A 121,896-nucleotide genomic window follows, 5' to 3' on the forward strand; every position below is an offset into this window, starting at 1 on the left:
GTGAGAAAAACTAAATGGGTGCCCTGAGCTTTCTCGTGCAGGCACCTTTGTGTGGCTCTAAGATAGGACACAAACCTAGATGTGAACCTGCTGTCCTTAAGTCTATAGGAGATAGACCAGTTCTTCACCCCTCCCTGTCTCCAAAAACCTTAAAATGTAATTTTATGTTTCCTTCATGCTGTGGATGACAATCCCTCTCGTTTTTTGTTTTGTTTTTTTATATCAGGAATTGAACCCAGGGGCACTTAACCACAGAGTCACATCCCCTGGCCTTTTTAAATTTTAAGACAAGTCTTCACCAAGTTGCTTAGGGCCTTGCTAAGTTGCTGAGGCTGGCTTTGAACTCAAGATCCCCCCCACCTCAGCCTTCTGAGCTACCTGGATTACAGGCATGCATCAGAGTGCCTGCCTCCTGAGTTTTTGATGCAACTTGTAGCTCACTTTGGCCAATTGAATGAGACAGAAATACTTGTGTGCCAATTGAGAGCTTGGACCTTGAGAGGCTCTGCTAATTTGCATTGCTTTCTTAAACCTCTTCCATCTTCATAAGCAGGATATGCCCAGGCTAGACCACTGGTCCCAGAAGACAGCAAAGGAGCCAGGTATGAAGGCACCTGTAATCCCAGTGACTTGGGAGGCTGAGGCAGGAGTATCTCAAGTTCAAAGCCAGCCTCAGCGAGGCCCTAGAGGCAACTTAATGAGACCCTATCTCTAAATAAACTATAAAAAAGAGGCTGGGAATTTGGGTCAGTGGTCAAGTGCCCCTGGGTTCAAACCCCAGTACAGAGGAGGAAGAGGAGGAGGAGGAGGAGGAGGAGGAGGAGGAGGAGGAGGAGGAGGAGGAGGAGGAGGAGGAGGAGAGCAAAGAATATAAGGAGCAAAATGACATTCCTTGAATCCCACTAATCCAGCCAAACCTGGCTGACTCCACAGAGTCATGAAAGACACTTTATGATTTTAATCTACTGAGCTTGGGGCTCATTTTTTACACAGCAACAGTCAACTGATACTACAATTTATACTTCTTTCTCTAAGTCAGCAGTCCCCTCATCCCCAAGTGTGGGGCAATTTTTTTCAATTATGTATCAGGCGTGGACATTTGGGTTCTCAGCATGTTATCCTGGCCTCTCTCCTGCTTAATTGATTCTCTTTGAGCCCCCCTTCGTCCAACAGGCAAAGCCTTCTGGGTTTGACACACATTACTCCAGATCGTTAATGTTAGCTGCTCTAACAAACAAGTCCCCATGCCTAAAGACTTGAGATAAAAATAAGGATTCATTTATCACCTACATAGTCAGATGGATCCTGCAGCCTCCAGCTTTTACCTGCTTCATCCCACAGGTGACAGTCACTTCTCCAGGGCAGTCTCATCACATGGCCCCCATCTGGTTCTGAAGAACCAAGGGAGCATGTGAATTTTTCGGCTGCATCTCACACCCCATGAGCGCTGCAGGGGACTTTCACTTTGTTTGGACTCAGGTCCATCTCAGGTGACTCTGTCTCTAGAAGACTCTGCCCCTCACCAGCCACTGGCGCTGTCCCCAGTCTGGCACTGAGGAGCCCCTCTGTTACCCATGACTAAGCATGAAGTCTGGGGCTGGTTAAAAGGACATGCACTTGTGACCTGCCACCTTTTTTGTCTATATCAGCTGGTTTCCCCATATGGTCATCAGAGCAATCCATTCCCCTCGAGCTGCAGCACAAATCCTAGTAAAATCTCTTTTGGGTGGTTATATTTTGCCTGTTCATGATTTCTCTCCTGGGTGGAGCAGGCTGAGTTGGGGCAAGGAACACTGAAGGCTGCTGCTGAGGGCAGCGGCCAGAGAACAGCAGGGAGCGTCTTGGCGGAGAGCTGCAGCATCGGGGAGCTGCTGACCCTAAGGGAGCTGCACGTGGCCTAGTCATGGTTTCTATGCAAATTGAGCAGAAGACCCCTCAGCCAGTAGGCGACAAGTGGGGAGGTTCCGGTAGAGACAGCTTATCACTGCTCCACCTGGTGCTGGTTAGGGCAGCTGAGAGGCTGGGGACCCCAGCATGCACCACTCCCACGCCTGCAGGTGATGTGCCTGGCAGCGAGAGCCCCCTTGAGGTTGCTGGCTGGGACCCTGCTTTAGGTAGGGTCTTCCAGGTGTGCAGAGAGAGGGGCGCAGATGCAGAGATACATGCAGAGAGATTTGTCATGGGGAACTGGCCCATGCCATCACGGGATCTGAGAAGTCCCACTATCTTCCGTCATAAGCTTGAGACCCAGGGGAGCCAGGGACGGACTCCAGTTCAGGGCTGCAGGCCTGAGGACCAGGGGCATCAATGGCATAAGTTTCAGTGCAAAGACAGGAGACGATGAGATGAATGTCACAGCCCGAGAGTGAGGAAAAGGAGGAGGAGGGGAAGGGGTTTGAGTAGTGCTGGGGAAGCAGATTCCTCCTTCTTCTGAGATCCTTAAAGGACCGGATGATATCCACCCACATGGAAAGGACAATCTACACTGCTGAGTGCACCAACTCAAATGTCAATCTCTTCTGGAAACACCCACAAAGACACACCCAGAAATTTTGCGAACTGGCACCCACAGTCCATTCAAGTTGACACACAAAGCCGGGCACAGTAGCACACGCCTGTAAACCCAGTAGATCAGGAGCCTGAGGCAGGAGGATCCCAAGTTCAAGCCTCAGCAACTTAATGAGGCCCTAAGCAACACAGCAAGATAATCCAAATAAATAAATAAAAGACTGGGGATGTGGCTCGGTAGTAAGTTGCTGAAGGCTGGCCTTGAACTTGAGATCCTCCTGCATCAGCTTCCAAAATTGTTGGGATTACAGGTGTGTGCCAGTACCAAAAAAAAAAAAAAAAAGTGAATCACTGAATCTGGCCCATCTTCAAGGGGAGGAGAATCGGACAATCAGACTCCCATCTTGATGGGACAGAAGGAATATCAAGGGGTTCGTTTTAAATGATCATATTGTACCTATTTTAATGTTCCCCTTCACCCCTGAAATAGAAACTCAGGTTGCCTCCAAAACTATGTAGTCAACTTGCAGAGATGCTGCCATCAACATCCCACCCATGCTGGATATGTTGGCGCATGCCTGTAACCCCAGCTACTCGGGAGGCTGAGAAAGGAGGATCTCAAGTTGGAGGCCAGCCTCAGCAATTTAGCAAAACCCAGTCTCAAAATAAAAAGGGTTGGGATTATAGCTCAGTGGTAAAGTGCCCCTGAGTTCAATCCCCAGTATCCAAACACAAAACAAGCACACCCAAAATCCCACCTATGGCCCTGTGGATGTGGAATCCCCCAAAACTCACACTCTACTGACTGAGAGCTTTAATGAAGGATGCATTTTGAGGAGGTAACATAGGGGAAGGACCCCAATCCAAACACATCCACCTGAGAGACCTCTGCTTTCTGGGCAGGTAAAAAAACAGCCCTCCTCCTTTCTCGCTCACCATCCACCACCCACTGAATCTCTGCCTGCACTTTTTATAGACTAAAATCTGTTGAGGACTTTTTATTTTCAACTGGGAAATATCCAACCATGACAGCACTTTTAATGACCATAGGGGACTCTCACAGCAATTGAGGATGCAAAACCAAAGCAAGAGATTGAATCATTCTCTTGGGAAATCCATTAAGAGCATAGGAAAGCTGCCCTGGACTGTTTTTACAATGGATGAGGCAAAACTGATGAACTCTAACAGCTCCCACTTCAAAGGAAATACTTCTGTGAAACAAATCACCACCACAGTCAGTTTAGCAAACTGGGGCTGGGTTGGGGCTCAGCGGTAGAGCGCTCGCCTAGCATCTGCGAGGCCCTGGGTTCGATCCTCAGCACCACATAAAAAGAAATAAGATAAAGGTATTGTGTCCAACTACAACTAAAAAAAAAAAAAAAAAAAAAAAGCAAACTTGCCACGACTAGAAAGGAGACTCAAAATCCTCACCACCAACCATACTGGTGCCCATGACCTCACCTCATGGGGGTCTCATGAGCGTCAGAGGAGCACATCCAAACCAGCAGTTCCCAAAGCAGGACCTGCAGACCTCCGAGGGGGTCCCTGGGACCCTGTCATGGGGTCTGCGAAGCCCAAACACTTTCCATAATAATATAAAGACTTTGTTTTCCTTTTTCATTTTCCTCAAATGTCAGTGGATTTTTCCAGAGTTTGGATGACTTGTGGCACTGGAACAGACCAAACCCCCAAACGTTACAAGAATCCAGCTGTTGGTCTGCGCCTGGTGGCACACACCTGTAATCCCGACAATTTTGGAAGCTGATGCAGGAGGATCTCAAGTTCAAGGCCAACCTTCAGCAACTTAGCAAGACTCTGTCTCAAAATTAAAAAATAAAAGGGCTGGGGAGGTTTCTCAGTGGTTAAGCGCCCCTGAGTTCAATCTCTAGTACCAAAAAAAAGGCAAATGTCATTACAACTAACAAATCATGAAAAACTCAGTGGGTTTATTATAGCTCCTTTTTTTTTTAACTACTATGCTTTATTTTTATTTTTTACTTTTTTTGGAACCGGGGATTGAACTCAGGGGCACTCGACCACTGAGCCACCTCCCCAGCCCTAGTTTATACTCTATTTAGAAACAGGGTCTCACTGAGTTGCTTAGTGCCTCACTTTTGTTGAACTTTGAACTCGCAATCCTCCTGCCTCAGCCTCCCAAGCCACTGGGATTACAGGCTGTGCCATCATGCCCAGCTTATAGCTCCTCTTTAATGAAATAATAAGTATTATGAAATGTCTCCATCTTAACTTAATACCTAAATATTGATAGTCACAACCCACAGAAACAAAACACAGTTGAGTAATTTTTAAAACCATGAAAGAATCTTGAGACCAGTCTTTCAGTCCGAGAAGCGCTGGTCTATGTGCAGCTGGGGTGATCTGAGGGCAGCAGCTACCAGCCCCCTCCCTGCAAGCCCCTGCACGCCCCTCCCACAGCCACCCTCCCCTCATCTCTGCAAGGATCCAAACTCCCCGCTATTACGTGGCAAAAATGGAGATTCCTTTCTTTCTGGCGAAGTAGGCAGGCGCCCCCTAGTGGAATGAAGGGGATGGCCTGAAAGCACACAATTTTCCTGAAATTCTAAAGCAGAAGCTCAAATGGTTGCCTGAAATTAGGACATTGTTTCATCTTATGAATTTCAAGCACTCCCCAAATTTATTTTTTCTAATTTTTTTAGACATTGATGGACCTTTATTTTATTCATTTATTTGTATGTGGTCCTGAGAATCGAACCCAGTGCCTCACACATGCTAGGCAAGTGCTCTACCACTGAGCCACAACCCCAACCCCAACCCCCCCCCCCAATTTAAACACTGCGCCCCGCCTCCTCTAGTGAACACTCACACTCACGCACACACACACGCTCTCGCACCATAAACACGATCAAATACATACACGCACGCACATCAACTCAAACCCACATAACATGAATACACACAGCAATACTGCCATACACAAGCACCCTCTCCAACACGGACACACTCATACAGACATAAACACACCACACACACACACACACCCCACCACCACTAAAAATGGCATATCATTAACAGAAGGAACTTGGTGAAATGACGTTTCATTTTCTATTTTTAAAAAATTGTAATGGAAAATTAGTTTCTCTCCAAAGCCATTAAATAAATGTTGAAACAATAATTAAAGTAAATCTAGGTTTGGCAGAGTGCCAAATCACAGGTCCTTGCTCCCTTAGCTGAGGTCTTCTGGGACAGATGGATTTCAGAACTCAGAATTGCTCCAATTTTAGAAAGGCAATTCTGAGCCAATGCCACACATTATGTAACGCTCCTAGGGGCCTGAGGCGGCCGGCCCACATCCTGCCTCCAGCAGATGTTAATATATTTGCAGCAAAATGTGTGAATATTCACACTAAAATGGGATAAATAAACAGTATACTTAGTTCATATCATATTTGTTGATTTGCCACCATATGAGACTGAGACAAAATTATCCCCCAAAAAACATTTAATTTTATCAGAGCTTTCAAGAATTCGGAACTGCAGTAACAGATTCGGGATTCTGTTACCAGGACCTTTGGCGGCTCTGAGGGTAAGTCACCTCGGGTTTACCAGGTGCCAGGATCCAGGAAAGCCAGGACCCTTGCGCGCCCCCTCCTGGCAGCCCCGGCCCTTGCAGTTCGGCTTCCGATAGGCCAGATACAGAGCTGGATCCTGATTGGTCTAAAACTTCATAATTATCCCGCCTTCACTTGTGAATGGTTCAGGAACTCAAACCTTAACCAACCATTCCTTGACAGACACTGAGTCCAAGGTTGTCACGTGACTCAGGTTCATCCAATAGGGTCCAGGCCTGCTTACGCCCAGGGAATGGTAATGCCTCCCCTCTGGGCACCTGGCCTTCAGTCTTGAGGAGAAGTAGCCTGTGGATGTGGCCAACCCTGTGCATGAAGATAACTGGAAACAGCTGTGGTCAGGCGGTCTGGCTCCAGAACAAGTCATAGAATATGACTAAGGAGCCTCTTGCAGGAGATGCTTCAGACGCCCAGACTGAATCACAGCTCCTTCAAGACTCCTTCAGCACCCTGAGCCCACCCCCCCCATCAGGTCTTTCCTCCATGGGAGGTGAGACCCATGAGGGCAGGGCCAGGGCTGTCGTGGTCACCCCTTGTCCCCAGCACTGCCCCCTCCGCACAGGGGATCACCACCATCTTCAGGGGTCTGTCTCCAGCTCTGTCCCAACGCTTGGCACAGGCCTTGTTGACTGTTATGATCCCCGAGAGACTGAGTCAGGGGGGCAAACTTACAGGAAGGTTTTTGGAATCCTTTGGAGATCCTAAAGCCTATGAAGGGCAGGAGTTGACCCCTTTGCGGTTCCCCTGGACAGCGAAAGGTGGGAAATCAGTGGCAGGTTGCAGAGGGCACGTCACTTTTTAATCAATATAATTTAGGGTTGTTGGAGGAGGGAGAGAAAAGAGAAAGGAGAGACATGGGGAGGAGAACTGAGGGTCTGGAGGGGAGATGAGAAGGAGGTCAGCACTGTACACCCTAACCCCGATAGTCCCCCAGTCTCCAGCCCAAGACAGGGCTCCCTACTTCACCCCCAGGCGCTTGGGCACAGCCTTGACCTTCTCTGGCACATCCCACAACCAGTTCAAGTTGGTTGTATCTTCAAAATACATACAGACTTTGATGGTTCCTCCATGATAATTAAACAGCTTATCACAGGACACAGCAGTTCCACTCCTGAATACATCCATGAGAGTTAAAAATGTGTTTGAACAAAAACTCCTACATGAGCGCTCAGAGCAGCGCGATTCACAATGGACAGACGGAGCTGGATGCGGTGATGCACGCCTGTAATCCCAGTAGCTCAGGAGGCTGAGGCAGGACGATGGTGAGTTCAAAGCCAGCCTCAGCAAGAGCGAGGCACTAAGCAATTCAGTGAGACCCTGTCTCTAAATAAAATACAAAATAGTGCCGAGATGTGGCTCAGTGGTGGAGTGTCCCTGAGTTCAATTCCCCATAAAAAAAAAAAAATGGACAGAAAGAAGTCCCAAAAGTCCAGCTGATGGATGGATGCACAATACCTGGTCTGCGTGTACGGTGGCATGTCGCTCAGCCATGGAGACCAGTGGTGTGTGGATACACAGGGTCACAGGTTGGATCTCAAAGCCACAGTGCTGCGGGAAGGAAGCAGGACACCAGAGATGGCCCGGTGTAGGATTCCAAGGATGTGGAATGTGTGCAGCGGAGCAACTCAGAGTGACAGGCAGTAGATTGGCGTGGCCAGGGAGGCAGGGACCAGGGTTGCAGCGTGGGAAGACAGCAGTGTGCGAGACCATGAGAATGTATTCAATGCCCTTGAACTTGGACTTTAAAGTGGTAATTTATGTATATTTTACCACCATCCAGAGAGGTTTGAACCAACCTCTTCTCTCCCTCTCCCGTCAGCACCCCCTCACTGGGCTCCCAGCTTCGGCTGTGGTGCTGACGGTCCCCAATGCATGGCAGCAGAGGCGGTGGCCAATATCCAAGTCAGCACCATCCCTCCTCAGCTCAGAAGCTTCCCACAGCTCCTGCCTCATTCCAAGTAAAAACCAAAGTCCTTACCGTGGCCCACAAGGCCATGAGCATTCTGCCCTCCATCACCTCCTTCCTTTCTCCCCTCACTCCCTCTTGCTCTGGCCACACTTGCCTGTTGCTGGTCAGTAACCAGCCAAGACCCTCCAGCCGCAGGGCCTTTGCACTTGCCTTGGCCTGGAGCAATCTTTCCCCAGAGATCTGCCTGCCCAGGTCCAGTAACCAGCTCCCCTATCTCCCCTGCCACCTTTGCTGTTTCATTTTTTCCTCTGTGCTGTGGCTACCTGACGTAACACATGTGAGTTGCTCATGATATGCATTATGGGCTTCTGAGAGCAGCAGGTTTTGGCTGCTCTGTTCCGTGCTGTGCTCCAGTGTTTGTAAGTCCTTGCACACGGTACCTGCTAAAAAAAAACTGTTGTTGTTTTGTAAAATGAAAGATTAAGGGAGGGACTGAAAGAGAAGTTGAGAAGAGGGAGAAGGGAAGAGAAGCAAAGAAAGGGAAGGAGCCAGACGTGTGGAGGCCGAGACCAAGGGAGAAATGAGCAGAGGGCGGGAAGGAGGGGGAACAGTGGCGACAGAGACAACATGGAGAGACACCAGAGAGACAGACGGTGCAGACAGACAGCACGGGGGCAGGGAGACAGCAAAGATGCAGACAGAGCAGGAGACTGTTGACAACTGGAGCCAAGAAAGTTAGAAACTAGAAAGAGGGGACCAGCCGGGAGCAGAGCCTCCCCTGAACTCACTACTTGCTGGGTCCAGGGCCTTGGACTAACTTGATATCCCATGGGACCCTAGCTGTGGTTTTTAAAGCCCCTAGGGACAGAGGTGGTGGAGAGAGAGAACATGTGGCTTTGCTCTGAGGGCTTTAGGTCACTAGCTTATGGAGTCCTCATAGGAGCTCTGTAAGTGCTGTCCTCTTCATTTTACAGGACCAGAGAGGTTGAGTAACCTGCCTGAAGTCACATAGGCAACAAGAGGAACTGGGATTTGAATCTGGGCAACTCAGCCCCAAGTCTGTGCCCCTGGACACCGACTAGCCTGGCTAGTGTAGATGGGTGGCTTCCTGCATTCCTCTTCTGACCAAGTCGCCCTCTGGGGAATGCTGGGGCTCGCTGAGTAACTGACACTCCTCTCCTCCTCGTCCTGGGACCAAACCATCCATCTGGGAGAAGAGGCTCAGCCTCACTCTTCTGGGAGAGTCTCCAGTTTGAGGGGGGAGCCCGGGCAGGAAAATCACTTCCTGCATGCAGGATCCCAGGCCCTGCCCAGGGCCAGGTCTCAACTACCCCTGACTCCTTCCCCAGAAGCTTGTCCTGAGTTTCTCAGCCGTAGCTCAGCAGCAGCAATCCCGACCAGAGGCTGTACTCACGGTCAGTGGCAGGTTTACAGAGAAGCAGAAAGTCCCCACAGCCACCCCTGTCCACCCTCCACACCTGGAAGAAGGCAAGCACCCTTTCTTCCTAGCTTTCTGCGTCACGGTGATTTAGTCTCTGTTCCTAACATGTGATTAAAATACAGCAATTCTCAGAATCCAGTTTGTCTCCCACACTGTTGGGGAAGACCCTCTTTGTTTACTTATTTTTAATTTCTTTCTTCAGAAAGGCACTTTTCTCTGTCCCAAGCACATTAAAAACTGGAAAGTCCTTCATGCTGTCTGACCTTCAGTGGCCCTGGTAGTGATAAGCGTCTTCTCCCCACCCTAACCTAAAATTTACACAAAGGCAATGAAAAAAGAAAGAGCGTCCCCTGGAGAAGGGAGAAAGCCCACAAAACCCACCCATGGCAAGAGACAAATGCCAAACCCCAGAAAGACTTCTCAGATTTGGAAGAGGAGGCATCTCCGCTAACACCACAGACACAGCACGAGGCAGCTAGGGCTAGAGTTTATTGGAGCAGGGCACGAGGATCCGGGGAGAAGCGGGGTGGGCTGTGGGCTCTGTGCTCAGAATCCCACGGGGGAGGCCAGGAGGGGAGGTCGGAGGGGGCCTGCCGGCTGGAGGAGAACCGGCCTGGCGGCAGGAGAGCTGCACAGGGCGAGGCCGGAGCTCGCACCCGCTGTCCCCCATTCTTCAGGATGACGGCTCCGAAGGCGCTAGGCGAGGTCACCGAGAGCCCGGGACCCTCGGGGGACGGCATCCATCCTGGGCGAGCTGCACGGGGCTCTGGAGGGCTGACGACGATCGGGTCGGGGTGGAAGGGGCGGCTACCCTGGCCCTCGCCCCCCCATGGCCTCGGGCGTCTCTCCCGGCGTCAGGCGGCGGCGGTGGTCGCTGTGGCGGCGGCGGCGGCTCCGCGGCAGTTCGTGCTGGGGTCGCGGCCCGCCCGGGGCGCCCGGGAGGCAGGACACTGAGGCGGCGGCAGGCACCGGGACAGGCGGCGCGCCCGAGCGGGCAGCACACGGCGGGGACGGCGCGCTGGGCGGCGGGGCGGCGGGGGCGGCGGGGGGCCGCGTGGGGACCCAGATGAGCCCGTAGTACACGGCGAGCAGCACCGCGGCCAGCGAGACGCAGAGAAAGTAGGCACAGACGGGGGCCAGGCGCAGCCAGCGGCCTCGCGGGCCCTCACTCAGCCCCGCGCCGCCGGGGCTCTCGCCGCCGCCGCCCACGCAGCTCGTGCCCCGCATCGCCGCGGCCCGCCCGCCCCACGCCACAGCCCGCCAGGCCCCGCCCCCGCGCACCGCCCCGCGTCAGCGACCGCCCGCCCCCGCGCGGCGGGCCTCCACCGCCTCCGCCCCTCACGCTAGCCCGTCCCAAGTCCTCCGCTGCTCCTGAGTCCTAACCCGGTCACCTGTCCCCGCAGGCTCCGGACTCCCGCGCGCCTTCCACCCGCCTCTCAAGCTCAAGCCTCGCCTCGTGCTCTCGTCCGGGCCCACCCTCGCCTCTGCCCTCCTTCAGACTGTCCCGGCTACGACTCGGGGTCCCCCGCCTGCGAGCCGGCCGGGGCCCTCCAACCCTGGCTCTCCGCCCGACTCCACCCCGACCACGCCCCCGCGCTCCGCCCCCACCCGACCACGCCCCCGCGCTCCGCCCCCACATGCTCACCCCGCACACACCCGAACTCCTCCAGACGCGGGGCCCTGCCTGGCACCCCCACCTGCCCCTAGACAGCGGCCACCTACTGCCCTTTCAGGTGTTCTGAGGCTAACCTCACCCCCGAGGTTCCGACCTCGCCCTCACCCGATCGCTCCCTCTCCCAGCAACTCCGCCACCCACCCTCAGTTCCCTTCTCGCCCTACAGCCGTGGGGTCCCAGGGGCTCCGAGGAGAGAACCCAGCCCGGAGATCCAGATAGAACCCCTCCTGCCGCCCCCCCCCCCATCCAGGCGGGGAAGCTTCAGTCCCCTCCCAGCAGCGTCTTCAGGAATTCAGGGAGGCCTGCGGGAGGGGAGGGAAGACGAATCAGGGGGGGAGAAGGAAGACCCCTTTATCCCGCCTCTTCCGCCAGAGAAAAGCCCGCCAAGCAGCGCAACCCAGCCTGTCCCGGCCACAAATGCAGTTCAAAGGTCAGCGGAAGCACTGCGTTTAATAGAGACGGGCCGGTGCCCTAGAGATTGAAGTCCTGCGGAGGAGTCACCGGCGACTTGCCAAGCCCCAGATGTAGGCTCCTGGAGACGGGAAATTCGGCCAGGAGGCTGGCACCTAGCCCGCACGGCCTCCTGGGGGCGCTAACTCGGAGGCGTCTCGGCCTTCCCACGAGGTTCCCCGTGGGTAGGGCCTGGACAGAATCCTCACCAAATTTACACTACTGTCCTGGCCCCGCCCTCTACAGTGACCCTGGCTCCTCCCCCCTTACATTTAACCCTCTCCTGGCGGGAGTGTGGCAGAAGCAGAGGAGCGAGGCGGTGGGAGGTTAGTGCCAGGTACAGCGGATGCGGTCAGCGGGCGGCCCCTGGGGGTGGAGCGGCCGCTACCACCTTGCAGAAACGCACCCTCTGGAAGTCCGTGATCTCCGCCGTCTCCTGGCCCTCGGGGCCCACCTCTGGGGAGAGAAGGGGCTGTCAACAGAGGGAAAGAGACTCCCTGCCTTCCCCTAGTTCCGGGGCCACCCTCCCCCATCTGGCCCTGCCCCTCATCCCAATCCCGCCTGGCTGCAGCCGGCCGAGCACTAAGCGGTTTAGGGGCCAAGGAAGTCTTAATCTTCAGTGGACCCACGAGGCAGCATATACCCTGTCTACAAGAGGGAAATGCTGGCATGAGATCAGGGTGATCCGGACAACACGTGACCAAAGATAGCTCAGCTCAGCCCCATCCCCATCCCTAAGCAACCTCCATCAAGCAAGCCCCAGGGGACCAGCCCTCCATTCCCTTACATCCCCACCATCCAGCTTTCTAACCGGTCCCTCCTTGGCTCTGGCCCAAATCCTAAGCCAACTCCACTGGGGAGAGGGACACTATCACTGGTTCAAAATGGCTCCCACTAAATGATGGAGAAAAGGGGTTCAGCCTCTTGCTCCCACTCTGCAGGGGCCAAAATCGAATTGGGCCCTATTCTAATTTCCACCACAGGGTTGCACCCTCAAACCCTATAATCCCACTCACAGATAAATCCCATACTCTGTCCCACTGTCGTTTTTACTTCCTGCAAGTAAAATAAGCCCAGAACCACTGAGCTACACCTCCCACCCCCAACTCTTATTTCAACATTTAGGGCCAAGTTTAAATTCTGAATCCTGCCCTTTAGGTCCTCCCCTAGAGAGTAAATCCACCTCATTACTTCTCCACTGCTTTCCTTAAGTCTGGGGTTGACCTCTAACTCCTAAATTCTTATGAATCCTAATCCCCTGCTGCTGTCTCCCCTGCTGGACCATCCCTGTGGCCCTGAAGCCCCTCCTCAACCCCAGCCATGTTCAGACTCACCCTAGAGGTGGCATTCTAACCTCACACCCAGGCCCCACTGCTGCCACACAGCTCCACCACAAGCCCTTCCCTGGCCACCCAGAGGGGAAGGCAGGCCACGCCACCTCCCCCACTGCATGCACACCCCCACCTGGTGTTGCCTCAGACCCCTCCTCTTCAGCTTTCTGGGCTCCTGGGAGACTGTGCCCACTCTCCAGGGAGGCAGAGGCCGGCTGGTCACCTCCTGGGGAAGGGGAGGCCCAGTCAAGCCCCCTCTCCCTCCAAACATCTCCCCACCCGGAGAGATGAGGCCCAAGGGGAGTTAGAGGGGCCTTAAGGACACACTTAGGGGAATGTCATTTGAGGATGTGAGTTCTTTATTAAGGAGGGGCTCTGGAGGACCTGGGGAAGTCTGGGAGTGGGTACTCTAGAGACAGGGGCATGACAGCACAGAGGGGACACGGACTGCCCTCCCCAGCAGCCAGCACCGTGGGCATGGGGTCCCCAGGCCCATCACACCCCTGTGCGCACACACAGGCAGCCGGCTTCATGCATTCCCAAAAGGCCAGGCCTCACCCGGAGAGAGGGCACCAGCCGGGTGGGTGGTCCGGGGAGAATTCTGCTCCATCTCCTCACCCCAATCTGACACAGGCTGGTGGCCACCAGGTGGTGAGAAGGGGCTGGAGGGCGTGGCAGGCGCCTGGGGAAGTGTATCCTCAGCCCTGGAAGGCGCTGCCTCCTCCGCCTGCTCGGCCTGCTCGCTGGGGGCACCACCGGAGGGCTCGGCCTCTTGGGGTTGGTGCTCATGGGCTGGCTCTTCCTCCTGCTCCTCAGTGCCCTCGTCCTCAATTTCCTCCTCCTCCTCCTCCTCCTCCTCCTCGTCCTCAGTCACATCCTCACTCACATCCTCCCATTCTTCATCTTCCTCGTCCTCCCCCTCATCCTCAGGAGGCCGGTGGGCAGGAGCAGGTGGCTCCGGAGGCTGCAGGGAACACAGTAGGTCAGGGAAAGGACGTGGCCCCGAGCCCCACACCCCGTGCCCTGCCTTACCTGCATGGGTGTCTCCTCCTGGGACGGGGGCTGTGGGGCCTCAGGGGCTGGGGACACTGTCTCCTCTTTTGTCTCCCAGCGGTCATCATGGTCACTAGAAGGAAAGGGGTGAGGCCTCAAGTGACAAGAGGAAGGGACTTCCAACTGCCCACTCCTCCCCAGAGCAGAGCTGTCCAGAGAGCACTGAGAAGGGAATGGTGGATGTGTGTCCCCAACCATCAGGGAACAGGAGAAATGAAGGGGAACCAGGTGGCAGCAGAGATGAATGCAAAGCGAGGAGAGGACAGATGAATGATGAAGCCAAGATCCAGACCCCAGACGCCAAACCAAGCACCTTAGAGACAGATGAGGCCAAGACACACAGCCCCACCCAAGTCCAAGGAAAAAACGACCTCCCAGAGATGTGCACATGCTGCGGGAAGGGGTGTCCCCACCTGTAGGCTCGGGGCACTGCCTTGGCCTGGGGTCGGCTGCTCTTTCTCCTTCTGCGGCTGCTGACCTCAGCTTTACGCTGTGACAGGAACTCCCCAAAAGTGGGGGGTTTGGGAGGCCGGGCCCAGGCCTGTTCATCTGCAACAGAAATAGAACCTGAAGAGGGCAGGGGAAGGGGGACAGCGCAAACTACTTCCCACCCAACCCCAGTCCAGCCACTGTCTTGGCCGGTCCAAGAACACCACTCACCATAGCGGTGGGACAGTTCATGGGCAGGGGTTGGGCCATCCTTGAACCTGGGAAAGAGAGCAGGGATGAGCAGAGGGCGCAGGAATGAGGAAGCAGGGGGAGTGCTGGAGGCCAGGGACAGAAACCAGATGAGAAGACAGAGGGGCAACCAGAAAGGGTCACTAGGAAGAGGACAGGATCAGATGATGCATGAGGCAACCTGACATCCTACTGATAACCACAGAAAGAAAAAAAATTGAGAATTTGGCCCCCCAGATAAAAATACCAATGGGTCTCAACAGACCCCTACAAAATAATGATCGCCAGCTACCTGTCTGAACCTCACTTCCTGTCACACTCTCTCTTTCTCACCTGGCCAACGAAGCAGGTTCTCCAAGCACTCCTGGCTCCTGCCTCAGGCCTTTATACCTGTTGCTCACTCTCTGGCCTCCTTCAGGCCTTAGCTCTAGAGACAGAGATTTTCCTGAACCCCACCTACAGGAACGTGTTATTACGTGTTATCTAAAACTAAAATAAAAACTCCCGTTCATGTTCTCCTTCCTCTGCTTCATTATTCTTTATGACCCGAAATCAGATTTACCCCCCTCCCATCTTGCCCACAGGACTCCAAGTCTAGTGGCAGAAACATTTTATTCATTCTAGATCCCTGTCACCTAGAACCTTTCATGTCACACAGGGGGGCCTTTATAAGCATCTGATAAAATCACTGCAAGTGTGTTCATTACACCTGTTGTAGACTGCTTTGGGGACACACACAAAAATAATTATTTTTCCTTTCTTAAACCTGAGAATGTCTCCCTAAAAGCCCAGTTACCTATCCCTTAGAAGGATAAGCTAAAACACCTAAATAATTCTCACACTTGCAAAAGCTTGACTCATGATCCAATAAAATTAATAATAATAATGTTCCTAACCACTAAGCAAAAAGACAAAGTCCTCTTTTTTCTTTAACCAAAGCCAACAAAACAACATTATAGGTAAATGAAAACTTCCAATGCAGCAAAGGACATAGCATCAGACTGCCATTCGTGGGCTTTTCCAGAACGTTCTGCCTGGCTATGGAAGTTGGTCCTCATGACAATGACAATGACACTTTAAGGTGGATGTTTTCTGAGCCCAGAGGAGGACAGAGTCAGGCCTGATGCAAGGATGTGTGCTACTTGGGGACAGGTCAATGGGACAGAGGGAAGCTGCAAGATGAGAGGACAGAGGGGCGACCAGAAAGGTCTTTCATGCCCAGGTGACCTTAGAATCTACATCCCTAGGGTCAGGAGGTAGCTCAGTTTAAGGTGCTTGCCTAACATGCTCCAGGCCACAGCACCTCAAAAATAAAATTTACATCCACACCCTAAGCCACAAAGCCATTGCGCAACACCCACTGGAGGGGCAGAGCTTGCTTCCCTGCCGGCTAACAATGAGGAAGGGTCTCTGTCACCTGTCTGTCCGCCAACACCAGGACATCTGTCTCCCCAGGCAGCTGCTGCCCTCTGCCCACACCCCAGAATGAACACATACGGAGTGTGTTCAAACTTAAAGCCAGAGCATCACTATGTCACTGTCATGAGGACCAACTTCCAGAGCCAAGCAGAAAGTTCTTGAAGAGGTGAGGAATGGTATTCTTTAAAGATCAGCAACCTCCGGTTTTATCCCATGCTCTGTGCTTTGCTCTACTGGACTACACCAGAAGTTTCCATAGATTTATATCTTCTTTTTTTTTTTTTTTTGGGGGGGGGGGGGAGTTCTGAGGATGGAACCCACGGCTCGTGTGTCCTAGACAAGCACTCTACCACTAACCTATGTTCCCAGCCCTTTTTATTTTTTGAGACAGGGTCTCACTAGGTGGCCCAGGCTGGCCTCCAACTCAGGCTCCTCCTGCCTGAGCTTCCCGAATAATGGAAATTACAGGTTTGTGCAACCACACCTTTAATGCTGGCTCTCACTTAAAGAAAAAAAAAGGATTTTGTCTCGGCACACCTGAGCTACACCTGATCTGGAGCTGAGCCCCAGGGCACCCAGAGGCTCACATCCAGCCTGGACCAGTTGAGCAGGGTGGCCTGTGAAGGCTCTCGTGTGCAATGGAGACCTGACAAACTACAGCATTCATCACTAACAGCCCAGGTGAGGAAACAGAGAAGCAACGGAGGCAGAGGTCAGGGCAAGGAGGGGCAACAGCCCAGGGCAGGCAAACAGGGCGCAGACTCACATGCCATCAGTCTTCTCAGCATCCCACTCCCGCCGCCACTGGCCCGTGGGCTTGCGGTGTCGCTGTAGTCGCTCCTGGTCAATCTTCTCCCTCTCCTGTTTCCAGCGCAGGTACTCTGACCGCTCCCGGCCCGTCATGGACAGTGTCATGTCGCCAGCACAGCCTGGGCCAGCCCGGCGGCCCTGCCCCAGCCACAAGCAGTCAGGGTCTATTCCTCTCCCTTTCCCTCCCCACTGAACTCAGAGGTGGGGTCACTGGTTCAAGGTGACAAAGCAGCAGTACAACAGCTCAGGTAGACTCAAAGAGGCTCTCCCATCTCTTCTTTAAACAGCATCCCCCATCGTCACCTTGCTGGGCTCCTCTGGTGGCAACATTTGTTGCCGCCTGGCCTCTAACCAAATTTCCATCTGGCTGGTTCCCATTGCTGTCAACTTATCAGGGCCTATGTTTGCATTAAAACTCATCCCAGCATCTAAAGCGGTGCCTGGGGGCTAGGAGAGAGGCTCAGTCATACAGCACCTGCCTAGCTGGTGTGAGGCCCCAGATTCATCCTCAGCACCTTGAAGACAAATGAAATAGAGCAGTGCTTCTACCCAGTAGGTGCCCAATAAACAACACTGATGTCGGAATCAGAGTAAACCCCAAAACACACATGAACCCTATAACCTAACTCTATAAGCTGAGCCGTGTGGGACTGGCAAAGCCACCAATACTGTCGACGTGTAAGTCCAAGGAATTGACTCTCCCCTCTCTGGTCACATCCCCACCCTTCACCCTTCACCTAGCACGATGTGTCGATAGAGCCTTATAAATGCCACATCATCAAGAATAAGGGGATCCAGCCGCTCAGAAGGCTGAGGCAGGAGGATGGTGAGTTCAAAGCCAGCTTCAGCAAAAGTGAGGCACTAAGCAACTCAGTGAGACCGTCTCTAAATAAAATACAAATAGGACTGGAGATGGGGCTCACTGCTCAAGTGCCCCTGAGTTCAATCCTTGGTAACCACCACCACCACCCAACCCCCCCCGCAAAAAAAAAAAAAAAAAAGAATAAGGGGAAACTGGCCCTAACAAGAAAAACATGCTGGGTACAGTGGTGCAGGCCTGTAATCCCAACAGCTGGGGAGGCTGAGGCAGCAGAGGCACAAGTTCAAGACCAGCCTCAACAAATTAGCAAGCCCCTCAGCAACTTAGTAAGATCCTGTTTCAAAATAAGAAATAAAAGGGCTGGGGCTGGGGCTCAGTGGGAGAGTGCTTGCCTAGCATGTGTGAGGCACTGGGTTCAATTCTCAGCACCACATATAAATAAATAAGTAAATAAAATAAAGATCCATCAACTACTAATAAAAATATTTTTAAAAAGTAATAATAAACAAATAAAAAAAGAGAGCTGGGGGTAGGTGGGGATATAGCTCAGTTGGTAGAGTGCTTGCCTTGAGAACCGGCACAGTGGTGCACGCCTATAATCCCAGCCCCTCAGGAGGCTAAGGCAGGAGGATCTCAAGTTCCAGGACAGCCTCACCAATTTAGCAACGCCCTAAGCAACTCAGCAAGACCCTGTCTCTAAATAAAATACAGAAAAGGGCTGGGGATGTGGCTCAGTGGTTGAGTGTCCCTGGGTTCAATGCCCAGTACCGAAAAAAAAGAAAGCATGACACAAATCCTTAAAAACGTAAACAATGATCCCAGCCCAAAAAGAGAGTCTTGACCTATCCTGGTCCCCAACATGCCTGGTGCACATCTGTACTCAGCCCAGAGAGCAGTGCAAGGACCCAGCTACCAGCACTCACCTGCCGCTCGTGCTCCAAGCCACAGCGCACCCTCTCAAAGTCAGGGCCGCCCCAGTTGCGCCCATGTCGACGGCTACCCTCCCGGCGGTCCCGCTCTGGCTCCTCCAGGGGCCCGCTGCGTCGCCGGGGGTCATCCAGGAAGTTCCGCACTGGGTTGGGCTCCAGCACCCCTTCCTACGGGCAGAGGCAGGGTTGGCTGGCTCCCAGGAATCAGGCAGCAGTGCTCGCCTGGGAGCCTGCGGTACTGACCCGCTGGTTGCGCTCGTACTCGGCAATCTTCTCCATCTCCTCGTTCATCTTCTCAATGTTCTGTCTCCGCCGCTCCTCCCACTCCTGGGGATACGGGGTCAAGACACCCAGCATCAGGAAGAACTGCTAAAGCTGTACAGAAAAGTGTGGCACAGCACCTGGCCCGCTCTCCTGACAGAGGCAGGTGGCATAGCACCTGGCTGGCATCTGGGAATCATTCTAGGTGTGTTCCCAGTCAACTGTAACCAGTGAGGGTGGCTCGATGGGTCTGGACTCTGCCAACAGTATGGGAGATGCTGCAGCCCCTGCCCCATCTCCTGTGAGTCTGGGATTCTGGAAGATACAGTGTGCAGGGAGCCCCAGCCTCCAAGAGGCCAGGGCACTGAGTGTCTCCTGAGCATCCTTGGTAGACAGACGTCGTCACAATTCAACGCACCCTAACTCCACAGGGAACATGGCTGCCTCCAGACCTCACCCATGCACCTCCTCCCCTGGCTTTTGCTTTGTGTCAAAACAGCAATAGCCAGGTGCAGAGGTGCACGCCTGTAACCCCAGTGACTCTGAAGACGGAAGCAGGAGGATCGAGAGTTCAAAGCCAGCCTCAGCAAAAAGCAAGGCACTCGGTGAATGGCACGCAGGTAAGACTCTGTCTCTAAATAAAATACAAAATAGGGCTGGGGATGTGCTCAGTGGTGTAGTTGAGTGCCCCTGAGTTCAATCCCCAGTAGCCCCCCCCCAAAAAAAAAAACAGCAATAAATCTGAGCTTGAGTCCAATTATACTCTGAGCCTTGTGAGTCTTTCCAGCAAATCACTGAAACTGGCAGTTTGGTGTCAGAGTGCTGGAGATCCCCACACCCTAACTGCCACAGTAATAATGATGGTCATGATAATAGTAACTAGTAACCTCCCAGCCCATTCTGTTCTTCCACAGTACCAAAATTTTAGGTAAGAACAAAACAGCTGGAGATGACCTTTTCATTTCCCGGTCTTTGTAGCGACATGTGGCTAAGTGTGTAAGTACTAACAGGATATGAAAAAAAGTGCTTAGGACAGCTCAATAGGTTGCTTAGGCTGACTCTGAACATGTGATCCTCTGACCTCAGCCTCCAAGCCACTGGGATTACAGGTATGTACCAGTGCACCCAGCAACTTATAGTAACCTTTAAATCTAAACACGATTCCTACATGAGAGAGAATCAAGTTCACAGAAGGAAGTAAGCGGCCAAGGACAAGTAACTAACAGAACCAGGTTGTACCCAAGTCCAGGCAAGCTGTGAGCCGTTAAGCTAGACACGTCCCACCAGCCCACCTGCGTGCCAGGAAAACCAGCCCCATGCTCGCATCCCACCACTGGAACAGACACAGAAAACCCAGAACAGCCTGGGCACATCAGCCACCAGACAAGAGCAGCCACCAGACAGCGCCAGAAAGAGGAAAAAGAGATGGGGAGAAACAAGCAGCGTGAGGGCGAGGGGAGGCAGGGAGAGGTGGACGACGCCCTGCAGAGCGCCCAGGTGCAGGGGCTGAGGGTGGAACATGGAGAACGGGAAATAGCCCTGAGAGAAGGAATGGAAAGAAACAAGACGACAAAGAAAACAGAATGAGGACGGCAAAAGCTTCCCACCTGCCTGGTTCCTACCTTGGATTTGCGGTCCGAGGTTGAGGTGTCTCCGGCTCCGGAGAGATGAGGAGACCCCCGGCCCCGGCCCCTTCGGCCCCGGCCCCCAGCTCCTCCTCGAGGCGGCTCCCCAGGACTGTCCTCCCAGTTGCGGGATGCCCGGCCCAAGCCTGCCCGGCCTCCCTGCTGGGGAGGGGGCCGCCCGCCCCTGCTGACCCCTGGGGGCCGAGGGGTCCCAGGAGACCTCCGTGAGGGACCCATGCTCTTCTCCTGGAAGAGGGAGGAGGGGAAAGTACAGTCACTGGACAGGGAAACTGGGACACACCAGGCCCAGAAGGGACAATAGGTACAAGCCACCCGTGGGTCTGGAGCAGCTGGGGAGTTTCTCATCCCAGGCCCCAACCCTCTCCCCGCCATCCTCAGGAGTCCTCCACACTGGTGACAAGCTCACCACCTCAACCGCCACATTCTCCTTCTCCACTGAGCGGCCCTTCCGAGGGGCTGTCACTGCTACACCCTCGAGTTCAGCTTTTTTACGGTCCTCCTCAATCTCCTGGGCACAAACATGTAGGGCGGAAGAAATGTCAGGGGCCCTGTCCACCTGCTGGACTCCCATAGCCTCTTGAATTCCTCTGCATCTTAGTCCCAGCCCTCCCTCCGAAGCTCTAAACAAGAAAGCTGGTCCCTTCAACATCATCTCTCAGACCCCGTCGTGTTCCCCTCTAGGACCTCTCATGATGCCCGCCTCTGAGCAAGGAACAGAGGCTTCCTCAGTCTGTGGGCCCCAGTATCCCCTTCCATGCTTGGCCTTGTCTCTCTCCATCCCCTTTTGCCCTACCATTCTGTTTCTAGAACATACGAGGTCAAGATCTGCCTCACAGCCTTTGCACCAGCTGGCCCCCCTGCCAGCTTTCCCAGAGTCCCTCACTCCCCCAACTCCTCAGTCTCTATTCAAATGCCTCCTCTCAGAAAGGCAGCCCCGGAACCCCTGCAGAAATCAGTTCCCCACCATTCTTCCTCTTCTCATCCCCTGTTCACCAGGGAACAGGATATCTGTTCACAGATGCATATCCCAAGTCTAGAACACTGCCTGACACATGCCAAAACTTAGTATTTTTTAACAAATGGACACATGAAGAATGAATAAATGAGGTCCACTGCTCCTCCCAGGTCCCACATCCAGGAAAACCTCACTGCCTACTTTTGGGCCTTGTTCTGGATCCTCCCTTTCTCCCCCAACCTTCTACTGTCCTCAGTCACAGAGTCCCTCAACCACAGTTCTGGGCCAGGCACCTCTTTTCCCACTAGAGCTCCTGCCCCAACTTCCTTCTCAATCTCTGGCTTCTCTCACCTCTGCCCCTCCACTGACTCACAGCAGCCAGAGAAGCTTCTCTAAAAAGCCAGAGTCCCACTCCTGCTCAAAGCTCTCTATTGTCCCCCAGTGCCCTCAAGAGAAAGTTCAAACTCTCAGCTTGGTGGCATTTAGGGCCTTACATGACCTGGCTCCTGTTGACCTCTCTAGATCAATACTCCCTAACTGACCATGCAGCTTTAAGCTCCAAGCTCTCTCAAGTCCAAATATTTGCCCAAACTGTTCCCTCTGCCTGAAACACATGCCCTTCTCCTTTTCAACTGGCTAATGTCTTATAGCTCTTCAGGCCTCTGCAGCCCCCTCTTCCAGGAAACCCTCCCTAATGTCCCCCAGGCTGAATCAGGAGCCCTCCCTAGAGTCCTACAAACCTCTGAATTCCCTCATCACCTTGCCCGGCCTGTATCATCACCAACTGGGGACAGGGCTTTCTCCCTGACTGAACTCTGAGCCCTGAAAGGACAGACCTGAAGCTGTCTTGGCGTCAGCCCCAGCACCACTCAACAAAAGAGTTGGAGCTGTAAAGACCTGGGTGAGTATTTGCAAATGAATGAATGAATGACAGAAATGAAGGAAGGAATGCCTGACTAAGGCCTTTGGCTTTCATCCTGAAGAGTGATGGGAAGCCATGAAAAGGTTTCAAAGAAGGGAGAGGTGAGAAAAACTCACTGCGGGGGAGGAGAGGGGATGGGGTCTCCCAGGGCAGGGCTAGGGCACCTGGTAGCGCCGGATGAGGGCCTCATTCTTCCTCCGAAGAGCCTCAATCCTCTTGTCCAGCTCAGCATCCTTCTCCTCCTTTGATTTCAGATCCAGGGTGGCTGCCTGAAACAGGAAGGCAGTTGATGGGTGGAAAGGAAACCCTCTAGGTATCCCAGGGCCTGAAAATTCAGTCTGGGGTCTGCAGGTCTGACCCCTGGATCCCATTCTCCCAAGCCCCTTCCCCAAAGCTCAGACTCCGGATACCCACTTCTGGTCTCACCATTTCACCAGCTGTGGCTAGGATCCCAGCAACCACCACAGAATCTGGAAGCAACACTAGGGGTTCCTGAGCACAGAGGAAACAGCATGACTAAGACGAAAGGCACTCCCAATCTACTTTATTCTCTCCCATATAGGGGGCTCCTCACACAGACATGCACACAAAATAATACCCATACCCCAAGAGAATTACGGACTTCATTTCCATTTTGCTCAAGTCTTAGCTGCACCCCTTACTTGGAAAAAATAAAGACCACGCCCCTTCGGTTTTAGACCTACGGATTTTTCATGAAAACTTTTTAATCAGACCCTCCTTGGGAAGTTCTGGCTTAGCCCTCTAGCTTCCTTCCAAACTGAAGATTCTAGCTCAACCTCCACAACCTGTAGTGGGAGTTTTAGCCCAGACAAAACTCAAAAGTTTGAGTTTTAGCTACATCCCTTCTCCAACCTGCACAAGAAAGTTCTAGGGCCACTTTCCTGTGTTCATTCTGGTGCCACTCACATCCCAGTGTACATTCTAGCTTCGCAGGTAAGTTTCAAAAACATGCCCTAACCGCAAGCAGTTCCAACTCTTCAGAGAACATAATCCCATACCTCCCAAGGAAAGCCCTAGGCCCGCTCCCAGCATCCTGAAAAAACGTAAGATGGTCGACTCATTATCTAACCAGAAACTATTCTGATAACGGGTTCCGGTGCCCACTGGGGAGGCTTCCGGATTGGGCTTCACCTCTCCGGTGCATGCTCGCTCCAGCCAGGACAGAACTTCCCACGCCCACTCGCGGCTTCCCAGGGAAAAGTTCCGGCCTCCACCAGGCTGCGAACGCCACGGCCCCGCCCCTGACTGCCCTCTGGCCCAGCCCCGGGGCAGGGCAAAACTTTCCGGCCCCGCCTTTCCCGCCAGACTTCTGGCCCGGCCCACATTCTCGCGCCCTTAATCTGGCCCTGCTTCCGACTTCCCAGCCGACTCCCCGGCCCCGCCCCCTACCTCCTCTGGCAACAGCCTGAACCCGCCCCTGCCTCTCGCGTTATTTTCCCGGCTCTGCCCCCAGTTTCCCCAGCCAATGCTATGGCCCCGCCTCCGTCCTGCCCGGTCAGCCTTCTGGCCCCGCCCCTGACTCCCGCCCCCGCCGCGCGCGTCAGGCTTGGCCCCGCCCCCGGCTTCCCCAACCAAGGTTCGGGCTCCGCTCAGGGCTTCCCCCGCCAGTGCTCTGGCCGCGCCCCTGGCTCAGGCAAAACTTTCTGGTTCCTACCCCAAGCATTCTCCGCTCGCCCTCCGGCCCCGCCCCCCGGGCACCCTCCACCTTAGAACCCCGCCCTGGACCTGTCGTTAGCCTCTGGGACCGCCCCTGACTTCCCGGCCAACGTTCCAGACCCACTCCAAATCAGGGAAAACTTCCTGGCCCCGCCCACAGGACTTTCGACCCGCGTCCCGGTCCCGCCCCTCAGCCCTCCGGGCAACACTTGGCTCCGCCCCCAGCCCGGCACAACTCTTCGGGTTCGCCGCCAGCTGCCCACCCTAGCTGCAGGTCCGCCCGCAGCCCGGCCCGCCCCGGCCCTGCCCACACACTAACGTCCCGCCCCGCCAGCGCCCCTCGGACTCCCCATGTGGGCGTCCTGTCCCCGCCCCCCGCAGAGTACTCTGACCCCGCCCCCGCCGAGTGCTCGCTACCCCGCCCGCGCGTGCTCCGACTCCCCTCACGTGGGGCTCCAAGCCCCGCCCTCTCCGGGCGCGCTCCCGGCCCCCTCCCCCGGTCACCTGTCCCGGAGACCCCGCGGCGTCCGCGACTCCGGCTCGGTCGGCCTCCGCGTCCGCAGCTCCCGGGCCGCGCTCGTCACTTCCCGCACCCACCACGTGAAGAGGGGAAATAAAGAGGGTCACTTCCGGTACTATCAGCCCGTTTCCGGGAGCCTTAAAGAGGCCGCGCCCCCGCGGGTGGAGGTGGGAGCCAGTGGCTGTGGTCCCACGGGTGTTTGGGAAGCTAGTTCCTTCTGCATGGATTAGCTCGTTAGAGAGAAGGAGATGCCAGCCGCGTTCTCCGGCCTCTCCTGCTCACGATGTTTCCTCCCGCGCCCTCTGGTTCCGGATTGCAATAAGCAGGTGCCTGACACTAGCCTAGGACTCCTCGAAGGCTAACCGGGTTTGGCCCACCCCACCCCCGCGGAAGAAACCCTGGAGTTAGTGTAACCGGTGTCCCGGCGTGGTGGCCCGTGTCTGTCATCCCAGCGAAGCGGGAGACTGAGTTATTAAACGTTCAAGGCCAGCTTCAGCAATTTATCTATCGAGACCCTGTCTCAAAATAAAGAGGTCTGGGGATAAAGCGCCCCTGGGTTCAATCCCTAGTACCAAAAAAAAAAAAAAAAAAAAAGTGTATCCATTATAATCACTCATTCATTCTCTAAATCAGCAATGAGTGCTAGACTCTGCTAGGGGAAATGTGGACGGGAAGTCCAGATGAGGAACAAGGCCCTCATGGGTAAATGTGAATTTCACAGCAAGGATCGATGTCTTATAAGAAGTCAGGAGGACAGGTCTGAGGGAGAAAGAGGCTGGCTGCCCAGGCAGAGGACATAGCCTGCGTGAAGTCGCTCTCTGTGTTGGGTGAGGTTGGTGCATTCCAAAGACAGGAAGACAGTCAAAGAAGCCCCATCTGGAATTGACTAGACTTAAGGAATTACTTGCATAAACCAAAATTTAGACATAATAAGCGGCTTAAGACGAATGGTGGTAAGTGCTGAGGTATGCCTTCGTAGGAGTTGATGACAGTTACAGGTATGCAGACCAGATTCCCTGAGGTGCCAGTCATTTTATTTTGTGATTTGAATCACGGAAAGTGGATATATGGTAATCCCTTGCCCTTTATATGGCTACTGTTAACAAGCTTCGGAAACCTTCTGTACACATGCACTTTAATCCTCTTATAATTGCCCAAATACCTGCCAAGCTCACTACATCACTTGCTTCAGCTCTTTAGTCAAATGTCAACTTCTCATATTTCTTCTGTGAAATCACTCGTTCGAAAAATCTGGAAACTAGCTGGGGGTGTGGCTCAGCGGCAAAGCACTTCCCTGGCACCTGAGAGGTTCTGGGTTCCATCCCAGCATCACAAAAAAATTAGAAAGAAAATGATGAACGAATGAGTGTATCTTTATTATTAGTTTCCTTCCCTTTTTATGAAATAAAAAGTAAATACAAGAGCCATGTGTCGTGGCACACGCCTATAATCCCAGCAGCTCAGAGGCTGAGGAAGTAGGATCTCCAGTTCAAAGCCAGCCTCAGCAAAAGGGGGGGAAAAAGGCAAAGCACTAAGCAACTCAGTGAGACCCTGTCTCTAAATAAAATACAAAATAGGGCTGGGTACATGTATCATGGGTCGAGTGTCCCTGAATTCAATCCCCAGTATTCCCCCCAAAAAAATGTAAATACAATCAGCTCTTTGTATCTGCAGGTTCCACATCTGTGGATACAACCAACCACAGATAGGAAACATTTTTCTAAAATTATGTTTGTACTGAACATGCAGACTTCTTCATTACTTCCTAGGCAATACAGATTAGCAACTACTTCCTTAGCATTTGCATTGCATTATAAGTTATCTGGAGAAGACCAAAAGTATATAAAGGACAAAGAATGGTGGTAATCCAGTGACTCAGGAGGCTGAGGCAGGAGAATGGCAAGTTCGAGGTCAGCCACAGTAATTTAGCAAGGCCCTAAGCAACTTAGCAAGACCTGTCTCAAAATTAAAAACAGGTCAGGTGTGGTGGCACATGCCTGTAATCCCAGCAGCTTGGGAGGCTGAGACAGGAGGATACTGAGTTCAAAGCCAGCCTCAACAACTAGAAGGTGCTAAGCAACTCAGTGAGACCCTGTCTCTAAAGAAAATAGAAAACAGGGCTGGGGATGTGGTGCAGTGGCCTACTACCCTACTCAATCCCCCCCCCAAAAAAAAAAAAAAAAAGATTAGAAACAGGTCTGGAGATGTAGCTCAATGGTGAAGTGCCTCTCAGTTAAATCTCCAGAATGACCCCCCCAAAAAATAAATAAAACAGAAAATAGACTGGGTCTGGTGCCACATGGCTGTAATCCCATTTTACAGATAGAAAATCAAGCTCATTGAGGTTCCTTTCTTGTGTCATTGAGGCAACTGAGGGGTTCTACTAACTTCTACTACTACCTTCTGTAACAAATGACCACAGCCTGGTGATTTAAACTTATTCTCTCCAGTATTAGAGGCTAGATGTCTGAAATTCAGATGTCCCCAGGGTGGTCCCTTCTGGAGGCACTGAAGGAGAGTCTTGCATGCCTCTCTCTGGCTTTTGGCAATTCTTGGTATTCCTTGGCTTGGGGATGTAGCCCCTTACCTCTGCCTGCCTTTGCTGGTCATCTTCTCTGTGTTTCTGTTTTTATGAAAGCACCAGACATTGATTCCGGGCAGTCCTAATCCAGCATGATCTCATCTTGAGATCCGTGCCTCCATTACATCTGCCAAGACCCTTCCTCCAAATGAGGTCACATTCCGAGGTTCCTATATTGATGTCCAACCCCAAAGCCTCAAGCGTCCCCCCCCACCATGCAGCTCTTCACTCCCTGAACACACCCACTCTGGCCCCAGGGCCTTTGCTCCTGTTATTCACACTGCACAGGGCACTCAGTTCTCACCTCCTTTAGGACTTTATTCAAATATCCCCAACCCAGAGACAGAGTCTTTACAGAGGTGATTAAGTTAGAATGAGGCTATGAGGATGAACCCCAATCCTTATAAAAAGACTCCTTGAACCAGGCAAGGTGGTGCACACCTGTAATCCCAGCAACTCCGAAGGCTGAGATGATTGGATCACAAGTTCGAGGCCAGCCTCAGCAGTTTAGACCCTCACTGACTTAGCAAGACCCTGTCTCAAAATAAAAACAAACAGGTCTGCAGATATAGCTCAGTGGTAAAGGGCACCTGGGGTCAGTCCCCAGTGCCAAATAAATAAGGCTGGATATATAGATCAGTTAAAGAGCACTTACCCAGAGTCCCATCCCCAGGAGACACAAGGGCCTGGGTCCAACTCCCAGTACTGCAAATAATAATCATCATAATAAAATGCTTTGTGTTTACACACAGAGCGGAGTTACTCTAGCTTTAGTTTCCAGTTGTAAACAGGCACATGAAGGTCTCGCAAGCGGGCGGAGACGTTTTCCCCACTGGCCACCAGGGGGCGGTGCGCGCACTCCCCTGTTGATCTGCCCGCCTGTGATGGCAACCCGTCCCTGCGGCCGTCGACCTCACTTCTCCAGGAGACAGACAACATAATATCTAAACAAACATGTAATAAGAACGCTGAGGGACAAGATAAGGCAGGGCGAGGGGACAGAGGGTCCAGGAAGGCCTCTCTGAGGAGGTGACATTTGGGCAGAGAGCTAGCGAAAGCCAGGTGAATATCGGGACATCTCAGTTGGAGGAAATGTGTGATGCCGGCCTGGCCTTGGGACAAGAAAGGAAGGAGAGAGCACACAGAACGCTTTAGGGCTCACCTGAAGGGAGATGAGGGCCTGCAGGGCGGGATCACTGCTGCATCTTAATCCATTAAAGAAAATCTTTGCTATCATTTAGTGAGTACCTTCCACACCCTGGGCTCACTCTTCTTTCAGGCATTATCTCATCAAGTCATCGTAAAATCCCCATTTTTTTTTAACTGTATTTAACTTATTTTGATGTGCTAGCGATGGAATCCAGGTACTCACACTTGCTCCTGTGTGCCCTATCACTGAGCCACACCCCGAGTCCCTCTAATCCCCATTTAACAGAGCAGGAGCCTGGCTGGGCTCGGTCGCACACACCTGTAATCCAAGAGGTTCGGGAGGCTGATGCAGGAGGATCACAAGTTCGAAGTCAGCCTCATCAATTTAGCCAGGCCCTAAACAACTTAGTGAGACCCTGTCTCAAAATAAATAAATAAATAAATAATTTAAAAAATAAAATAAAAATGGCTGGGGTTGTGCCTCAGTGGTTGAGCCCTCCTGAGTTTCATCTACAGTACAAAAAATAATAACAATAAAAGGACAGGAAATCACCACCGAGAGATGCTAAGTGAACTAGCTGCCCAAGGCCACCAGCCATGTGGGAATTGAACCCAAATGGATCTTTCCGACTCCCAGAGCCCACTGCGCTGCTTCTGTAATAAAATATTATAGTTGTTAGTAGCACAGTGACTGGACAAGGTACTTACCCTTTCTGTGTCTCGGTTTCCCCATGTTGAAAACAGCACTAATAAAAGGGTGATGTGAGGATTAAATGAGATAATGTGCTGAGAACAGCGCCAGCCACACACTGAATGTATCTGCAAGTATTGCTATTATCTATCCTCCATCTAATCCACAAATAGCTGCTGAGCGAATCATGTAGACTCTACTTTTAAAATAAATCTATGTCAGGCATGGTGATGTATGCCTGTAATCTCAACTCAAGAGGCTGAGGCAGGAGAACATAAGTTCAAGACCTTTCTCAAAAGAAAAGTATAAAGGCTGGGGATGTAGCTCAGTGGTAGAGCACTTGTCCAGCATGCTCAAGGCCTTGGGTTCAAAGCCTGGTGCTGCAAATATTTCTAAATAAATCCAGATTCCTACTGCGCGTGTTCCACCTTTCCCTCCTGATTTACATACATGATTTCATTAAGTCCTTACGACCAATTTGGACTTAATGAAATCATGTATGTAAGTCATTTAATTGGCCAAGACCCTGGCACACAGTAGGTGTGTGACCATCACGAGTCTCTCAAACATCTTGCCAGAGGCTGGGACGGAAAGGTGGAGTTCTGGAAACTCCTCTTTTTCCCTCCGCCTCCGAAATAAGTCCCAAATCTAATCCCACGCGTCAGCTCCCAGTCCCCACTTCCAGCGTTGAGTTTTGACAGTCTTCCTCCCCGGCTCCTGTTCCCCATCCCCAGGCTGTTCCCCACGTGGCCGCCAGAGGGCGCCTGTTGGAATGCAGTCAGCTCGAGTCCCTGGGCTCAGAAGTCTCCCCTAGGTTTCCGCACTCAGAGGCCAGCTCTGACCGGACTTCCCACCCCATCCCCGCTCGCGTCCCCCCCGGCCTCAATGCAGCTCTTCACTCCCTGAACACACCCACTCTGGCCCCAGGGCCTTTGCGCCTGTTATTCACACTGCATAGGGCACTCGGTTCTCACCTCCTTTAGGACTTTATTCAAATATCCCCAACCCAGGCCCCCAACACCGCCCCCCCCCCCCCGCCCTTCCCTGCTCCCCTTTCTACTTGAAGACTCTCTTCGTTTTGATACTTAAGTTCATCTCATTGTGTCTTCCCCAGAGTGTCAGTCCCAGGAAGACAGGTGGCACAGGGAGGTTGTAAAAACTGAAGGAATAAGAACAAATGCCCTGCGGGGCGCCATGGCGCACACCTTGTCTCAAAATAAAACAAAAAGGGCTGGGGATGTAACCAGTGGTAAAGTGCCCTGGGTTCAACCCCCAGGATCAAAAGAAAATAAAGAAACAAATGACCGCAGACTCTTGGAGAGCACAAGCACCCTTTCTTCCCGCACTTCAGCCCAGAAGGCTTGGTCGGCCAGCTGGGTGACCTTAGGAGGCCGGCTTCTCTGACCCCAAATTCCCAATTTTAAATGGGATTTAAAACAGTCTATTTCTGCACTGGGGGCGGAGTTCAGTGGCAGATCACAGCGCTTAGCACTCTCGAGCCCGGGTTCGCTCCCCAGCATCACACACACGCAAAGGCCGCCCCTTCGGGAAGATTACACGGGTCCCCAGGTGCGGATTCCGTAACTTGGCCGAATCCTCCGGAGCCCAGGAGCGCTTTTTGAGAGGCGCCTGCGCTTCCATCTTTCGCCGCTCGGGGGCAGCAGGCGCCCAGCGGATTTCGCCCGCGCGGCCGGAGCCGGGAGAGAAGCGGGGGCAGCTCCAGCAGAGGAAGCTGATGAAATCCTAGCCAACTCGCAGTGAGCTCATCCCGCCCGGGCGCCTCCGGAAGCCACGGGGCCGCCCTGCCTCCGCCTGGGCCCAGAGATAAAGCTCCAGTGCTGAACCAGGGCGGGAAGTCCCTTCAGAAGTCTGCCCTGCATGAGACTTGCTGCCAGAAGCCTGGCCCTGCCGGGAGGGACGAAGAAACAAATGACCCCCTGGCTGTCTCCATAGAATGAAAAGTGAATTCTGGGCATGTGGGATGTCCAGTGAGAGAGAGGATGGAAGGAGGGAGAGAGGGAGAGAAAGAGATGGGGGAGAGAGCGAGGAAGGGGCACCAGGAGGAGGAGGCTGAGGCAGAGACCTTCGAGAAGAGCCAGCCCAGGAAAGTCAGATGGAGAGGAAAAGTTGGAGACAGGGACAGGAGGAGACCGGGGGGGGGGGGGGACAGAGACAGCCCTGTTGAGAACAGGAGAGACAACGATGGGGGTGGGAGACAGAGACAAAGAGACCCGCACAGAGAGACGTGGAGAAAACAGACGAGAGCGAGCAAGTGGCGGAGCTGCAGGAAGCAGGGAGAGACTCGGAGGTGCGGGAAGATGGAGTCCAAGTAGGGGACAGAGGTACAGAGGATGAGGCGGGGAGACCGCGGAGGGGAGGGGCCTGCCGGGGCTCGGGACCGGGGTCGCCGGCGGGGACCTGCCCTGCGGGCCTGGGGTGGGCGGGGCAGGGCGGAGCCCCGCCCAGCCCCCAGCCCGCGGCGCGGGCCAGTTACCGAGTTACCAAGTTACCGCAGCGCTCGGGAGCTCCTCACTGGCGAGGCCGCAGCCAATCAGAGAGCAGCGCCGCTGTTCTCGGGCAGGAGGCCTGGAGACACGCGCACCTTCCCCCGACACCCAGCGAAGCACGCTGACACACAATCACTGTGGCGCGCGCACACACGGTCCCAGGGACACGCAGGGTCGTCGTCTGCACACACTCAATCACAGTGATACACACTGTGACACACACAGACAGACCCAGCAACAAGCATCACACCACACACACAGCGTCACACCAACACAACATCCCAGTGACACAGACACAGCCCCAGCACACACAGCACTACCCAGACCCACAATCACAGTGACACAGCCTTGCCTAGGCCCATGCAATCTCAATGACATGATTCACTGTCCTTCCAATACACAATATCACTCTGACACACAATATCACTGATACACACAAGCACAGTGACACCCTTATGATCTCACACCCAACCAGTTCTGATAAACACACTACTAGTGACACACGATCACAACAAGGACACAATTATAGTGAGACACAACGTTACACACACCCACAACATGTACACGTTCATACAATGACATTGAGACATAGCTATGTAGAGATGCACATATATTCGGTGACACAAAATCCCACAGACACACATTTCAGATACAATCAGAATGTCACACACACAGTCCCATCTCACACAACACAGCACAATTCCATTGGCACACACACAATCCTATGTACACCTAGCTTTGGAAGCACACACACTGTCACGGGGACATATACACACACAATCCCACTGATATACAGCATTGCAGACACAACCATAGTGACACAAACACAAGCACACCAACACACAGAAGACACAGACACAACCACATTAACACAACAGTACGGTGACAACACCTTACAAATCTTACCACCACCACACAACGTTGCTGTGACACATATATAACCCCACACAAACATAATCATAGTGACATATACCAGCACACTGCACAGAACAACACACTTGTTACACCATCAGGCTCATATGACAACCAGAACATCACGCAACAGCACACTGACACACAATTGCATCATCACAGCAGTTTAATACACATATAGCACTGTAACAAATGACACATCATCATACACAACCAAGTGACGGACAACAGTACACTGACACAGCCACCACTCTTAATACCAACTTCCTGACACTCAGCATACTGACCACAGACCTACAGAAAACTCTCCAGCCACAAACAGGGTCACAGTCACACAAACACCCCCCCCCCATCTCTGCCCTTGCCAGGGGAAGCTGGGTACAGCGTGGGGTGCTAAGGGAGGGATGCTGGATTGGCTTGTGTGTGTGTGTTTGTGTATATTGTGTGTGTGTGCAATACCTCCCCCTTCCAGCCCTTCCTGGGGGCGGGGCTGAGCGACAGCCGCTGTTACCGGGTAAACTTCCCCGCCCCCCCCCAACGCGGCCATTAGTCAACCCCCCCACAGGATGATGTCATTGCCTCATTCTGGAGGCTGAGTAATCCTCGGCTCCGCCCCCACCAGGTACCAGGGTAGGGGCAGGCCGCACCTGGGCTCACCACAGTCCGGAGCTGAGGTCTGAAACAGCGGGCTCTGCTGCCTTGGGTCTCCCTTGGGTGAGGACTGAGAAATGTGGGCCTCCCTGAAGTGACTTAGGGATGCACATCGGAGTCCCTGGAGGCTAGGGCCTCCCAGCGCTAAGATCCTTAGCGGCCAACTAATGGTGCTGGAAGGCTGGATCTTCCAGGCACGGGGGACAGCCCCCCACACTACCACTGTCCCGGAATGGGTCACGTTGCCAGGTGTCTGGGGGAGTAGAGATTCAGGGCTTGGGCTCCAAGGTCCTTGACACTGAGACCTGGGACCCTAGCATAGTTGAAGCAAGTAGAGAAAGTGGCTATGGGGTCAGATGTCCAGGTCCTGAAAGATCAACAAGCTGGACCCTGGGGTAAAAATCTCAGAAGGGACGGAAGGAGTTAGGTGGACACCTTAGGGCAGCATAGATGGTCATCTGGATGAACTGGACCCCCGAGGGTCCCGTGACCTTTGAGGACAGTGTATCTCCCAGCATTGATACCGCGAGGACCAGGATGCCCAGGATCTCTGTGGCATCTTGGGACCTGGAGTCCAGAGGCTGGGGTCCCTATCTCCTGTGGGAATAGGAGGCTCAGTTCTGGGGTCAGATATGCCTGGGTTCCATTTTGGAGGGAACCCTCAGTCTTGTCTCCTGGGATTGGGACACCAACATCCCCTGGGAGAAGGGCGCTTATATCCTTCTTTCAGTGAGTACAGAGATGGTGGGGTCTTCATTGTGAGGACAGGGCACCCTGTTTTTATGGGGCCAGGACCCTTGCGTTCTCTTATGAGATGAATCCTCAGATCCTGTTTTCAAAAACTACGGTGCCTGGATGCCTGAATCCTCTCGGGGGTGGGGTCACAACCAGTCTTTCTTCACCGGGTCAGATGCGCAGGTCTCCTTCTGGGCAGGGGACACTTGGTGGCTGTTTTCATAAGATCAAGCCCATGGTGCCCTCCCGCGGGGGAGGGGACGAGATGCGCAACCCTGTTTCCAGCCCATCCCAAATGCCCATCCTCGCCTGAAGGTGTGGGGCAGGGGATAGGGAGGTGGACGGGGGCCAGCTGGGGTCTCACCCCGCCGGCCCGCAGGCTTGCAGGCCGAGCGCCCAGCAGCTCCCCGGGGCCCGGCTCCCCGCCCCCAGCGCCGAGGGCTCCCCCAGATCCGGGCGGGCGCGGCGGCGGCCAATGAGCTCGCTCGCCGTCTCCGGGAGCCGGGCCGGCTCTGCCCGCCTGGCATTGGGCACGCGGTGGGCAGCGGCGGGCGGGGCCTGGGGGTCCTCGCGCCTGGTTGGGCCAGGTTTGTTGCTGGGTAACGGGGCGGCGAGTTTCCCCTGGCAACGGCGGCGGGTACCGCTCACTGGCTGGCCGGGAAGGAGGGGGGTTGCGGGCGCAGGCAGGCCCCGCAGACCCCAGCAACAGCGCGCGGCCCCCGCCCCGGCGGGAAGCGGTAACCTTCACACGCGCGCCGGCCGCTCGGACCCTGCGGACGCCCGCGCCCCCGCCCAGCCCCCACCCGGCCTGGGTCCAGCCTCCAGCCCTGCGGGGCAGCCGCATGGAGGGGACCCAGGGGCCCCCTCCCCGCCGCGGACAGCCAGGATTCGGGCCCTGCAGTGAAAAGTTAAGTCCTTCCCAACTCCCTCTCTCCGTGCTCCAAAATCCACTTCCCCGATGGCACAGGAGATCCTGGGGAAGGTTGTGGGTCCGCAGTAACTAGCTGGGACAGCTGCTTTCTGTAACCAGCTCCTCACACGGGGCCTGCTACTGATGGGCACTCTTTCTTAAATACCTTACAAATACCAACACGCTGGATCCTCACAATAGTTTTGGCCCTGCGGTGATCCCCTTTATACAGATGGGGAAACTGAGGCATGGAGAGGGAAGCTACTTGCTCAAGGTCATCCTTTGTACCCAGGGAGGATGAATGAGGAGCCAGCTACGGAGAGTCCCTTGGAGAGGCTTCAAAGTTCAAATGAGAAACTGCAAGTCAACAAAACACAGTGGCTGGCATGGCAGGCCACCTCTTTGAGATCCCTGCCCTAGCCTGAGGGTCGTAGCTTGAGGACCGTGTTCTCATACACTGTTATCACGCATTAAGCATTAAGCGCCCACACACCCCTGGACTTTGTTGACTTTCTCACTCTGCTCTTAAGAGATAGGGACCATTGTCCTCCCAACTCACAGATGAGGAAACTGAGCCAGAGATCTGAACACCTGTTCAAGGACACATAACCAGTAGGTGGTAGAGCTGGGGATTTGACTCAGGCCATCGAGACTGAGCAGTGTCCTGCCCAACACAGGGTACTGGGGGCTTCCCAGGGGGTTCATCAGGCTCCGTGAGAGCTCTACTAAATGGTAGAGCTACATCCTTGGCCCCTTTTTTGGATTTTTGCTTTGGGACAGTTGCCCAGGCCAGCCTTAAACTTGTTGTCCTCTTGCCTCAAGATCCCAAGTAGCTAGGATTATAGGCATGTGCCACCACTCTGGGGTGACCCAGGCTCTTTAGCAAGGTCTGCATGCAGGCCTTGGTAGAAGGGGCCCCAGATATGGAGTCCCTGTTTGATTTCCTTTTTCTTTTTTAATTTAGATGTTGATGGGCCTTTATTTTTATTCATTTATCTGTATGTGGTGCTGAGAATCGAACCCAGTGCCTCTCACATGCTAGGCAAGCGCTCTGCCACAGAGCTATAGCACCAGCCCCCTGTCTGATTGGCTTCCACTGGGAGTTATCTTGCCTCCCCCAGGGAATATTTGCTTCATGTTATTTGGTTTTTCAATTCACTAATGTAGATAGGCTCAGTTCTTTTTTATTTTCTTCTTTTTTTGTGGTACTCGGAATCAAACCCAGGGTGTGAGGCTGGTGCTCTACTCCTGAGCTAAGCCCCGGCCCTCCTCCAGGGACTCTTCTTTGGCATTGTTTCCAGAAGTTTTTTGTTGTCACAAAGAGAAGGGGTGTTCCAGGCACCTCAGTGGGTAGAGGTCAGGGATGCTACTCACCAACCTACAAAGCCCAAGACAGCCCCCACGACAAAGAATCTTTCAACCCAAAATGTCAATGGAGCTGAGGTTGAGAAACCCAGGTCTCAGCAAAGCCGGACCCTCCCCCCTCAGCCACCCCACCATTTGGTCTCTCTTGGGCTCTTCCCAAGGCCTCCGCTCCCCTGGTCTGAATCTTCCTGTCTTCTTCTGTTTACCTTTGTCTCTCACCTTCTCTCACAGGCCTCCCTGACCCTTTATTTTATTTATTTTTTTAAACTTAGTTTTAGTTGTAGATGGACACAATACCTTTACTTGATTTACTTTTATGTGGTGCTGAGGATGGAACCCAGGGCCTCACACAGGCTAGGCAAGCGCTCTACCGCTGAGCCACAACCACAGCCCTGCCCTGACCCCTTTAAAGCCTCAGAGCCCCTCATCCCCTCTCCAGGGGGCCTGAGAGGCCAAATTGGAGGGAGGCCTAGAATGCCCCTCCAGAAACTTAGGTAGCAAGTGCCTCAGCCCCCAGCACTGCTGTGACTGAAAGGTGGAGGTGGGGCCTGTTCCCTCCCTGTGGCCCTGGGGCTTCTCACAAAGACTGCCCTTTGACTTCCTAAGAGACATTGTTTTTTTTTTTTTTTTTTTTTTTTTTTGTCCACATGTCTTTAAATTTTGAATTTGTTTGTCTCCAAAAGAGCACACTCTTTCCAATTAGCCACAGTCCCCATTGTTCCTCATTGTCTCACACTGGACTCTTTTCTCTCATTTATTGATGATGGCTCTGGACTTTAAATTGCCTCCTCTGGAAGATAGGATGCCAGACTTTGGAATAGGATCTGGACTAGATGGTGGGGGGATCTTGACTGGTGACAGTGTGGATGGCCTGGTGGACTGCCCAGCCTCTCTCCTTCTCTCCCAACTCAGCCACTAAGCAAAATTCCCACTGCCCTTCTCATTCATTTTCTTCTCAGAAGAACATTCCAGAACAGCTGGGCTGGTCTCTGGCCCTGCATTGGGCAGCCTTAGGGCACTTATTGGTGGGGGAGAGATACAGGTGGACCAGAAGCAGAAGAGGGCAAGAGTCCCTCCTGCTCCTGGCTTCATCAGTGCCAGGCATAGAGCAAACCCTGACACTAATAAGTTATGCTAATCATAATAGCAAACATTTATTAGGCACTTACTATGTGTGAGACACTGCACTAACTGACTTCCACGTATGATCTCATTAAAAAGCAGGGGCTGGGGTGATGGCTCAGTGGTAGAGTGCTCACCTAGCATGCATGAGGCACTGGGTTCAATCCTTGGCACTACATTAAAAAAAAAAAAAAACTAAAGATACATAAATAAATAAATATTAAAAAAATAAAAATAAGCCCAAAGCAATGTTTCTTAAAAGCCTTGGAACCTGATCCACAGCCAAAAATATACTTTCTTTGCAACCCACTATTGACTCATAGATTGATAAGTTTTTCATCAAATTATACTTTAACTTCATGAATTAATTGTGTACGTGTGTGTTGCTGGAGATTGAACCCAGGGCCACATACACAGTAGATAAGTCATCTAACACTGAGATACAATATCCCATATATATTATATTATAAAATATATATTATATATATATTTTTTTTTTTTTTTGCTGGGGAAGCTGGGTAAGGTGGTAAATGTCTATAATCCTAGCTACTCGGGAGGCTGAGTCAGGAGTATCCTAAATTTGAGATTAGCCTGTCTCAAAATTAAAAATGTAAAGGGCTGGAGATATAGCTCAGTTGTTAAGTGGCCCTGGGTTCAATCCTCAGTGCCATAAATAAATAAATATGTATGTTCGTATTCTGCCAGATGCAGTGGCACACACTGTAAGCCCAGCTATTAGGGAGATTGAAGCAGGAGGATTGCAAGTTCTAGGCCAGCCTTGGCAATTTAGGCAGACTCCTGTCTCAAAATAAAAATAAAAAGGGCTGGAGATGTAGCTCAGTGGTACAGCACTTGCCTAGCATGTGTGAGACCCTGGGTTCAATCCCCAACACCCAAAAAGAGGAAAAAATATTTATATTTATGTATATTTATTCTCTCTCTCTCTCTCTCTCTCTCTCTCTCTCTCTCTCTGTTGTATTTGACTCTGGTCAAGAGCCATTGAAATTTCAGGTAGGAGGGACTGATTGCAAAAAGTCACAAGAAAAGGATTTGGAGGGGGGGGTGCTGGGGTTGTGGCTCAGTGGCCTAGCATGTGTGAGGCACTGGGTTCAATCCTCAGCAGGACATATAAGTAAATGAATAAACAAAATAAAGGTTTATATCCATCTATAACTAAAAAAAAAAAGAATATTTTTAAAAAAGGAAAAGTATTGGGGTGATGGGAATAGTGTATCTTGATTGTGGTAGTAAATAATTGTGTACTTTTGTCAACTCATCCAACTGCATACCCCCAAAATGTTAGTTTTATTGTGTGCAAATATATCTCAATAAAGTTGAATTAAAGCAATAAGATTGGGCATGGGAAGTAGCTCGTAGTAGAGGGCTTGCCTAGCTTGCTTGAGCCCTGGTTTCATCCTCAGCACCCAGAACAAAAAAACGCTGGGAGAATGGAGGTGGATGGATGAATGGAGGGGAGGGGCAAGGAGGGAGGAAGGCTGAGTTAGTCCCTGATGTTTAAAACACGGTGATTGCAGGTGGCTGTGGGATTCCTGACTCTCCAGGGAAATCTAAGGATCTGGCCCAAAAGAAGGCCACTTCTGAGCCCCTGGACAATCTTGGTTTGCTCAGGTTGGTCTGACATCCTTTCTCAGCCAGCCCAGTGCTGGGTACTCAGAGGTGACTCACTTACCAGCAAGGTGATTTGGTTTAAGTGAAACCAGAGGGAATGGAAAGTGCAGAGGGGACAGAAGTCCAGAAGCCTGGGGGAGGGAAGGTCACCCAGTCAGACCAGGGGAGGGAAGTTAAGCTGAGAAACTGAAAAGGAAAAGGGAACTGAGAGCCACCAGAGGCAGCAGGAGGGAATGGGGTGCAGGGTCTGCCCGGGCATGTCCAGGTGCCCAGGGCTTCCTCCTCCCCACAGATCCACTGCCAGATTCACGGGGAGTGTGCCCAGGTGTGCATGCTCTGGAGAGTGTCCTGTCAGTGGGTCAGGTAGCAGGAACCTGTCACAGGTGTGTGACTTTGTGACTGCCTGTTGGGCGTGGGTTTTTTTCTGTGCCTGATTTATGACTCTGAGGATCAATTTCTGATACCTTCAGTGTCTGGCCTGTGTGCTGGCGTGGATGTGCTTGTGTGTGTCCTTGTGGGGGTGCTATGTGTCCAGGTGTCTGTGTGACAGGTGTGTTTTGGGGGGAGAAGTGTGTCCAGCTGTGCCTGTCAGGAAGTTACTTCCTGACACTCCTTCAGCTTGGCTCCTGTCTGTTGGAACTACTCTGTGGCTGTGTGGCGGCAGGTGTGCTCAGCGGGATGTCTGTGAACACAGGAGTTAGTGGTTCTGCGCGTGCATGCCAGTGTGAGTGCCTAGACAGGACAGCTACGTGTGCCCTGTCATTCTGCCAGGCTGTGTGTCCAGGTGACCCTGTTGGGGTGAGTCAGTCTGTGTGTGTCCCCTCTGTGTCTGCGCACCCATGCCCTGTCCAGTGTGTGCCTTTGAGACTATAGCTGTGTGTCCCAGTGTCTGTCCCCGTGGCCTATCAGCACGTGACTTTGTGTACCCTGGAGTCCAGGCGGTCAGTTTGCGTGTGCGTCCCGGGGAGTGCTTCTGCGGGTCCCAGTCAGTGTGTCAGTGTGTCAGTGTGTGTCCAGCTGTCCCGTGTCTGGGCGTCCCCCACCGGCGCGCCTCCTCGCCCCAGGGCCGGGCCGTGCCCCGCCCCTGGCTGCAGGGAAACCCCCCGCGCGCGGAGGTAGGGGGCGCGGCGCGCGCCTGCAAGTCCCGACTTGTCCGCGGCGGCGGGCGGGCCCGTGGCGTCACGCGGGGGCGGGGCGTGGGACCCGCCGGGCGGGGGCGGGGCGGGGCGGGGCGGGGCGGCCGCGGATCCGCCGGGCGGCCAGAGACTCCGCGCGAACCACATGCGAACGGGTGCCTAGCGGCGGCGGCGGCGGCAACACGATCGAGATCAGCAGCGGTGGCCACAACGCGGACGCGCCTAAGGCCCGAGCAGCAGCAGCCACAGCAGCCGCCACTGCAGTTAGAGCGGCGGCAGCAGGAATAACAGCAGCAGCCGCCGCAGCGAGCGGCGCTCGGCGGGCGCGCCCTCCTCAAGGAAGCCGCCCGTCCCACATCACCGCCCCCTCCGGCGTGTTCATGCCCCCGGGGTGAGTGTGCGCACCCCGAATCTCGCCGGGGGCCATCGGCAGGCCGGGTGGGCTCCCTGGAGGAGGTGACGGGAGTGCACTGAGGGAGCAGTGCGGGCGCCCAGCATCCGCGCACCGTGCCTGCCCGACCCTCACCGGGCACCTGGGCGGGGGTGGCGGGGCGGGAAGCCCTTCCGCAGACGGGCGCCAGGTCTGGGCGCACAGGTGCCTCAGCGGTCTGGCGGGTTTGTTTACAAACAATGGGGTGCGGGCTCGGCAGCGCCCCCTGGTGGCCATGCGGCCCGGGGACGAGAGGCGACCCCAGGTTGCCCCAGCCCCCGGGGCCCGGGGGGGCGGGGGGCGGCACCGAGGGGCGGCCACACCCAGGGCGCGCGCCCGCTGGGGGCGGCGACAGGGGGCGGCTCGCGGGCCGCGGAGTCTGCGGCTCCTGCGGGCGGGGGCTGCGCCCCAGCAACAGCCGGTTATTGGCCCCGCGCTCTCCTGGCGGGCGGGGCGGCGCACGTGGCGGCGGTGGGGGGCCGTGACAGCGAGGGGCGTCTGGGACTGCCGCGGCTCGCGCGTGCGGGGCTGTGGATCTGCAGGTGTCTCGCCTGGTGTGTGCGCGTGTCTGGCTCCGAGTTGGAGCGGGGGGCCGCAGGGAGTGGTTGTGTCAATCCAGAGGAATGCTGGCGTTTGCGACCCGTCGGGGTGTCTGTGTGAGTCCCCGCGCGCCGTTGTGTGGGCTCCCGCGTGTGGGTGGGGTGTGCCTGTGTGTTGTGGAGAGTTGTCTGCCTGTGCCCTTTGAGTGGCTCTGCTGCCCGCGCTGCTAGGTGTGTAGTTGTGCTTGTTCGTGTGCTGCTTGAATGGGCTGTTTGTGTTTAGATGTGTGTCCAGCCCGAGTGTGGGCTGTGTGTCCTGCCCGAGTGTGGGCTGTGTGTTTGGTCTGTGGCTGTCTCTGTGTCTCCAGGGTATGTGTGATGGTCTGCCTGCCGAGTGCCACTGTCTTTCTGTCCAGGTGTCTGAGTTCTGCACGTCGTGTGCGGGGGGGGGGGGGGTTGTTGTCCCCGTCTGTGTTTGGCTTGTGTGTCTGGCGTCAGTGTCTGGGAATTGAAGACCGAGGCTCTGTGGGGTCTGTGCGGTGCAGGCGGTGGGTGTTGCTGGCAGCCTGTCTCAGCCCTGTGTGTGTGTGTGTGTGTGTGTGTATGCGCACGCCTGTTGGGTCTGAGGGGCTTGTCACTGATCGGCTGGCTCATGTGTGTCATGTGGCTGCGTGTGTAGTGTTTATGTCAGTCACGTGAGACCAGTGTTTTTGGTGGGTGCTGGAGGTGTGTGCGCTGGGGCTGTGCGGCCGGAGTTGTGTGCTCGCAGTTGGTGCTGGTGCTCCAGGGCTGGGGAGGAGGGCAGCTGATGTCTGCTGCCCTGCTGGTGGCCTGCGTGTTGTTGCTGGGATGTGTGGTGATGCTGCTGGGTCTGATGACATGTGTGTTTGATTTACATGTGTCCTGGGGACCCAGAGATGGTGACATTCTGATGTGTTTTGGTGGCAAGGCTGTGTGAGTCCTAAGGTGTGCAGGTCCTGGGGGTGTGTCTGTGTGTGGAGAGGGACATGCTGGAGACTTTGAAGTAGCATGCTGTTTTGTGTGTTTGTGCCTGTGCTTGTGATGCTGCATTGTGTGTGTCCCTGGGCATGTCTACAGTGGGTCAGTGTGTGATGTTGTTGTGTGTCTGTAGGGATGCAGTGTGTGCATAGTGCTTGTGATGGGCTGCTTTCGTGTGCACGCCTGTGTTTGGGCCAGTGTGTGTGTGTGTGTGTGTGTGTCCTGAGTTGGATGGTCTCTGATATGGTGGGAGGAGGCTGACCAGTTCTGTGGGGGCCCTGTGTGTGTCAGTGTTGTGTGCCCTTCACACACACACCCCCATCCACCCTCCCAACACTCCTCTCCATTTGGGACCTGTGTGACCCTTGTGTGTGTCTCCGGACCCTTGCTGCCCTGCTTGTGTGCCAGTCACTGTGTTGGGAAAGTTGTCCCCACCAGCCCGTGCCCTGTGTGAAGCCCAGCTAGAGTGACTTTGGGTTGTGGGGCCATGGCAGCCCTCGAAGCACACACAGGCCCACACTCCTTCCACCTGGTCCGTGCCTCCCTGTCCCTCCTATGTGCCCAACACCGTGTTCCTGGGGGGCTGTCCTGCACGGGTCATCCCCTAGTTGGGTGTGTCTTGTGGGGCCATCACTCCGTCCTGTCACACACACCTCCCTTCCTTCACTGCCTGGTGTGACCCCCGGGTGGGGTGTAGGAGTCCTGGGGCCCTAACCCCCTGCATTCCCGCTGACCTCCCGGTGTCCTGCAGGCCCCAGGGAGCGCCATGGCCCGTGCACGCCAGGAGGGCAGCTCTCCGGAGCCCGTAGAGGGCTTGGCCCGCGACGGCCCGCGCCCCTTCCCGCTTGGTCGCCTGGTGCCCTCGGCTGTGTCCTGCGGCCTCTGCGAGCCGGGTCTGCCTGCCGCCCCCGCCGCCCCTGCCCTGCTGCCCGCTGCCTACCTCTGCGCCCCCACCGCCCCGCCCGCCGTCACCGCCGCCCTGGGGGTCCCCCGCTGGCCTGGGGGTCCCCGCAGCCGGCCCCGAGGCCCGCGCCCAGACGGTGAGTGCCCACCCACATCCGGGATGATGGGAGCCAGGGAAAGAGGGTCGTAGAGACTCCGAGGAACTAGAGTGGGAGCGAGGGGGGTGGTGGTGAGAGGAGCAGGGCCACTGGGAGGGTGTGGCCAGTGTGGTCTTTTGTGTTGTAAGAAGCAGGAAGACGGAGTGGGAGGCCGAGGATGGAGGGGGAGGTCGAGTGGGAAGTCCCTCCTGGAATCTGACTGCAGTCCCTGTCTCGCAGCCCACGGTCTCTTCTCTTTTCCGGGCCTCGGGCAACAGCTGTTTCGTAGCTCCCCTCCTCCAGCCTGGGTCCCCGGGACCCCCCGAGGTTTACAGTAGGAAGAAGTGTGGGCTGAGCAGGAGGGCTGACACCTCTGGACTTTGGGGAGGGGGCGCAGGGCCTTTTGCCTTTATTTGCATCTCTTTGGCCCGAGCTGGCCCTCTCCCGGTCTCCCAGGGGGAAGGGCCATTGTGCTGGGAAAGTCCCGGAGGGGAGAGGGTGAGTCTTGGGGAGGGAAGGGTTAAAGGTCCCCTGCCTGATGGGCTGTTAACCCTGTGACGCCCGGCAGGGGAAAAGACTGTCCTGGTTCCCGTCCCTCCCCCATCCCGTCCCCGGAGCCCCGGGAGCGAGGAGAGAAAACTTCCCAAGCTCAGTTCCTGGCGGCGGGGCGGGGACCCCCGATTTCAAGAAGAGTCACAGACGTGAACCTGAGGCCCTGGTTTTAGGCTTTAGGAAACCCTCAGGCCAGGACCCGGTGTGACAGGAGGGACTCCGAGGAGCTCAGAAGGGGGTGGGGCAGGAAGGCATCTCCCGTGTCCCAACCCCCCCAGGCCGTGCTCTCTGGCAGCCACAGTCTGGCCTTCTGGTCTCCTGGCCTCTGCCACATCCGGGGGTGTGGCCTCACTGTGGTTGGACACGAGAGGGCAGGAGACCTGAGGCTTGTGACTCTGGGTGGGGTCAGTCGCTGTATCCCTGTGTGACCTTGGGCTGCTTCCTAGGGTGGGCCTCAGTTTCCCTATCAAATACCGCAGGCAAGATTTGGCCCTGTTTTGGAAAAGGCCCTGTTTTGGTACTTAGGTCGGATGAGAGGAAGGACTTCCAGGCTGACATGGGCATTGGGCCAGGCAAGTGACCCCAGGAGAGCCGCCTCGTTAGGTCTTCTTCTGGCTTTCTAGTGCCTGGGAAGGAGCAGGGGAGAAATCTGGCTCGCAGGGAGAAAAAAGAAATCTCTAGAAATCAGGCGGGGAGCCGAGAAGAAACCAGGGAGAGGGAGCAGGTCCTGGCGACCCGGGTTCCTCTGGACCTCTGGGCCCCGAGGGGTGGTAGGTGACGACCACGCCCCTCTGCCTCTCCCAGGTCCTCAGCCATCCCTCTCACCCGCCGAGCAGCACCTAGAGTCGCCGGTTCCCAGCGCCCCGGAGGCCCTGGCGGGCGGTCCCACCCAGGCGGCCCCCGGGGTCCGGGGGGAGGAGGAGCAGTGGGCCCGCGAGATCGGGGCCCAGCTGCGGCGGATGGCGGACGACCTCAACGCGCAGTACGAGCGGCGGGTGAGTGCGGGGGAGGGGCGGACGGCAGGTGGGACTTCCCGCCGCGGGAGGGGGCCGCGGGCGCCCCCGCCAGATGTGCGGCAGCTGCTGCCCCGCGCTGCGGGGTCGCGCCGGGGACAGGCAGGTGGGGGGCGGGGCGCTGTGCCCGCGGAGCCGCCGCGGGCCGAGGCCTCCGCTAGAGCCGCGACGCGCCCGTGGCCCGCGGCCGCGGGGACTGAGGGCGGCGCTGGGCGCAGCGGCTCCTATATCCCGGGCTATTTATAGCTGGTGAGTCAGCAGCGGCGCCGCGGCCGCGCCCGCCCCTCCCTCCGCCCCTCCGCGCTCCGCGCTCCCGCGGCCGCGCGCCCTCCCCGCCCCTTTCCTCCACTCCTCCGCCCCGCCCCTTCCCTCCCGCCCCGCCCCTTTCCTCCGCCCCTTCCCCCGCCCCGCCCCGCCCCGCCGGCCCGCATCGCGGCCTCCAGGAGGAAATGCGGGCGGCCCGCAGCCCTCCAGCCGGCCAGCTGGGTTCGGTGTGAACATCACACCTGCGGTGTTGGCTGGCCCAAAACACGAGCAAAACAAAAATGCCCGCGATGTTTTGCCCCTCCCTGATCCCTTCCCTGCCCGCCTGGCAGAGGCGACCTCAAGGCTGTGGCTCAGGAGTAGAGCCCTTGCCTAGCATGCGAGGCCCTGGGTTCCTTCCCAGCACAGGACTAAACCCAGCAGCAGCAACAACCACCAAAAACAAAGGAGACCCCAGGTTGGTGTGTCTCCCCTGCAGGTGCGGATTCTTTTCCCACATACAAGGCCAGAATCAGTTACTTAGGATAGTGGGGCCTTTCACCCTAACAGGCATGATCTAGTCTGGGTACCTCTCCAAACTGCTGCGCCCGCCCCCCACTCCACGTTATCCTTGAGAGTCATCCTCATTGGCAAAGGTGCTAATATCCCATAGAATCAACAGTGTCCTGATTCATTTTCTCATGGTGGATATTTAGGATACATGATTAAATATATTTTAAATTTTACTTATTTTCTATCCCCAAAGATGCACACCTCCAGGTGCACCTATGTGCAGGTACCTGGGCGCCCTGTGCTCCTCCCCATAGCAGTGTGTCCGTGGCAGGCTTTATAACCTGCCCCCTTTGCACCTTCTCTTGGCTGCAGCAGTTGGAAGCGGGGCGTGTAACTCGGGCAGGAGGTGCTCCCAGGATCTGCTGCAAGGTGCCTTGGGGATCATTAGGATCACCTAACTGACTGTCCTTAAAATGAGTGTGTCCTTTCCTCTGCTTCAGAGGGGATGAGGTCAGGCGGGCCCTGCTTAGCCATGAACTTGGCAGAGGGGCCAGAGGACACTAGAGCTATTCAGACATTGTTTGGTACTGCCTTTCATTTTTACCAGTATTTGGGAGTCAGAGGGTCTTAGGGGCCATCCCACATCTTCATTTTGCCGTGAGGGAGAAGAAGGCAAGGGTTTCTCTGAGTTCACAGTGAACCTGGCTTTGCCTAAAAGTACTTTGCACTGCCCGAGTGTGTCCCCTGTTTCCCTGCTTCCATTTGTTGTAGAATGGCTGAAGCTGTGGTTCCCTGTTCTCTTCACTTGCCAACCTTTATTTTCCTCCCGTCGTACTGGGGATTGAACCCAGGGCCTCCCACATATATGCTAGGCAAGCACTCTGCCTCGGAGCCACACCCCAGCCCATTTTTTAATTTTGAGACAGGGTCTGCCTAAGTCATTCAGGCTGGCCTTGACCTTGCAGTTCCCCTGCCTCAGCTTCCCCAAGTCACTGGGATCACATGTGTGGCCACCATGCCAGCTTCGTCCTGCCAAGGGGAAGGCAGGATGAGTTGCAACCTAGCCCAGTCCCTCAGCCCCTGGGTGACATTCCCACCTAAAAAACAGGGAGGGGACGGTCACAACTAACATGCTGAGCACTTGTTTAGTGCCAGGCTGGTTCTGTGCTGTGGGAATTCTATCCTCCTCTCTCCCTCCTGGTCTCATGTCCTACCAGAGGATGTAACATCCTGTCCCGGGAAGGGATGACGTTGGTGGGCGGAGGAGCTGGAAAGGGCTGGTGAGGGGTAGCCTCCTCCTGCTTGCCCTTCGCCTGGATCACCCCCTCCCTGTCACCACACAGTCCCCGCTAACTTTCCTTCTCTCTCTTTCCCTAGAGACAAGAGGAACAGCAGCGACACCGCCCCTCACCCTGGAGGGTCTTGTACAATCTCATCATGGGACTCCTGCCCTTACCCAGGGGCCATGGAGCCCCAGAAATGGAGCCCAATTAGGTGCCTGCACCCGCCCGGTGGACGTCGGGGACTTGGGGGGCAGGACCCTCCCACCTCCTGATGCCCTGGCCAGCGCGGGGGACTTTTTCTGCACCATGTAGCATACTGGACTACCAGCCCTGCCTGTCCCAGGGGCGGGCTGGGCAGCCACTCCAGCCCCGGCCCAGCCTGGGCGCAGTGATGGAGAAGTGGACTCCTGGGCCCCTGGCACAGCCGCCAGGGGAAGGAGGGCTGAAGGACTCAGCCTCAGAAGGCGGCGGTGACTGAGGGGGTGGGGACTGAGCCACCTGCCTCTGCCGCCCATCACCATCTCAGGAAAGGCTGCTGGTGCTGGCTGCCCGTTCCAGCTGCAGGGGGGACGCTGGGGGCCTCCCCAGTGCTCCTTCACTTTGGGCCTGGCCTCAGGCCCCTGGTGCTTCCCCCCCTCCTCTTGGGGAGGGGGCCCATGAAGAGCAAATGAGCCAAACGTGACCACTAGCCTCCTGGAGCCAGAGAATGGGGTGTGTCTGATGGCCTCCCCAGCCTAGCGCCCAGCCATCTTCCCTGAGCCGGCCGGCGGGTGGCGGGCTCGCCTGCCTCACCTTCATCTGGGGGTGGCCAGGAGGGGCCCAGACTGTGAATCCTGTGCTCTGCCCATGACCACCCCCGTCCCCATCAATCCCATTGCATAGGTTTAGAGAGAGCACGTGTGACCACTGGCGTTCATTTGGGGGGTGGGAGACTTTGGCAGAAGCCGCCCCAGCCTTAGTCCCCAGGGCCAAGCGCTGGGGGGAAGACGGGGAGTCAGGGAGGGGGGGAGTCTCAGAAGAGGGAGGAGTCTGGGAGCGGGGAGGGGTGGCCCAGCCTGTAAAATACTGTATATGCGCTGCTGTAGATACCGGAATGAATTTTCTGTACATGTTTGGTTAATTTTTTTTGTACATGATTTTTGTATGTTTCCTTTTCAATAAAATCAGATTGGAACAGTGGATACTCTTTCTGCTCGCCTTCCCCATAGCCTAGCATTAGACCTCTGCCACCACCTCTGAGAGGTGGGAGAGAAGCAGTGTCCCTGGCACTCACCCAGGTCAGGGCAGCTGTAACCCTAGCACACGAAGAATGTGGCCCAGTGCAGCCTGCCCAGCCTCCGCAGTCCTGACCAACTCCCTCCAAAGCAGAGCCCCTGGAGGTTGGGGCTTCAGGTTTCTCCTCATTTATTCCCAGGATAGAGGGTCTGTAGGGGCTCCAAATTTATTGAATGGATGAATGACCCATAATTTATTCAGAAGCACCACTGTCCTAAGTGCTGGGACACACTAGTCATGAGACAGACCTTCTTCTGGCCCCCAAGGAGGTAGAAGGTGACATCCAGTCAGGCACTGTGATCAGCCTTAGGCTGCCTCTCTGGCTGGAGGTGCAGGACCAGCTAAGATCAGCAGAAGCCAGTGTAGCATTGAAGTTAGAAAGGACAGTTCTTAGCCCAGACTTGGTGACACATGACTGTAACCCAGTGACTTGGAAGGCTAAGGCAGGAAGATCGCAAGTTCAAAGCTAGCCTCAGCAACTTAGTGAGAACTTGTCTCTAAATATGAAAAAAAGGACTGGGGAATAGCTCAGTGGTTATGCACCCCTGAGTTCAATCCCTGGTCCCAAATAAAATAAAAATAAAAAATTAAAAGGGTTGGGGATGAGGCCAAGTGGTAAGGCATCCCTGGGTTCAATTCCCACTACCACAAAATTTTTTTAAATAAAATAAACTGCAGGCAGTCAGGCACAGTAGTGCACACCTATAATCCCAGCAGATGGGGAGGTTGAGGCAGAAGGATCATGAGTTTTAAAGTCAGCCTCAGCAGTTTAGCAACCCTGTCTCAAAAATAAAAAGGGATAGGCTGGGGTTGTGGCTCAGCGGTAGAAGGTTCGATCCTCAGCACCACATAAAAAATAAATAAAACAAGGTATTGTGTCTAACTAAACTAAAAACTAAATATTAAAAAAAAAAAAGGGGGGGTGCTGGGGATGTGGCTCAAGCGGTAATGTGCTCGCCTGGCGTGCGTGGAGCACTGGGTTGGATCCTCAGCACCACATAAAATAAAAAGATGTTGTGTCCACCGAAAACTGAAAAATAAATATTAAAAATGTCTCTCTCTCTCTTAAAAAAAATGAGGGGAGGGCGGGGGACATGGGGATGTGGCTCAGTGGTTTAGTGCCCCTGTGTTCAATCCCCAGTACAAAAAAACTAAGAGATACAATTAAAAACCAAATGCTAAATTTTATTTGTTTATTTTGTGATACTGGGGATACAAACATAATTGAAATTCTAGAAATTATTCAAGTAATCCCAGAAGGCAGGGTAGGGTAGGGTAAACAGGAACAAAAATGGGAAAGTAGAATGAATTTGGGGTTTGCCAAGTTCAACCATGCCAATGCTTCACGAAACAGCGCTAAGAAGGGCAGGCAGCTGGGGGAGAGGCATCCTCTGCCAGGACAGGAGCCTGTGCCATGGCGAGGGCTGACCAGGGCTCTGGTGCTAGACCGGCTGGGTGTGAGCGCTCACTGTGCAGTCCAGGCCCTGGCTTTAAGTATGAAGCAAGAAGACAGATCTCAGGAATGATAAATACCCGGAGCCTGCTGTCATATCTTCTTGCCTTTCTTTCTCACTATTATGTGTTGCTTTTTCCTGTTCACTGCAGTTCCCACTGCACAGTAGCCCACGCTTACCATGGGGACACACTCCAAGACCCCCAGCGGATACCTAAAATCGCGGGCAGCAGCCTTTACATACACACCTAAGATAAAGTGTAAATTGTGAATTAGACACAATAATAGACTCAGAAAATACCTAATAAAATAGAACAATTATAACAATAAACTGTAATAAAGTTGCCAGCATCACTACTCTTATACTTTGAGGAACATACTCAAGAACATACTCTTTACTTATTATTAAGTAAAATCAGACTTACTTGAACATAAGTACAAGATTCTAAGACAGTGGATCTGATAACTGAGATGGCTACTGAGGGACAATTGGCGGCACATTTAATGTGAATATGCAGTGACTTTTTATTTTTTTTAAAGAGAGAGAGAACTTTTAATGTTTATTTTTTAGTTTCCAGCGGACACAACATCTTTGCTTGTATGTAGTGCTGAGGATCGAACCCGGGCCAAATGCATGCCAGGCAAGCGCGCTACCGCTTGAGCCACATCCCCAGCCCCATATGCAGTGACTTTTGCTTTAAATGGTCATATAAAGGGGCTGGGGATGTGGCTCAAGTGGTAGCGCGCTCGCCTGGCGTGCTTGCGGCCCGGGTTCGATCCTCAGCACCACATACAAACAAAGATGTTGTGTCCGCCTAAAACTAAAATAAATAAATAAATAAATATTAAAAAAATAAAATAAAATAAATAAATGGTCATATAAAAACCAGGAAAGGTGCTGGGTGTGGTGGCACATGCCTGTAATCCCAGCAGCTCCGGAGGCTGAGACAGGAGGATTCCAAGTCCAAAGCCAGCCTCGGCAATTTAGCAAGGCACTAAGCAACTCAGTGAGACCCTGTCTCTAAATAAAATACCAAAATCGAAATCAGGGCTGGGGTTGTGGCTCAGTGATAGAGCACTTGCATAGCATGCGTGAAGCACTGGGTTTGATACCTGGAACCATATAAAATTAAACAAATAAAATAAAGGTATTGTGTCCATCTACAACAACAACAAAACAAACAAAAAAAAAACAAAAAAATTGGGCTGGGAATGTGGCTCAGTGGTTTGAGTGTCCCTGAGTTCAATCCCAAGTACCAAACAACAACAACAACAAAAACAGGAATGTTAGTGCTCATCTGTAATCCCAGCGACTCAGGAAACTGAGGCAGAAGGATCATCACACATTTGAGGCCAGCCTCAATCTCTCTCTCTCTCTTTTTTTTTTTTTTTTTTTTTTGCTTGAAACAGTACAAATTTATTACCTTATAGTTGTAGACCTTACAAGTTTAACAGGGGTCTCACTGAGCTAAAATCAAGACTTTTGTTTATTAAATTAACTTTACAGTAGAATGCATTTTGACATATAGTATAGTCTCAGTATCTTAACAAGACCCTGTCTAAAAAAATTAAAAAGGGCTGGGGACATGGCTCAGTGGCTGAGCACCTCTGGGTTCAACTCCTAGTATTAAAAAAAAAAAAAAGTATATTTCTGGGGCTGGGGCTGGGGCTCAGTGGTAGAGCACTTGCCTAGTACTCGTGAGGCACTGGGTTCGATCCCTGGCACCACATACAATAAACAAATTAAATAAAGATATATATATATATATAAAGTATATATTTCCAAGAAATTAAGAGAAAAAAAAGGATTTAAAAAAAATTCTAGAGGATTGTCTTAAATCCTATAATATTTTATCTGAAACAAACAAATAAAACCTTTCTCCATTTATTTACCATTTCCAGTGATCTTTTACCCATCTTGAAGTTTCTAGTTTTTCCAGATATTATTTCCCTTCAGTCTGAAAAACTTCCATGTAGTATTTCTTGTAGTGTCTTTCTGCTGGCAACCAATTTTCTTAAGTTTTTCTTTTCTTTTCTTTTTTAATCTCAAATTATCTATTTCAACACCTTGCTGGATATTTTTACTGATTATGAAATTTCTGGTTGTGGCGCACCCTGTAATCCCAGCTACTCTGGGGGCTGAGAGAAGAGGATCACAAACTTAAGGCTAGCCTCAGCAACTTAATTGGGCTTTTTTTGTTTGTTTGTTTGTTACTTGGTATTGAACTCAGGGGCACTCGACCACTGAGCCACATTCCCAGATGCTGATGCTCTGTCTCAAAATAAAAAGAACTGGGGATGTATGTAGTTCAGTGGTAGAGTGCCCTGGGTTCAATTCCCATTATTAGAAGGGGAAAGAAAAAACAAAAAAAAAAAAACGGAAAAAGACTTGGGTGGAATTTGTGCATCAAAGATTAGTACCCTCCTTGGAGATCTCCTTTCCAGAATTTCCTCTTTGCTTTCCAGCAATTAAGATCACTCCAGCCTCCACCTTTGGTTCTGCACACCAGTAAGGCAACTGGGTTTCCACCTGAGTTTTACTCGGGGGCTGGACTGCATGGGTCCTCAGGTTAAAGTTGCTGAAAAATCAACCAGAAACCAAAATACTAACAACAACAAACCCACCAAAGCCAGGCGGTGGTGCACATGTGTAATCCCAGAGGCTTGGGAGGCTGAGTAAGGAGGATCGCCAGTTCCAGCTTCAGCAATGGCGAGGCCCTAAGCAACTCAGTGAGACCCTGTCTCTAAATAATATACCAAATAGTGGGCTGGAATTGTGGTTCAGCGGCAGAATGCTTGGCTTGCATGTATGAGGCACTGGGTTCGATCCTCAGCACCACATAAAAATTAATAAATAAAGGTGTCATCTACAACTAAAAAACTAAAAAAATATTAATAAGAAAATACAAAACAGGGCTGGGAATATGGCTCAGTGGTTGAGTGCCTCCAATCCCCAGTACCAAAAACCAGAAAACAAACAAAAAAACCCACAAAAAAACCCCACAAGATACTCACACAGTGTTGATCTCTTCTTGCAAGTAGCTGGGTTTTGGTTTTGGTGTTACTTTTGTTTAGAATGTCTAGTTATCTGCAGGAGGGTTCTCTGTTAGGAGTTCACTCCACTGTAGCAGACACATAACTACTCCTTCCTCTTCCTTTTTTTTTTTTTTTTTTTTTTTGGTGGCACTGAGGATGGAACCCAGAGCCCAGCACATGCCAAGAACACGCTCTATTGCTGAACCACACCCTCAGCCCTGCCTCTTCATTTTCATAGAACCAAACCTATCATTTCCTAAGACTAAAAGTGGAAAATTCCCAGCACCACCACCACCAAAAAAGAGGCAGACTCAGTTAGAGAAGGCCATGTTTTTGTCTGCCAAGTCCAAAGGGCTCCTAGAAAACAAAAATGAGGGATTTCAAACAAAAGAGGGGATATCTAAAGTCATCTATGTCTTCTCCTTTGGAACCAGGATGAGGCTCAAGGATCTCAGCCAAGCCACCACTACATGTGAACTCAACCTCTGGCAAGCTAATACCAAATTTGTTCTGCCTCCAAATGTTCCCATCCTGCAGTGCTTGCTTCTGGAAAAGGAAGACTTTCTCTTACCATTTATATACTTTTCCTTCCTTAAAAAATATGACTTTTGGGGCTGGGGTTGTGGCTCAACGGTAGAGCGCTCGACTAGCACATGTGAGGCCCTAGGTTTGATCCTCAGCACCACATAAAAATAAGTAAATGTACTGTGTCCACCTACAACTGAAAGAACCCCAGGGCCTTGCTCATGTATATGAATTTGTATGCTGTTTTTTGACTGTTTGTTTTTTTCAGGACTGGGGATTGAACCCAGGGTCTCACTCATGTTAGCCAAGTGCTCTACCACTGAGCTGTCTCCAGCCCCGTTTTTCTTTTGAGACAGGGTATTGCTAAATTGCTGAGGTTGATCTGGAACTTGGCATCTTCTTTCCTCAGCCTCTCATCACTGAGAGTGCCAGTGTGCATGGCTACATTGAGCAATTTCTTTTTCTTTTTAGCATTTTTACTTAAAGAATTAACTCAATTCCTACATATCTGAATACATGATGTGTTTTCCTCTGGTGCTGGTGATTGGATCCAGGGCCTGGAGAAAGCTTAGCATGCACTCTACCACTGAGCTACACCCCAGACCCAGAATATTATACTGACTTCACAGTGGGAGAAACTGAGGCACCAAAAAATACTTACCCAAGTCACCCCGATCAGATAGGTGGTGACTCCATGATTGAACCTGGCCATCTGGAAGGATTCCTGCTCTACAGTTATCAGAGCGACCTTCTTGGGAGATGTGAAAGTGGATAAAGCTAACATGTTCAGAAAGCATCTCTAGATTTTCTCCAAAATCCCGAGTTTAGTTGTAAGGTCAGCTGCTCCCGTTATGTGGCCAATATTGCGCTAACAGGCTGAATAATACAGTGGAGAGAAACCTCACTTCCTGGGTTTGTATATTGCTTAATGTTTTATAAGCTTAAGAACAAAACCCACCTGACCTTCTGGACGTGGCTGAAGGCTTCCCTCAGCACTTGGGGCTAAGTGATGTTTGGCAGGGACGTCTAGATCTCCGGATCTTGTAAAGGTAATACCCTAGTCTGCCCATTCTCATTAAGCTAACATGACTGCTGGGACACTGGGGACTTCCTAGTGCATCCTACATAAAAGGCTTCCCAATCTGCCCTTCTTCCATCCCTTATTTGTGAGATGAGGTGTGGTTTTCTTCTTTGCTATTTGAGTATAACAGCTGTGGAAGTTTATTATTTTTTTGTACCAGGGATTGAACCCTGTGGGAGTTGGGGTTAACCATCCAGCCACATCCCCAGCCCCCCCTTTAAAATTTTTTTTTAGTTGTTGATGAACCTTTATTTTTTATTAATATATGGTGCTGAGAATTGAACCCAGTGCCTCACACATGCCAGGCAAGCGCTCTACCACTGAGGCACAACACCAGCCCCCCAGCCCTTTTTAAATATTTTGTTAGAGACAGGTTCTTGCTGAATTGCTTAGGGCCTCATTAAAATGCTGAGGCTGGATTTGAACTCGTGATCCTGCCTCAGCTTCAGGAGCTGCTGGGATTACAGACATGCACCACTGTGCCAGGCTGCACTGCAAGTATTTTAAGATAGCAGGCAGGTAAGCGTGGAATTAAATGAAGGGCTGGGAATGTAGCTCAGTGGTAGAGAACACCTGGACTCACAAACACCCCCCACTACCACCACCAAAATGTAGGACGGGACTGGAGGGACTGAGAACTTGGGGACCGAACCTAGGAGCACTCTACTACTGAGCTACATCCCCAAACAGCTGGGAATACAGGCTGGTGCCATCACACAGGGCCCAAGACTAAGAAATCTTTATCATGTTGTAGTTTTGTACATTTGCAGGTAGTTTCCACCCCGACCTTAACAGTTTGAACCCAAGGACACTATCACCAAGCATCATCCCGTTTTTTTTTTTTTTTTTGGTACCAGGATTGAACCACAGGGGCACTAGGCCACCGAGCCACATCCCCAAGCCCTATTTTGTATTTTCTCTAGAGAAAGGGTCTGAGTTGCTTACGGCCTCGATAAATTGCTGAGGCTGGCTTTGAACTCAGGATCCTCCTGCCTCAGTCTCCCAAGCTGCTGGGATTACAGATGTGTGCCACCACACCCCAATCCGGCCCTTTTTATTGCCCTAACCTCCCAAGTAGCTGGGATGAACTTGTACCACCCCTCCCAGCTGCCCATGGTTTTTGGGTAGCAACTGTCCTCTAACACACTTTGAGGCTTTAATAGCCTTAACACTTTGAGCACTTGAGAGCTGGCTGCTATACACACCAGAAACATCAGTGTGGTGTAAGTAGGAACCTGGCAGCCCCAAAGACAGCTCATTTTTTCTTTCATTTGGATTCTAGCACCTCTGCAGGTCAGACCCTCCTTCCCAAGTCGGCGATATACCTTCCGGAGGTACTAGAAACCAACCACAGGTTGTGCTCAGTGTTCTGGAAAGATAGTGAATGTATTTTTATATTTCCATTTTAAGAAAGCAGAATATTTCTTGCCCAGGGCTGGCAACTTCAAGCACTGTCCCTCCTGCGCCCCAATTCCCAATTCTCTCTGGGTGACTCAATCTCTTGCCATTAAGAGGTACAGGGAAGAAAAGTTTGAAAAGCCTCAAAGATTGCAGTTTTGCTTTTAATCTGCTCAGGCCCACCTCCGCCCCCTTGTGACCAAGGCCATGCATTGCAAAGCCTTAACACTTTAAGGGTATAATTAGCTAAATATGTGAAAGATCCTGGGAGATTCCGGCAGCAGTGAAATTGCTGACCCAGCCCCATGAATAGTGTTAACGGTGCCCAGAACAGAAGCCCGCCCTAAGTATGGCTTCTGCTTCACCCAGCACAGGAGCAGGGTACAGAGGGCTGGGGAATCTAGTTCCTCTTCTCAGTGGAGACCAGATCTCTCCCACTGACCCAGCAAGACAATAACAGAACTGACTTGTTCAAATTGCAGACTATTTTACCTCGAGGAGGCAGGCAGGAGCTGGATCGAGATCAAATGGAACACTGGGTTGACGAGCAGCTGGTGTTCAAGGCGCTGCTGCCCCTTCCCACCTATGGTGTTTGCAGTGCAGTACCTAGGGGCTTTTTTTGCCCCTACAGAGAGAGGATGGACATGCCTGCTAGGCAAGTCCTCTACCAGAAAGCTATACCCTAGGGTTCCTTGATTTTGAGACAGAGTTTCACTAAGTTGGCCAAGGCTGGCCTTGAACTTGTCATCCTTCTCTACCTCTGCCTTCTGCGTCACTGGGGTTACAGCTGAACCAGGATGCTGCTTACCTTTCAACCGGAGGTCACCCATTCTTGCTCAGCACAAAGTTGCACAGAGAATCCAACAGAAGCATTGGCATCATCTGTTTGACTTCGTTTTCATTATCATTACTAATCTTTGCCACTAAAAACAGCCACTATTTAGCTGAATTATTCAACAGAAATCTGGGACCAGAAGCATGTACATGTTCTAGAATTCGAGCAAGCCAACTCTTGTTCCATTAACCAGGATAAGTGTGGTAGGAACAGTGACAGAGGGAGAAATCTGAGACACTGAAAGTGCATTAAGTGCTATTTCTTAAAACAGGCAATTGGCACAATCAGCCTGTCAGAAGTTTCTGAAGTGAAAGAAAACCACACGAATCCTAAGGCAAATAACTTTATTATCTTTCCTTATTAAAGAACCAAGGAACATGTAAAAAATATGTAAAACAGCAATAGATACAATTCCAGGGGTAAATGAAGGACTGATACAGCCCTTAAATACAAGGGTCTGTGCATACCAGTGATGGGGTCTGCCAATGGCAGAATCCTCCTCCCCAGACTAGGAGTTCTGCCGGGACCCAGGTAGGTATCTGCCTTTTTATTTTTTAATTTTTGATTTTTTAAAAAACAGTACTGGGTACTAAACCCAGGGACACTCTACCACAGAATTATAACTGGAACCCTTTTTATTTATTTTTTACTTTGACATGGGGCCTCGTGAAATTGCTGAGGCTAACCTTGAACTTAGATTCTCCTGTCTCAGCCTCCTGAGCTGCTGGGATTACAGGCCTGTGCCATCATGCCCAGCTTAAATCTACCTTTTTGAAACAAGCTCTCCCACTAATATTTAACTTAAAAGAGAACTTGGCAATATTTCTTCCCTTCCACAATCCAGGCTGGAACTTGACTAATCCCAAACTAAAACTAAAGAACTGCACACCAGACGCCACCTGTTGTTTTCATGATCTCAAACTCTGGAGGAAGTACATTCCGCCCGTCGTGTTTTTTCTAAGGGCACCTGTCTGAATTTGGTACTGTGGTTCCACTTGAGTGTCATCACTGGGCCTGGGCCTCATTCCCCACCTGAAGCCGTGTCCCTCTCATATGACACCAGATGGGGAACAAGCCTAAGAAGGAGGCAGGAGGCTCCACAGGCCTGAGGCTCCTGCAGGCTCTCCGACAATGCCCTAGAGGATGGGCTGCGCTTTAACAGGATGAGTATACAGATGTTAGAGGGGTGGTTTGAGGTGATAGCCCTGTGGGCAGCAAGCAGGCCTGTGGTGGCCAAAGGTTCCAAATAGTACTGAATGAACATGCCCAGTCCCTGTGCCCCTGCCCAGCAACTGCTGGCAATGGAAGCAGCATATCTGCACACCTCCCTGCCTGCAGGAGATGCTCTGTAGGAGTCCATGACTCCATTCTTCCCTGCTCCGGAGATGCCTTTGTGGAGGGAGGGGGAGGGAAATACATGTGAGCATGCTTCGGTCAATGTCTCTGGGGCTGCCAAGTCTTGGACTCACTTGGGACCCAGACACTCCACAATCCCATTTCCCTTCATGCCATCAAAAAAGAAGAAGTTGTTGTGAGGAGGGTCCCTCTGAGACAGAGCCTGGGGAGAAAAACAAAGAAGGTTGAGCTCAAGTGCTTTACCTACCTGCTACACATGCAGCACTGGGGACTGTACTCGAGGACTTTTTTTTTTTTTTTTTTTAGTTATTAATTATGTGGTGTTGAGGATCGAACCCAGTGCCTCACACATGCTAGGCGAGCGCTCTACCTCTGAGACACAATCCCAGACCCTCGAGGACTTTAAAAGTGATAAATGGAGGGGAAAAAACATACTTCTAAAAAATGAAATAAATGCAGTGTAGGGTAATTGTTCTCAATCTGGATTGACTGTACTCCTCAGGGGGTATTCTGGCAATGTCAGGAGGCAATTTTGATTGTCATTTCTCTTTGCTTTGTCTCTAGCCAGCTGTGTCCTTGGGTGGATCATTTAACCTCTGAACCTTACTTTCTTCATATATAATGAGTATTACAAGTTTATTAAGCTGGAGATCAAAACAGATGATGTACCTCAAATACTTAGAATGATGCCTGGCTCAGAGTAACGCCACGAGGCAATGACAGAAATAATTATGACCATTCAGCTAAGAAAGGCAGCACTGCATTCCAACTTTCCTTGGGCTGCAGGCTTTACAACTTGAAGGGACACATTTAACTGAAGGACACAAAGATGTAGAAGGAGGCTCCTTCATGAGGACACAATGTAGCTGCTCTCCCACAGGCCAGGCCAGGCCAGGCCAGGGCTGGAATCCAGAAGGCCCAGGTGATGTCAGCCAGCCACAGAGACCATCATCTTGTGGGTGAGACAATGCACATTTTTAAAATGGGGTCACTCCTTGAAGTCACATGCGGAGTCACACATGTACATACATTTTTCTAAGAAAAGGTTCATAGGTGATAGCAAAGCTTTACAGAGGTGACCTCCTTGAGGAAGTCAGAACATCCTGAAAGGCTCTCCCTTCTTTGGGGGGGCAGGGTTTACCAGGGATTGAACCCAGGGGTACTTAACCACTGAGCCACATCACTAGCCTTTCCTAATTTTCTTTTTTTGGGACAGGGTCTCAATAAGCTCCTCAGGGCCTTGCTAAATTGTTGAGGCTGGCTTTGAACTTGAGATCCTCCTGCTTCAGCCTCCAGAGCTGCTGGAATTATAGGCCTGTGCCATGGCGGCTGGCTCGAATGGCTCCTCTTTGAACTATGCTCTATTCCCTACACTGAGAACCATTCCCATTCTGTTTCTTCAAACTATATAAAATGGGGGCAAGCAGATACTTGATTATTCAGCCAAGCAAAATTTGTTAAGCATCTACTCTTTTCCAGGTACTGCCCTAGACAGACATTACAGACACTGAGAAGGTCCCTGCCCACAGGGAGCTTTGATCAAGAAGAGGTCTGCTTCTCTAGGTATGCACATAAATGAGCAGATAAACAACATCTACCTGCTAGTTTCTGGTAAGGATGAAATGTAACCAGGCTTGTAGCATGCCTGGCAACTAGGATATTCTCAACTGTGAGCTGTTCTTACTAAGGGGGCCGGGGGTCCTCTGTCAATGGGTATGTGGCAGGTGGAAAGGCCTAACACCACACTTGGAATTCCTAGACCCCTGAACCAAGTTACAGGTTATCAATACCGGCCTTGAACTCCAGAGTTCAAGCAATCCTCCTGCTCTAGCCTCCTGAGCAGCTGGGACTATAGGCATGTGCCACCACGTCCAGCTTAATTAACTTTTTTATGTGTGTGTGTGTGGTACTGGGATTGAACTCTGAGCCTGTGTATTCTATTAAGTGGTCTACCACTGAGCTCCATCCTGAGACCTTTTTTATATTTTGAGACAGGGTCTCATTAAGTTGCCAAGGATCAGGGCTGGGGTTGTGGCTCAGCAGTAGAGTGCTCACCTAACACATGCAAGGTGTCCCTGGGATCAATTCTGAGCACCACATAAAAATAAATAAAGGTATTGTGTATAACTACAAATAAAAAATATTAAAAAAAAATAAAAATAAAAAGTTGCCCAAGATGGTCTCAAATTTGTAATATTCCTCCAATGAGCTTCTGTAGTAGCTGGGATAGCAGGAGAGTGACACTGTGCCTCTCTTGGTCCATTTTAACATGGAGCCTGGGATAGTGGCTAGGCTTTCACTACCACCTCTACTACTATGGGGATGGAGACCTGCTATAGGGACAAAGGAAAAGCAAAAATAATTTTTAAAAAATTTTTGTAGGTGCTGCAGTCAAACCCAGGGCCTCAAGCATGCTAAGCAAGCACTTTACCATTGAGCTACTTCTCCAACACTCCAAGAATGACTTGGAAGCATGACATGACACCTGTATCTGGAAGCATGTGACAAAGGAAGAAGTGAAAGACAATCCCAAGGGGATAGACATCTACCTTTGCCCTCCCGTTCCTAATGCTTACTCATCAGGTGCTGAGATGATGGCCTCAACTTGCAGGACCCTCTACAGATGGCTGAGGGCAGGAAGGATGGTAAGTGATGGGGAGCAGTGGGGACAAGAGACTGGGGGGGGCCCTGGGATGAACCCAGGGCAAAAGGTAAAGTGCTTCCCAGCAGGACAGGGTAGGAGGAGATTCCAAACACACCCAGCAACCAAGAATGCAGAGTACTCTGGCTATCTGGGATAAACAGAAACAAGATGCTGGGCAACAGCTGTCCCCAGCAGGCAGGAAGGAGGGGGCAGCATTAGGACTAAGATGCACAGAAGTCACTGCAAACAATGAGGTCAAGGCCACCTGCCCTCACATCCACTCTCCACCCCACAGGAAAAAAAACAGAGAGCAGCTTCCCAACAGACTGGACAGAAGCAAGGCTGAGGACCAGGGCAGGGCTCGGGTGGGGTGCCGTGGAGGGCAACACCTGAAGCCTGACTGAGTGCTCAGAAGCAATCACAGAAGCCAGACTGCCTGGCTCCACCACCTCTATTTTCTTCCTTTTTTTTTTTGTTTTTTTAGTTGTAGATAAATAAAATGAAAGTAGATAGAAATGTAGATAGATAAAATGAAAGAGATGTGTGTCTGTCTATTTTTCTGTGGTGCTGAGGATCAAACCCTGTGCCTCACACGTGCAAGGAAAGCACTCTACCACTGAGCCAAAACCCTAGCCCGTCCTCCACCTCTTACCTTGGGCAAGAACCCCACCTGTTGTACCTCAGTTCTTCCTTTACGAATCATGGATCAGTAAGGCATAATTGTAATCCTGACTACTCAGAAGGTTGAGGCACGAGGATTCAAGTTTGAGGCCAGTTTGGGCAACACAGTGAGACCTTGTCTCAAAATAAAAAGTGAAAAGGGCTATGGATGTAGCTCAGTGGTAGAGAACCCTGGGTCCAATCATCAGTACCACCTCCCCTAAGTAAATAAACAAATAAATCAGTGATCACAACTGCTTCTGCCTTGTAGTACTTGGCAAGTGGGGAAGTGGGTGTGGCCATAGCACACTTCTCTTCTCCCCCCTTTGAATCTTCTCAGCCCAGGACATAGAATTTGATTGGATTTGGGCAAAAGTAGAATCTAGTCCAAAGAGAAGAACAGGAAAGACGGGGGGGAAAAAGAAAAACACCATAGGAAGATATGTGAGATTGTCCAATTGAAGCCAATGTCTGTAGAGCAAATTTACAGACTCCAAGACACAGTGGTGAGAGCTGGGTCTCCAACTGTCCTTCTAAGCTCAAATCTGACATATATATGAACAGGGGGAATCATTTAGCCAGGCGTAACTTTGCCCCATAAAAGAAAAGGACAAGTCGAGCGTGGTGACAAACACCTATAATCCCAGGCACTCAGGTGGCTAAGGCAGGAGGATCACAAGTTCAAGGCCAATCCAGGGTGAAACCCTGTTAAATAGAGAGGAGCTGGGAGAGCTCAGAGGTAGAGCACTTGCCTAGCACTTGTTCAATCACCTGTATGAGGAGAGGGGAGGAAAGGGATGGGATGGAAAAATCATTACTGCAAGTCCACCAACACAGGCAAGAAGCTGTGGGAGGCAAAAGAAAGAAAGAAAAGAAAATAGTAGTGATGCGGATCAAACCCAGGGACTTGTGCACGTTAAGCATGCATTTTGCTATTGAGCTATATATGCCAAGCCCCCCAAAAAGGCAAATTTAACACTGCCAAATAGCAAGACCCCAATGGAAATGAAATATATTTTGAAAAATGCTATGGTTTTGGCAACCCAAATATTCCAGAAGAGCTAAAAAGGCTGTACTAGTTATTGGCTATGTGACCCCTCAGGAGACATACCCTTTTGGTGTGTGGGTTAAAAAGGAGGAGTGGGTTTGGAATGGTGGTGTGGCTCAGTGGTAGAGCCCGTGCCTTGCATGTGAATGCCTGGGCTCCTTCCCCAGAATCACAAACTGGAGAAAAAAAGAGGCGGGGGCTTCGATTCATGGTGATGTATGGAGCTTAGAGCGAAAGTTTTGGAGTCCCTTTTTCTGAGCTTCAGTGTCCACCTCTTACATAAGGACCACAATGATACACATTGCACACAGCTGTGAGAAGAACTGGCAACTACACTAAGCAGAAGATACCAGCAGACACCTCCTTGGTTCTCTCTGAGGTCACATATACAAAGTCATCATGCCCCTTCTTCTGCTCCATTGTGACTTTTTTTTGGTACCAGAGATTAACTCCAAGGGCACTTAACCACTGAGCCAATACATCCCCAGCCCTATGTCAAGACAAGGTCTCGCTAATCTTCCAACTTGCAATCTTCCTGCCTCAGCCTCCCAAGTCACTGTGATTATAGGCATATGCCACCCATGCTTGGCTCTATTGTGACTTTTTACCTTCACAATTTCCTGTGCCAAGATCCCTCCAACCACTGCACACACTGGGGCCATCTCGGAGAAGCAGTACCTAAAAAGAGAGGACAAGTGAAACGCAGCACTGGGGAACAGGAGGGCTGATGTGATATCTGGAAGAGTTCAGAAGTGGGTCCACTGGAACAAACACATCCCACCAGGAAGAACCCATTCAGACAGCGGTTATCAATGCTGGCATCTAGGCGTGGAAGTTAAATCTGGCCCAGGGGTTGTAAATGGCCGGGAAAGACCTCTGTACTTTGGGAGGCAGGAATTCTTTCATACACAATTTTTTTTTTTTTTTTAAGTTAAAGGAAAGACTATATCTGTGCTTCCTAAAAATAAGGTCTTACAAATATGTTTCAGTACCCTGGTCACATTCTCACAATTCTCCTCTGACTATAATGGGCAGTGGGTTCTATATGCTATTCCCAAACAAATGCCAGGGAGGAGGCCTGTGTTAACATGTAGGAAGCATGGGAAATTTGGGGCCTGAAATTAAAGCACATGGCAAAATAACGTTTTACAACCCAAGCAGAAATCACCACTTCTGGAACAGGATGGGGCATCCACAGGACAATTTTTTGCTATTACTGTCACCTGGTACTTCAAATCACTCATCCTGGAAATTAGAACGTACTCACCACCTCTCCCTCCCCAAAGGGAGCATGATTTGCCAGCTCCACCCCTCAACACAAAGGTATTTATTAACTCAGAAAACTGGGACACGACAAGTTACAGGAATCATCCTACCACCAAGGAGACCTTTGCCCTTTCTACTTAGTTGCATAATTCTTCAAGACATTTAAATAATTACACATGTCCAAACATATAATTTTAAACCTAAATATCAACATTTGTTCTGCAACATATTAATATATATTTAAACTGTTCAACACTGCAATCATGTATTTTGACAAGGCTATACAAATAACTCCTAAAAAGGCAAAGATTGGCGTAATCTCAGCAACTTGGGAGGCTGAGGCAGGAAGATCATAAATCGGAGGCCAACCTTAGCAACCCAGTGAGATCCTGTCTCAACATAATTTTTTTTTTTGGTTACAGGTGGATACAATGTCTTTATTTTATATTAATGTGGTGCTGAGGATCGAACCTAGTGCCTCACACATGCTAGGCGAGCGTGCTACCTCTATGCCACAATCCCAGCCCTCAACATAAAATTTTAAAAAGGCTAGGGGTGTGGATAGTGGTAGAGCTGCTTACCTACCACATGCAAGGCCCTGGGTTCAATCCACACTTAAAAACAAAAATATATCAATGAAACAAAACAAACATAGCTACAAGAAAGAGAAATCTAAAATGTGGAATAAGGCAACCAGCCTCAACACCTTAAAAAAAAGAAAAAGTATCAGATAATAAATATTTTTGGGCTTACAGACATATAGTCTCTTTTATATAACTTTTTTCAAGTCCACTGACAGTATCACAACTACTATATAGATGATATGCAAATAAGTGTGCTAATAAAACTTTATTTATAAAAATAGGTGGCTAGCCAGTTTTTAATCTGTATTCTGGATTAACAGTAAAAGAAGCAAATGCAACAGATGAACTTTTATGAGATTTTTTTTTGGTACTGTGGATTGAACCCAGGAGCAATTAACCACTGAACCACATCCCTGGCCCTTTTTTGAGACAGAGTCTGCTAAGTTGCTTGGGGGCCTTGCTAAATTACTGATGCTAGCTTTGAAATTGTGATCCTCCTGCCTCAACCTCATGAGGCTGGGATTATATGCATGAGCTACCATGCCCAGCCCAAGGAAACATTTTAAAGACCCTTATATTTCTTTTTTTGGTTGTTTTGTTTTGGGTATGGGTGTTGAACACAGGAGAACTCTACCACTGAGCTATATTCCTAGCCCTTTTTTAATGTTTTATTTTTCAGACGGGGTCTCTAAATTATTAACACTGGCTTTGAATGTGTAATCCTCCAACCTCCAAAATTGTTGGGATTATAGGCATGTGCCACCATGCCCAGCTCCTTCATACATATTTTTTAAAGTGTTTCCTGAGTAGCTCATACTTTTTTCAATTCTTCTTGCCAACAATGAATATTACAAGTAATTTTTAAAAAATTCACAAAGGATTTTGTTCATCTGACACATGATACGATATAATGGCATCAAATGGTCAATGCTTTTCTTTAGGTAATGGAATTATGAGTGACTTCAATTTTCATCTTTATGATTATGCTATAAAATCTGATTTTCCTATAATGAACTGGCAAGTTATTTATGTAATTTTGTGGAGGGGGAAGTTTGGCTTATTGTTTATGGTGTCAGGGACTGAACCCGGGGCTTTTTGCATGCTAGGAAAGCATCTACCACTGATCTATAGTCCCAGGCCTACTAACATAATTAAAAATAATAATAATAATAATAATTAAGTTATCAATGGACCTTAATTTTATTTATTCACATGCAGTGCTGAGAATTGAACCCAGTGCCCCACATATGCCAGGTAAGTGCTCTACAATTGAGCTACAACCCCAGCCCAATAATCTTAAAACCAGTAAGTGGGAGTATAGCTCAGTGGTAGAGTATATGCTTAGCATGTGTGGGGCCTTAGATTCCATCCTTAGCACCAAAACACCCCAAAACCAACCAAATAAAATACTAAACAAATCATTAAGTTCACAAATATTTTGTGATTTCACTTATATGAAATATTTAGAATAGTAAAAATAATGGTGGGGAGGAGGGAAGAATAAGGAGTTAATAGTGAATGTCCTTAATGTCAGTAAACTGTACACTGAGAAATGGTTAAAACAGGGCTGGGGATACATGTGGCTCAGAGGAAGAGCATGTGCTTAGCACGCTTGAGGCCCTGGGCTCAATCCCCAGCAATATAAAAAAATAAAAATAAAAATAAGTGTAATGGGGGCTGGGGATGTGGCTCAAGCGGTAGCGCGCTCGCCTGGCATGCCTGTGGCCAGGGGTTCGATCCTCAGCACCACATACAAACAAAGATGTTGTGTCCGCTGAAAAATGAAAAATAAATATTAAAATTCTCTCTCTCTAAAAAAAAAAAAAAAAAAAAAAAAAAAAAGTGTAATGGTTTATATATATCTTATCACAATAAAAAATTTTTTTCAACATACACTACAAACATGTTATATGGTACCAGGGATTAAAGCTGTGCTTCAGCACTGAGCTACATCCCATGATGTTAATTTATTTTGATACAGGGTCTCACTAAGTTGTCAAGACAAACTTTGCCCTTATACCCTTCCTGTCTCATTTTCCTGAGTATCTGGAATTACAGGCATGTACTACCATGCCCAAAGAAGAATTAGAAGCAATTAAATAACTATCAATAAAATATTGATTAAGTTAATGATCATATATCTAGAACACTGAAACTTTATGAAATACAAGTGACAGGCTTCTGTGTTTGTTAACATAAACAGCTCTGTGATATGCTGGGAAAGGCTATCAAGGAGCACAGACAGTAATGATCCATTTTGATATTAAAAAAGAGAAAATATAGCCAGGCATGGTGGTGCACACCTGTAATCCCAGCAGCTCAGGAGGCTAAGACAGGAAGATTGCAAGTTCAAAGCCAGCCTCAGCAATGTCGAGGCACTAAGCAATTCAGTGAGACCCTATCTCTAAATAAAATACAAGATAGGGCTGGGGATGTGGCTCAGTGGTTGAGGGCCCCTGATTTCAATCCCCAGTACCAAAAAAAAAAAAAAAAAAAGTGTGTGAGAGAGAGAATATGTATGAATAAACAAAGAAAATCTGTGAGCCTAGACCCTGAAATCTTAACAGTGGCTAGATTTATAAATGGTCCTTTTCTTCCATGTTATACTTTCTAGAAATGGGCATCTGTTACTTTCATAATCAGAAAAGCAATAAAGCTCTCTGAAAAGAGAATAAATAACGTAACATGAAGGAGACTGCCAGCAACTCACAGATGAAGGAAACAGAGACTTGTGCACAGTCCTCCCTGCACGGAAGCAGCGCCGGGCAATTTGTGAGGGTGGCTCAGCTGTGAAGCAGCAGCTCATTTCCTTGCCAGCACCCCCATCACATCTCAGGTCATTTCACCTGAGACAGGCTTCAAAAGGCCACCAAAAACCTCTTACTTAGAAAGCAATAGAGTGGGAGCTCTCAACATGTGACACCTAGATTTAGCTTTTTTTTTGGTAGCATGAATTGAACACTGGGGCTTTACCTCTGAGCTATATCCCCAATACTTTCGAGACAGGGACTTGATAAGTTGCCAAGACTGGCCCTGAATTTGTGGTCCTTCTGCCTCAGCCTCTCGATTTGCTGGGATTACAAGTGTGTACCACCATTCTCATAGAAACCTAGACGGGGGGAAGCAACTTCCACGAAGAAGATAGGCAAGGAAAGACAACACTGGGGCAGAAATTCCCAGCCAGCAGCTCCCTAGGCTGTGGCTAGTCTTTTCTGGAAAGCAGGGCCTTTGAAGAACTATGCTGGCTGGCACCACAGAGTCAGACAGCTCACCACTCTAGACACCCAAAGTAGTCCCTCAGCTGTGTACACCTCACAGCCCAGCACGAGACACCAGGTGTGCTGGGCTGGCTTTAGCCTGCCGCTGACTTCCTGGGTGCATCTGTTTGAAGTGAAGCCTGTCTGACTCAGTTCCCTCCTTCTGTGAAGAACAGAGTAGACTTCTCTCTGTGCTTTTTTTTTCTTCTTTTTAAAAAATATTTTGTTTTTAGTTGTAGATGGACACAATACCTTTATTTTACTTATTTATTTTTATGTAGTGTTGAGGATTAAACCCAGGGCCCTTGCACATGCTAGGCGTGAGCTCTACTGCTGAGCCCCAGCCCCAGCCCCTCTCTGTGCTTCTTATACAGCATTTTTTCCTCCACTAAGACATGAGTGCCTGGCTGAGTTAGTGAGAGACAGAGACCCCATCCAAGCCTGCAGTGCCATCAGCCCTGACTTCATGGTGCCAACGCTGCAGAAGCACCTTATGTAGACTGCTGTCGAGTTTTATACAATGGCCTTTTTTTTCAGAACTCTATAGGTAGTTTAGAAAGGAGGACACACTAACTGACTTTACTGTTAACCTTGTGAAAAGACTATCTTTTTCAGACAATTTCATCATTTAAATAAAGAGGAAATAATAACATACAATTCTAAGAGACTGATGAGATAATTCAATGCAGTAACACAATAGGTAAAGCATATAGTCTTCAATATCAGATGCTACTGGTAATAGGTACAGAAATTTGGACTAGTCACTTAACTTCTCTGAGGTTGATTTCCATACCTACAGAACGCATTGTTGAGAAGACAGAGACAGTGTATAAAAGCAACTACTAATGCCTGGAGTGTGGCAGCTGCTAGATAAATTGTAATGGATGACAGCTATCATTACCAGTGCTACAATCCAGGGGTGCAGCAAAGCTGCTGAAGCTCCCAGAGACAAAGAAAGGGAACTAGAATGGGATGATCCCAGAATTGCTTTTAAGGAGTTCATGATTTAGCCACCACGTGACCTTCTCTAACCAAATCCCAAGCCTGACTGTACGTGAGCAAAAGACTGGGGGACCTAAGGTGAAAATGCCTCAGTGCCAAAGATTAGGGTGCTGAGAACATGGACATCTTGGGTGGTGGATACACAAATTGACAGGCTAGAATGGTGGTCAAAGTGGCAATTGTCTACCAAACAATGAACTGCAACTTTGGACCCATAAGTTCCCCTTCCCACTCACTCATCCTGCAGCTGTACAAGGTCCCACACTGAAGCATCATGTGAGAACAAAACCCTGAACAAAATTCCATCAAGCAAGTGATTGGTTCACTAACACTATATTGGAAAAAAGGGAGTAAATTATGCACTGATATGAAAATGTCTCCCAAGAGATAAATGTATAGTGAAAATCAAGAGGTATAATACTGTTACTAAAGCTGCCTTGAATTTCAAATCATATAAATAGATCTTTACATACTGTCAAAAACAGAACCCGCAGGGCCAGGAATGCGGTGCAGTAGGAGAGCATTTGCCTAGCATGCATAAGCACTGAGTTCAACCCCCAAGATCATTAAAATAAAAAAAAAAAAAGAAAAAGATAAAAACAGAACATGTGCCTCTTTTACTTTTTATCTACTATTACACCAGTGGAAAGGCAGAGGCCTATAGGAGTTAGCAGAATGTGGCATAGGGAGCTTTCTTCAGGGCTTTGGAGGTCTCTATAAAGAATCTCCCCAAACTAAGGCAAACACGGAAACCAGGTGTTTCTCCATCTGAGCCAAACTTGACAAACACTGAGACGAACCTGACGAAGTCGTCGGGAAGCAAATCAGGATTAACACCCAATGAGTCAAGCACATCGTTTCGTATCTGGAGCAGCAACTCAGAATCTTCCCCATAGGTGTCAGAACTAGGATCTCTTCCTTTATCCGTGCGGAATTTCAGAAGCACTGACAAAGGGGAAAACAAGAGTTTATACACACAGTCTTCTCATAAGGAACATTCACGGATCTCAACTATCAAAACAAGTCTTTTTTCTATAGGAAGCAGTGTGTTAATTAAAATGTGGACCACATGAGCTGATGGGAAGGGGCTGAGCATTCTCTCCTTGGCAGCCCCCAGTCTGCCCCTCCCCATCCCTGCTCCACCATCACCCCCAACACATTAAAAAAATACCCATAGCTCCACCTCAGCAGATGGCTGCAGAGATGGACAACAGGGAGGTATTTTGAGATACCTGGAAGAGGGGTACCCAGAAAAACAACAGAGGAAGTAGAAATTAGTTGGTCTTATTGCTCATTATGTATTCAAAGCCCAAGCAATCCTCGTTGGTCTCTTGTACCTGCTTTATGATACACTGTAGTGACTAGTAACTGCACTTTTGGTGTGTTTTGGGGGGGATGCTGGGGATTAAATCCAGGGGTGCTTCACCTATGACCACATCCCCAGCCCCTTGCTTTTTATTTTGAGACAGGATCTTGATAGGTTGCTTAAGGCATCATTAAATTGCTAAGGCTGACCTTGAACTTGTGATCCTCCTGTCTCAGCTTGCCATGTCACTGGGATTACAGGTGTGTGCCACTATGCCCAGGTCCCTTTTTTTAATGAAGTGTGCTGGATGTCTCTACAATTTTGTTCAGATGACTAAAGAACTTGGAAAAGTTGTTACTGCTATTGATGCATAACATACTGCTGTTATTGGTCTTTTACATTAACATATTACAAATATATCCACATACGGAATATAAAATATTAATAAAAACAATCTATGTGTAATTATACTATATTTTGAATATATTATAATTATACATAATTTGAATTTTTGAAAACTTCAGCTGTGCTGTCAACTTTGGAGAAAGTATCCTGGTTAACAGCCATACTGGTCTACAAATGTTACATTTAGTATTTTTTTTCCACTTACACAATAGAATAATAGGGTGCAAAAATATAAGGGGGTCTGACACCATCTGTAGGGCGGTATCAAGTTGAGGCTTCCCTGAGGATGCAACAAGTGAGCTCCATGTGTGCAGAAGCTTCCTGCAGAGGGCAAAGGTCCTATTATGACCAGAGGAGAGATCAGGAGGGAGGCACGTATTCTAGGCATTAGTTCAAACTGCTGCCTTCAGCCAGAAAGGCCAAATACTCAGACTGACTCATCGCACAGACAAGTCTCTACAAACAGAACCTCCCTTAATACAAAAACTATGTCAACCTCTAGAAATGGATGTTTAAAGGTTGTAAATAAGTTGAAAGTTTCCAATGATGGTGTTGAATAAGAGCTACTGTGTATGGAGACACCAACAAGGCAAGAACTTTCAGTCTAAGCAAAAAGACACAGACAGGAGCAGGATACTGATGATCTCAATGCAGGCATCTGCTACCACTGCACGTTGTCCTGTGTCCCCTGCATGCCAAATGCAGAGACATTCTTGCTTTTTGTGTAATCCCAAGACAGAAGGTCAGCTGGCTGTGAACCTTACCCCCAAGTAACACTTTCTCCTATAATCACAAGGCTATTTCAGACGGGATGTGTAGGCATGGGAGTGAGTTTCTTTTTTCTTTTTTGGCACTGGGGATTGAACTCAGGGGCACTTGACCACTGAGCCACATTCCCAGCCCAATTTTGTGTTTTATTTATGGACAGGGTCTCACTGAGTTGCTGAGTGCCTTGATTTTGCTGAGGCTGCCTTTGAATTCGGGATCCTCCTGTCTCAGCCTCCTGATCCGCTGGGATTATAGGAGTGCACCTCCATGCCCAGCTTGGGGGTGAGTTTCTAGGTGCAAGACCTGGGCGTACTTTATACTTCTTGTTCTCTTCTACAAGGATACAACTTCCAGAACCCTTACTACTTCCTAAATACTTGGCAGTCAACTCAAATCCAATATGGATCCTGGCCAATACTGTTCCACCATTATCCAAGTCTACCTTCTGACTCTGCAGATGAGTTGGTTATATCCCAATCTGCAGTATACAAATACATTGAAATAAGCATTTGGGGTCTGAGAAAAGACTGCAGTGGTGGCAGTTACTCAATTTGCAGCAAGACTTTTCTAGCATTGTCCCATTATACAAAGACCTCCAGAAATCTGCTAGTCCACCCAAACCAGAATACTCCAGTTGAGTCTGAGAATGCCAGCTACTATTTCTGTCAATGACTCCTAAGACAGGGCAACAAGATACAGCACTGCTATTAGTGCTGCCCCAACAGATGATAGAGGCAAAGACCACCCCAGTCTGATTGTACCACACAATCCTAGGCAAAGTGGCTTAGTGGAAACCAAGTGAGGATGCTTGCTTTCAGGTGTCTGGAATAATAGCAATAGAAGCCCCAGGCTGGTGGCCTCCCATACAGATTCTCTCATTTCTGGGTCACTGGGACAAAAGCACTGTCATAAGGGACCAAGAAATGTAATTTTTTTCAGCCTTCACCACAATTTTTTAACTTTTAGTTAGAAAGTATAGCTCCAGGAACCAGGTGTGGTAGTGCATGCCTGTAATTCCAGGAACCCAGGAGGCTGAGGCAAGAGGACTACAAGCTTGAGGCCAGCCGTAGCAACTTAACAAGGGCTTAAGCAACTTAGAAAGATATTCTCAAAATAAAAATAAAAGCCCAGACTGTTACAATACTTGTTTTGTACCATACATTACACTGAACACATTTCAAATATGAACACTCAGTCATAATCCATGAGATCAGTAAGTATCATCACCAACCTTATAAATAAGGAAATTCAAGTTCAGAGACATCAAGAGACTGCTTACTATAATTACTAAGAAGTAGTAAAGCACAAATGTAAATGTGGACCTGCCTTCTTCCATTAGGGAACATAGCACCAAGGGTTTCAGTGGTCTAGCTCTTTGTCCTCCACTTCAGAACCCTCATTTGAGCACATTTTCGTGAGATGCATTTTCCAGATTGACCTGAACTCTCACAATGGGAGCATTCATTGAGACTATTAGTTCAGTGGGTGTACAGTGGAGGTGACAGTGACATAAAATCTTGCCCGTCAATCTTCAGAGAATAAAACCAGCTTCATCTCAAAGATGGCACTAAGAGAAAGGGTGAAGGGAGGCAGCAGCTGGCCATGCTGGTTCTCTAGGCCCCTGGCCTGTTCCTGATGCAGTTTGTGTGGATGAGGGCCAGCAGGCTGGTACCAACCACATACCTCACTAACCACATCTTTAGTGCTCTCAAGGGCCACTGGGAAAGGGTCCAGTCGGTCAGGTCACTTACTTGCAGTAAAGCAAACAGAAGCCGTCTTTTTCACTCTTTTTCTAATGCCGGCCCTCCAGTTAACAGGGGTGGAGGGGGCAGGAAGAAACCCATGTTCTAGAAGTGTAGCAGTCCCAGGACTGACCCCAGCCCCTGGTAAGTTCTTGCTTATTAAATTCTCCTTCGTTTTGCTTTCTGCAGCTCCCTAACAGACAGACACAGACACATACACATCACTGTTGACTCTGTATTTCTGAAAGCACTTCCCCACCAGTTTACACATTATAAACCCATTCTGTTAAGATCAAACACTGTCAGGGATGGAAAGCGGCTGTGCCAAAAGATGACTCATCAAATCGTATCCAAACACCGCACAAAATTAGAGTTCCAAACTTGATTAACTTCATCTGAACCTTTTAATTAACTCAGGCTGTTGGAAGTCCAGGGGTGGGGGGTAACATCATTGCTGGAGATGATGAGTATGTCTCTGCTTAAGTTCAGGACTTGCCCATGTAGTGGAGAAGACAAATGTTGAAAATGAGAAAACAAGTACCTTTTCACATATGGACTGTATGTACATGAATATATCGCCACCTTTGCAAAACTGTTTGAACACTCACATTGATATCTGATCCAAATGCAGAACACCAGATTAGTGCTATTTTGGATGGCAATATTAATAATAAATGTTTCTTTCTAAAAGATTCAAATATGTGATTATAGGGACTGGGGCTGCAGCCCAAGTGGTAAAACTCGTGTGTAGCATGCATCAACCCCTAGGTGCCACAAAGCACCACAAAAAACAATTATATTATATTCAATGTAATAAAAAACTAAGTGCAAAATAACCAAACATTTTAACGGGGGAAAAAAAGGGAAAATGAAGTAACAGTGTCATGAAGTAGCCCCAAACACAACTGCTGCCCTTCAAAATGGCTCAGTTTAGGTGGGGACAAGGCAGAACCTCCACTACAACCTCATTTACCTGACGGATGCCTAGTGCTTTTCTGGCTACAAAAAATCCTTGCTTGGATCTTTCCCTCTGCCCAGTTAGTTCAATTCGTCGGGACTCATTATTTTTAGAACCAATCTGGAAATGTGTTCCACTCTAACTCAGGCTCAGTGGAGCACACCTGTAATCCAAATAATGCGAGAGGGTGACGCAGGAGGTTCATAAAGTTTGAGGTCAGTCAAGCACCACCTGAAGAAATCACTCATCTGACTGTGTTACCAATGATTCAGCTGTGAGCTCTGGACAGGACACTCAACTCTTGCTGCCCCATGCACCCGAGGGTGAGGCACCATAGGTCCAGATGGCTGGCTGTCATGTACCCCTACTATAGGCCTTCCTTGGAGGAGGCTCTTAAAAAGTATCTGCTGTACAAGAAGCCTCAACATTTGGTGATGAAGGAAAAGCAGGAAAGAGGGTGCATAGTAAAGTGACACAAGAAGATCTTCACAAATCCACAGCAGGCTGCTCCTTTACTAATTCGACTGCTTAAGATATCAGAATGGTTCTGTTTCTTATCAAGTATTAATGTGTTAGTCATGGAAGCAGCAAGAAAAAAAAGACATACATATCTACCCACAAGAGGAAAACAAGAAAGAAATTCAACCCAGAAACGTTAAAGTACATGTGCACATCACAGCACAAACACATCCTGAGCACCAGGGCCACTCAGTACCTTGATCTCTTTTCCCAGGAAATTTACCTCCCTGGCCTCCCCCAAGACTTACTGTATAATGCCCCTTTTTGAGCAGTAAGCCCTCCCACCTGCTATGGTTTTAGGTAAGTGTCCCTACAGGGCTCATGTAATAAAGGGTTGGTCCATAGGTTGGCTCTACTGAGAGGTCAACAAGTCACTGAGGGCATACCCTTGAAGGGGATGACATAACCAATTCCTCCCATTCGATCTCTTTTGGTTCCTGGCCATGAGGTGGGAAATGGTTCTGCTGCATCATGTACCCCCACCCCCCCATTATGTGTGGCCTTATAACAGGCCCAGAAACACTGAGGTCAACCTATCATGGATTGGAATATCCAAAACTGAGAATCAAACTAAGCCTTTTCTAGTTATAAGCTGACTATCTTAGGCATTTGTATCAGTTACAGAAAGGTAACATCCTACCCTTTTACCTGCCCAGTGAACTTAGTTGATGACATCATCACTTACCAGAGGAAGACAGGGAAATACACTGATTCTCTTAGTTCCATCTCATTCTCAAATTTCTGAAAAAATGTTGTGGTACCCAGATGAAAGTTGTTTATGCGGAAAAAGGGGAGTATTCTCAGAAATGACATCAAAACAAGATGCCATTTTCTGTAGAACATAATTAAAGACTGAGATCACTCAGGCAGAGGTAACTGCACCATCACACAGAGTTGAGGGGAATAAGAATGAACCATGTGGAAACACAGTATTAAGGATTTTTGCAAAAGGTCATGGAACTTGACAAGTGATTGAATTATACACAAATGTTCACAGCCATGCTATTTATCACAGAAAATGTAGAAATAATCTCATGTTCAATAGTAGGATAATAATATAGAATATCCTAACAGAATATATTATTATTCAGCTACTAAAATTATAGTTAATAAGTTTTAGTCACCTTTTCCCCCAACACTTAGGTTAGATTACATCACACACACGCCCTATATTCAGAATAAGCTCTACTATGTAAAATATGAAAGAACGAAGTAGGTACAACTATTACCTCATTTTGAAGAAGTGAAAATGAAGTGTAGGAGAGGCTCATGGCACAATGAACTCTCAAGTTACTACACAGCCAAGAATACTGGCACATGCCTGAATCCTAGAGACTCAGTAGGCTGAGGCAGGAGGATCACAAGTTCAAGGCCAGCCTCAGAAACCTAGGGAGACTGTGTCTCAAAGTGGGAGAGGAGCTGGAGATGTAGCTCAGTGTTAAGACTGGCCCTGCACTGGGCACAGTGGTGCATGCCTGTAATCCCAGCAGCTAAGGAGGCTAAGACTGGAGGATCACGAGCTCAAAACCAGCTTCAGCAACAGCGAGGCGCTAAGCAACTCAGACATTATCTTTAAATAAAATACAAAATAGGGCTCTAAATAAAATACAAAATAGGGCTGGGGATGTAGCTCAGTGGTTGAATGGTCCTGAGTTCAATCCTCAGTCCCCCCTCAATCCCCGCCAAAAAGATTGGCCCTGGATTCAATTCACAGCACCCACACACACACAAAGGAAAACAAAAGGAAAAAAAAAAATGAGTTGGCTTTCTCACCTCCGAGTACACCAATTTAAAAAATAACAAACCCCAAATTCAGGCTCTAGTATAGCCAAGTATTTTATTCTTCCCCTTAAAAATATCAAAGGATTTCTGAGTTTCACTTTTTAGACAGGGTCTCATCAAGCTGCTGAGGCTGACTTGCTATACTCTTGCCTCAGCCTCCCAAGCAACTGGGATTACAGATGTGCACCACACCACACTGCTCGACTCTCACCTTTAATGCGTATACTAAAAGCAATTTAAAAAGACCACAATTTAGAAGACCTCAAAAATATAGAAGCAAATTATGTAGAAGCAAGTATAAAATACCATGGACCCCCTTTTGCATGGCCTTTATCTAAGCTTTTCTAACCGCACCCTCTAGTCACAAAGCTGTTCTGACAGAGCCCTCTACATTCAGACCCACCCTGCCTGGTCACAAGCATCAGGGAAAGAGGGTCTTTTCTCCAGTCCAGCACTTGAGTGGCACATGACCTTGACTCTGGGCATCTGCTGCTCTCTGTCAACTGCTCTTGCGGAGGGAAGATGGCACAGGACATCCCCGTGACTGTTGTCTGACAGTCACAGAAAAGATGTGAGGCTTTCAACAAGACTTGCAGCTGGGCCCTAGGGCCTATGAGCAGCTCAAACATAAGCAGATGCTGGGGGTCGGGGCCTGCAAAGAAGGCAATAACAAAACAAGGCAGGTTGCTGACAATGTGCCCTATTATTTTACTCTGATCTCCATGGGTCTCAGTTTACCTTTTGCACAAGTAGAATAAGAAAATGTCCCAGGGTCCCTGTGAAGTTCAGATGAAATAACGGTCATAACGTAGTATTAGTAACACTTATAATTAAAGTCACACTGAGCACTTTGTTGGGTCATGTTTAAACATAAGCTCTGGGGATGATCACTTTGGCTCAAGTTTTGATTCTACTGCTTCCTGGGCAATGTGACCCTGGACAAATGACTTAGCTTCTTCAAGTCTCAATTTCTTCACTTGAAAACAGGACACAATCTGATCTTTTTCTTAAAAAAAAAAAAATATATATATATATATATATATATATGTATGTATGTATGTATGTATATATATATATATATATATATTTTAGTTATAGTTGGACACAATACCTTTATTTCACTTATTTATTTTTATGTGGTGCTGAGGATTGAACTCAGGGCTTCGTGCGTGCAAGGCGAGCACTCTCGCTGAGCCACAACCCCAGCCCACAATCTGATCTTATATAGATGTACTTAAAGCTGCACTTAAATTACATAACCAGTAATTAACACACTGTATATATCCCTGGCTGCCATCAATTCTTAGGATACTGCCTAGTCCGTCCTCTTACCATGTTGCACTTGCTGACATCTGTAAAACATCAAAGTGTGTTTATGGCTCACCTCTGCCCTTACCCTCACCTCTCTTCTCTGTTCATAGCAGTGCCTTCTTCCTTCCTGAATGACTGTGGTCTCTGCACTGTCTACCACTGATAACGTAGTGGTGTGTGTACACACACAAAAACACACACACACACACACACACACACACAACATACACTGCTTTTTTTGTTCTCCCTACAAATTATTTTTCAATATTGTGGTCATGACAACAACAAAGCAATAAGCCTCTGCTCTAGCACTGGAAACTATTTCCCTGTGGCTGTCTTGTCCTCAGCAGTTCCTGTCATTGGTTGACACCAAAAACCCACTAGGGAACATTATGCCCAAAAAGCAATGGCTGTCTATTGCCTGGCTGGTGAAGTTTACAAGTTTATTTATTTTGCAGTGCTGGGGATCAACCCAGGACTTCACACATGCTAGACAAGCACCTCTACTACTGAACTACAACCCAAGCCCTTACAATTCTTTTCTCCCTCCTTCAATATTTTTTTAGTTGTTACAAAGACACTGAGCCCTCACAAGTTCTAAAATAAGAAATTTCTTCTGCAGAGCACTGATTCTCAAATCAAGCTGGCAGAATCAAGAGACAAAGTTATTTAAAAATCAGAGAGCAGCCAGGCAGGATGGCACACACCTATAATCTCAGCTACTCGGGAGGCTAGAGCAGGAGGATTGCAAGTTCAAGGCCAGCCTGAGAAACTTAATAAGATGGCTCTAAAAATAGGAAGGGCTGGAGATGCACCTCAGTGGTAGCGGGTCCTTGTGTTCAATCCCTAGAACTACAAAAATAAAGAAACAAAAACCAGAGCTGTTGATGGTATAATTGAGAGGGAACTGAGAAATGAAGAATAATAGAAACAAAGTTTTCTATTTCTAAAACATTGTAAGTTAAAAAGGAAGAAGAGAGAAAATAAATCCTATAAGTGCCCATTAATAATGAATGATGCAAAAGAATTCATGCAATAATGAGGTGTAAAAACCAGGAAGCTGCAGAAGCATACACAAGAAATGGTAGTTTCCCCTGAGGTATCCAAATATTTTGCCAGGCGCAGTAGAGCATGCCAGTAATCCCAGCTAATCAGGAGGCTGAGGTAGCAGGATCCTAAGATCAAGGCTAGCCTCAGCAACTTAGCATGACCCTGTCTCAAAAAATAAAAGGGATGAAGATGTGGCTCAGTGGCAAAAGGTCCCTGGGTTCAACTCCCCAGTTAAAACAAACACACACACACACACACACACACACACTCACACTTATTTTACTAAGGAGATGCCTTATTTTTTACAAGTCAAGAAAAGCAGAAAATAAAACTATAACTAAGTCTGTCATATATGTGATTAATGGGAGTGAGAGAACCGGAAGTCAGTCAGCTAGGATCTGAATTTCTTCTTTCCAAATACGGAGAACCATGATTTTGAGCTGAGGTAACCGAGGTTTCTGACATTATAAGAAAGCAGTTATGGCTGGGGATATAGCACAGTTGATAGAGTGCTTGCCTCACATGCACTAGGCCCTGGGTTCAATTCCCAGCACCTAAAAAAAAAAAAAAGTTCAAGCAGTTATGAATGCCATTGTCTGGCTAGAAGACATACTAATTCCCCCATGGAGGGTCTTAGGTCTGACCGTCCTATCAAGAGAGAGAAGTTTCTTGTTATTCGTGAGTCCCTAGGTATGGACAGCTAGGACAGTGGTAATGTTTCCCAATCTCTTCGATGGGATAAGCATGTCCTGCAGCCATGTCTCAGGTTTAGAGCCTTTTCTGTCTTATGGCACAGTAGGAATAAGGACAAGGTCTATTTATGCAAATTATACCATTTAGATGGTTCACACATCCTTAAAATAAATAAATGAAGTCACAGGTTAAAAAACCAGCCAGCTACCCCATACTTGAGACAGGTGGCCAGAGCCATCAATCAAACCATTTGCCAAACTCCTGCTCTGAATCAGGTCTGTGCAGGACAGACAAGAGGTTAAGGAACCATGGCCAGGTCTGTGGTGCAGAGGGTAGTATAAGATTATAGAGGAAGGAAACCTAATGTAGACATGAGGAGTTCCATTCGTGAAAGCAGCACTGGACCTGAGCAGTGAGGAGCTACAGATACAGGCAAAATAGAAATGTATTTAGAAACACAGGGGCCCAGAGCATAGGGTTATGCGGAACAGGAAACCAGTTCAGTTATGACACAAGTGTAGGAAATGTGGAGAGCATAAGGAAGTAAAAAGGAGAAAAGGAGGTCAGTGTGCTGTAGTTCCGGGACACCAGTCCAGGAAGCCTGAACTGTACCCTGAAGGCAAAAAGAAATCACGGAAGAGTTTTGTTTTTTTTAGACAGATCGATCTGATGAATAGTAAATAATATAGATTAAAAGGAGATTTAAAGCCAGAGACTAGCTAGGAGGCTGACATAGAGGCTAACTAAGCCACTTGAAGAAGCCATCTTGGGAAAATTATCTAAATACGAGGGGCAGGAGCCTGGGGTGAGTTCCTGTCTCAGGGTTCTGTGTCAATGGGGGTACTTATCACAATCTTGAACTCAACACTCTCCAAAAGAGAAAATGGCAAATAGATCACAATAATGATTTTTAACACTTCCTCATACCTGATTTTTTTTTCCTTTTCTTTTTGTATTTTGAGACAAGGTTTCACTGAATTGCTTAGGGCTATGCTTAGCTGCTGAGGTTGGCCTTGAACTCTTGCCTCAGCCGCCAGAGTTGCTTGAATTATAGGCATGTACCTGGCTCCTTACCTATTTTCATCACTGATTTTAAGCTATACCCATAGCCTAATTTGGACTTAAAGATGCAAAAAGTGCACTCAGAAGCCCAGTGTGACTGCACCCATGCCCCATAGCAACACTCCACCACATCTGCCATCACTCTTCTCTTGTTTTTTTTCTGAATAATCTAAAGTAACTTGCTGCAAAATATTTTAGTGAATATTTCCTAAAACCATGGGCATTGCCACTATAAAACAATTATCAAAATCATAAAAATAATATTGATATATAACTATTATTTGATGTATAGACCTTTTCAACTTTTTAAAACATTTCTTTTGAATTTTTTTTTTTTTTTTTTTTTTTTTAGGTGTAGATGGACACAATACCTTCATTTTATTTGCTGGGGACTAAACCCAGTGCCTCACACATGCTAGGCAAGCGCTCCATCACTGAGCCACAACCTCGGCCCCTAGACCTTTTCAAATTTTACCAGTTGTCCCACATTGTCCTTTACAGCAAAAGGGGGGAACAAATCTTCCTGTTCAGGGATCCAACCCAGGGTTACATATGCCAATTTTCCTTTTTTTTTGGTGCTGGGGATTCAACCCAGGGCCTTGTGCATGCGAGGCAAGCACTCTACCAACTGAGCTATATTCCCAGCCCCCAATCTCCTTTTATCCGAAATAATTCCTCAGTCCTGCATGACACTTTCAAAAAGTACACCATTTATTTTCTAGAATATTGCTCAATATTGTTCGGTTTGGCTCTGTCTGACGTATCCAGGTTAAGAATTCCAAAGCAATATTATGTCCTTTATCTCAGGAGGCAGGAGGTCTGTCCATCCTGTGTTGGGGATGTTAACCTTGATCACATCTACTGAGGTACAATCTGTCAGAGGGTTCTCTCCTGTATGTCTCTTGGAATGAAACCCACGGCCTCGCGTAATCTAAGCAAGCAATCTACTCCTGAGAAGCATCCCCAGTAAGCCCTCCATATCTCTCTTCATCCCATGAGGAGACAGCTTATCCCGCTTCACAGAAAATAACCTTCTCCCATTCGCTTTAGCAATTCACCGAGGACTCCTTTTTCAACTTTGAGAGGGACTCTTCCATTTCCAGGCTCAAGTGATCGTCTTGCCGCAACGGAACCTCAAGTGCTACGATTACAAGAAATGTACTACTGGGGCTGGGGTTGTGGCTCAGTGGTAGAGTGCATGCCTAGCACGTGTGAGGCACCACATAAAAGTAAAGTAAAGGTATTGTGTACAACTAAAAAATAAATACTACAAAAAAAAAAAAAAGAAAGAAAAGAAATGTACTACTAAATCCAGCTTCATTGATGATTTTTTTTTTTTGGTGGTGGTGGTACTAGGGATTTAACCCATAGGCATTTTATCACTAAGACTGAAGCACAAACCCAAACCCAGTCCTTTTTTTTTTTTTTTTTTAAATCAATCTATCTATCTATCTTAGGATACTAAGGATTTAACTCAGGGGCACTCAACCCCTGAGACACATCTCCAGCCCTTTCTATTTTTTGAGACAGGGAGGGTCTTGCTAAGTTGCTGAGGCTGGCTTTAAACTTGTGATCCTCCTGTCTGGGCCTCCAGATCCTCTGGGATTACAGGTGTGTGTTACCATGCCCAGCCCAAATGATTCTTGATAAAAATAATATATAGAATGCTGGTGATGGGTCACAAATATGTAAACTTTTAAAATCCTGACTGTGGACTGGGGATATAGCTCAGTTGGTAGAGTGCTTGCCTCACACGCACAAGATCCTGGCTTTAATCCTGATCATCTGTTCTACCCTTATTGGGCACCACCTTTTTTTTTTTTTTTTTTTTTAATGTATCTCCGCGCCCCCCCCCGCTTCTTTCTTTCTTTCTACGCCTTCCGGGGATGGATCCTAGGCCTCACACAACATGCTGGACAAGCCCTCTAGCACTGACTTCAACTATAGCCCATCATTCAACATTCTTAAAGCTATTCCACATTTTGGGGCACACCAGGATAGTCCAAGTTCACTTATTATTATCCTACCCCAGATCAAATAGCAGTCATTTTGTTGGGCATGGTGACATAATCCTAGAGACTTGAGAAGCCAAGGCAGGATGATCTCATATTGGAGGCTAGCCTCAGCAATTTAGCAAGGCCCTGACTCAAAATAAAAAGCAAAAAGGGCTGGGTATGTAGCTCAGTGGTAAAGTACCCCTGGGGAAAAAAAAAAAAGCAGTCATCTGTCCAAAGAGCCTGGTTCCACCAATGGATTGCCTTGGGGATGTCTGCATCTGTACCCCTGAACAAATAGATCTAGGAAATTTATTTATGTGTACCACATACATCTGTTTCTATATCTACATATTAAAAAAAACATGAGTTCATCCTAGCAACTCTAGTTCCAATTCAATATCACAGCATTCCTTCTTGCCTTTCCCTTCTTCCATATTTACAAAAACACCCTATCTAACCTGGGGACCAACCCTTTATCCACATTATGTTTACCTATTTGCTCAACCCTAGATACATATTTAGTGGTTTTAAAACTGCTAACTCATACCACTGTGAAACACAAGCTACGGTTCAGTAGTAACTGGCTGATTTCTTTAGTCTGAGGGATCCAGTCAAAACACTGCATTTAAGAGCTACTTGGGTTACTACTTCCTTTTGTTCCTGCTTCACAGTAATGTCTTTAAAGTACAGCACTTTAGGACTAGGGATGTAGATCACTGGTGGAGTGCTTGCCTAATATGTGCAAAGCCCTAGGTTCGATCCCCAGCATCAAAACAAAAACAAACAAAAAATCTCAATACTTCATACAAACACCAACAAGTAAACCAAAGTTTCAAGGGTTTGTCCCAGGATATAAATTCCCCCTGCTATAGTTATGGCTTCCCCCCGTAATTTGACAATCCTTCAGAAACCTGGAAGCTTTATAAAAACAGAGATGTTAAGTCACCTTAAGAAATTTTGATTCAGTAAAGCTAAGCTAGATGGAATCAAGCAATCTGTATTTTTCAAATGTCTTCTGGTTAATTCTGATATCCTGACAAATGAGAAGTCACTGGCCAGTTCCCAAGTAAGCTTCAAGGGTCTCTCTAGTGGGGTCTTTGTCCTGGGGTCCACTGCATATGCTGTTCCTTTGCCTGCAACAGTCTCACCTTTACCACCTAGCCTGTACCTGCTCAAGACTACCACTCCCCAGGGATGGCCAGACTCTCAGTTCTCTGAGCTCCCATAACAGTTTGCTTTTGACTATTACGGAGTAATTCAGACATACTGAAAAAAAGAAAACAATAGCTTTTTCTTTTTTCGGCACTGGGGGGATTAAACCCAGGGCTTCACGTACGCAAGGCAAGCACTCTACCACTGAGCCACACCCCCAGCCTTACCATAGCTTTTTCCATAGCCCTCTGGTATAGTTCTCTTCACAAGGTACAGCATTATTTATTTGTCTTTTCCATTGGTGAGGAGACTTAGTCTTCCTCTGATGATGATTCCCAGCCACGAGATCTGGCAAATAGGAGATGTTCACAAATGTTTGGTCTAAGGTTATTTTCAGCTGCAGTTCTGTGGCCCAAAATCGGCCTTAAGTATTTTTCCACAACTCATCAGAACAGTCTGAGAAAATTAAGATTGCCCAGGATTCTCTGGTAAGTACCTCTCATCTTGGAATGAGTCCATTTCTTCCTGCTCTGGGCTCCACCTCCATTAACATTATTGTTCACACTGGTCAGTGAACGCTGTTTCCATACTAGACCCGATATTTTTAGCACTTCTGTTATGATAAACTCATAGTAACCTCAAAAAGAACAAATCAAAGTCAACTTTTTGCCACAGGAAACCAGCTCATGCTTAATGTTTTGCAACACGCCATGGAAGAATAATAAAAAGATGAGACTTTTTGCTCACAGATGGTGAGGCTGACTCTCAAGATAGTGGAAAAATGCAGCAGGAAGCATTCAGTCTAGCCACTATCTTATTAAGTAAACTGGAAAAACACACAATATCCAAATGCGTCAACACTAACATACAAAGGGAGGTGTGTGTGTGTGTGGGGTCAACAGAGCAGCTGCTTCACCAGAGGCTTAATTGTGAATGGGGCAGCAAGAAACGTTCACATGTAAGTAAAGGCCAGGGCCAGGAAGACTAGATTTAAAAAGACTGGTGAGTAGTAAGAAGCAGGGCAGCAAGAAGAACCTGTGGGGATACCAGTAGGTGAGCAGCTTTCCCTCCAAGGTGCAGTAAGTGCCATAAGCAATAATGAGCCGCTTAAACAAAAATATTCATTTATGGAGCACCAACTGGCAATGGTGAAACAAAGTCAGGTTCTTTATTTTCAAATGTGCATCATAAACAAGCATACTGTACTCACTAGAAATCATCAGGTTATTTTTAATTTATCACTAAGGCATCAAAGTCACATCTATTCATTCCTATAAAGGATCCTGAGGAATCCAAGGCCTGGGAAAACTGAAAACAACCTACATGATCATAGATGCGGGTACAGCCAAAGGATTACTACATTAGGCAGCCAACAATTTAAACAAGGTCACTCTAAGATACACTCCAAGATTTTTCCAGTATTATTTATGCCATCAAGTTTAAGAAAAAACAACTTACTAATGAAGTCATACAGTTAACTGCATACACACAATTATAACAATCTCTCTTCAAGTATGTATTTAAAATATTGTTTAGCTAGGTGCAGTGGCCCATGCATGCACTTGGGAAGCAAATGCAGGAGGATCACAAGATCAAGCCAGCCCCAGCAAATTTAGTTAAGATCCTGACTCAAACAACAAAAAGGGATAGGAGCTGGTGAGGATTGGGGGGGTGCTGGGGATGTAGCTCAGTGGCAGAGTGCTTGCCTAGCATATGCAAGGCCCTGGATTCAACCTTAAAGAGAAAAAAGAAAAAAAGAGAACTTCCTGCGGGGCATGGTGGCACATAACTGTAATCTCTGAGTCAAGAGGCTGAGGCTGGAGGATCATTAACTTTGAGGCCCTCATTGGCAACTCAGCAAGACCCTGTCTCAAAATAAAAACTTACATGTTTTATGGGGAAACAAAACAATTAACTAGGTCATAAATCATATAATTTTTTTTGGTTGGGGGTGTTGGGGATTAAACCCAAGGAATGCTGAGCATGCACTCTGCCAATAAACCACAGCTTTCAGAGAATCTCTTTTTTTTTTCCCCTTTTTTTGTAGTTCTAGATGGACACAATATATTTTATTTGTTCATTTTTAATGTGGTGCTGAGGATCAAACCCAGTGCCTCACACATGCTAGGCAAGCACTCTGCTGCTGAGGTACAGCCCCAGCTCAGCATTCAGAGAATCTCTGAACCAGAGTTTTCTGTAGTATAGTGGTGATCCAGCTTCCCTAACATGCAGATCCTGATATGACATTTAACAAAATCCTGAATTTAGAGATTTATAGTATAGAGGTCAGGAGCACAGTCCACAGGTAAAACAGACTCCATGTTTCTAAATTCTAGATTTGTCTATAAACCAAGTATATGACTCCGAGCAGTCAAAAACAAGCTCAACTTTGGTCACCTTACAGGAAAATGAAAAAAACAACTACACTTCAAAAGTTGTCTCAAGGGCTGGGGATGTGGCTCAAGCAGTAGTGCGCTTGCCTGGAATATGCGCAGCGCTGGGTTCGATCCTCAGCACCTCATAAAAATAAAATAAAGATTTTGTGTCCACCGAAAACTAAAAAATAAATATTAAAAATTCTCTCTCTCTCTCTTAAAAAAAAAGTTGTCTCAAGAATATGTTAACCTCAGCAGGGTGTGATGGCACAGGCCTGTAATCCAGCAGCTTGGGAGGCTGAGATAGGAGGATTCCAAGTTCAATGCCAACCCCAGCAGATTAAAGGCACTAATCAACTTAGCAAGACCCTGACTCAAAACAGGCTGGGGCTGTAGCCACTGGATAAGCATCCCTGGGTTCAACCCCCAGTATCCCCCATGCTCAAAAAAAAAAAAAAAAAAAAATAATAATAATAATATGTTGTCAACCTCAGTACCTCAGTTCCAAGTAATGCAGCAAGTAGTGTTCAATACACAGTAAATATTTGTAGGTACCAAAAACATGAAAATAGCACTGCCTGCAAAGTTGACCACTGTACCAGACATTCCCTAAGACTACCCATATCTTGATGTGGGAATGTTACCAAGGTTTGACTTTATAATAAGCAAAACTACGGCCCCATTTTAATTAATCAATTTCTGATGTGTTCACCCTGATTTTAAAGTTATCACTCAGTATGTGATTATAAAATATGCTGAACACCAGAGATGAACACTCAGGTGGTATAAAATCTGTGTCCCTGATGTGGACACCTTTCATACCACCATCTCCTTACCTTTCTTGGAACTAAGGGAAAGGAGATTGATTACTCCTCATCTCCCTTATCAGGTCAGAAGCCAGGATCTGAAGTTTACACACCAAAGGTTATCCCCACTAAGATAAGGGTGCAGCAGAGAACTCAGAACAGGTCTGTTGGTCTCTAAAGTCTGTGCTTTTCCCATGACATAGGACTGTCTCCCACTCCACTTGGACCATAGTTGGTGATCAAAACAGGACAGGCAAAAATACGATTCTAACTATAATGGGATTCTAGGACTGACTGAAAGATCTTCTGTTTGACTCAGGAGACCGAGGCCCTAAGCAGGTTATCAAAATGAAAAATAATTAATTGGCTCAGTGGTTACCCCCGGGATCAATCCCTGGTATTAAAAAAATAAATAAAAAGAAAAAAACAGAAAGCAGAAAATGAGGCATACAAAAAAACTTACAAATTATTAGATTGATTGATTACTTAGGAGGCAGACACCATAGAAACTGATCAGTTAATTTAGTGCTATCATTTTGGAGTTGAGAAAACAATATCCAAAATCAGGCAAATTGATGTGTTCGGGATTCCCAAGGTCACAAAGGCAGTTAACAGCAAGTGTATCTGGCAGAAGTTAACTTCACATGTGAAAGCTGCTATGTTCTAATGAGGTCATGTTACATGAGAATCTATTATATAAACAGCCAAGCAGAAAATCAAAAGTGTATTTATGTGAATATAAAAATAAGGTTGATATTCTCAGTTAGTTTAATACCTACAAACTGAGACTTCTAGTCTGCTGGCAGTACTACCCAGGAAAGAGATCATGAGAATCATTTCCCTCTACTTCTAGAACTTTATGGTCCAACTGGTGGCCTAAGGAATTAACCAAGTATGCCCAGACTGAAGGAAACCTGGCCCCAGAGCTCACTGCATTTGGGACATGCTCTGCAGTTCCAGGTGCAGCATCGTGCAAAGACTGCAAGGCATAGAAAGATCAGGAGGGGAAAACAACAATCATGAAAAATATGCATGTGGGGCTGGGGATGTGGCTCAAGTGGTAGGGCGCTCACCTGGCATGCGTGCGGCCCGGGTTCGATCCTCAGCACCACATAAAAATAAATATTTTGTGTCCACCGAAAACTAAAAAATAAATATTAAAAATTCTCTCTCTAAAAAAAAAAAAAAATGCATGTGAAAACAGAGAGGTTAGGACCTGTCATCTGCTGCTGAGAGAGAAGCCCAGGAAAGGTGATGTTGGGTATGCAAAAAAGGTGTATGTGGCATTAAAGAACCAGCACCTAGAAGAGTCAGGAGATAGGGGTTGGAGATGTGGCTCAAGTGGTAGCGCGCTCGCCTGACATGCGTGAGGCACTGGGTTCGATCCTCAGCACCACATAAAAATAAAATAAAGATATTGTGTCCACCTAAAAAAACTAAAACTAAAAAAAAAAGAGAGTCAGGAGATGAATTTTTAAAAACCAAGGAACCACTAACCTATATGACCAGGAGAGTCAGTTCCCTTCTAGGCTTGTCAGTGTGTGTTCACCGTACATGACAAGTCAGAAAGGGACTGCACGCAGCACTATTTACAGTGCTCTAAGGCCCTGGGCAAAGTGGTGGGATGGTTTAGAGGTGTAGGCCAATGAGAAGGACTCCTTTAGCTATGCCTGTCCCAGGTGAGGGACGGAGGGAATAATGAGAAGAACACAGCTGGGCACAGCGCGAAGCGCACCTATAATCCCAGTGAAGCTGAGGCAAAGTACTGCAAGTTTGAGGCCAGTCTGGATCATATATCAAGACCCCGTCTCAAAATAAAAAGTTGATAAAGGGATTCAGGATGCAGCTCAGTAGCAGCAAAACACACACACACACACACATATTCTATGACTTTTCCTGACTTGAAAAGTTAAAAATGGCAAATTTTATGTCTTACCACAACAAAAACATTTTCTATTAACAAATAGTTTTTTGGTTTTTTAAAAAATATCTTTATTTAGGGGCTGGGGCTCAGTGGTAGAGCACTAGTCTCGCATGTGTGAGGCCCTGGGTTTGATCCTCATCACCATAAAAATAAAATAAAAAGGTATCGTGTTCACCTACAAATTAAAAAACCATTTTTAAAATATCTATCTATTTTTATGTGGTGCTGAGGATCGAACCCAGTGCTTCACATGTGCAAGGCAGGAGTTCTACCTGTGAGCTACAGTCCCAACCCCCCCAAATAATATAGTTTTAATCACGATTATCACCTTGGAACTTGAAATAACAAAGACTGATAACTAGGACCATCTGGAAGAGAGAAATAAACATATGGGTTATATTTTCCATTTGCCACCATCCTAAGCAAGATCCTAAGCAACTCAGTGAGACCCTTTCTAAAAACAAAACAAAAAAAGGAGTCGTAGCTTAGTGGTAAAACAACTCTGGGTTAAATCCCCAGTACCAAAACAAACAAACAAAAAAAAAACAGGCAGGGTCAGGAGGAGTGTAGGGGTCAGAGGCAGACTGCTCATATAATGTGTGAAGCCCTGGGTTCCCCCCAGCATCGTAAATAACAATAAATAATTTTTAAAATGACAGAGCTGAGTCTATTTTAATTCCAAAACTCCTGTTCTTCTTCTTATTATTTTTTATTTTTTTAAAATTTTTAATATTTTATTTTTTTTAGTATTTGGCGGACACAACATCTTTGTTTGTATGTGGTGCTGAGGATCGAACCCGGGCCGCACGCATGCCAGGCGAGCGCGCTACCGCTTGAGCCACATCCCCAGCCCCTTATTATTTTTTAAATATTTATCCTTTAGTTGTAGTGGACACAATTATTTTATTTTTTATGTGATGCTGAGGATTAAACCCAGAGCCCCCACATGTGCTAGGCAAATGCTCCACCACTGAGCCACAACCCCAGCCCCTCCAAAGTTCCTGTTCTAAACAACCACACAACACTGCCTGCAGTATGGGTCCTAATCCTACTTCCTCATCAACCCTGTCTACCTCTCTAGGCCCTTGGAACATCAGCACGGACAGGATACCTTAACTTGTCTCCTACTATTCCAGGGTATTTCTTTTGTCTCCTTAATTGAACACTGGCTTCTCCCAAAGCAGGGATAGCCACAACATTTGGTTCCTCCTCAGCCTATTGCCTTTTAAAACAGGGTATATCAGCTGTGTCATATGGATGCTACAAAGATTCAAGGAGCTAGTATGTGTACAGCGCTGAGAATGGCACTTAAATACTCTCATTACTTTGTATATCACACAGTATTTAATCAGACTTCTAAGATATGGGTTGTTTTGGTCCAATTTCCTTTGTTATTTACAACCTGTATTCTCTTGGGCAAAATACTTAACCTCTCCATCTCTGTTTCTTCATCCCAAGAAGCCAAATCTGGAATCATTTCTATCCTGTATACTTTGAAGGTGCCCTGATATGGAGATGTATGAGAAAACACTCTGGAAATTGCAAAGAGTTGAATCAGGGGTTCTTACCTCAGCAATACCAACATTTAAGCTGAACAGCTCTATGTCAAGTGCTGTCCTATCCACTGTAGATATTTAGCAGTACCCCAGGACTTTTTCTAACCACTAGATGCCGATAATATCTCCCTACCCAATTGTAACATCCAAAAATGTCTCATGACATTAACAAAATGGTCCCTGTTGAGGCTCACCAGATTATGCTAACTCACTACCAGGGACTCCTTTCATGAACAGCAGTAAAAGATGCTTATGTCATAACCTTTACAAACTAGTGGCTATTTCCTGAAGGTTTTCAATGTGCCAGGGACTAAGGGATTAGCTTCCCCCAAATGGCACCAGCTGACACTTCCTCCACACCAGGTCCCACAGCCTTCAGAAAGCACTTTCTGAAGGCTGCTCTTCTGACATGCCCGAGACTCATTCCTGCTTCACTCACATTTGTCTATACAAATGGATATATTTCACCCTCCAAATTATCCCTACCCTACCATCTCCTGTCTTGCTGTCACTTTTATTTAGTTACTGGAAAAGTTTTACTCACAGATAGGAATAAACTTATACTCTAATTTGATCTTCTTGCTAGTTACTAAGTAAGTTTTACATATTTTTTATAGATCTTTCTCTTTTTTTTTTTCCTTTTTGAGATGCTGGGGATTAAACCTAGGACCGCACATATGTTAGGTAAGTGTTCTATGTTGAGCTATGGCCTCAGCCCCCTCTTGTTTATTTTTTCAGTGCTAGGAATGGAACCCAAAGCCTCTTATGTTCTAGGCAAACACCCTACCACTGAGTTAAACCCCCACTCCTCCTGGACCCTTTTTGAATCATTATAGTGCTTGGGTACGGAGAAAATTTGACTTGGCAAATGTCACAAAACCATGTGTACACTGAGCCATATCTGCAGAAATTAAAACCAAAAGCCCAGTAGAAGGATGCTCTGCCTTCAGGACTCACCTTGCAAGAGAAAGTAATCAGAGGTCGTGCGCTTCAGGGCAGCCTTAGCTTTCTCAGTGCTCCAGTCCACCTCCAGTGCCTCTTTCACAGGGCAGAAGACCACCTTCTGTTGGAAAAAGGCAGAAGTACTTAGGGATAAAAATTATAAAGCTTCAAATTATAAAGCAGAAACTATTTCCATCTCAAAGAAATTACTTAAAGTTTACTGATCATTAAGAAGTTGGGAGTGGGGGTTGTGTCTCAGTTGTAGAGCATCCGCCTAGCATGGATGAGGCCCTGGATCCGATCCTTAGCATCACATAAAGGTAAATAAATAAAACAAAGGTGTTGAGTGCAACTACAACTAAAAAAATATTAAAAAAAAAAAAAAAAAAAAGGAAGCAGCAGCAGCAGCTGGGGTTGTGGCTCAGTGGTAGAGCGCTTGCCTTGCATGTGTGAGGCCCTGAGTTTCTTAGAGCCACATAATAAATAAAATAAAGGTATTGTTTGTCCATCTACAACTAAAAATTTAAAAAAAAAGAAAAAGAAAAAAAAGAAGTTAAGGCCCACTTAAAACTAAGAAATGCTTGTTGAATACCGGAGACAGTGATGGTCATGTACCTGCAAAGACAGAAGAGAGCGCCAAGTTCCTCAAGACCTAGTTCCATCTGGCTCTAACTTTGGCTGTATTCACATTACAGAAATACATCACCACTGAGAACAAGAACAAGTATGTCTTGAAATAGCAAACAAAAACAACTGAAAAATTAAATGTTTTTCAGTAGAATGGTTTAATGATAATAAAGGATGACAATAAAAACAGAAAATGAATAAGGGGGATGTGACAAAAGCTCAAGGCCACAGAAACAGAACTAGAATTGCAAAAGCCCTGTGAAAGGAGGAAGTGAGGCTAAAACCTATTAAGATAATCATATTATCCTTTTGGTACTGGGGATTGAACCAAGGGCTATCACATACTATAATAATGAACCCCAAAACCAGCCCCAAATTAACTATCCTGAAAAATGCAACAACATAGATTTAATTTTAAAATACACAACTTATTTATTTTCTAATTTTAAACAGTAAATAGGTATTATTTATCCCCCCTAAAAATTTAGAAAATAACAAATTATTCTTCCTAAACAACTGAGTCCAAAAGTCATGCACAACAAAACACAAAAACACCCCACCATCTCATCTCCTAGGTGGATGAGAAAAATCAAAAACAAAAAGAAGTGGGCTCGGGACTAGAGTTGTGGCTCAGTAGTAGAGTGCTTGCCTAGCATTTGCGAGGCACTGGGTTCGATTCTCAGCACCACATAAAAATAAAGGTACAACAACAACTAATAAAATATTAAAAAAAAAAAAAAAAAGGAAGAAGTAGAAGAAATGGGCTGGAGATATATAGCCCAACTGGTAGAGTGCTTGCCTCACATACACAAGGCCATGGGTTCAATCCCCAGCACCACAATTAAAAAAAAAAAAAGAATTAGCCAGGTACGATGGTGCAGTCCTATAATCCCAGTGGTTTGGGAGACTGAAGCAGAAGGATCGTTAAGTTCAAAGCCAGTCTCAGCAACTTACTGAGGCCCTAAGCAACTCAGTGAGACCCTGTCTCTAAAAAATATATATATAAAGTGCTTGCCTTGCACGCACAAAACCCTGGGTTCAATCCCAAGCATCAAAAAAATAAAAAATAGGGCTGGGGATGTGGCTCAAGTGGTAGTGCGCTCGCCTGGCATGCGTGCGGCCTGGGTTCGACCCTCAGCACCACATACAAAGATGCGTCTGCCGAAAACTAAAAAAAAAAAAAAAAAAAAAATTTAAATAAATAAATAAATAAATAAAAAATATAAAAAAGGGCTGGGGATGTGGGACTCAGGGTTAAGCACCCGTGGGTTTAATCCCCCACCCCACAAAAAAGAATTTGAGGAGCCAAGTTTGTCAAAGAACAGAATTAGCAATACAGAAAGAGGAAACTAGAATGAATCCTGTGGTGGGAGAGAGACATCACTATGAATTTAATTTCAATATACACAAATCAAGAAAATGGCTGATTTCAAAACTGGGGCAGAGGCTGGCACTCAGGCCCACATCTATAATCCCAGTGACTTGGGAGGCTAAGGTAGGAAGATTGTAGGTTCAAGGCCAGCCTCAGCAACTTAACAAGATCTGTCTCAAAGTGATGGATATGCAGCTCAGTCGTAGTCGAGTAACCCTGGTTACAATCCCCAGTATGAAAGGTGGGAATCAATGATGAGGCCAAGAGAATATGAGGAGTCTAGAATACCTTACTGCACTAGAAAGTAAAGAAATGCTCAGAAAAGGAAGGGGACATGTCAAAAGGAAAGCAGAGGCAGCTTTAGGGAGCTCCTACTGGTCAAATCTGGGGAAAATCAAGATAAAAATAAATGATAGCAATCCAACACTTCAAATAAACTGGAACCCATTAGGCCACATACCCAAAATTAACTGAATTAGTTAAGTGGTTGATAAGAAATGAGATATTGGGGCTGGGGATGTGGCTCAAGTGGTAGCGCGCTTGCCTGGCATGCGTGCAGCCCGGGTTCGATCCTCAGCACCACATACAAACAAAGATGTTGTGTCCGCTGAAAACTAAAAAATAAAAATATTAAAAAAAAAAAAAAAAAAAGAAATGAGATATTAACAGGGCTGGGTATGTGGCTCAAGCGGTATCGTGCTCGTCTGGCATGCGTGCGGCCCGGGTTCGATCCTCAGCACCACATACAAAGATGTTGTGTCCGCTGAAAACTAAAAAATAAAAATATTAAAAAAAAAAAAAAAAGAAAAAGAAATGAGATATTAACAGGGCTGGGTATGTGGCTCAAGCGGTATGGTGCTCGTCTGGCATGCGTGCGGCCCGGGTTCAATCCTCAGCACCACATACAAACAAAGATGTTGTGTCTGCCGAAAACTAAAATAAATAAATAAATAAATATCAAAGATTCTCTTTCTCTTAAAAAAAAAAAAAAAGAAAGAAATGAGATATTAACATATTTTAAAATGACTCTCCAAAAAATATATACGCAAAACATAAAGAAAAGACTAACTTCCAAGGAGAAAAAAAATCCCGTAGACAACATTTTACTTGAAGAATCAAAGTTAACATTACTAGCAAATCACACAACCAGATTACAGGATGCAATGGGAAGCATCCATTCTATAACATTCTTTCCAAAGATATGAAATTGAAGTCTAATCAAAAGAAAACATCAGATGAAAACAAATTTAAAAAAAAAAAAATACATCAGATGAACCCAAACTAAGGGATGTTTTTCAAAATAACTAGCTTACAATTTTTAAAAGTGTCATGAAAATCCATATATAATGCTGAACTGAATCCTTGTGCCATTAAGGACATTACTGGAATAACTAGCAAACCTAAATAACATCTAAGGATCAGAGAGCAATGTTGTATAAATGTAAATTCCCTGGTCGTGATGGTTGGCTTATGTTTATAGAAAACACTTGCTTGAGCAAACACAGACTGAAATATCTGGGGGTAGTGGGGGGGCGGGGCATCATGTTGGAACCTTACCCCAAAATGATTCAAATTGAACAGTTGTTAATACTAGCTCCATTTTGTCAATTTAAAATGTCATATGCAGGGGCAGGGATATAGCTCAGTTATCAGACTGCTTGCCTCACATGCACAAGGCCCTGGGTTCAGTCCCCAGCACCACAAAAAAAAAAAAAAAAAGGTACATTTTGAGTATAAAAATAATTTCAAATTTAGACAGGTGTCTACCTTTCCTCCTCTCTTCTCTCTCCTTTATTCCCTAGCTATCTAAAAAACCAAGTGAGCCTGGCTTGATGGCATATCCTGTAATCCCAGCTACTCAGAAGGCTGAAACAGGAGGATCACAAGTTTGAGGCCAGTCTGGGCAACTTAGTGAGACCCTGTCTCAAAATAGAAATTAAAAAGGCTGGGTAGCTCAATGATCCACAGTTCTGCAAAAAAACAAATAAAATAAAGAGGTGTGGCTTAGTGATAGTGTGCTTGCCTAGCATGTGCCAGGATTTAATCCCCCATACCACCTCACCCACCCCGCACCACAAACAGAAAAAGACTACAAATTTCTAGGTCCAATCCCCAGACCTACTTATTCAAAATCTCCAAGGCAGGCATGGAGGGATCCAGGAGTCTCCAGCTTTAAAAAGCATTCTAACAAACGACAACTGTAATTGATACAATCTGCCAGTAGAATAGCAAAAAAGCATGAAGTCACTAAAGGTTACTGTTACATACTGTTGGCTGCAGAATGTAAACGGATAAAAACTTTTTGATTCTACTTAGCAGAATCTGCCAAACCCTATGATGCTCTAATTTAACCTAGAGAAAGTAACAGGATTGTCCTAGAGACTATCTACACACACTCACAGACTTACTGTAGCAGTTTTTAATGGCAAAAATGTACATGCCTAAATGACCATGGACAGAAGAATAGATATATAAACAATAATGTATTTACACAATAAATACTTTACAGCAAAAGAATGCCCTGCAGTGCTGCCCAAGACAATTTGCTGTGATGATGGAAATGGTGAACCTGGGCTGCACAATACCAAGAGGTATGTGTGGTTACTAAGCACTTGAAATGTGGCTAGTGAGACTTAGGGACTCAACTTTTTATGGCATGTAATTTTAATTACTTTAATTTAAATAATCATGTGGCTAGTGGCTACCATAATGGACAGAAAAGCCCTAACTCCATACAGATGTCCTCACAAACAAAAAGCTGCTATTAAAAGGCAGGTGCAGCACACATGCAATATGAAACCAATTCTGAAGTTAAAAGGCATGCAAAAGCAATTCCAGATAGTGCTTGGACATGCATACATATATATACACAATAAAAAGAAATACAAGGGCTGGGATTTTGGCTCAGTGGCAGAGGGCTTGCCTTGTGCCATGTGAGGCACTGGGTTCGATCCTCAGCACCACATCAAAATAAATAAATAAAATAAAGGCATTGTGTTCATCTACAACTTAAAAAAAAAAAAGAAATATACAGGGCTGCAGTTGTGGCTCAGTGGTAGAGCACTTGCCTTGCACATGTGAGGCACTGGGTTCGAACCTTAGCACCATATAAAAATAAATAAATAAGCAAAATAAAGTTACTGTGTCCTTCTACAACTAGGAAGAAAGGAAGGAAGAAAGAAAGAAAATAAATACACATGAACGAGAAAAAATTGAGGATGATAACTCACGTTGGGAGGACAACCATGGGTTCTCAACCACTCGGGCAATGTTAATGCTTTAGATCACAGGTGGGTTTCCTATATCCTTCTTATTTTATGTCTAAATTATTGCATAATAAGCCCTAAAGTGTCATTTATACTTAGACACGTGATACAACAAAGCCAAGTCAGGCACTGTGGCATAGGTATGTAATCCCAGGTAATCAGGAGGCTAAGGGAGAAGGATCATAAGTTTCTAGGCCAGCTTGCAAAACATCTCAAAATAAAATTTAAAAAGGGGTTAGGGGCATTACTCAATGTTATAGTGCTTGCTGACCATGCACAAGGCATGGGGTTCAATCCACAGAACGGTGGGGGGGGGGGGGGCACCGCACCCAACAGGGTTGTGGGCTTTATCTGCCCTTCCAAGTATCTTTCTAATTCAAACAAATGAACCAGCAACCCTAGAGTTACCTGGTTAGGAGCAAAGGCCAGAGGAACCCGGGAGAAGATAATAAGGATCATATAGAATAGTGTGATGATATTAAAACCATTTGGGTGGGGTTGGAGATGTGGGGACATAGTCCGTCATACCTGAGACCCTAGGTTCCATCCCCAGTACTGCATAAAAATAGAGGAGCCAACTGGGCGATGTGGCACACACCTGCAATCCCAGCAGCTCTGGAGGCTAAGATAGGAGGATCCAAAGTTCAAGGCCATAGATGAACTGGAGACTATCAGGCTAAGTGAAATAACCAATCTCAAAAAAACCCAAAGGCTGACCATTCTGATATGCTATGCTAACACACAATAAGTGGAGTGGATAGAAGTTCATTGGATTAGACAAAGGGGAATGAAGAGAGGGAGGATGGGAATAGGAAAGACAGTAGAATGAATCAGACATAACTTTTCTATGTTCGAATACAAATACACAATCATTGTAACTCCGTATTATGTACAACCACAAGAATGGGAAGTCATACTCCATGTATACATAAAATGTCAAAATACATTCTACTGTTACACATAACTAAAAAGAACAAAAAAAATTTAAAAAGAAAAAAAGTTCAAGGTCAGCCTCAGCAACATAGTGAGACCCTGTCTCAAAATAAAAAATAAAAAGGATGTGGGTCAGTGGTTAGGTGCTCCTAGGTTCAATCCCTGGTACCAATAAATAAATAAATAGGGCTCATAGATAAATAAATAGTAGCTCATTGGTAAACTGTCCCTGGACTATATCCCTAGTACCCTCTCTTTACCTCCCCCAACAAAAGGAAGACACAGAAATGCTTGTTTTTTTGCTGGTTAAAGCTACTCTGAAGGCTGAGACAAGGATTGCAAATTCAAGGCTAATCTGCATAACTTAGCAAGACCCTATCTGAAGACAAAATTTAAGAAAAAAGGGTAGGGATATAGCTCATAAGTAGTAATCTCCTGGCCTCATTCCTAAATACTGCTCTAAATAAATAAACAAATAAATTAGAGGGCTGGGATTGTGGCTCAGGGGTAAAGCGCTGGCTCGCCTTAGCCTAGCACGGGCGGGATTGGGGGGGCACCGGACCGGTTCAATCCTCAGCACCACATAAAAAAATAAAGGCATTGTGTTGTGTCCATCTACACCTAAAAATAAACAAATATTTAAAAAATAAATTAGAATCAATCCTCAACTGTGAAATTTCTCAACTAATTCATGAGGAGTATTAACAGTGCCCAAATTAGTCACCTACTATTTTAAGAGCAGACAACTCATCTCCAGAAGCCCCAAACAACTCAAAAAACAAAACGTGAACAACACAGGTGGGACAGTGGCCTTTTAATCTGAATTTTTTTTCAGAATGTTGTCAATTTTTACATATTTTATCCTATCTCTTCATAAAACTTCAGTTTTCCTAAAAATTGTCAGCCTGTGCCCTCAGATCACTGTCTATGCTCTCTACCATCTCTTCCTCCCTCTGCAGCTGAGGTATCAGGTCAGGCCATTTCTGGCTTCTCCATCAGCTGTAGGCTGATAGAACAGGACTGTGCTTCTGCACCCATATAGTGCCTTACATGCAACAGACATTGTTTAACTCACAGAAAGAACTGGCTGTCTTGGAGTGGGGAAAGCCAGTGTGACTCTGCCCCTACATCTGTCATTTTTTTTATCTCATTTCCTTTGACTGCATACTAGTCCAGGCTCTGATGCTTGGCAAACTTGTCCTTCACAAGCTGACTCAAACACTCCCCTGGGAAACCTTTTCAGACACTTCCTCACCACCACATCTTTACTCTCTCCTTTATCTCCTGCACATCACTGTCTATATCAGGCCTGTGACAACCACCTAATTCTGATGAAATCTGTCTTGTGACTTCTGCACCCTAAAGGAAGCAAACAAACTGATCACCTCAACAGGCCAGGCATTTTCCTACTGCCTTATTTATCATGATGGCACAGGTGCTAGAAAGGCCCAGTATCTTCCTAGGTGGTGAGAAAACCACAAACTGTTTTTCCTCTTTGTTTTTTAAGTTTCTAATTTAGGAGCACAAGGTGTACCTTGAAGCAAAAGTGGCTTTACAACATTTGGTTGAACTTAGGAAAAGGGGTGAGGGGAAGGGAACTCTAACCAGAAACCTTTCACAGGAAACAGGAAGTAGTGGCTTCCCCACCCCCATCCTGCATTCTCAGAGCATAACCCAACTAGTTATTCTGTACAATTTAGGCAAAAGGGTAGAATTTCAATCAAGGAATTTTTTACTACGAAGAGTACTTCAAAATCACAAAAGTATCTCTGCCAAAATAAAGGAGGCATGTCATTATAAGGTGGAAAGGCCAAAACCCAATTCAACCCAGCCTTTGAAGAACACTCTTGGTGAAGCCTCACCAAGAAAAGATTTGGAATCCCAGGGATTGTCATCAGGAATGCACTGAATGCCCTGCAACCTTAAGGGGCTCTTGGTTGGAATTTAAGCCTGAATTGTCCAAGTGTAACAGCTGACTAACAATGTCAGCTGGGGAATATTTTCATACCTTCAAATTTGACCCCACATAGGAAGAGGCTTCACAAAAAGCTCTGACCATGGAGTGCTAAGGAATGGTGCACCAAGGCCCCAGTGAAAGCACAGGCTGCCCACATTCTCCTCATAGTGAGATAAAGTGGCTCCCAAAAGAGGTTTCCAGATCCACACCAGTGGGCACCATCAGAACTGACTCCAGGGAAACTTCCAGCTGTGAATGAGGAACAAAGCAAAGGCTCTCTCCATCTGAATGTAAAAGACACGCCTCAATCAGAGAAGGCCCTTAAGCCATTAAACCTTTCACACCAAGGCCAAGTGTCTCACTTGTAAGAGGGTGTGATTTATAAACTGACAGCACCCACAAAGCTGCTTTTGTAGTCCTCAGTGTGTTAACAATTTATCTCCCCCACCAAACTCCTAGAGCTATGCAGATAAAGCTTGACTGGGTCTTAAAAAAAAAAAGAAAGAAAAGGACTCAAGCTTTGGCCAAAACACCAATGTTCACTTTGGATAATTATGGTCCTGTGAATAGACACTAAAATTAGGGCTTAATAATTCCTCTGTATCACAAGCACAGCATCAAGCTATTCCAATACAAACACAAAAAGCAAAAGAAAGAAAATCTCCAGCGCTGCCTTGCTGAAGCCTCTAAGAGTTCCACTTCTGCGGTTTTCTGCAGTCTCTTTTGTGGTTTCTGCACTCTTTAGAATCCCCCCCTTTAGAGCAATTTTAACTTGACATTCTGACCAGCTGTTTTTTCTTTCTCAACATTTAAATCTACAAAGCAGAGTAAATATGGGCTTGGTCATATCTTTCCTCTCACTCCAACAAAACCACTTCAAATCACTCTCCCCATCCCATGATACCCTTGTTATTCTTAAATTCCAGCACAAGTTACGGAAACCATTGACTTCTGATCTCTTTCCTATTCCTTTCAATAAAAGGAATCTAATTATTGCACCAAATCCAAACATAGGCTATGCTCCTAACATAAACCACATAAAAGTATCCTCCTAGACGGGAGATGTAGCTCAGTGATGAAGCATTGGCCTTGCATGCGCACAGGCCCCAGGTTCTATCCCCAGCATGTCCATCCCCACATACAACATACATGATAAATGCACGTTATATGCATATTTGCACACATATATATCTATACAACTGATAACATCTGTCAACACTAAATGTTTTTCTTATTAAAGGTTTTTGGCGAAAGAAGAGAGAAAAAAAAACTTAAAAAAAAAAAAAAAACAGCCAAGGGGTTAGGATTGTGGCTCAGCGGTAGAGTACTTGCCTAGCACATATGAGGCATCTTCAGCACCACATAAAAATAAATAAATAAAATAAAGATTGGGGCCGGGTTGTGGCTTAGTAGTAGAGGGCTTGCCTCACACATACAGGACCCTAGGTTCGATCCTCAGCACTACATAAAAATAAATAAGTGAAATAAAGGTATTGTGTCCAACTACAATTAAGAATAAATAAATAAGATACTATGTCCAAATACACCTAAAAAAATAAATACTAAAAAAAAAAAAAAAAAGCCAGCCAAGCATGGTGGTGGCACACCTTTGATCCTAGCTATTGGGATGATTGAGGCAGCCTGGGCAACGTAGGGAGGCTCTGTCTCAAAATTTAGGGGGGAAAAAATGGGGCTATAGGTCAGTAGAAAAGAAAATTTTTTTGTATAAAAGTAATGGCTCCTGCTCAAAACCATATATCAGAGGTTAAAATCTGTGGCCTATGTACCAAATAAGCCATACAGACATGTTGTTTGACCTCCATGGTATTTACCAGAATAGCATTCAAAGCAGATTGAGTATGTACCCTATACAAAAATCTATTTCTGACTTTTTTTTTTTTTTTTTTAAGTACCAGGTACTGAACCCAGGAGTTTTTTTTTTTTTTTTAAACATTTATTTTTTAGGTGTAGATGGACACAACACAATGCCTTTATTTTTATGTAGTGCTGAGGATTGAACCCGGGTCCCGCCTGTGCTCTACCCCTGAGCCACAATCCCAGCCCCGAACCCAGGAGTTCTTAATCACACAGTCACATCACTAGATCTTTTTTTTTTTTTTCATGGTTTTTCATGGTAGTGAACACCTGTAATCCCAGTTACTAGGAGGCTGTAGCAAAAGGTTCACAAGCTCAGGCTGAACCAGCACCCTGGTGAATCACTGTGTTAAAATAAAAAATAAAAGGGCTGGGGACAGGGATGGGGTTGTGGCTCAGTGGTAGAGCGCTCCCCTAAGCATGCATGAGGCACTGGATTTGATCCTCAGCACCACATAGAAACAAAGTAATGTATCCACCTAAAACCAAAAATACATAATTTTTTTTTTTTTTAAAGGGCTGGGGACAGAGCTCAAGTGGTATAGCACCCTTGAGTTCAATGCCCAGTACTGAGGGGAAAACATTCACCTCTGGAACTGGACCCACATTTCCTCATGGCAACAGCCATCTGGCACTAAGCAGCAGCATATCCCATTACATGGTGTAAGGGTAAGTAAGCATGGGCTTTCCCCTTAAGACTGCTCAACCGAGCTTATTTCTCTCATTTACAAATGTAAAAAGGCCCATCGGATCCTCTAGAAGTCCCCATGGCCTCTAACCTCTGCTCCCCCACATTATAAGTACCTTTTTGACCATAGTTGTCTCAGATGAATCAAGTTTTGCTCTCTTGGTATCAGGTCCATCTTCTACTCCTTGGCTAACTTTGGCAACTTTGGTTTTCTCCCTAGAGGGTGACAAAGGGAGTCTACCCTGTGAATCATGTCAGTAAAATAAAAAATGTTACCAGTTCGCAGAGTATGTAACAGCAAAAGCTTTGGGGTCAGACAGGCCAGGGTTCAAATCTCAGTTCTGCCACTTATTTATCTGATAACCCACTCTGTAGGAACAGCAATCCCTGACACCACAACCGTGAGAAGAGAAATAGCATAAATTGTTCAGCACACTGCCCAAAACATACAAGCTCCCAATAAGTCAAAGTGATTCGTGACCTGCTTTTCACTACTATGACGTTATCCACTTATTACACACCTACCCAAGGAACTAGATAGTTTTTTTTCCTTTTTCTTTTTTTTTTTTGCTCCTAACATAAACCACATAAAAGTATCCTCCTAGACTGGAGATGTAGCTCAAGCTATGAAGCATTGGCCTTGCATGTACAGGCCTAGGGTTCTATCCCCAGCATGTCCACTCCCACATAAAACGTACATGATAGATGCACGTGTGTATGCATACTTGCACATACACGTATCTAGTGACTGGGGTTTGAACTCAGGGGCACTCAACCACTGAGCCACTGAGTTGCTTAGTGCCTTGATTTGCTGAGGCTGGCTTTGAACTCGCAATCCTCCTGCCTCAGCCTCCCAAGATCCTGGGATTATAGCCATGCACCACAGCACCTGGCTCTTTTTTCTATTCTTCTTTCCTTTTTTCCCCCCAGTGGAGAGTGAACCCAAAACCTTGAAAACGTAGGTAGGTTAAGTGTTCTACCACTGAGCACCATCCCCAGCCAAAGTATATTCCTAAAATCATATAATGCTAGAGATATCTTGAGTGTTGGTCTTTCCCCTACTTGGATTTTATAGGCCAGAAATCTGCGTACCAGAGAAGGTTTAGCAACCTGCCTGACAGGCTGAACAAAAGAGAGCAGTTCTTGGGCTCTTGCTAGGAAGCTCCACCCCACAGGGCCTCTCTTTAGGGAGTTGGCAAGGGAGGAAGGGAAAGTGGTTAAAATTTGTGGCCTATGTACCAAATAAGCCACACAGATGTACGTGTATGTGTGTGTGTGTGTGTGTAACTAGTCCAAAAAACCCAACTCAGTTTTTTACAATACTGTATATCATCTGCCATCTTTCATCCAGAGCTACAAACTCAAAATGTTGCAGATCCTACCATGTGAGAATTACCAAAATATGCAGCCTCAATGTTCAAAATAAGGGATAAGGTCTGTTTTTTCCACCAGAGTTGTCTCTGGACCTTGGAGCTTTTCCAAGGTAGACTTTGGCTGAATATGCCTCCAAGAGAACCCATCTAACTATGTGTACTCAGTTTAGGGTACAAATGTTTACAATCCAAGCAAGCCTTCCCTATGCAGAAAATGTGGGTTCAACACAAAGTCTGGACTAATCAAATACCCAGTGGTGTACTTATCACAGAACTCTGCTTGCTTTAGGCTTTAAAATTAGACCATTTTGGAGTGCGGAGGCTGTATCTCCTCTAATTCTGAACTCACAATCAACTGTGTTCATTAATAATTGTTAATGGCTTGCTTTCAGACTATTTTGAGTGGTAACAGTAAAATACTTCCCTTACATTCCTTTTTTCCTACCAGTATATAAAACTAAATTTTGAGAATACCTTTTTTTCTCTTTCTGTTCCAACACTTACTCTACAAATTCATGCTCTCCAAGATTGGCAAATGTATATCCATGGTAGCCAAAAACATCTCCTGTGAAGAACTTGATGCTGTTTTTGTGGCAGATCTGGTCAACTTTAACTATGACATCCCTAGAGCAGCAAGTTAAGCATACCTGCAAAAAGAAAGTCTGGGTGTGAGTTTCGCAAACTGTGACTCATTGCCCTGATGTCTACATAAATCTTAATGAACAGTCTTTCAGGACATGTTTGAAGCCAGTTTCAAACTGGTACAACAGGTTCTTTGAGTGCTACGGTTAGAATATAAAAGAGAAGCTGCAGGTTTTAGTGCATAGAAAATGTAAGTTATGTGGGCTGGGGCTCAGCATCTAGCACACTTGCCTGGCATGTGTGAGGCACTGGGTTCAATTCTCAGCAACACGTGAAATAAATAAAGGACTATCAACAACTAAAAAAAAAAAGAAAATGTAAGTTATGTGATGGTCACTTTATATGACCAAAAAGAAATGTGTTTAGCTAGAAAGGAAAAACCATTTAGGAAACATCTGCCCTGGACTCGGGGATATAGCTCAGTTGGTAGAGTGCTTGCCTCGATGCACAGGGATGTTGGGTTCAATCCCCAGCACTGCCAAAAAAAAAAAAAAGAAAAAGAAAAAGGAATGCTTCCCCTAATCCACAAACATTAAAAAAAACACATTTCATTGTTTTCATGAAAAAGACAGTGATAATTACCAAGTTATTTCTAAACCATTAGCTAAATCTATTAAAATCTAAATATGTGATAAAAGAAAAACTGGGCTGGGGTTGTGGCTCAGCGGTAGAGCACTCGTCTAGCATGTTTCGAGGCCCTGGGTTCGATCCTCAGCACCACATAAAAATAAATAAATAAAATAAAGGCATTGTGTCCAACTACAACTATAAATAAATAAATAGATAAACATTTAAAGAAATACAACTAATTTTTTCATAGCTGTAAACAGACAGTGTGCCTTTATTTTTACGTGGTGCTAGGGTTCAAACCCAGTGCCTCACGCATGCTAGAGAACCATGGAAGCTACGATCCCAGACCCAAAACTAATTTTTTTAATTGATCCAGAGGTTATTTTCAAATACGCGGGTTTTTGTCTCTTTTCTTTTTTTACTTTTCCCCCACCATGGGGATAGAACCCAGGGCACTCGTCTCTGAACTACCTCCCCAAACCTTTTTTTATTTTGAGACAAGATCTTGCTAAAGTTGACTCCTCCAGCTTCCTTTTTTGATTGATATTTTAAGACAAAGATAAACAAGTCCCATTGGAATTATTTGTCCACAGTTTGCTGGGAGAAACTTTATCAGAAAGTAACGATAAAAGAAAAGGTTACAGACCAAGTGACCTTCTCTGACTTAAGGCAGTAAACCGGTGCTCTGCATCCTCTGGGTTGTTTTCCAATAAATAGGTATTGGAAATGGGCCAAGTTCTACTGCACAAAACTCTATCTTTTCAGGAGAAGCTCTGTGATCACCATCAAAAGACAACTTCCAAATCGCACATGCTTTCTCCTGAACACAAGGCCATTTTCAGTTGACAGACACTCTTTGCTTGGAAACTGAAATAATGCTCAGAGAAATGTGTTCCTTTGGTGTTTCAAAAGATGTAGTTATCCAAGGAAAAAAAAAAAATCACATCTGAAAGGTAAGAAAGCCACAGAGGACACACACAAGCAATTGATTAAACGGAACCCTGCAGAGTCAAAAGTGACTACAACCCCTGCCAGGAGCAGCCAAACAAGGCCCAAAGAGACAATCACTCTCCCTGTGCAGGTACACAGCACTGGCCTCATGCGTCTGTTCTAAAAAAAAAAAAAATCTCTCTACATCTACAAGTTTATGGGATAACTGAAATAAACCGAATCTGAACTATGGATAAGAAAATTTTAAAAAGACTTATGTCCAAATGGAAGATATCATATTACCTACGACTACAAAATAGAAGGAATTGGTAAAAAAGGAAAAAAGACAAATGCACAGATGATCCAACATTCTGAGCCCATGTCTGAACAGATATATGCAAGCTATAAAATATAGCAGTGTGGAAAACAAACTACCCAGGCCAAATTCTAACCTTTTATGTAAGGTAATCATTTCGGTTACCTGGAATTGTTAAGTTTTCCCAAGGTACACGGAACTATGTCTGAAAGTCCCGACATAGATTTTAACTTATCCTCTTGCATCTGCATAGATAGATTCAGCAGTGAAAGCAGATGAGGCTGGATAGGATTCATTTGGCTTATGACTATGGTGATTTTGTCTAGATATCCATGAGCAAAAAAAAAGACAGACATAAACCAAGATCAAGATCAGGTGTATTCTTTCCTAAGACAAAACACAAGCTACAGTTTGGTATTTCTAACAATAAAATGCCACAGAAATTAATCAACAACTTGTTAAGTTTTCAGGGGCAAATATTTGTGATACACGCAGATTCTAGAAAGAAGACAGAACACCAATCCTGAAATCTGGTCTAGGGAAACACATGCCCAGAGAAGCCAGCAGACGGCAACGTCACAAACAGCCACAGCAGGTCCAACAGATTGGACCTACTGGCAACACACTCGTGAAAGGTACTAAGCTTAAACAACAGAACAGCTTATAAATTTACTTGGGAAAAAGCTCAGAATTTGAGATTCAAACGCTCTAGAATACCTGTAAATAGTGCTTAAATTTGCTTAATTCCCACAGGCTTTACACTAAGAAACTTACAGCATCAAACTGAGTGAAAAATGACTCAGGTTTCTTCTCTATATCCTCAGTGTCCACCTTCACATCCACCATGGGGTTGAGATTCTGGGCTCGCTCCAAAGAGGCTTCAGCCCTATTTCGGCCAACAGACCCAGTACGAATCAGGAATTGAGCTCTGGGATCTTCTGGAGATACCTGGGAATAAATATTTTTTCTTAATGCTTGAATTTTCCTTGAAAACAAATCTCAAAGACAGTGAACTGATTTAAGACAACAGCTAAAATACTTACCATCAAATTGTACGGCTCCTATAATAATCAGCATAATGCAGAGTCCCTACTCTTAATTCCTTCTGAAATTATTTTTCTTTTTATATTTTTTAATATTTTTTTTAACATGTCCCTCAGGTCTCCATTTGAGAAGTTTTGTTAAATTCATTGGCACCCAGACCAGGGCAATACTGCCCTACCTGGTGGCTTAGTATTAGCATGGCAACTCATCACTGGGACTCCTTCCGAGATTTAAATAGGACATTTTAATGGTTTTTAATTGGTCATTGATGGTTAAATAGCACCCCCTTGTGTTCATAAGGGAAATTCACTCAGGAACTCCATGCTTTTTTCCGCTTAAATTTATAACCACTGTAACAATTACCAATGGTAAGAATTGACTAAGTACCTATCATGTGCCCAACCTTAAGCATTCATGGAAACATTAGGTAGTTTAAAGGATGCAGTCCCTGTCTACAAAGGATTTAAAAACAATGCAAAAACCAGACACAATTAAGAATACTTAAAATGAACTTTTAAATTCAATTCAAACTCAGGAGGAAAGATGAGTGGGGACTAGAGCAGAGGAATTTTACCATACGGCTGGATGTCAGCACAGTAGAGCTTCAAATATAGGATACTGTAACTCCCTGATAGCCAGAGGGATTACAGATTCCATACAGCTCACAAAGCATTTTTTCACACACCACAAACATCTAACTGAACTCTTAATCTCTGCAAATGACTTCGCCACCTTCATTGAGACTAGGTTCAAAAGAAGTAATCTCCCTTCATCTCCTCCTACTAAGTATCCAGGTACACACACTTCCTTACTGTCTTTCCTCCAAGAAAATGAACTGGCCCTCCTCCCACTCCAGATCAACCCTCTAACAGTATCTTTGACCCATCCCCTCCTCTTTCTTCAGAGATCTCTATACTGAGAGACTAGATATCACAGTGGTTAAGAGCAAAGACTCTGGAATAATTCAGGTTGCGTTAAAACCTTTAATTCAAATCCTGGTTCAACAACTTACTGTATGACCTTGAGAAAAGTATGTGAGATTCACAAGTAAAATGAAGATGTTAATAAAAAAACATAAAACTCATTCATTCCTCCATCAGTGCCAGTCATTATTACTGTCAGTCCAAAGAACACAACTTGCTTGCAACTTTCTACTTGTCCCCTGTCCTCTCAGACCCTCTTCTTCCTTCCCTTTTTTTCCTGTCCCTATTTGCCCCTAAGTTTTCATCTCAAAACCATTCATCTTTTCACTCTGTATATAGTTCCATAAACCATCTCTATTATCTCTATTATCAAGGTCTTTACTCAAATCCCTTGTGCCTCTCACCTACACTACTAAAAAAGCCTTGTAAGTTATCTTCCCTGTACCCTGTGCTAATCATAGTTCTACCCAGATTGTTCTAGATCTAAATTAGTGATCTACCTGAATAATGTCTATTTTGCCAAGTGTGATGGCGCATGCCTGTAATCCCAAAGGCTTGGGAGGCTGAGGCAGGAGGATTTCCAGTTCAAAGCCAGAAACTCGGGCTGGGGTTGTAGCTCAGTGGTAGAGCACTTGCCTAGCATGTGTGAGGCACTGGGTTCAATTCTCAGCACCACTTAAAAACAATTAAATAAAATAAAGGTATTGTGTTTATTTAAAAAAAAAAAAAAAAAAAAAGCCAGCAACTCAGTGAGACCCTCTCTCTAAATAAAATACAAAACAGGGCTGGGGATGTGGCTCAGTGGTCTAATGCCCCCATGTTCAATCCCCGGTACCCACCCCCCCAAAAAAAGTATTTGTATTTTTATTTGTGACGAAGCCTAAAGCCAACCAGGTTAAGTTCTCTTTACATCTGAAGCTAATGAATCCACAGCACCTGGGGAACTGAGTAAAAGTTTGAGTTGGGCTTCCCAGCAGGACTTTCTGACATGAACTTTACATGTGATCTGCCCCTGCTTGCTACCACTTTGGATCTTGTACTCTAAAAACACCAAAATGCTTGTTATATTCCATTTCTAAGATGCTGTCAGACACTTCTATGCCACTTTAATGTTCTCTGCCTAAAAACCCATCAACTTGATAAACCGCTTCCTTGTTCTTTAAAACTTAGATTGGAACTCCAGGAGACCTTTCATGTCCTACTACTACCATCTAAGTCCAGGTTTTTTGAAAAAAAATTGAGAATGAGAATTAAACTGTGAGCATTTTTCTCTTGCCAGCACCTAGCAGACTTCATGGTACTGAGCAGATACTCTCATCAGATGCTTATCAATCTTATAAACTAAATAAAAAGTTCTGTCAACCCCTTAAACTAACCAATAATTCTTTTCAGATTCTTTTTAGTTTTTAGAGAGAGAGAGAATTTTAATATTTATTTTTTAGTTTTCGGCGGACACAACATCTTTGTTTGTATGTGGTGCTGAGGATCGAACCCGGACTGCACGCATGCCAGGCAAGCGCGCTACCGCTTGAGCCACATCCCCAGCCGTCTTTCCAGATTCTTTCCCGCCACCTGATACACTAATCATGTTTTAGAGTTGTTATTTTATTTTCCCGTGGTGTGTGATGATTTGCTAAGAGATGCTATGATGTATGCGGGAGTCCCTGCCTTCTCCAAAGAATGTATAAAACTGCTGCAAACCCTGGGCTCGGGGCCTCTCAGCGTCACCTGTTGCTGCGTGGGCGTGGAGGTCGGAGCTAGCTCGCAATAAACACCTCTTTGCTGCTTACATGGAGGGGGGGGAGTTCTAAGGGCATTTTAGAGATGAACAAACTGAGTCTGAGATGTTGACTTGAACCTTTCTACATGATTCCAAAGCCTTTGCATTTTGCAGTACTGCCTCCTTGGGGTGTTCTTAGTGATAACAGAGACAGCAAGAAGCACATGGATGTGATAAATATACTTTGGAAGTAGAAGTATATGCATAGATGGGCTGGGGATGTGGCTCAAGCGGTAGCGTGCTCACCTGGCATGCGTGCGGCCCAGGTTCGATCCTCAGCACCACATACAAACAAAGATGTTGGGTCCGCCGAATAACTAAAAAATAAATATTAAAAAAAAAAAAAAAGTATATGCGTGGAGCTTAAATAATGAAAACAAGGAAGAGGTCCCGACGCAGCAGAAGGGTAAACAACCATGATGTGTTCATGAATTTATAAATTTATCTGATTAAGAAAGACACAGTGCCCACTCCTTCCAGGAGGCTGAGGCAGGAGTACTGCAAGTCTGAGGCCAGCTTTGGCAAGTCAGTGAGACCTTTTTTCAAAATGAAAACTGAAATAAAAAGAGCTAGGGATGTAGCTCAATGGCAGAGCATCCCTGGGTTAATTCCTAGTACTAGAAGAAAAAAATTTTATCTGATGGGAGTCTGGCTTGGTAAGTTAAGAACAAGATATATGAAGTCAGTGGCTGTTAACCCACCATGACTATTAGATTCACCTAAAGAACTTTATTTTTATTTTTCAAATGTTTATTTTTGAGTTGTAGTTGGGCACAATACCTTTATTTCACTTATTTATTTTTACGTGGTGCTGGGGATTGAACCCAGGTCCCGCACATGCAAGGAGAGTGCTCTACCGCTGATCCACAATCCCAACCCCAAGAACTTTATTTTTAAGTAACTCCTCAGGTACTCTCAAGTACATATGGATGAGAACCACCAGGTGGTTAGGCAGGTGGAAGGCCCCACAACACTCCAAGCAAAGAGGTAAAGGATGTCAATAAGTCTGTACATTTCAACACTGTCCTGATATGGTATCAGAACCACACCCCACACCTCTCAATATATCATTACGCACCCCATTCTAAATCCCTAAACCAGATGAGGAAGTTACTGTGTCCAAGTGGTTTCATTTTCCCATGCCCAGGACTTCTACTGTTAGGTAGTATCCTTCCTTAGGTGTCAGCTTTTATCCTCTCTATACATAGCAGTCTTCCTCAGGACAAGGTGCTTCAGCCTCTAGAGGGCAGCATAGTTGGGGAAATAATTCTGTTTCTTATCCCCTGCCCACTTCTGGCACCTTCCTTGCAGGAATTTTTTTCCTTACGATTTTTAAATTAAATTCAAAAACGCTGGGCACCATGCCAGTAATCCCATCAGCTTGGGAGGCTGAGGCAGGAAGATGGTGAATTCAAAACCAACCCCAGCAATTTAGCAAGTAACTCAGCAAGACCTTTTCTCTAAATAAAATTTTTAAAAGACTGGAGAGGGGTGCTGGGGCTGGGACTCACTGGAAGTACACTTGCCTGGCATGTGTGAGGCACCGGGTTAGATTCTCAGCACCACATATGAATGAATGAATGAATGAATGAAGGTCTATCAATAAGTAAAAAAATATTTTAAAAAAAGGGCTGGGAATGTGGTTCAGTGGTTGAGCGTCCCTGGGTTCAATCCCCAGTGCCAAAATAAATAAATTAATACAGGCAGATAAATTTAATTCAAAAACCAATCTGTGGCTGCAATATTAAGTGAGCCAACCTATGTTTCTCTTCACTTTATAGTACAATTTCTAAAAAATAATTCCAGGTATTCCTGAATACTCACATAAGATCGGCTTTTAAATTTTTCACTGTTTTTCTCTTAGTCTAGTGGCTAGGAAAATATATAAATAAAAATTCTCAGTAACATTTATTTTTGTCTAGGGCTGGGGTTACAGCTCAGAAGTACAGCGCTCGCTTAGCATGTGCAGGGTCCTGGGTTCAATCCTCAGTACCACATAAAAATAAATAGATAAAATGAAGGTATTATGTCCAATTACAACTAAAAAATAAATATTTTTTTTAATTTACTTTTGTCTAAAGAGCCTAGACTTCATGCTAGTTACCTAGTGTAAGACAGGATTCTGTTCATTGCCCAAAAGAAAAGAAAGTCACAAATAATACAGTGTAATAATACAGTCTTCCAAGTATTTTGCTCCCAGGTGCAGTGGTTCCCGCCTGTAATCCCAAAAACTTAGGAGCTGAGCTGGAGGATTCCAAGTTCAAGGCCAGCCTCAGCAACTTAGTGAGACACTGGCCTTAAAATAAAAAATAAAAAGGACTGGGGATGTAGCTCAGTAGTTAGATACCTCCGAGTTTAATCCCTAGTACCAAAAAAAAAAAAAAAAAGAAAGAAAAGAAAAGACAAGACAGGTCAGAACAAACTACACTAGAGTTGGGTGCTACCATTATATTATTCAACAGCACTGTCATAATTATTTATTAGATGCTTACTGTGTATCTCTGCTAAACAACCCACATATATTTGCTCTGATTCGATGTTTTTCTTTTTTGCTTTTTTCCCCTTTGGTACTGAAAATTGAACCCGGGGTGGTTTACCTCTGAGCTACATTTCCAGTTCCTTCTATTTTGAGACAGGGTCATCACTAAGTTGCTAAGGTTGGCCTTGACCTGTGATCCTCCTGCCTTAGATTACAGGCATGTACCACCTCACCCGACTAGTATGTTTTTCAAAGTAATATTTGTGGAGATTCTACAACAAAATCTCCTGACCCATCTGTCTTTTATTTCTTTCTTTTTTTTTTTTTGGGGGGGGGGGGTGGAATGGGGATTGAACTCAGGGACACTCTACACTGAGCTACATCCACGGCTCTCCCTATTTGTTTCTCTCTTTTTTCTTTTTTTTTTTTTCCCCAGTCCTACGGATTGAACCGAGGGCCTTACTCATGTTGGGCAAGCACTCTACCTCTGAGCTACATCCCCAAGCCCCCACTTTCTAAAATTTTTTATTTCCAGACAGCTGAAATTGGCCTCAAACTTGCAATCCTTCTGCCTCAGCTTCCCAAACACTAGGGTTACAGGTGTGCACCAAAACTCCCAGCTCTCAGACATCTTTAAATGTATATGTTCCTGAGCCTTATCCAAGATCTTCTAAACCAGAATCACTGAGGATAAAAGCTTTATACTACCACAAAGGCTCCAGGCAACTTCATTTAGTTATCCAGGTGGTTTTTAGGCATAGATTGGAAAACTACTTCTCTATTCCTCCAAGGGAAATGCTATTAACTCCATTTTACAGATGGCAGGCTCAGTGAGGTAATCTATCTCCTCTGGGTGGATCTAGAATTCAAACCCAGCACTAGTACCTTCAGTTTCCAAAGACTAGAGTTCCACTAACACTACCCATCCTTTCACAACATATATAGGCATTCATAAAATCTTCATACTGAAGAGGATAGATACAAAAGGGCAGTTATAAGGTGATAACAGCGTACCTGTTCATGATCCAGCATGGTCAGTCCTTTAACTCCTGCCAGAATGAGATTCTTGGCAATTTCAGCCCCGAGTCCTTTCATGCCAACAAGAAGCACCCGGGAGGCCCGCAGCCTGTAAAGCAGAAACTGTTAACCTCCTGATATAGAAGAGAGGAGATTACGAATCATAGAACAAAATACAGGGAAGTAATTTTGATTCTAATTAAATACACCATAGTTCCACAGCCTCAAATATAGAAAACACACAGGTTCCAACCCATCCTGCATAGAAAAATTCATTCAAAAGAATTGCTAATTACTCTATTGGTGATAGAATAAAAAGTTAAAAAAAAGAAAGAAAGAAATATTTATTGAGCACTTACTATGCCAGGCACAGAGAATTTGGAAACATAGTGTGAATAAGAAAATTCTTGCTTCCTGGAGGAGGAGTTAGATAAACAAATACATAATATATCAAAAAGTGACAAAAACTGGGCTGGGGTTGTGGCTCAGTGTTAAGAGTGCTTACCGAGCATGCATGAGGCATCACATTAAAAAAAAAAAAAAAGGGCTAGGGATGTGGCTCAAGCGGTAGCGCGCTCGCCTGGCATGCGTGCGGCCCCGGGTTCAATCCTCAGCACCACATACAAACAAAGATGTTGTGTCCGCCGAAAACTAAAAAATAAATATTTTTTTTTAAAAAAAAAATTCTCTCTCTCTCTCACTTTCTCTTTTTTTAAAAAAAAAAAAAAAAAGATATTGTGACTACCTAAAACTAAAAAATAAATATAAAAAAAAGTGACAAAAATCAAGCATGATGGAGAATTTTTTTAAAAAACCCTTTCCAGCTGCCGGGCACAATGGTGTATACCTACAATCCCAGTAACTCAGGAAGCTGAAGCAGGAGTATCACAAATTTGAGGCCAGCCTTGACCACTAAGCAAGACTCTGTCTCAAAAATAAAAATGGATGGGGATATAGGTCAGCACTAGAGAGCCACTGGATCCAATCCCAAGAATGAGGGTTGAGGGTTGGAAAGAAGAATTTAGAATAGTCTCAAACTCAACTTCTTGTCATATACCTATATTCCCAGCAACTCAATAGGCTGAAGCAAGAGGACCACAAGTTCAAGGCTAGCCTCAGCAACTTAGGGAGGCTACAAGCAAATTAACAAGACTCCAATTTTAAAAAATTAAACAATTTTAAAAAAGATGGGTCAGGGGCTGGGATTGTGGCTTAGCCGTAGAGCACTCGCCTAGCACCTGCGAGGCCCTGGGTTTGATCCTCAGCATCACATAAAAATAAATAAAGATACTGTGACCAACTACAACTAAAAAATAAATATTAAAAAAAAAAAGGTGGGTGGGCTGGAGATGGGGATGTAATTCAGTGGTCAAGTGACCCTGGGTTCCATCCCCAGTAACAAAATTAAACTTGACTGCTATTGGCCAATGAGTTTACTACCGATTTATATAAAAAGTCAATTCTCTAAAAGTACCAGTATATTGGGGAAAACATGTGAAAGTTTTTTTGCGAAAATGACTCCAATAATTTTAGACACCTGCATGCAATTAACTAGGAGTCTAATAAAAGCAGTAGCTGAAGCCTGATGAGTGCAGCACACCTGTAATCCCAGCAACTCCCAACAAGTTTAAGGCCAGCCTCAGCAATTTAGTAAGATCTTGTATCAAAATCAAAAGTGTGGGGCTGGGGTTGTATTACAGTGGAAGAGCGCTTGCCTACCACGTGTGAGACACTGGGTTCAATCCTCAGCACCACATATAAATAAATAAAATTACGGTGTCCATCGACAACTAAAAATTTTTTAAAAAATCAAAAGCTAGAGATGTAGCTCAGTAGTAGAGTACCCCTGGTTCCATCTCCAGTATAAGAAAAAAAAAAATTGACATCAGAAAGATTAATTACAACCTCTGGATTTAGTTGAACCCTCCAGATCACAGATAAGACATACTAGCTCAGCTGACCCTGCCACGGCGCACCTTAAGTTGTAGCTTCCAAGTTCCCTTTCAGGCTGAGTGACTGGATCTTGTCCTATTTGGCACTTTGGTATCTCAAAAATAGTTAGCATGGGCGGGGGTTGTGGCTCAGTGGTAGAACACTTGCAAAGCATGCATGAAGCACTGGGTTCAATCCCTGGCACCACATAAAAATAAATAAACGTACTGTGCCCATCTACAACTAAAATAATATATTTAAAAAAAATAGTTACCAATGATCCACCTTTCCAGTGGGAATCTGTAGTTACAAACTTTACCTATGGCTTCCTAATCTCCAAATCCACTAATTTTTCCCCCTCAGGCTCTTGTTTCCCCTAGTGTTTTTTCAGCAATGGGCACTTCCAATCATTAATGTCCTCTGAGTGTGAAAACAGGAGTTTGAATTCTGGATTTGCCACTACCTAACTGGGTGACCCAGAAAACTATACAATCAGTAAAATGGGGTTACTAATTCTCAATTCATGTCATTTAATTCCATTGACAACCTGTAAATGTGAGTGCCAAAGCATCCTTACCTGACATATATAACACATGCACAAGTTACGTGAATATAATAACCTCTTCTCAGGATCCATTGCCTTACTTACATAAAAGGGTCCAGATTTTTAAAAATTTGACAGGAAAAAAGAAAAAAAAACACTAAAAACTAAAGCTGGCATTTAAAGCCACTTAGTATTGGCTCTATCCTACCACCCTTATTTCCTACTATTTCTACATTACTCACTCCCAGGCATGCCTCCAGTTTTCCACCTTCAGGCTTTATGTTCTTTCCTTTTCTTGAGACAGGGTTTCACCATGTTGCCCAGGCTGGCCTTGAACGTACAATCCCCCCATCTCAGCCTCCCAAGCAGCTGGGATTAGAGGTGTGTGCCCATGTTCAGACTTTAAATCACATTCCACACTCCTGAAATGCATGCTGTCTTCCTCTAACTAGTCCAGCTTTTCCCAAGACTTCAAAACCCAACTTGAATGTCATTTTCTCCAAAAGTCCTTTCTAATTATGGCTGAGTGGGGTGAGCATCCTCTCCTGAACTTTTCCAGCAAAGAATGTTTTTAAATGCCTCTGACAACACATCTCATGTAGCCACATAGCATTTCCAAAGCCTACATTCCTATATGGCTCCACAAACCAACTTCTCTGGAGTTGTTTTGCTTTTTAATTCAACTGCTGTCAACAATAAAACTCATATTTATGTGTTTAATCTTTAACCATGCTAGGGCCCGCCCCTGTGACTACAGCTTATTTATGGCTCGATTATATGAAAAGTGCTTAAAACAATACCTGGCACATAGTCACCACTTAATGAATATCAGTTATTATGATTCATGCTCTCTCATGTAGCAATTCCCCTTCTGGGAATCAATCCTACAAAAATTATGCACAAAATATGTAAAAAGCCAGGCATGGTGGCATATACCTATAATACAAGCAATTTAGGAAGCTCAAGACGGGAGGATCACAGATTCAAGGATAGCCTTGGCCAGAAAGAGGGAAAAAAGAAAAAAAGATTTAGTAACACACTCTTTCCTCCATTTTGCAGATGTGGAACCTAAGACCAAAAGCTGAAGGTCAAAGAGCTTGTTATAAGAGAGGACTTGAACCCAGGTTTTCTGATCTTCTAAGCCTCTACAGTATGCTACCATCTCATCCACTCAACAACTGTCCTCTTGATGCATATAATCTACTTCTCTTTCCAGTCACCTTCCATTCCTCACTCTTAAATATGCTGACTCAGACATGTCTTATTGTGACCGCCAGTTCAAAAATTGTGAGAACATATATTCTGAGAAGATACACAACTCTTTGCTTGCCAGTGTTGAAGAAAATGAATTGTCATGATAATAGCAGTGACTTAAGAGACAAACTCACGTTAATAGTTCTTCCACTTACTTGGTATGTGACCTTGGGCAAGTTGGCTCCCTTCCTTAAACCATCAGTGAAATGGGCTATGCACCTAGGCAACACTTGCAAACTCACCTGTTTACAACAGCCAGGCTAACACTTCCAATGATGTTGAACTGATGGAGTCGCTGACAAATTAGCAAACACATGCCCTGTGTAAAAAGGTGCCTCTACCTAACTCCAACTGATGGAGATGTATGACATTTCTATTTTCCAGGGGAACACTGAATTCAGAAACCTCCAACTTTTTTTTTTAAGTTGTATTTGGACACAATACCTTTATTTTTATTTAATTTTATGTGGTGCTGAGGATCGAACCCAGAGCTTCGCATGTGCTAGGCAAGCACTCTACTGCTGAGCCACAACCCCAGTTCTCCAGAAACCTCCAAATTTTGAGAGGATATTTTTTCCCCTAACTTCTCCTAAAAATTTAAAATATCTCTTAATGCCACCTACTCGGGAGGCTGAGGCCAGAGATTGCCAAATTCAAGGTCGGCCTTGACAACTTAGGGAAATCTATATCAAAAATATAATAGATGCATGCAGTACATGCCTGTAATCCCAGCAACTCAAGAGGTTGAAACAGGAGGACTGCAACTTCAAGGCCAGCCTCAGCAACTTAATGAGGACCTAAGCAACTTAATGAGACCCTGTCTCAAAAAAAAAAAAAAGTTCTATATTATAAGCAAACCATATTTTACAATAAATTTCTTTAATATGAAGTAAAAATTGGGGGGACTGGGAATAGATCAGTGCAAAATTGCCCCTGGTAGAAATCCCCAGTACCCCAAATTCAATCAACCCATCAACTGATCTGGGTATCGCAGCACACACCTGTAAACCTGATGACCAGGGAGGCTGAGTCAGAAGAAATACAAGTTTGAGGCCAGCCTGGATAACTTAGCAAGACAGTTTCAAAATAAAAAATAAAAAGGGCCAGGGATGTACTTCAGTGGTAAAGCGTCTCTGGTTCAAATCCAGATAGATTTAATGGGTTATGTCCTCAAAGTTTCTTCCAGGGGCTGGGGTTGTGGCTCAGTGGTAGAGTGCTCGCCTAGTACTCTGAGGCACTGTGTTCTGTCCTCAGCACCACATAAATATAAAATAAAGATATTATATCAACCTAAAAACTAAAAAATAAATATTAAAAAAAAAAACGTTTCCTCCAACTAAAAGTTCTCCTTCCACCCCTTTTAGAGACTAGCATTCCTTAAAAATCAATCAAGACCACCTATGTTTAAGGCACTTTCTTCTCAGCTATTTCTCAACCTTCTATTTCAGGTGCCTTTAATCCTCTGACCAGTGACACTAATGTTTTACGATGATTATGTTCTCATCCATCACAGAAGACCCCACACATCTAAAATAAGCCTGAGGTAATTCCCATTTCACTCCCAACCCCCCACATTAAACTTTTTAACCAAACACTTCTGAAAGGTACACCCTCCTCAAACTAAATTCTACTGACCTATGTGCCTCCCCAATCCCTCACCTCACTTCTATACTCTCTGTACTCACATCACATAACCTATCACTTCTACCTCACCTCTGAACTCAACCACTCATGTACTGCTACAGTATAACAAGCACCCAAACATAAATTCAAAAGAGAAAAGGTGCTTCCCTGACCCCAAGAAGCCTAGTTTCCCCCACAATTCCATCATTCCAGTTCTCAGACCAAAAACACTAGAGTCATCCTTGACTTTTGCCTCTCCTTCTCCCCTCGATTAATCCTTCAAACACCTCCCTTACCTTCAAAATATATCCAGAATATATACCTGACCCCTTCAAGAGTTTCAGGCATCAATTTTTTTTTTTTTCTTAACTGGATTATTGCCACAGTCTAACAGGAATCTTTTAATTCCACTTCTGCCTTCCTTAACCTTTTCTCCACAAAGAGTAATCCTTTTAAAATACACAATAGATCATATTACTCCCACTCAAAAAAACGCTCCAACAGGTTTCCCAGCAAACTCAGAATAAAAGCTACTTAACACTTTTGGCTCCAGTCACCCTATTTCTCTAATCTGCCAAGCAATGTTCAAGCCTGAGGACTGCTGTTTTCCATGCTAGCAAGGCTCTTCCCACCATCACCCCTTCCAGGGGCAAATACGGCTCTTTCCCGTCACACAAGTCTGAGGCTTACATCCTGCCTTTCATAGGCCTTCCCTGGCCACCCTATCAAAACACTTCTTCCAACCAGGCACGGTGGCACACCCTGCAATCCCAACAACTCGGGAGGCTGAGGCAGGAGAGTCTCGAATTCTAGGCCAGCCTCAGCAATGTAGTTAAGACCCTAAGCACCTTAGCGAAACCCTGCTTCAAAATAAGTATAAGGGCTGGGGACGGGCTCAGTGGTTAAGAGCCCCTGAGTTCGAGCCCGCGTACCAAATAGATAAAGAAGTAAAAGCTCCATGTAGGAAGGAGCCCGTTTAGTTCACTGAGATGTGCTCAGGGAACAGAATAGTGCCTACGTCGAGCGCTCAGCAAATATTTGATTGAATCGACGACCTTCTGCAGAGGTCTCACTCCAACCAACCACCCCCCGTCTGCTCTGGACCACGTCACACCTAGACACCAGTAACCACCTCTGGCACCTGCAAGCCCTCTCTAGGCTCCCATTTGAGAGAACTTGCGTCAAAACGGGCACTCCTTCAGACCGGCCCGCTCCTGAGGAGCCCCGGGAACCTAAGCTCCCCTCAGCTCCGCTTGCCAAGGCGCCCCCAGCCGAGCAAAGGTACAGGTTCCCTCCCATGAATGAATGAACTACGCCCCCTTCACCCAGTCCGCACACCCCCGACCCCTCTGGTCCTTAAGCCCCAGCTGCGAGCCAAGGCCCACCGTACCCCTTCCGGACGCCCGATTCCCGGAGTGCCAATCCAGCTCCCTGAAGACCTCCCCACGCCCCCTACAGAAGTCTCCGATTCCTCCGAACAGCCACTCGGGGATCTCGCGGCCACACACCTTCCAGAAACACCGCCAAACGACGCCCGCAGGGGTCTCGGGAGCGCTCCCCCGCCCACGCACGTAAACCCCGCCCTCCCTCTTCAAAGCGGCACGCGCTCCCTCCGGGCCGGGAACACCTCCCACCGGACGCCGCCTCCAGACCCTCGGCGCTTCCAGCCGCAGCGGCCCTGACCGTTTCTGAGCCTCTAATCCCCACAGGCGGATCTGCCGATCATACTGCGCCGCCTCCTCCTCACTGATGCCGCCGCCAGCCTCCTCCTTCTCCACCATGGCGCCGGTTCTAGCAGCTGCAGCTCAGGTCCGGCTCTCGCCAACCGCCCGCCGACCCGCGAGCAGCCAACCGCCGCTGGCCGCGCGCCTGAGCCGAGTCTGCGCCTGCGCCGTGGGATCGCGCCTGCGCAGTACCTCCTCCGCCGAGGCTGGGACCACGTGGACCTCCACAGCCTCCGAGGCAGACCGGCGAGTGGCAGTCACGTGACGGAGACTCCGACCCCTCCTGGCCAAAATAATGGCGGGCCTCATGGCCCCACGGAGAGGTCCACGTGGTTATTTATGAAGCTGTCCAATTGTGCAAATACTTATGGATCAAGGAGGACAATTTTGAGTCCGTTCTGTAACGTCCACAGAAACCCCAGTGTTGTAGGTATTGTGAAATAAAGTGGTGAATAAAATAGACAAAGTGTAGAACTTTGCCCTCTATTAGAACAACCTAAAGAAAAATACAGTCTTCCCTGGGTATGGGTGGGAGATTACTTCCCGCACTTCATGCACATACCAAAATCTGCAGATACTCAAATCCCTTATATAAAATGAGCTAGTGTTTGCATATAATTTACCCACATCCTCCAGTGTATTTTAAATAACTCCAGATTACTTATTACACATAATGCAATGTAAATGCTATGTAAGTGGTTTTACAGATAGGGTGTATTTTCCTTAGGCAGGATGCCCTTTTATTATTTAGGTAAATACTTATTCGGGACCTGTTATGGGGTCAGTCACTAATCTCTGTCCAACATATATAGCAGTGAACGAACGAGGCAGTAAAACAGATGCCCCTCATCAAGTTAGAATGTTTTCATTTATTTATTTATTTATTTAGATGTAGATGGACAGAATGCCTTTATTTTATTTGTTTATTTTTATGCAGTGCTAAGGATGGAAGCCAGTAACTCACACATGCTAGGCAAGCACTCTTCCACTGAGCTACATCCCCAGCCCTAGAATGGCTTTTGTAATCTATGTAATCTTTATAAATATTAGAATTTTGGGGAGGGTGGGTACAAGGGATTGAACTCAGGGGCACTCAACCACTGAGCCACACCCCCAGCCCTATTTTGTATTTTGTTTAGAGACAGGGTCTCACTGAGTTGCTTAGCACCTCACTGTGGCTGAGGCTGACTTTGAATTGCTGAGGCTGGCTTTGAACTCACAATTCTCCTGCCTCAGCCTCTCAAATCACTAGGATTACAGGCATGTGCCACTGCACCAGGAAGAATTTTTGTTTGTTTAACTAGGGACTGAACAGGAGTACTTTACCACAAAGCTACATCCTCAACCCTTTTTGCTTTTTATTTTGAGATAGGGTCTCATTAAGTTGCTCAAGACCTCACTAAATTGCTGAGGCTAGCCTCCAATTTGTGATCCTCCTGCCTCAGGCTCACAAATTGCTGGGATTACAGGCATGTGCCACCTCACTCAGTATAGAATACATAGAATTTTATTCCAATTTCATAGCTGAGTAGTCTGAAGTCCAGAAAAGGTAAGTAGCCAAAACAAAGTCTCATAACTGGGATTCAAGCCCAGGCTTCAGAGCATTTAACCCTTGTGCTTCCTGAGGAATTTACACTGCTGTGTGGTATATTAAGCTCCTACTGTGTCCTGATTTTGCCCACTAAGGCACATACTCTGTGAACCTCAAAGGTGGAGGAATGAGGGACGAGAAATGAAAGACGGAGACCAGGCAGAGATACACACGAGAATTTATTTGTCAAAGCTGACCAATAAAGACCATTTCTCTATGGGAGAGAGGCGAAACAGGCTTGGGTTCTGGGACTTTTATGGGGCAGGCTCAGGAATCAGAGCCAAGTGGGTCCTAATGGGGGCGGTTAAGGTTGGGTTGGTAGGAGGGAGTGGTGAGCCGTTCTCAGAAATGCCCGTAGGTGGGAAAGGGAAACTTTTTCCTTAAAATGGCAGCTGTCACTTAAGATGGCCATCTAGATGCTACAAGGACCTTTTTTTTGGGGGGGAGGGGTTGCTGGGGATCAAACCCAGGGCCTTGTGCATACAAGGCAAGCACTCTACCAACTGAACTTTATCCCCAGCCCCACTAAACAAGGAACTTATAGTGGATATTTCTTCCCCTTGTACAGACGAGAACTTGGAAACTCAAGATGGCAGTGGCAATCCATCCAAGGCCATATTTTGTTTTTAAAAATTTGGGGGACTGAAGCCAGGTGTGGTGGTGCACGCCTATAATTCCAGCATCTTAGGAGGCTGAGGCAGGAGGATGGCAAGTCCAAAGCCACCCTCAGCAAAAGCAAGGCACTGAGCAACTCAGAGAGACCCTGTCTCTAAATAAAATACAAAATAGGGCTGGGGATGTGGCTCAGTGGTCAAGTGCCCCTTAGTTCAATCCCCAGTAACCCCCTAAAAAAATAGTTGGAGCTGAATTTACAACTCCATGGTAGAGCACTTGCCTAATATACATGATATACTAAGTTCAGTCGCCAGCACTAGAAAAAAAAATTGGCAAAAACATTCATGCAAAAATCTGTTCAGGGCTGGGGATGTGGCTCAAACGGTAGCGTGCTCACCTGGCATGCGTGCGGCCTGGGTTCGATCCTCAGCACCACATACA

The 121,896-nt window shown here is 47.0% G+C and overlaps 4 protein-coding genes, 1 long non-coding RNA gene and 1 other non-coding gene across 13 annotated transcripts; 1 reads left to right on the top strand and 5 right to left on the bottom strand.

The window, feature by feature from the left end:
• Positions 1-9,942: 9,942 nt before the first annotated feature.
• On the bottom strand, positions 9,943-11,055 carry Inafm1 (InaF motif containing 1). Its single transcript, XM_027945929.2, has one exon. The coding sequence runs from the start codon at positions 10,691-10,693 to the stop codon at positions 10,274-10,276; it is 420 nt and encodes a 139-aa protein (XP_027801730.1). The 5' UTR covers positions 10,694-11,055; the 3' UTR covers positions 9,943-10,273.
• Positions 11,056-11,101: 46 nt separating this feature from the next.
• Ccdc9 (coiled-coil domain containing 9) lies at positions 11,102-24,224 on the bottom strand. 5 transcript variants are annotated; one of them, XM_071605213.1, is made up of 15 exons: positions 24,091-24,124; positions 22,842-22,907; positions 22,580-22,684; positions 20,945-21,046; positions 20,515-20,763; positions 18,875-18,958; positions 18,626-18,799; positions 16,839-17,020; positions 14,636-14,682; positions 14,389-14,524; positions 13,955-14,048; positions 13,541-13,886; positions 13,056-13,148; positions 11,998-12,047; positions 11,102-11,443 (listed from the first exon to the last, which is right to left on the bottom strand). In XM_071605213.1, the coding sequence occupies exons 1-15, from the start codon at positions 24,097-24,099 to the stop codon at positions 11,426-11,428; spliced, it is 1,755 nt and encodes a 584-aa protein (XP_071461314.1). In that variant the 5' UTR covers positions 24,100-24,124; the 3' UTR covers positions 11,102-11,425. The 5 variants fall into 5 exon arrangements, with proteins under 5 accessions (XP_071461314.1, XP_027801689.2, XP_071461313.1 ...); XM_027945888.2 differs by lacking the exons at positions 11,102-11,443; positions 24,091-24,124 and adding an exon at positions 24,162-24,224 and having other exon boundaries at positions 11,929-12,047; XM_071605212.1 differs by lacking the exon at positions 11,102-11,443 and having other exon boundaries at positions 11,929-12,047; positions 20,948-21,046.
• Positions 24,225-39,105: 14,881 nt separating this feature from the next.
• Bbc3 (BCL2 binding component 3) lies at positions 39,106-46,910 on the top strand. 4 transcript variants are annotated; one of them, XM_027945914.3, is made up of 4 exons: positions 39,106-39,247; positions 42,720-43,008; positions 44,365-44,555; positions 46,707-46,910. In XM_027945914.3, exons 1-4 carry the CDS (start codon positions 39,122-39,124, stop codon positions 46,821-46,823), a joined length of 723 nt encoding a protein of 240 aa, XP_027801715.2. In that variant the 5' UTR covers positions 39,106-39,121; the 3' UTR covers positions 46,824-46,910. The 4 variants fall into 4 exon arrangements, with proteins under 4 accessions (XP_027801715.2, XP_027801717.2, XP_027801718.2 ...); XM_027945916.2 differs by lacking the exon at positions 39,106-39,247 and adding an exon at positions 40,102-40,391; XM_027945917.2 differs by lacking the exon at positions 39,106-39,247 and adding an exon at positions 40,950-40,984.
• Positions 46,911-49,051: 2,141 nt separating this feature from the next.
• On the bottom strand, positions 49,052-52,513 carry LOC114101068 (uncharacterized). Its single transcript, XR_003584214.2, has 2 exons — positions 52,356-52,513; positions 49,052-49,588 (listed from the first exon to the last, which is right to left on the bottom strand). It is a non-coding gene; the product is annotated as an uncharacterized lncRNA (long non-coding RNA).
• Positions 52,514-56,542: 4,029 nt separating this feature from the next.
• Sae1 (SUMO1 activating enzyme subunit 1) lies at positions 56,543-119,399 on the bottom strand. Its single transcript, XM_027945918.3, has 9 exons — positions 119,209-119,399; positions 112,170-112,281; positions 105,704-105,877; positions 102,976-103,118; positions 101,215-101,314; positions 90,396-90,501; positions 68,833-68,977; positions 62,532-62,601; positions 56,543-57,773 (listed from the first exon to the last, which is right to left on the bottom strand). The coding sequence occupies exons 1-9, from the start codon at positions 119,304-119,306 to the stop codon at positions 57,681-57,683; spliced, it is 1,041 nt and encodes a 346-aa protein (XP_027801719.1). The 5' UTR covers positions 119,307-119,399; the 3' UTR covers positions 56,543-57,680.
• Positions 106,081-106,190, bottom strand: LOC114101098 (small nucleolar RNA U6-53/MBII-28). The gene has a single exon (XR_003584226.1). It is a non-coding gene; the product is annotated as a small nucleolar RNA U6-53/MBII-28 (small nucleolar RNA).
• Positions 119,400-121,896: the final 2,497 nt, after the last annotated feature.

The sequence above is a fragment of the Marmota flaviventris genome, chromosome 18 (assembly GCF_047511675.1).
Source record: "Marmota flaviventris isolate mMarFla1 chromosome 18, mMarFla1.hap1, whole genome shotgun sequence".
In the NCBI taxonomy this organism is placed as follows: Eukaryota; Metazoa; Chordata; class Mammalia; order Rodentia; family Sciuridae; genus Marmota; species Marmota flaviventris.

Coding starts and splice junctions, on each gene's coding strand:
- Bbc3 (XM_027945914.3), top strand. CDS start 39,122: ATGTCCAGGTGCCCAGGGCTTCCTCCTCCCCACAGATCCACTGCCAGA. Junction 39,248..42,719: donor GTAGCAGGAACCTGTCACAG/GTGTGTGACTTT, acceptor GGTGTCCTGCAG/GCCCCAGGGAGCGCCATGGC. Junction 44,556..46,706: donor ACGCGCAGTACGAGCGGCGG/GTGAGTGCGGGG, acceptor CTCTTTCCCTAG/AGACAAGAGGAACAGCAGCG.
- Ccdc9 (XM_071605211.1), bottom strand. Junction 18,959..20,514: donor CCTCGGACCGCAAATCCAAG/GTAGGAACCAGG, acceptor CCGTATCCCCAG/GAGTGGGAGGAGCGGCGGAG. Junction 17,021..18,625: donor GCTTGGAGCACGAGCGGCAG/GTGAGTGCTGGT, acceptor TGGCTGGGGCAG/GGCCGCCGGGCTGGCCCAGG.
- Inafm1 (XM_027945929.2), bottom strand. CDS start 10,693: ATGCGGGGCACGAGCTGCGTGGGCGGCGGCGGCGAGAGCCCCGGCGGC.
- Sae1 (XM_027945918.3), bottom strand. CDS start 119,306: ATGGTGGAGAAGGAGGAGGCTGGCGGCGGCATCAGTGAGGAGGAGGCG. Junction 101,315..102,975: donor GGAGAGCATGAATTTGTAGA/GTAAGTGTTGGA, acceptor GTCACCCTCTAG/GGAGAAAACCAAAGTTGCCA. Junction 68,978..90,395: donor TGATTACTTTCTCTTGCAAG/GTGAGTCCTGAA, acceptor CCCCTTTGTCAG/TGCTTCTGAAATTCCGCACG.